The 122,548-nt window shown below is 41.3% G+C and overlaps 1 protein-coding gene across 1 annotated transcript; it reads right to left on the minus strand.

Moving 5' to 3' along the window:
• Positions 1–9,013: 9,013 nt before the first annotated feature.
• Positions 9,014–71,159, minus strand: FER1L6 (fer-1 like family member 6). The gene is made up of 41 exons (XM_029959268.1): positions 70,999–71,159; positions 70,133–70,215; positions 68,738–68,864; positions 68,060–68,114; positions 67,833–67,964; positions 67,133–67,195; positions 63,294–63,372; positions 61,724–61,880; positions 60,482–60,668; positions 58,702–58,894; positions 57,343–57,692; positions 52,790–52,898; positions 50,979–51,159; positions 48,315–48,435; positions 47,155–47,255; positions 46,408–46,498; positions 45,579–45,698; positions 44,305–44,457; positions 42,797–42,983; positions 42,120–42,244; positions 40,449–40,583; positions 39,761–39,910; positions 36,703–36,813; positions 35,096–35,257; positions 33,802–33,985; positions 33,428–33,612; positions 32,729–32,851; positions 32,558–32,597; positions 30,670–30,782; positions 29,404–29,535; positions 28,275–28,400; positions 27,105–27,232; positions 25,738–25,908; positions 24,409–24,569; positions 21,476–21,618; positions 20,846–20,934; positions 18,756–18,854; positions 16,451–16,692; positions 15,954–16,117; positions 13,410–13,510; positions 9,014–9,439 (listed from the first exon to the last, which is right to left on the minus strand). Exons 1-41 carry the CDS (start codon positions 71,157–71,159, stop codon positions 9,253–9,255), a joined length of 5,721 nt encoding a protein of 1,906 aa, XP_029815128.1. The 3' UTR covers positions 9,014–9,252.
• Between the last annotated feature and the right edge of the window lie 51,389 nt (positions 71,160–122,548).

The following is a 122,548-nucleotide window of genomic DNA, read 5'->3' on the forward strand; positions in this document are numbered from 1 at the left end:
TAAGTCAAGAGCCTGGTGAAAGCTCTGAGTGAATGTAATTATAAGCAGTGCAATCAAAGAGTTCTCACGTATGAAGTATTTGCCAGCTGCCCCAGGTTAAAATAATGTTTTTCACTTACAAATTTGCCTTGTTCTCTCAAAAGCACTGAAAAAAACCCATACTGCCTGTTTTTTTCTGAGACAGGGATCATCACTTATTTAACTCAGTTACAAGAGAAACTGCCAGAGGTTTTGAATCAACCATAGCCTTTGAAAAACTTGCAAAATATACTGAAATGTCATCCGGCCCAGAGAGCTGAGATGAGACGAGATCATGTAGGGTTGAGCTATTGCTGTCAAACACTGACCCTGATCGGTGCTGAGAAGCCTCGGCATCAGAGCTTGTCCTCAACCATACATCCCACAGGGCACCTTGGTCTGGCTGAAAAGTCTGTTCCTGTCATGTTCAAGCTGCTCTGAAACCCAGAGGTAGCAGGACCATCTGTGGAATTTGGAGTAGGTTCCTCCTCTGTGATTCTGCTGTGGGATGGGATATGCCGGAGCTGGATTCCAAATCTGGGTTTGATTTGTGCTGCCAAACCTTGTAAAATGCTGAAGCTCCATTTTCACTTATTTCCAAGCAGGCTGCAAGTTTTGCAGTCCCAAGGACTGCAGAGATGTGAACCACCTTCTTTTATGGTTTAATTTACAGCCAATAACTGAAGAAAGTCGATAATATAGGCTCAGTAAATAACATGCTGTGAGAATTTGCGCCACATGAAACAATGAAGACACCAGTTAAACCGGGTGTGTGTCTGCTTTTTATTGCTGGTGGAAAAGGAGTTTACTGCATCACTATTTAAAATGAGGTTGCTTTCTTCCAAAGAGGGAATTACTTGTCTGCTCTTGCAGTACTGGGAACAGGTGGCACAGGGGAGAAGAAACAGGAGTTTAGAAGATGCCTTGGCAATGGCGAATGTTTAATTTTAGCAGGGAGTGAAAGCTGATTTGGAAACCTTGTCTTGTGATCATGAACTGCAGGGAGAGCCTTGTACCCCTGAAGAATGCAGAGGAGAAGTCTGAAGGTAGGGAGTCACCCAAAGGTAATAAACAGGTAGGATTCGTATCACACTCTGCTTGTCCTTCAGCCCTGCTCGATGGGATCAATTAACAAAGCGAGGTATAATCAAAAGAGCTTGTTAAATACTGCAGCCATTCCAAGACCAGACTCAAATAGTGAACAGATATTTCTCTTCCCAGGTGTCAGTCCCCCAGCCTTTCTGGGAGTCCTTAGGAGCATCCTGAGGGACTTTCTCATGAGAAACTTACTTGCAGGGGAAGCAAAATGAATAGGAGTAAAAAAAAAGTCAAACCTTTCACTTTTTGAGAAGCTACCGAAATGTAAGTGATGGCAGCAGCCAGCGTTTAGGTTTGTCTGTAGCAGGATCATTTTCTTGCCATGAATAAATTAGCATATCAGAATACTAACCAAGTAGAACAACCTTCCAGGCAGATATCAGACCTTTCCTATCCTGTGCCTAAAAGAGGTTACATGTCTGGCATAAGCAGTGGAGTGTCCGGGGTCTGACACACACCCAGATACCACAGGGAATTCAGTCAGCATCCCAGTGACTACAGATGTAAGTGATCTACAGGTGCAGCTTTCCTCTTCAGCCCCAATGGGAAGAACACCTCGGATAACCTAATGCCTGCTGGGAAATAATTTGCCCAATGTAGTAAGAAAAGGCTTTGGCAAGGGGAAGTTCAGCTGCACAAGATCACACACTCTGGAGTACGTTTGTGGAACAGGCCCCCAAGGATTGATGCAAAAACTCATCTGCTTCTGGCTGGACAGAAGGCCTTGATGACTCCAACCTGATACAGAAAAACCAAGTTCTCATCAGTCTATGCTTCTCTATCCCTAAATCCTGCTGACTTCTAAAATCACTAAATGGGCAAAAAAAACCCAAACTATAAAATTTCAGCCCCCAAACCAAAGGTGATGTGAGAGAAAGTAAGATTCTTGGAAATAGAGATGCTTTGGCTCTTGACCCAAGGGGCTGTGTGTGCTCTACAGTCAGTGGAATTATAATGGGCTGTAATGGGATTTGGACTACAAGCATGGTTCTTCCCCAACTTTCCCTTTTTAGCTGCCTGGACAATCTATGTTTTTACAAGCCAAAAATGCCCTGACCAAAGAATGTTGAGCCAGTAAAAAGTGTTCAGGCTTTCCATCTTTCCTTTCTTCATCACAGGTGTTAGAGAAAAAAATATGCTACCAAAGCAGCCCAGCTTCACTTTTCAATCTGAAAAACCTTTTGTATCTCAAACTCCAACAACTTGATGAGCTAATAAATTTCCACTTTTTGTTTACATGTGTTGGCACCACATTGCAAAGGTCTATGGTGGGAAGTGACCATCACCAGTGAGAGATGTTGACCCAGGATCACACAGAGAGCACTGGAGAAGGCAGATATTCAACTCTGTTAAATGTCTATCATGCCCCTGGGAAGGAAAATTGCCCCTGGCTTTGAAAACCATTCTCCATACTTGTCACATTTTACACACATAAGTGGTCCTCACAAATAGCTGCTCCAATTCCTTTTGCCAAGAACAGGGAGACTTGGCCATGGTACATCAAAATCCAGCTTCCAAAGCCATCAGCAAACCCCATAGATGCTCATGGTATATTTGTGTAAACTGTACCCCATCAGCATTCAGTCAATGCAGAACTTGGGACATGCAAACCATTTCCAAATTAAGATATTGAAGGAGAAGAAATGTGCTAACTGAGCAGAATAAGATGACTCTCACTACTCCTCTTAATGATGGGTTACTCCTATTATCACAGTTCGTTTAACATATTGACTTTTCTGCCCTGTATTTAGTGCAGTTGTCTTCCAAGGCACTAAAATAGCCTTGGAAGCTGCTGTAGTGCAGCACTTTTGCACAAGTTGTGTGTGTCCATCCGTCTGCACTGTGGGTACCAATTCCAGAGAGCCAACAGTCGAAGGCAAATCTGCTCTCCTGGGTCGAACTATTCACACATCAAGAGCCAAGAGCATAATGATGGTGTCAGGAGGCATTTGAAAAGTGTTTTGTTAAGTGCTTTGGTGAGGTTTTATTGCTATGGCTAATTAAAAGTTCATCACAAGCACTAAACACAGCCAATGTTTATTTGCTGTACAGTCATATTGACAGGCCAGTGCTTTGTCAGTGTATCAGAGCTGTGTGCTTGTTTCTGGAGAGGATTAACTATTGCTTATCTGTCAGGAGAAAGAAACATCACTAACAAATAAGTAAACAAAAAAATAAATCCTTGTCTCTCATGATGCATCAACAGCCTTCGGAATTGCATTTGGTTCTTTTTCTAATGTTTTCCTCAAATCTGGCATGTAAGCTGCAGTGCAGAATGACATGTACCAACATACTTGGGCATGACAAACCTATCAAGATTTCCTTGTGCCTGAAATCTGTCTCTTGGCCCTGGGAGCAGCTGTAACCACTGCTCCTGGGTGCAAGGTTGCTTTGATCCAGGATGGAGGATTGAGAGGCAGCTGGACTAGCTGTAGCCACTTAGGCTGCAGGTAGCAAAAGTGGGTGAAGGATCACTCTGAGGTATCCCAGGGTGGCTGACTGCCCTGGTTCAGGGACTGAGGGCACAGGAACACCCTTCTCAATGAGAACTGCAGAGAACAACAAAGAACCAGAGGAAAAGGAATCCACTGGAGGAAGTGTCAGCAGCACAACTACAATGTTCAACCATCCTACCTAAAAAAGTAGACATCTGAAGAGACCTTGGTCTATATTTTTTATATATTTTTATATATATTACAGTATTTCCCAGTCTCCAATGATTCTTAATTTTGCCCACTATTGGATACCAAATTTCTGTACGTGCCTGTCTGAAAAGACATTTAGGGAAGAAGTCTTATAGCACCTGCAGATATTGCCTGCAGGTCTGCCACATTTTCAGTGCCTGACTTGCCTGGCAAGGGAAAATGCAGGCTGCTCCTGGACACATAAATTGAAGATGGTTTCCCCCTCCATCTGTTAGCCTCCTCTTCACTCCAATTTCTGAGCCAGCAGTTACCTGCAGCCACACTTGTGGCTTTCCAGTTGCTCACTGGCAGGAACAGTGGTGTTTGGAAAACAGTGTCAGCCACCATCACAGCAAGAGGGGGAGGCATTGCTAGTAATGCTGTTCTCCTGCTCCAGTGGGTCAAGCACAGTCCTTTTGAGGAGCTGCAATATGAAATAAATTCTGAGCTGTGATGAGCAGGTAACTCTGAAAAAACAGGGTGTTGGAATTAGCCAGTTAATGAGCTGTCAGTGTTATCACAGAGAGTTCAGCCAGGGCCACTCTTCAGTCAGAGGGAGAGAGAGAACAGCCAGAGATCTTTCCAGCTCGTTCTTAATGAAGGCGGCCTCTGTTACTGACGCAGAGTCCTGGAGCCACGAAGAGGCATCCAGGAAGCAGACACACAGTTTCTGCTCATTAATGTAGCTCTGAGTAGTCTCCATACCTGCTTACAGAAGTGATTAAAAGAGAGGCAGTCTGAAAGATTTTTATAAATTTTCCTTTCTCCATCAGAAATATATGAAAATTTATTTGTTTACTTTTGAGACAGAGATTAATTAGGAAGTGGAAAGGAGAGGTGGTTGTCATATACCAAATGTCTGGGAGGCTGGAACCAGATCCTAGGTTGAGCTTTTCCCCAGTCACAAATAGCTGATACAAAATGTATAAATTAGTCTGGAAGGAGACAGTGCTCAGCACTTAGGAGCTGACAGCAAGCAGGCTATTCAGCCAAGATCATAAATATCCCTTTGGAGCTCAGAGTCAGCACGCAGAGCAATGAGGAGCTCTGCCTGGCAATCAAAAGCCATTTCTGTGACTAACATGTGGAGGAAAAAAATTCTTTTATCACCTCATCAGGGAATTTGTTTCTTCCAAATGTGAGTGATTTAAACTTAGTCATTAGTCACTATGAGACCAATCTACTGGGTCCAGTGCAGTTTGCGGGCTGGGAATAAGGCACAGAATATTCTGCAGAAAGCAGACAGGGAAGACCCCCTGCACACTCCCCTCCACCCCACTGGCTTCATGACCCCAACGAAACCACCTTCCCAACAAACACCTCCAGAGCAGCAGTAACTGGCAATGTTACCAGACACTTCTATGATTTGTGGAACAATTCAGTGCACTGAGATGGCAATTTATTATATTCTGTGTAGGGTGGATACACCTGTATCATATCTATGCAGCCAGCAAGAGTGGTGGTAGTTAAACATGAAAGCCCGAGGGAACCTTTATAAGCTTCAAAGATCTGGGTAATACCTTCCTTTTTCTGATATGTCCCTAGTATATCCTGAGTGGTAGTGACCTGTGGGAAATAGGGCCTGGAAAAAACCAGACCTTTGCAGAGAATAGAGCAACTCATTACAGGGATGAGTTTGTAACTCCAAAAACTGCCCATCTCCCCAGGTGACAGCTAGCAGCCAATCAGATGCTGCATTCACACTTTTTGCCTTGTAAGGAATGTTTTCTGGTTTTGTTTGGCTATAAAGGGGCTGTGACCCTTTGAATAAATGTCTCAGTTCTTCACCCCCTGAGTCCATGACTCTTAATGCACTGCTGTGACCACTTTTATTTGCCTTGAAATCAGACTGGAGGTGGAGAACATGTGGTATAAGGCCACCCCACCTGAGAATGCCTGATCTTGTCTGATCTCAGAAGGTAAGCAGGGTCTGGCCCAGTTAGTACTTGGATGGGAGACTGCCTGGCAATACTGGGTGCTGTAGGCTCTTTTAATTTTAGTTGACAAGGTAGTGTTAAGTCAAAGGCTGGACTTGATGATCTCAGAGGTCTTTTCCAACCTCGTTGATTCTGTGACATCTTGCACTTATTGCAAGGTTCCAAGACTGGCTTGAGATGGTCTAACACATACAGTGTAAAAAGGGGGAAGTCCAGGGGCCGGATGTAGTGGTAGGGAGATGCCCCACTGTCGAAGCTTTAGATAAACTAACTTCTGGGTCTATGATCACATGAACATCAACCAGAGTGCCCTCAAACCTTTTGAGCAGGAAAGAAATCTCTTTGCAAGTAAAATCTCTTCAATTTCTCCAGAATTTTAACCCTTCAAGAAGATTGGGAGGGGGACACAAACAAAAGCACCCCCCACCAAAAAACACAAAACAAAACAAAACAAAACCAAACCCACAACAACAAAAAACCAAACCAACCAAAAAAAAAATCTAAGCAAAAAAAACCCAGTGGGAGCTGGGTGTTGCATGCTATTTCATGAGCTATTTGTGGTCCGAAACCTGTTGATAAAACTCCAAGTTGCACCAGCTGGACTCAAAATTGAGCCAGCATAATTGTAGATTAATGTTGATTAATTGCTCAGGGTAAGGATCTCTTCTTTTTGAGTGAAATTGATAGGAGCTCTTGACAATAACAACAATCCTCGGAATAAAACTCCCTCTCTGTTAACCACAAAACCCATGTCACCATAAACTCACTTAAGATGCAAAACTATTACATCTGTCATCTGTATGAGTAGTCCAGCATTGAGTGCTGCTATATTTTGTCTCTTTAACATTTACTGACAGCCCTGCCTCTCTACTTACTTTGTAACCATCTGTGAGATCATCAAAAGGTGTTTGATTCAGCTTTGTCCCATAAGACAATGCTATCCAGCTCAGCCTACATGTGTTGAGTGTAGTGACAGGCAGTTTAAGAGCTGTGGAAGAGTTAGCTTGCTTGCATCTGGTCTACATGATACCTTTTTTTGTCCAGAATGCAGGACTTTCCCAGAGTGTTCAATGATACAAGTGGCTCAGGAATGATCATGCTGCAGGGGAATGAAGACCCCAGGGGCAGCAGGAGTGAAGGAGATGGTAATTTTCACTGGGATGCAAGGGATGAAGGGGGACAGGGTCTTTGTATGGTCCCTGCTCAGCCAGACACAGATCAGGACTTGGAAAAGGATGTAATTTCAGCTATCTTGTCGTGGCAGTGCTGCTGCTACTGTGTGCTTGCTGCTGGGGTCCAGAGCCAAGGCTTGGTACTGAAGTCATGCAGGAGGACCCTCTGGCAAGGGCAGGGGCCTCAAGCCACAGTCCAGTGATCAACACACTTCAAGGCAGCAAGAGCAAACAAGCAGAGTAAGGACAGATGGATACAGCAGCTGCCATGCAGGATCAGGACCACTGACCTAACACGCTGGAAAAAAATCAGATCCATTGCCTTTCTGGCTGTCACAACACGCTCTGCTTGTCAATATTCATCTCTCACCTTTTGCACCAAAATAATTTGATTTGCTCTTATTGGAGCTTTTAAATTGCATTTCCAAAATTCATGGTATGGTGAGACATATTAGGAGAAACAATATTTCCTTTTCTGTTTCATACAGGCTCAATTGCAAAATAGCACAAAATTGAAAACCAAGTGGTTTCAGAGGAATGTGTCACTCATGCTGTGTAAGCAGAGAACTACCAGGTAAGGGCCCAATGAAGAGGGACACGAGACAAAGAGGGACTCAAGGCTGATCAGCACCTTTCCACATCACTGTCTTGAATTGCTATCTTTAACTAGTGCAGATTCAACCATGTGTTCTAATTTCTTGGTCATATTAAATACATTTCTAAAGGAAAATAGCCCAACAAAAAACCTCATCCACTGTGGTTCTTTGCCACATGTCTAGTTGTAATGTATTTACTCATATATCTAGATAATTTAGTTTTATTTACTGTATACTTAGAACATGAAACTTAGAAGAAATACTGAGTCACAGTCTGCTGGATGGGTAGGGATGGGATGATCTAAGCCTGCCTTTAGCCATCTGCCTTTATCATAAGTGGAATAAGAAACTTCTAGAGCAATTCATCCCATCCAAAATAAGCCTCTAAAATGCTTTTCAAATGTAAAATACTTTCTCTTTGGAAATTTCACTGACACTAATTTTTTAGAATAATGCAATTACCTGAGCTGTAAGCTAGAGGGGAACACAGGGGCTCATTGCACCAGACAAGTTTCCCTTAGAAGTGGCCTCTGAAAATTATTAAGATGCCTGCTTTTCTATTTCTGCACCCCGAGCTTGGCAGAATTATCAGCATTTATAGGATCTCTGTCTTGCCTTTTGATACTTCAAAGTGTGCAAAGGCTGCTCACACTTTGTATGAGTGGAGCATAGTGGAAAGCCTTTTCTCAAAGGTCACCTTTACAACATGTCTAACCATGGGTGAGACTGGAGGAGATTTCAATAGCTATTTCAAATTCATAACCAGGCATTTTAAGGCCAAGTAAGGTCATTGAGTTATTAAGCCTTGCCTTGTGCATGACACAGGCAGCAGCATTTTCTGTATTATTTAGGGTGAGGATTTCCACATTGACAAGTGTGTAAGGTTTTATTCCTTGTTTTCTTTAATCTTCCATGGCTTGTTTCACTCTGCTGCCCTTCTGTTTTCTACTGTTTTTTGGCTCTGCTTTTCAAGCAGCAGGATTCTGCCTGCTCCCTGTCCTCTACAAGGATCATTTGCTACCACAGTACCCATAGCTGAGTCCTCATCTTCCTGATCCCTCTCCTCCAGCAACCTCCAACACTTTCAAACTGCAACTGAAAAAGGTTCTTCCAATCTCGGCTTCTACCTCACTGGCACGTACCTTATTTATGAGTGTGTGAGATGTTTTTATAGAGCACAGCATTCCTACTGAGAGGTGCAGGATGAATTTTGCAAATGACATCAAATGAGACAATTTAACCTTAGATTTTTTTTAATAAAACCTTTTATCTAAAAATAAGCATGCCATTATACAGTCATTGAAAAAACAGTTAAAATAATTAAGAAAAACAGTTAAAATAATGAATTACAAAACTATGCAAAGACTACATTTATCTTTGTGTACAGATTTTGCTCTTAATATTTAATCATTTGTCCATAGAAATAAATACTTGACCGACAAATCAGTTTCTGCATAGCACTGAGGAATTTACTTTCAAACTCACTTTTAGCTACATAATGACACTTTCAATAATTATGTCCATAAAGCTGCACCAACATAGTAATGACAACATACATAAAGGCTGGGTGTGAATGAGCATTCAAGAAAGATATTAAAATATTCTGAGAGCTCCAGTTTCTGATGTTAATAGTTATTTTTCTTTTTACAAGGAATGAGATGCATTTCAGGTTGATTAATTCTTTTTGTCTGAGTTTTATTTTTAGCTGAAGTTTTTGTATATGATTGATTACAATGAGAACCATAACCTACATTTTTCCTATAACTATCCTTCGACTGATTGCACCTGGCAGTGTGTAGATGAAGAGCACCAGGAAGACAACAAGAATAAGAAGAATTATGCCTATGATGATGTACTTCTTGTAATTTTTCCAGATCAGGTGATACAAACACTTGAAAGGATTTACAAACCAAGAGAAGGATGTGTCTGGTCGGCTAAAGGGGACGAAAGAAAAAGAAAAACTTTTGTAAAGGCAGATCCATCTCTTTTCAGTTATCCCACTGCAAAATATATACATTTGAGTCTAAAAAGGACCTTTAACTACTGGGAACCTACTACAGAGTTTAGAGGGAACATCCACGAGTTTCACAAAGCTATTGGGTCCCTTTTCTTCCACCCGTCCACAAGCCCAAGCTCTGCACAACACTCAAAATGAAATTCCAGTTTACACTTCATAAATACTCCAATTTATGTCACGATATGGAGTTCAAAATTACAGATAAGATCACGATAAATCCTAAAGAAAACATGCAGGCATCTTGAACTTGAGTTCAAAAGCTTTCCCATCATTTCAAAGAATTTAGCATCACGAAAGTGGTAATGAGCCACAACAAAATAGATGATTGCACGGTGATAGTCACAGTGCCATGATACTAAGAACCAGCTCAGATCTGGCATATGCTGGAAAATGGTGTATTTTCAGGAGGAAATTTAAAAGAGCCCCCCTGAAAACAGGAAACGATGATAAGATGAATCTGGGGTAGTTTTCCTGTGTACATGAAGAAGAGCCATCTACTTCTAGTGGAGAATATCTGCATCCCACAACCCAGGTTTTTAACAAATGTTGCCCCATAAGCAGAAGTTTCTTCACACTGTACAACAAAGCTGACTGCATACAGAGAGGAAAATAGCGTCCTTTTTAGGAGAAATGTTGGCATAGCCTCTCCGCTGACATTCCACTCAGCTTGGGAGGGCACTATGCCTCTGACTTCAACAGCCCTACCCAAGGCAACATCTGTCAGCTTTGTATGATGGGGTGACCTGATGAATACATTGGTGTGGAGCAACATTAACCCCTGCAAAACTGGGGCAGGTTGTTTTTCTTATCCAACGTTGCTGTAATTGTGCAGACGGTGCAGCAATAAGGAGAAGGAAATTAACTGAAGGTCACACAAAACTATGGCTGTGTCTCACTCCAGAAAGCTGTTTCAGGAATTTAAATAATGTTTTAGTTATCTGGTGAACTCAGCATTCAGCATGTGGAAGTGAATGCCAATGTGACAGAAAGTCTGTAAATCTAAAAGGCCAACTAAATATCTTTTAATTAAAGACTGTATTTTATACTAAGGTGGAAATGACTCAGAAATAAATCAACAAGTAAGCCCTCCAGGTTAAAAAGAATTATTAAAAAACTGGATACTCTGAAGAATAGTCTGCATGTTCCATCTGCTGAAGGGCTTTTCATAACCTTTAAAGGCAGAGAAAAAACCCAGACTGTTGCTCATTTAATTTGTTTTCTTTGCAACGTAGGCAATAGAATTCAGTACCAGTTATAGCAGTGCATTTATGGTAATAGACTGCATCCAGAATAGCATCCTGTCTGGATCAGCAGAGATGAAGAGATGGATAACCTCATGGTGCTTTGGCCAGCAGGAAATTATACTCATTGCACCCTATTTTTCATTTACATGTTTCTCTCTCTAGTTCACAGACATTTAGTCTTCATCCACCTTTGCTCTGGTATATTAAAGAGCCTGCTACTGTCTACAGCTCCTAGAAGATAATTTTGGTTTTGAAATTATTTTGTTTCTTAATTAAAAAAAACTTAATTATGCAAAACAATCTGAAAATTTCTGTGCTTCTTTGGGTGATCCTACATGATGAGCAAAAAAAAAGTAAAACTTACAGTATATCTCTGGCATAGAGATCTGGAGGTCCTGACACAAAGCTCCTTGAGATCCCTTCCTTCCTGAAGAGGACTCATTTGAAGGGCAGCAACAGTTATCTCTCAGCTGATTGTGACTACTCTACATTTATGAACCACATACTCCATCACTCAGAGGCACTGAGCAGGTAAATTTAATACTTTTAAACTTTAATGGAACTGAGACATGCAGTGTCTTCAACTACCAGTTTATTTTCTTCCCAGTAAGTGAGTGTCTAGCTAAATTAGTTTTTACTATTCAAAAGTTGATATTGCTTTAGTAACCTTAGGATTTATTTTGCCTAACTTTAAAACTTTAGTGCCTGGCCTGGTCAGTCGAGGGCTGTCTGGGCAGAGGAAGGACCTTCTAAAGGACAAATCTCTTTCCCCAGCTCTTAGGATATGTGGCAGGTAAATGGGCTGACTCCCCCACCCGTGCATGAGCAGCTACAAAAGGAGCCTGAATGTTTTGCTTCTGAGATGGGTAGTGTTGACTGACACTAGCCCCACCCTAATCTTGATTTAATTGAGTCATATATCTAATTAAGACTAGAACTGCATTGAGCCATGAATTGGCTGTGTATTTCATCACAGAAACGTGACGTGGAGCCTCTGATTACTCATTGCAAGATCTGGAGGAAGACTCTGGTTTTATGGCTTCTGGATCAAAACACCTCCAGGCTGAGTGTGCAGCAGAGAAGGGGCCACCAGGCTAGTGACAACCTTTTGGCCCACCAGTACATTTGTGAACTAAATGCCCATGAGGTGAAAACACAGGGAAGACTTGGGCCCCAGGATGCCTGGGGTGCATGAGGTGGGACTGAAAATATGAGAGGAAAATGTGATGGTGCCTTTTGCAACCTGTTGACAACCTCCTGGACAAGTAATCCTTCTGTTGCACAGTACACACTTTCTTAAAACTCCCTAAGCTGATTGCTTCCCACCACATGTATTTCAGAGCTACCCTAGTCCTTGCTACTCTGTAAGATAGTGCTTTAGTTTCTATTATTGGGAATCTTTGAGGCAGACAAGTGTTAGGCATAGCTCATCCTGCCTTTGGGCAAAGATGTTGGGTGAAATGATTGGTTAAAGTCTTTCCAAGGTTAGTTTTCAACAAGTCTCTGATACCTCTAATTTTCAGGAAAAATTTACACCCTTTTAAAGGGTATTGGCAATTCCTTTATGCTGTTTCCTCTTTTTTTATGTTTATCAGGAGATATATATCAAACAAAGAAAATTAAACAGAATGTGTGATGATTATCATTATGATTAGCAATTGATTTTTAGAAGCTTTGGTAGCAGGAAATATAACATCAATTTCTCTCTCTCTCTTTTCTGTTTTATTTAATGTACCTCATTACTTTAGTAGAACAAAGCACTTGAACCAAAATAGACTATATGTACTTTTTCTCAAAATGCAAAAAATCTCAGACAATGATATTTTTTAATGTGACAAATACTGAAAGCTAAAATGCTCCTTCTAGATAATTTGCCTTTGCTAAACTACTTAAAATGCCCTCATTAAAAAGTCTTATGATGAAAAATAAGCATCTTCATCCTTTGAGTATGAAGTACAATAAAATAGAGAAACATTTTCAAAGTTATATCATTTGCATGACCATAGAAGGGCAATGGAGATGGTGAAGGGTCTGGAGCACAAGTCTTATGAGGAGAAGCTGAGGGAGCTGGGGGTGTTTAGCCTGGAGAAGAGAAGGCTCAGGAGAGACCTTATCGTTCTCTACAACTACCTGAAAGGAGATTGTAGCCAGGTGGGGTATGGCCTCTTCCTCTCCCAAGTAACAAGCAGTGGAATGAGAGGAAATGACCTCAAGCTGCTCCAAGGAAGGTTTATATTGGATATTAGGACAAAAATTATTGACTTAAAGGGTCATCAAGCATTGGAACTGGCTGCCCAGGGAAGTGGTGGAGTCTCCATCCCTGGAGGTATTTAAAAAACATGTTGATATGTTATTTAGAGACATGGTTTAGTGGTGGACTTGGCAGTGCCAGAATAACAGCTGGACTCAACGATCTGAGAGGTTTTTTCCAATCTAAATGATTCTATTATTAATATAATAAATATAAGGCATCTGATCTTTATAGGTGACCAAACTGAGGTGTTGGGTACACCTGTAAATTATGATGATTTAAGATGTTATCATGTGCCAGGTCAGCTATTCAGCTAACCTGGAAGGTAATGCCAGCTACAAGTGCCAGCAGCCAGGCTGCCTCCCCTGTTTAATGAGTATACTCATACTCACTTGGGTTTTTCCAAGGGCTCAGGCTCCTTTCGAGCTTTTCCTACTGGATTCTTCTCAGCTTCTTCTGCTGTGACTAAGTGAAACTCAGCTTCCACCTTGCCCTGCATCAGAGACATCACAGGTAAGCATCCAATCTTGGGTTATTATCACTAAATCCCAGTAGGACTCTTCTTGTGGAGAAATGATGAAACCAAATGAGGGCAAAGGAAATTGATTAAAGAAAATAAGATAGTCTTGGCAGTCTAAGAGAAACCACAAAGGAAAGCCCAGGCACCAGATTCCTCACTTACGCTAAATAACTGTGAGGAAAGAGAAGTGGAATATTTTCTTCCAGGCTCATAAATGTATTTTCTGCTTCCTAAATTATAACATAACTAATCTGAGAAGATATATCTTCTATGACACATCCTGGCAGATCTGAATGGCCAAGCTGGAAGCTGTGTTGCTGACATGGACAAGATGTAGCCCATCAGCAGGGGGAAATTCAGCCCGTCACAAGTGCTGTAGAAGTGTAGCTGTTGGGTCTCAGCTCACAAAAGGAAGATGGTTGGAAATAAGACCTTGTGCAGAAATATCATGCAGTCCTAGAGCTCTGTTTGGGCTAAAAGAATAGCAGCCTAGCAGGGTGGTCCAGAGCCCTTTTTCTTCATGGGTGGCCAAAGACGATACTCAGAGTTGTAACAAAAGGACAACTTTGTTCAGCACCAACTTAGTGATAATTTCTAGATTTCAAAAAAGTCATAATGGAATATAACTCCTATTTTAGTGCTTGTTTTCACTGTGATAAGTCATTAAAGTTTGCTGAGTGACCAGTAGAATATTACTACTTATAAAAGATTGTATCTCCCGCAGCTTGCAGTAGAATATGTAATATGAGTGATTTGGACTCATAGTAGAAATTACAACTTCTGCTATGGAAGTTAGATCTTCCTACATGTGGGTTAAACTTTTGTTTTTTCCCTTCCACTCACAGCCACAAATGTGTTGATATTTCTGTTGTAATATTTCTGTCTGTGTTAGGTTACAGAGAGGTTCTTCCTTTTCCCTGTTCAGCTGTTCTTCAGCGCTGTCTCCACTAAAGATTTAATTAGGCCAAAGGAAAAAAAAGTGAAGATTTCCGAGATTTAAAGATTCTAGTTACAATGAAAAATGAGTAAATCAAATCAACTTCATAAAATCTGTGACAGATTAAAAACAGACAAATGGCTCTTCATATATTTGTTATTTTCCTACCCCATAAATTTGTGGAGGGTGTTAATCTAAAGTGTTGATCTATGGCCAGGGGCTGGGATTCAGCACAGAATGGGGCTGAAAGAAGTATGCAGATAAAAGGCATAAATGTGGAAGACAAGGGCATCAAGAGATGAACGTAGACTGTGAGAAAGCGAATCAATTGTACTAGAGCTGAGAAAATGGCAGTAAAGAAGGGATTTAGAAGTGGAGTTCATTCACTAAATCCTTAGAAAGTACACAGTCACATTCAGTTTGAAGAAGGCAACGAACTTGAAGATGGCATCTTTTATTAAAACATTCTTGTTGCTGGAATGGACAGAAATAGGAAGGAATGGTGAAGTTTAGGAAAACCCTTAGAGAATCAATGAAAATTCTAGAGACAGTGGGAGATCCCCTAAAAAGGAGCAAAGCCCATGAATTGGTAGAGGTTCTACTATAGGAATATAGCTTGTAGCTCTTGGTCTGTGTCCCCACAGAGATCTGAATGCACCTAAAAACCACACTAATTCTAGAATAGGGCTCCCCAAATTTGGGTTCAAGCTTCCAAAACATCATGGCCATGTAGGCACGTCAGTTTGGGGTTTCCTTCCCTAGGGCTGGACTGGGGGTTGGACTAGATGATCTCCAGAGGTCCCTTCCAGCCCTAACAATTCTGTCATTTTGTGAAATGTTTAGGTACACTCTGAATGAGATTCACACCCTGCTGCAAGCCTCGTTATGCTAGAGGCTTCAGGTAAATGAAAATTTGTGTGACAGCATTTATATTCTTCTTAGGAGGATTCTTGTAACATAACAAGTCTTGTAGAGTTATGGGAAAGCTGTCATTGTCCTTTGCATTCCTCTGTACCAAAAAATATTGAGCACACTGCAACAAGAAGAGGAGACTGTGCTTTTTCTACTTGAAATGTGCCACTGGCAAGGTGAATAATGGTAGACTCCAAAATCAATTCCTTTGCCTAGGTTGAAGTTAGACATAAACAGTAAAGAAATAAATAATCAGGTGAGATCCTTTCCTGGATTTCTTCAGCTGACATAAAGTTGGATGAAAACACCTGATTTTCCACTTTACCCATCCAGTGTGCTGGGAGACAAACAGTGGAAGAAAGCAAAAAAAAAAGTACAAAGTGCTCTGGTTGCCTGAGTTTTTCTGAACCAAATCTATGGAGAATCACTAAAGCATTTGGAGGACTCCTACAGATTGCCAGTGGTGGCTGTTCTTCAAATGGCATATCCAAAATTAGCATGTTTCAGGATCTCAGTAGAGCACATCAGTCCCAGAGAAAAGCTGCTCGTCTGTAGTGAGCTGCCTACCGTGAGCTCCCCAGCCTTGATGAAAGGCCACCAGCCTCTGACACGCTTCTGCTGAAATATGGAGATCTTGTTTTCTTCTCTTGCTGCCAAAACTGTTCCTAAGTCACAGCTTTTGGCTGTCTTTACTGCTTGAGGGAACCCATTCAGGTCCAATTCAAGAGTACCTGGAGGAAGAAACAATGTGACACCACTCAGGGAGCAGACAGACACAAAAGCATTCAAGCAGCAGTTTCCAGATGAGATACATAGAGCAATGCAGCAGCTTGGGCCCAAGTATCAGAGCAGGGAATCCCTCTGTACTGTCAGTCCTTCATTTTAATTGCCCTGGCATCATCTTATCTGAGTGACTCTCCAAGACATGTGTAAGTTTGCAATGTGGTGCTTCAGGAAAAGACAAGCAGAATTTGGGACTCGGACACCATGTTGTACATACCTCTACAAAACACAGGCCTGGTGAGACCTCAGGTGAAGTTCAGGCAGACCCATTGCATACTTACCCAAGAAATCATCTGAAGAGAGTCGTTCGAAATCCCACACCTGAAGTACCAGCTCTGCAGGTATTTTGCGTTCTGTCTTTTCCAAGGAAAATATGTTTTCTCTTTTAGTAACCACAATTTGTTTCTCTGCTGGGAGATACTGGAACGGGAACACAAAGCGCCAGTTGAAGTTGCCCTCTCCTGTCAAGGAATTGTAATGTACGTCTGTCTCCTGTTTGTCCTCTTCCAGGCCCTTTATCCACCTACAGGAACCACAGGGGAAAGCATCAGTCACCAGAGGAGCTTGAATTGTAATTGTGGTTATTTGGTTACAGGCAGGACCATTTACTACTTCCTACCTAATCAGTAAGAGGCAATATGCTGTTCAGGACTGAACAACATATGCAGCAACAGCCCTGCATTGGGGATCCCAACCACCTCCCAGCTGTGCACTATTGGCAGAGGCTGCAGTAATGGCCTGTGGTGATCGAAAGCTGAGTGAGAACAGGATTTTTATTTCTATCAGACCCCGAAACACAAGTTGATCATTTGTTATTGGCCAGGACATCCTCATCTTTAGGCAATGACAGTATCAGTCATTTATCCAGTACTAATCACCCTGCATTCATGTGCCACACAAACAAATTCTATGTCAATGTCCCAAGACAGATTTCAGGGCTTGGTATTGGAGCTTAAATTGTTTGCAGTTGCTGTTTGGAGGTATAAATGTGGCATAAGTATGGCTGCAGAAGTCTTTCTGGGTTTTTTTGTGATTTTTTTCTTGGTTTCTGCTAAGGTGTGCACAATACTGGATGTGCTATGGTACAAAAGGACAGTGTTTTCCTAAGCATAATTTTCTCCTCTGAAGAGCTCCATGGAGGTAATGATCCAGCTAGGTATGTTTTAGTTCCAAAGATGATTATTCACAGCTTGAGTAAACATTAGCATTTTTGTGCTGTATCCAAAGAGTGATTTTTCCCCTGCAAGCCCCAATATTTCAACAAGGAATCGTGAAAAATGGTAACAACCTGAAACATGGCATTGCCCCAAGTGCAAATCCATGCATGGTGACATATATATAGTTCAGTGCTAAGTTGGATATATCTCTGTGAACACCAGTGATTTCAGACCAGCTCCTCTCAAGAACTGCAAGGGGAGGTTTGCTCAGCCAGTGTGTGCAATACCTACACCTGTAGCACACTGGGGCCAAGTGGCTGTATTGGTGTGTACTTCATCTGGGCCAGTATCACCTGCTCCAAAGGAATGGTGGCACTCCTGGTGCCCTACACAGCTTGGGGGCACCCAGAGCTAATGCAAGTTCCCCTGGTAAAATTCATGTAGGTATTTCCTACATAGGAGTAAGACCTACTATGAGACTGCCCTGTCCTTATGCTTTGGATATCTTATTATGTTCACGTGATTTTCAGAACCAGCAAAGTGGAAAACATCCTCTCTTTCCTGATCCATTAGCCCCAGGGCTCCCTCCTTCAGCTTTTTTTTTTTTTTTTGCATTTGGTCATTGGCAATACTGCATCAGGTTTTTAAGGAAATTCATTTTGCCACATGCCTAGTGCTCCAAAAATTCAGATTTCTCCAGGATTCCACAATGAGAGAATTCATACTGGCGTATTTATCCTGCTCTTCAGTAGTGGAAAAATGGAAAAATCTAAGATCAGTCTGGTACCTGAACTTTTCAGTACTTCATGCTGCCACTTTTGCCACAATTTCCTCCAACCAGGTACCTTCCCTCAAATCCTGCTCAGAAGCAGAAAGTGCAAAGCAGTACTCCAAAAGAGGCAAGTAATTAAGAAGTAACCTGCTACAATCGCATCATCCCATGCGATGTTCTCCTCAGCTTGGCCATGGTCATTCACCCATACATGCTCCCCTCATGAGGTTAAAAGGTATTTCCAATAGAAATAGCCTGGCAAACACCTGCTTTTTTGTTTTTCATGTGGTCATAATACCCTTTTCTCTGACTATGTCAAACCTCTCTGCATTTGTGTAAGCTCTTACAGTTCAAGTTCTGTAAGTGCTTGATCTCTGTTTTCTAAACTGTGAGTTTTGTTCTCATCTTGTGCCATCTCTGTCTGCGCAGGAACTAACAACTAGTGTCATTTTACAGCTACTTTATTTTAAGAGAAAAAAAAAAGAGAAAAAAAAAGAGAAAAAATAAAACAGAAAGCAGTATCCAACGTTGGGCAGGCGTTCAGAGAAAGTGCCAAGGTCACCGAATAGTTTATTGAATATTCTCACCACATGATTTTTTCCTCTGATTTTTTTAAATGAAATACTACATGTTATTTTGAAGTGCTGAAGAACTTACCCTTTTACATAGATATCACTTGATTTTTGCCCTGTAAACATATTTTCATCTTCTAGAATTACATCCTCTGTATTCCAGATAATTACCCGCAGTTCATAGCTGAAAAAGAAAGCTCTAGTCAGACACTAATGCAAACCTCTATCAAATCATGCTTTTATAAAGTGAGAAATGTTGTATTTGTGCATCAGCCTCAGGCCTCTTCTATTTACAAGAGTTTAGTGATAGACTGTGGGTGTTGGTTCCCGTCAGCTCATGGAGTAGGATGGACAATAGCAGGGTCACTGCCAGCTTTGGAGGTGTGGAAAATTCCTTGCTTTTTATATACCTGTTCATTTTCAATTCTTTTCACAAAAATGCTGCAGTGAAACAAGGTAAAGTTGATCTGGACAACATCATCAGAGTAGTCTTCAAAACAGTGATCAGATTGCTAATAAAAAACAGAATTCCCTGAGAGGTGCTTTTCAGAAGAAATGCCTAAAAACATTGCATTTGGTGCAATCTAGTGTATTAAAAGGGAAGAGAAGGACTGCTTAGAGATATTTTCATTTAAACAAGTACAATCATCTTTAGAAAAAACAGTAAAAGGAATTAAAGTTTTCCCATCCTTTCCACTCCCTATCTACAGACATTTATGGTGGCCTTCCATCCATATCTCTCAAAGGTTGAACTGAAATACGGATATTGCAGGTGACATAAAAAACTGATACTGAAAAATTGAGATATTCCTTGAGTCATTGTATGAACAGCAAAATTAATAAAAAAGACAAAAAATCTGTTTGAGAACACCAACATAGGATTTTTCTAATATGTCACATTTTGTCTTGGAAATAGCCTCAATCTCAGGGTGTGAAAAAATATGCTGCAGAAGTTACCAGATACTGTGCTCCAGAAGAAACCAGAAGTTATCAAGTCATGGAGCTTTTAAGGTGTTGACCAGGAAAACCAAGTCTCTGCACTAGCCAAAGAAACTTGCATTTGCAATGCTCCATCAGAGCCTTGTTCAGCCAAAGACTGTCAAAAAGAGAGAGATGTTTTCACAAAGTGTTTGAAGTTTTATGGAGCCTGGAGCCCGTTTTGATGCAGCAAATATGCAATTCTCAGCAAGATGTGTAACTTGCATTTGCATGTTTAGTTTTTTTTCTCATAACTAATATTTGACAGTATTTTCCCCTGCTACAAAAACGGCAGCCACAATTTGGTTTTGTGGGCATGATTAGCTTTAAATCTTTTTGGACTGGAAAATGCTTGTTGTTAAGGAGTTTTATAGAAAGTTATGGTCTGAAGGAGGTAATTGTTACACAGACTCTTTTTTGTTTGTTAGTTTCTTTGTCAAATCTTGGCTTTTATAAAAGGAGAGGAAAACAAACACATTTTTGTTATATTGTATCCTGTTCAAACATAAATAATACAGGGATAGTACCTGATGCTGCTTCAGACACAAAATTCTCAGGAAGGACCTTGCTAAAATATAGGATGGGTTGAGAACTCTGTTGCTTATTTTTGTATTTTATTTATAAACATTCAATTAGCTTGAAGAACTATGCACACTATTGCACATAAAGCAGCATAAGTAAATGTGAAATTTGAAAGAAGGCCCTTCCAAACAGATCTTGCCTCTTTGTTGCTGCTTTATTTGTTTCTTGATCTATCTTTGAACAAAGTGCTGGAAATCCAATAGGTGTAATACTATTGCATCAGATTAAAGAGCTCAACCAGGGTCAAGTAAGTTATCTCACTGAAAGAGGTAGTGAAACCAGAATTACTTCTTTCAGCTCAACAAGTGGATGATAACATCTGAATTACTAAGAAACTCTTGCCTCTAGCCACCTGTAATCTCTATATGAAAAAGGATCTTTCTAAAAGAGGTGTGTGATAGCCCCTGCTGAAAAAATCACCAACAGTTCTTTGAGTTGTTTAACAGAGGAAACCAACCTAGGTGATCTTGTTGGACTTGAAGTCATGTGAATCCAAGCATATTTCCTTGGGACCAGAGAGGTTTTTTTAATAGTTCTTTTTCTATTTATTTCCAGACACTTAAGAAATACTCAGTCTTTGAAGAGTTATTGCTGTGAGAAAGCACAGAGTATTACCCTTTGGGTTTTCTTGGTGAAATGTCCACTGGGGGTCCTGGCAGAGGCATATCATTAGGAAACATGTCGACCCACATCTGCACACGACCCTTGAAATCAAAGAGACAAACATCTTTAAAAGGCTTTAAAAATAGTTATGACATCCAAAACCATCACTTTGTCTTGGGGCATCAACTATCTTACTCTCATGTAACCATGATTTCATCTATAAACTTTCTATACAATATATTTTTTTCATACACATACTCATTCAATTTCTCAGGAATTTGGTGAAGTTGGAATAGAACTCAAACACTGTCAACTTCAAGGTAAAATCCATGTAAAAATAGTATTTGATGAACAATAAAAAAAGAACCAAATTTCAAATATAAGAAGAGGTTTTGTTAATTTAATAAACTAGAACATTTAAAATAATGAAAATAAGCAGTTACACTTGTGTGATTACTGTGTATTGGGTAATACACACATGGGTGACAATTTCCAGGTTGATACAGTACAAAGTTTCATGTATGGTGCAACACTTGGATGCTGACTCTGTAAGTTTGTGGCTACAAACAGAAACCCCAACAACTGAAGGAAATGAAAACTGTTCCTGGCTCTACCATCACCACCACCTCTGAGCTGCTCTACCTGTTCCATGCCTGGCTTATCCTTATGGTAGAGAGGCCGAGTCTCAATGTGCTCTGGGACCAATTTGTGTCCAGCTCCAGGGATTTCCTCCCAAGCACGTAAAACCTTTAAGGAGAGATGTTCATACGATTCAACTGGCTCCTCTATAGGAAAGAGGAAAACAAAAAGAACAAAGAGAGCTGAATTATAATACTGAATCCCTTGGTAATATGTTCCATTAATTATTAAAAACAGTAATTAAAAATTTGCTTGAGTTAACAGAAAGACTTTATGTATTCCAGCTAAATAAAGAAGGGCCTTGAAATGCATTTAGTTCTCATAAATAAGGGTACCCACCAGAGTAACTAGAAGTTTAGCACTTAAGCAGAAGTTTAGCTGTAAAATAGCAAATCATTTCACTATTACAGTAGCAGTTCTTAACAAGAAGATGAAAGCAACCTGTAAATTATCCTTTTTACAAGAAATTGCAAATTTTTAAAGCTCATAAAAGACAAGGTAACTTGGATTTCACAAAGCTGACAGTAAATAGGCACTAACAGCTATCTACACCTTATTTTACATTGTGACAGCTACAGTAAAGACCCTCCTGGAGAACTGAATCACACCTCGAGGGAAGAGAGTTGAAGTCCATGGGCAAGCAAATGTCACCTTCTGACCAGCTCAGCTTGACCACTGGAAGGGAGACCCCAGAGAATGGCACCTCAAGGAAGGACCAATGCTAATATTGAAAGTAGGATGGATATTAGAAAGAAGAGAAAGCCTTTTGTGCTCTTGAGTTTCTCTTTCCTCCCTTTTTGTGTGGGCTCCACACTAAAGAAGCCCAGACTTTTGAAGAGTGATATTTCCTAGATTAGAAGTCCCTAAGTGAGAAGAAGGTTAAGATTTATTTGTGTCAGCAAACTGTTATCACTTTTCCTATGGGTGTTGCTGTCTCCAAATTGCTGGTAGTTGACAAAAGGCTCATTTGGAATTCAAACAGTAGGTATTAAACCCTTCCTAGTGGCTCAAAAAGTGAGATGATCCTGAGGTTATGAATCTTGGTTCCCTCATGTGCACCAACATGTGCTTGAGGTGCAATGTGTTTCATCTAATTTTAACCAGCTAAAAGCAAGGTCTCCAGCCTGAGCTAATCAGCCAGGCAGCCTCAGTAGCAATGACACATTGTCCTATGATATCCCATATCCTCTCAAAGACATCTTTCTAAAGACTGTTTTTACCCCTGAAGATGCCTATTTCTTCCCATGGGCTACAGGTAGTCCTAGACTACTTGGTAGTAGTGGATAGGCAGTTGGACAAGATGATTGTGGTATGTCTCTTCCAACTGAACTATTCTATTTTATCTGAATTCTTCTTTCCCTTGCAATTTAAAGCTGGATGGATAAATACAATTTTCTCCACCTGTACAGTGGAAATGGTATTGCTTCCTTTTTTTAGTACTCCTCTAGAGCTCAAATCCATAGTATTTCTTAGTTTTACAGATCCAAATGGTGACCACCACAGAAACCTGTCAGGAAATAATGATCCAGATGTACTTGTCAGAACAGCAATCTGGATAGGAATTATGCAAAGACTGTATGCTATAAACTATTTCTGTATATCATATTGAAAAACTTGTGTGCATAAGTACTTTGGTCTTAGCCATCTGGTTCTATATTTCCTTGCTTCACATTTTCATCATCTTGTCTGACATTGGTTTGTCTGAATCTCATTTTAGTGAACCAGAATCTTGATTGAGAGATCCTGTTGCTGGGAGTCACACACAGTTGTCTGCTAGTGAGGAAAACAAACAGCAGTACTGGAGTCAAAAATCTCTTTCAGGCCAAGAAACCAAAAATGGATCAACTTTTTTCCCTTCAACAGTGCTACCTTAGCTGTATTTTGTGGTTGCCAAGAGGAATGTGGTCAGATAAGGGAGTGGAGGATTTCCTACACTGCCAGTGTCCACTACTATCTCACCAAGCCCAGCTCCACTTTTTCCCCTTAAAAGGCTTCATTCTTACACCTCTTTTCCTTAATCTCAGTATAAAACTGAATTATAGAATAGTTTCAGTTGGAAGGAATCTTTAAAGACCACCTTGTCCAACCTCCTTCCATCAGCAGAGACACCTTTCTCTGATAACTCTGTCCCTCTCCACCCTGATGTGATATGGCCACGCAAGGTCCTGGTAGTTTTGACCTCTTTTTAATCTGGGAGTTCTGAAAGTAAGTTCTGTCCTGCCATCTGGATTCATGGACCCCACAGATACCTGGATTTACACAGTTCTGTGTTAGTACTTCAGAAGAGCAGTCAGAGTGGTAATAACCAAGAGGAGAAAAACCAACAAAGAGGAAAGACAAGTAGGTAAGGTAGAACTGGCAGGTAAAGTGGCCTGGAGTCCAACTGTGGTCAGAGATTTGTCTAACCTTGGGTAACTCCATTCAAATCTGTATTTCTCTTCCCTCTTCTTTGCAATTCTTGGGTCTGTCTACTCTAGTGTTTCAGTTTAGACAGGGATTGCATTTTTTGAAAGGCTCTCCCTGACTTCCCATGCTTTGATATGTTGTGTGGAAGGTTCTCAGAGTGTGCAAGCTGGACTCCTTTCAGATCAACACTAAGTCAGAAGACATGTTCCAAGAGGGTCCCCTGTACTTCAACTAATCCTGGGCATACCATCCTTGGGATCAGGTAGGAGCTAGTCCAAAGTATCTCCCTGCAGCCACCATCAGGATGTCAGGTCATCAGCGACAACTCTAGAGATTCTTTGCAATTAAGGTACAGCAAAAGCTAATATAAACACAACCTTAACTGCCACAGTTATATGAGTGTTTCAAAGCAGACACAGACACCAGTATCTGACTTTGGAATGCATAGCACAACAGGGCCCCTGCTACAGATTGGGCAGGCACTTAGTACTGCTACAATGCAACTGAAGAATGCCAAACTACTTCATTACCGTTCTCATCTTCTGTGAAGACTGTCTGCCCCTTAAAGACTTTTGTTCCTACTTGTATCTCCCCTGGCCTCATGAAGGGTCCATTGATTTTGTAGTCCTTGCACAGCTTAGTGAGGATCTCACTTGGCTTGGTTGCATCTCGCCATGCGTTGTACCCTTCTCTGCAAGGAGGAAACAGAGAGAGAAGAAAGATGGGTGAAGTTTTCTTTCAGCAAAGTGCACTGACAAATCAGGAATTTCCATGCAGAATTTGCTTTGTGGTCAGTGGCCCTGACATCTGCTCAATCAAACTTCTCCTTTGAATTGTTCAGCACCACCTCTTGAGAAACCCTCTCTGTCTGCTCAGGTCCTGGGTACCAACCACTCCTCTGAAAACACAGGGGAAGCTGAGGCAGCCTTACCCACAGCTTAGATAAAGTAACCCAGGCATTGGCATGCTTCCCAAGAGGAAAAGAACCAGAGCTCGATCCATGTCCTACCTAAAGAATTCAAGTCTACATGTGCTACCTCCACTCAAGAAGTGTTCTGCAGCTCCCAGAGGCAGAGGAGAAGCTGAGATTATCTGGGACATGGAACAAGCACATGAAGAAATATCTCACACTGGAGATGAGCTGGCAAGGGAAGCTTTGTGGTTCAGTCTGTGCTCCTGGATTGCTTTTTTCCATTTTCCACCCTTTGTTTGTAGATAAAATGAGAAATAATCATAGGGGAACACCAAACCCACATCTGCCAGTTTAGTGCCCCACCCCAGGGCAGTGGAGTTATTTTGGATTGACTTTCTCCACACTAATTAATTTTGTGCACAACATCCTTGAGCGTGCAGCTGCATGGTAGGGACCAGGAGCTCAGCATCATCACCCTATGACTCTCTCCTGTTAGAGAGGCCATGTCAGCAGTCCCACTTTGCTCCCTCTTTGCCCAGTGCCACATGAGTCCCACCAGCCTTGCTGCAATCACTCCAGTTGCAGCTGAATAACAGAGAGCAGAGTAGAGCCCTGGCATAAATTCTCTGGGAGATTTTTTTTCCTATTTGCCCTTTATGCCTGTCCAAGGCAGTTTATCAAGCAGGTGTGTAATACATCAGCTGTTTACTACCTAAAATACTCCTTGAACAAACAGTGCTGCTAAAAAAAAATTTAAAATATCCATTTCCCATTGAGGTTGGAAGCTACCCAGAGCCATCACTAAGCTCTGTGGTGAATTTTAATTAAAATACCTCCTGGGACACTTTTGTGCTGGAGAAAGCATAATATTTATCTGCATCTTGAATTTTTCTTTCAAGTCAAGTCACTCACTGTGTGCTCTGTTGCTGTCTGAAGAATTACTTACATTTCATATTGACTCTGTAACCCACAGGTAGCTCGATGCCTGCTGTAGAAACGATTTTCCAAATCAATTTTAGTCTCTCCAATGAGATCATCAGTCCCCACGAAGTCATGGTCATAGATCAAGACTCTGAGCAAGGAATCCTTGGGGAAGGTAGCTTGGATTTCAAATGATCTACAGGAAAAATTGAGACCTACATGCAGTCAAGTCAGTTTTGAAGCCTAAAAGACTAAGCTAATGAATGCTGTGCAAACAATGTGTGAATTGTGTCACTTCTAATAAGCAGTGGGGTTTGTGGTAGTACTTTTTGTTTCAGTTAAATATCTGAACATGCTGGAAACACACAGTGCAAAACTGTTTTCTTCCTCCTCCTTCTCTACCAGCCCCTGTGCAGTTCTAAGATCGCTCTGACAGTAGACAGAAATGGAATGGATCTGGTCAACTGCAATGATTCATCCTGAATCCAATACAGATGGAAGTCTGGAAATTACAAGGCTTATGAAGCTGTATGTAAGGGTTCTCACATGCTTTTCAGAACCCCCAAAACGTTCATCTGAGTCTTTTCTATTGTCTTCCAAAAGCTGCAAGTTAAATACTGAAAATAGGAATCTGGGGGCACCCAACAAAATGATTAGACAAAAGTTTTAAACAAGTCTCAAAAAAGCAAAGATCAGAACTCCTTTTTCACTCTGTTTTTGCAGACAGGATCCTGTCCTAGCAGGCTTTCAGTCCAAAGTGGTTTCTCTGGTTTAATGTTCTTACAGAATAACTGCACCTCAATTCAAAACATTTGCAACCTTCTTAAAACAATGAAACTTACAAGAAAAAAAAAATCACAGCTATTAGCATTAAAAATATAAATAAGTATAAAGCACTGATAATACAAAGTGGATGTTTATGGCAGCTTGCCCCTGGCTCCCCCATTCAGAAGGCCATACAAGTTCAAAAAGCTGTTTATTTTTGTCCTAGCTCTAAAATTACGAGATTTATTTGGCACTCTATTCAACCTGAAATAGCAACAAAGATTGTGAAATCACTCTTAAGTGTTCTGATATTTATTTCACTTTAAACTTAATGATGGTATTAATTTGCACAGAAAATGTCATTGTTGCCTTGTTTCCTCTCATGCATCATTTTGCGAAACCTCTCACAGATTGCATTACTTTATGTGTTTTGACAGGTATGAAAATGAAATATTTTATAGTCATACAAGGTGACACCAATTCTCAACATTCTAACCAGTATAATTACAAAACATCCAAACAGGCAGAAATCAGCATATAACAAACACTTTGTAATTGCAATAGCAACAGTTGTAGCAAGTGATAAAGCACAAATCACAGCGAATAAGGAAATAAGCCATCACTGACCTTCCAAATACAGGGTTTAGCTGCTTGGGGATGTAGTTTTCCCTGTCTTTAATTTCTGTGTTGCCCAGTTTCAGCACAATATAGGGATCTGACTTGCCATCTGGATCAGCTGGGCTGAGGTTAAATGCCTGTTAGGAAGAAAAGCTGTTTTCTCAAGAAGTTTGCTTAAATGCAGCATGGTCACAGGAAATGTAGGTCTCCTGCCTGGTCCTGGATGTTCTGGAAGCTCAGGGGCTTTTCTTGCCTGACATAATGCAAAATTTGGCCTTTAGCTTTGCAGGCTACTAGGAAAAGATGATCTGGAGGAGAAGACAGTTTGCAAAGGTGGAGCAGGTAAGTGCTGTCCCACTACTAAGATGGAAAGAGATGAGCAGGAGAGACAATGCTGAGGCAGAAGCTGGTTGCACAGGTGCATGTAGGATTCAGGAAAGGTTTTCAAAAATAGTGTTCCAGGTCCTTGAACAGTGCAAAACAATTCTTCACAGAATCACAGAATTGTTAAGGTTGGAAAAGACCTTTAAATCTTTACATTCACGAAATAAAACAATCTTTCTTTTCTTGTCTTCTGTTTTGTTGCCACTGTCTCTTTGCATGCCATCTTTCTGTCTTAGATTACCTGCAACTCTCTTGTTTCTCCGAAATACCAGTTCCTTCTACCCTTTTTGCTTCTCACACTGTGCTCTCTCATCTTCTTGTCTTCTGTATTTCTATCTTTATTGATCCCAAAACTTGTTCACATCTACCACTTTGATAATGTGCAATTCACAGCCCCCCAAAAATATGCTCTAATTTTCTCCTTACTGAGGTTTTGTTTAAATGTGTCTTTTTGAAACAACTCTACTGATTAAAACTGGTTGCATTTGCACAACGTGGCTGGAACAGGTTGTCCATACTACGTTAGTTATGCATCCAGCCCTTTCAGTTTGAACAACTAAAGTGATTCTCCAGTCTTGCAGAAATCTCCAGAATTCTCATTAGGAATATAGAAAATTTTCTGCCCTGAACACCCATTTCTACAGCACGAAACATTGTCTGAAATATGACCAGAAAAAAATAATACCATATGGATGGGGATTTTCAGAAGCTTCACTGCAAAGACACTGAAAGTAAACTGAGCTGAAAAGAAACATCCAAGTTATTTCAAGGTTCAAAGAGCATCTGTCTACTTACTGCCACAATATAAACCCTGATGAGTACTTTGACAGAGTGGTTTGGTGGTATCCCTTGCAGGATGCGGGGCTGCCCTCTGTCCATCAAGCTGCCATCCTCAGGACTCGGGTATATGCAGAAGGAGCCCTGGTAATACACTGACTTTTATCTTCCTCAAAAATAGGTCAGGTGCAATACAAAACCAACTCTTTGAACCTAAACAAAATATCATTCATGCAGCCTATGCTTCAATACATACATATACACAACATATTTTGTGGTACAACTCACAAGGAATCCAGACTTCAGTGCACTAAACATCATCTTTTAAAATGTCTTTTCTCTATAACATGGTACCATCACTACATTTAGATGTGGAAGTACCTGCATGCTCTTAGGTCTCTATTTGATTATTTAAAATTAACACCTGCAGGCATTCTAAATCCAGTTTTCCTGTCATTGATATTCTAAAAATAATATTTTGACCTTAACTCTATATTTGCAAATTAATAATTCCATCGGGTAAGTTTCAGAACAGTGTGTCAGGAATCTAACTGTATTTTTGCAGCTGCCATATAACTCATATAAATCAATATTGACTCATGCTGCCTCATATTGCCTGAAAGCATCTAACTAGTCATTGGGACAGAAATTTGCATTGCAAAATACTTGAGACATCAATGAGTTTAATCAGTTCCTCTAAACTACAAAGTGCTTGAAACCCGATTAGCATTACTCATGCTTTGAACATTTCAGATTGCCTGATGGTGCCCTGACTCAGGCTGTAGCTGTGAGGGCCTCCATTTAAATTACACGAAGTTGCATATAAGGTGCTGTAACTGACAGTACAGTAATAAAGCTGCGTTAGTTAAAGCTGGACTGCACAATACATTTCTTCTTCCCCTTCTGTGATTTCCAACTCCCTGTAATTCCTTATTTCAAACCAGCAGTGAACACCTGATGCTGGAGGCTGCTTTTTTTTATCAGACAATGGAAAAGGAAAACACATGACTCTAGGTCTAATAAAAGACATAATTCTATTTACAACAGACTGTCAATGTCTATTTCTTTCATTCCTGGTATACCTGACATATGTATGAAAACCTAAAGTCTCTAAATTATTATCCATTTAATCAATATTAAAGCTTACCTTAAATTTTCCTATTATTCTGTCTTCAGCATCAGCATGAACTTCGTCATTAGATTTTCCTCTTAAAAGCTGGAAAGTTTTCACCCAGTCCTCAAAGTTATTAAATTCACTCTCCAAGTCTCCTTCATAAATCTTTGAAAACATAAGAATGCTTACTTTTTGTGGTGCAGTTAATATATTTATAGCCATTTTTTTAAGACAGAATGACTAGAAATCCATTTTGATTCAAAATGCAGATTTTAATAAAAACGATGTTTTGCAGAAGTCCTTGAGGAAAAAAGTTAAGTCCCCACTTAAAACAGGACCAGTTTTGTCCTCAACCAAAGTCTTTCACAACTATTGAAATGACATATTAATGCCACAGGGAGAAGTGATTTTAGAGGGGCCAAAATGAATGTTTGTGAGCCCTGGTGTGAAAAACAGTGTGGATGTGCTGCTTTTTGTTTCTGTTTCCTCTCTGCATTGTGCCTTTGATGTACTGACCCATTCTGGTACATTAACGTGTCAAAACTTGAGAGCAAAGCAGACAATAACAAAGTGCTGTGGGGACAGAGCTTTGGGATAGCTTAAAAGACCAAATCATTTTTCAAAGAACATGATTTCTTTCAATACTCTCCTCCTGTAATTTATCAAGTGTTATTCAGTGTGAAATAGAAGGGCCTATACTACTGCCATCTCTCAAAAAATGGAAATTGCAGTTTCAAATTCCCCTTTATTCAGCTACAATCTAATCCAAAGAGTCCTAATCTTTTCAAATCTCTCATCTCTCCAGTCATTTTGCATGACCCATATAGTTTTCTTTGAATTCCTTCTATAACTACCCAACTAAATTTATTGTGAGCTAAATATTATCTCCCATCAGGGAGGATGTAGTAGCGATTGCAGCAATGTTTTCCATACTCCCTTTTAAGTAATTCTTAATAGCCTGTAATACTTCCAACATGAAATTTGAGATTTCCAACTTCAGTATTTTACATGCAAACAACAACACTGATTTTTCACTGAAGTGTCTCTGGGTTTGTCTATAGCAATAAATTGAATGTCTAAGACCAAGTAGGCCACATCCACCCTATGAGATGTATGATTTCCTCTGGGTCCCATGTGCTGAAGTGCATTATCACTTCACTATCATTTATTGTGTTTTAGTCATTGTAAAGTGCCTGAAATAAACTTTAGGAGGGTTTGCCAAACTCAGCTGCTGATGTCAAATTTGGGGGAGACAGTGAATAACAACAGCCTTACCTCTTAGCCTTACTTCTCTCTTACCTGCAGTGTTGCTAGGTTTGGAGTTTCCTTTTGTCTCCTTTTCAATGTCTTATCCTTCTTTTTGTCTGGCTCATCCTCTATGATCAGTGCTATGTGGTCAGAAGTCTGCTTATCTACAGAGATTTAATGACATCATGTAGGTTTTAATTAGCAAAGCATATCAAATGCTTCAGATAAGGATGCAAAATACATTTTAAAGAGTCCCCCTTGTTCCTTTTCCATTAATTCATCTACTGTCAGGCATAGGGTCCTCTCTTTCACCACTGCTCCTCCCAGGCAAGAGGAGGCATTTTATCCTCTCTGTGGCTACCAGATGAACTTGCTGGAGCAAGCGTGATGGTGTCCTGTATCACTCCTTCTCTACGTTTCCCAGAACACCCTTTTTCTTTCCCAGAACACCCTTCCCTACGTTTCCCAGAACACCTCAGTCTTTCTGACTCCTCCTCAATGCAAACTAACAGATCTTAACAGCTTCCACGTAAAATTTAAGGCTTATTTAGAACTGAAAACCAGTATTTAGGCTGACTGCAACTTCAGATACACCCTATTTTGTGATACCATTAAGCAGAGAAGAACTTGGGTCACCCTGGTATCTCACCTTGTGAAAGCCTAGAAGTATGAGAAATAGAGGGAGGTATCTGGCCAGCTTAAAGCCAGATTCTCAACACTGAGAGGGAACTTCCCAACAAAGAGAGGATGAGCTCTCAAAAATGGCACTGAGATGGTTTAGTTCTTTGGCTGAAATCTGTATTTTGAGTTCACTTTAATTTTTTGAGTCATTCATGTGTGTTTGACAGCACTAAATACTTAGAGATATATACATTATATCAGTGCTGTCCCATATGTATAATTCTTATCATGACAGTGAAAATATGTAAAAAAAACTATCAGAAGAGAATTTACAAGATCTGAAGTCATCAGTCCAAACCAATATGCCACAACTGCCTGAATAGCCTGTGGGTGGATGTCACAATGTCAAGTAAATTTCTAGTCATAAGTGAACATCACACCTTTGTAGAACATTTTCTATCTAAATATTTCTTCCATGTGGACAAGTGAGCTTCACTCAGAAACTGATCTCCAACTCATCTCTCAGCATCCCTGATGATCACCGAAGTACTTTTAGCCTCTATTTCCAAAATGATACCATGTGACATTTAGGTCATGTCTTCCATCCAGAGCAACCTCAACTCCTCCTTTAAACCAGAATTCACCTCAGTCACTGGTAGAGTGCAGTCAGCTCTGGCATGTGAAGGTGCTTAGTTTAGTGAATAGCAGCTCTGTGTAAATAGTAAATATTTGGGGTTTTCCCAGCCTTTATTTTTGTCCAAAAATAAAATTTTCCAGAGTTCTCTTTGATTGTGGGAGGACCTGCTAAGCCACAGAGTATACATTTACGGAGACATACACACATACATACACAGAGCCTATTTCTGGCCAATTCTTTCAGGTTATCGTGCAAAAAACTTTTCTAGAACCTGAGGTAGATAAAGCTTTTCAGTTATGGAAGTAACACACATGACCATGAGTCTGCTAGCAGAAGCTGTTGCTGCATCACTGATTCTGAATTGGATTCAAAATTGAGAGGAACTTCTTTTTCTGAACCTGTTACAAATGCAGCCTAAGATTAGGATAATCTCTACCTTGTATCATTTAGGACTTTGACTTTGCAAATCTTTGTGCATGAGATTTGAATCACAGGAAACCCATGTTAACCCAATGCTGGCTGTGAAGCTTTTGCCTACCCACCATCTGATCAGCTGTAGAGGAAAGAACCCACTATACCAGCAGTAACCTGTCACCAGATGTTAATTGTTGTCAGTAAAATAGTAGAGAAGTAAAATATTAGTGGTACAAAATAATAGAAAAATGCAAATAATTTACTCACTGTCCTCGGGTTTTCCTTCACTGGGAAAAATCCCTTTTGCCTTTCAAAAGAAAAAGATGATGGACAAACTCCTCATTATGAATGTCATACCGAAAGGGAATCATTCAGCACTAAATCTATATTTACAACATTGCTCATCCATGAGAGTTTCCAACATACTGGGTGATTTACCTTTTGCATTTTGAGCACAGAAGCATAGTATTTTGACCACCAGTCAATAACATTTTCAGCTGATTCATCTGCAATTGTTCTTTTTCTCCTCTTTGTTGACCGTCGGATAGATTTTATCATACCCTACCAAAGGATGGAGAAAGCACTCTTGAACTCTAGAACTGATCAAAACTAATCACCTGATTCATTACATTAAGCATGAACAGATGTATATATAGAAAATTTCAACCTCCAAGGGCGAAATAAAATGCAATATGAATTACTGTTTCTGTCTTTTATTCCAAGACACTTCATCATGATCATCATATTATTAAAGCTATTTCTATATTTCTTACTGACAATGCCAAAAGTTTGACCATTGGAGATGTTGCCACAGGAGCAATCCATACAACAGGCAAACCTACATAGATAAATAAATAATGGTGTTTTAAGGGATGCAAATATTCAGATACAAATTGGTTTCTCCACTTAAGTCTGCAAGCATTTTAAGGGTCTATTAATGGAAGTAATGAAATTATGTGGGATCAAAGCTGCACTGATAAGTAGTTCTCTTGAGGGCCAGCAAAGTAGCATGGGCATGAACATCAATATGCAGAATTTCTAAATCTGAGGTCCATAAGAGGTTACCTTTTTATAAGGAAGAGCTAAAGTCTGTGAGATTGCAAGAGAAAGTTAGGTGGCAGCTTCAGCTATACCCACCTTCTTTTTCCTCTCTTTCTCTGTCTCGGAGGCAGAGTGCTTGGGTTTAGTGGCAGGAAGCGCCCTCAGAGATGGGTCTGGCTCTACGACTGTACATTTACCCTGCTCCACGTCTACGTAGATGTGATCAGCTAAAAACGGTTCTTCGTGGAATAACTCAGCAGGCTGCGATGACTCAGGTGAGGCTGAAATCAAACCTTTACAAGTTAGGTAAAATTTTTGCCAGCAATGCTATCATAACATTTGATGATCATCAAATAACTATGCGGGTAAAGGTTTGACCCTACACTCAGCACAATAAAGCATGCTTGTGAGTGTTAAGATGCTAAGTAGGTCCTTTACCTTTTTATTTGGGGTCAGAATGGAACACTTACCTTCCTCAACTTCTGCAATGTCTAATCTGTTAGGTGCAGCCTGAAGATCCAAAGGGGTTTTACACAGGAATTGTTTAAGACAATTGATGGTATGTGTTCCAACAAGAGTACTCCTCCCAAATGCTCTCCAGTCGACAACACAGATGCTTAGTGGTGGATGCAAGAGTTCATTTTCAGGCAGTTCCTAGTGCAGGGGGACAGACAGCAGCATGAGGATTGCTACAGAATATAGAACACGTGTAGAATATTTCTTGTGTGCAGCAATGAGGCTTTTACTCTTGACTCCCTTCTCCCCTTCAGCTACTAACATACTCAAAAGGCAAAATGCATTCAGCACAGGCAATATAATTTCATCTGTGGTTTTCTACAAAATCTGGAGAAAGCCTTGTTCTTAGGAATACAGAGTGGACTGTACAGACTGTGCTGCTGAGTTGGGTCCCATGCTGTCATATACAAGCATCTCTTGCTAGAATAAACTGGGAGAACCAGGAACATCCAGAAGGAATGAATGCTTTGTTGGAAGTTGGGAGTCTCAATGGCACTGCTACTGTGGCAAAGGCTCTTAATCCTATGTGCCTGAGTTTTCCCAACCAGGAGATGTGGACACTGAGTGGTTACATGCCTTGTAGGATGAACTACCACAAGCTCTTTGGACTTGTGACATACAATGGATGCTAAAAATACTGTAGAAACTGTACTTTGGTATCAAGGCTACTGTTTTGATATCCTTTTCTCTTAAAAATAAACCTCTCTCTAGATCCTAGCAACAAGAGCAAATTGAACAGACTAATTTTTTCTGTTGCTGACCTTTGTCCACTGAAAGTACCAGCTGTTATAACCCAATCAACAGGCAATACACAACTTTCCGGTTCAAAAAGGTGAGGGTGACAATGTGCAAAGGTCCAGAGCTCATAAGTCAGAAATGATCAGTGCCCTTAACAGCCCATTAACACAGGGAGGAATATGAAAAGAATGGAAAGAAAATAAAGGAAACTGAACTGTCAACGAGTTCCAACCTATCAGCTGGAAAATAGGTTCATAAGTAAAAATCTGATTACTACATATTTCCTTGCCTACTTGGGACATAATATGAGGAACATCTTCTTTTGTCATAGAGTTTTAGCAGAAATCTTTTAAAGCATCTTCAAATCAGTAGCTTTTGCATGAGAACTGACATCCTTTAGTATTTGATCAAGACAAAGAGGAAATTATTTGACATGAAAGGAAGGACAACGATAGTTAACACCTTGCCTAACCAGAGCAAGACAGGCAAGGGGCAGCATGGTGTACGCACCACTTCGAACCAGTCTGCAAGGCCAGTGAAATTGGGATTTTTCTTGTAGCTCTGTATGACAGAAGATTTGACTCCTTTCCCTGCACATTCGATGAGAACCTGGGGGCGATCTACAGAGAGGAGCTGGACTTTCTTCAGCTCTCGAACACCCCAGAACAGGACCTGTGTTATGCAGAGAGAAACACTGTTAGCCTGCAGAAACCCCTGTCTGGAGAAGCCACTGCTGGGATCCTATAACCACATATCCCACTGGGAATGCACAATTACCAGGAAAAAAAAGAAAACCAACATAAATCTAATACTCAATAACCACCAAAATTCATGATGGAAGTTAAAACAATTAATAACATCCAACTGTTATCAAGGAGTTATTGCCAACAGCAAGCCCTAATAATACATTTGCAAAAGGTGTTTTTTCAGCACGGCAAGGGGACTATTCATCTGAACAGCAGGGGCTTGATTCGTTTAAAGTGTTGGAGCTGTTGAAGGAGCAAACAAATCCCGCAGGAGCAGAGGTGATTAACAGAGGTTTGTCAGCCAAGCTAGCCCTCAGGTCTGCACTGGGTGGCAGGAGGTCTCCAAGCAGCTTTCCTTTAAAGGACTGTGCTCCTGGTCTGGAAGACAAGGAGACTGGCTCTGTAGAACAGGGGTCTGCAGGTAAAATGGGACTTTATACAGCACATGTTGGGAAGCCTTAAAGCAGAGGGCTGGGACAGTTAGAGATGGTTACGTTGTGGTTGGTGAGTGAAACTGTGAGTCTCATGAACTGAAATGAAGACTGGTAAGGAGCACTGGAGAAGCATGAGGATTGATGAGATCCTGCTCTGTTGCCAGAGGTTCCCAGTTAAAACTGGGGCACACTTGTGTAGTGACAATGGCTACGTGGCCATTGTTGGATCTTTGAATGCAAAGCTGGAATTGCTTTGGGCTTCCGAAAAAGGATTTCTGGGGAAAGACCATCAGGTAACACAAGCAGGATCTGACTTGGCATGGAAAAATGGGCAAATAAGCAGGTGGTGTTAAGGCTGTAGGATGAGTGACAGTGAGTGCTGAGGCTGGGCAGGATCTAGGCATTGCATTGATACAAAAAGCTGCCACATTACCCTACTCTCTGACATAAGGGTACTTTGGACACAAATGGTGCAAGAGAGAAGGGCAGGGAAGGTGTGGACATTTGTAGGCAGGCAGAGGCATTGTTTGGCTTAAGGTTGGGACTCAGAAAAAGCCTGTGAGGTGACTGATGCCAATGGAGCGGACAGCTCCAGCGATGTTAGTTGCAAGAGGAAGCTCTCTATCTCCTATAGACACTTCCTTGTGTTGCACAGAGTGGGGTCCATCATCTATGCTCTGCCACAGGAGCAGTCCCTTCCCAGCAGGTCAGGACGAAGACACAGCCCTTGCTGACCTCAGTGAAAGTGCTGCCTTGCATTCCCAGCCTCAGAGAAACAATTTGGTCTGAGCTTTCCACATTCATTTTGGGATCTATATGCTATTTCATGTGATTCCTATTGATCAGGATTTTAAAATCATCATCCCTTACTGTTACATTTCAATAAGAGAATAAAAGGAGCTGAGGTTAGCAAGTGGAAATGTTCAAAGTAACTCACCTCCACTCTGTATTTGCTTAAAACAGGTCGTATGTTAGCTGGGACTGGGAAAATCTGGCCAGCCTCTGGTGGATCCAGTGGAGGAAGTCTGTCTGGATCTGACTCAGGAATCTGAAAAATGAAGCAGTCATAACTTAGGCCAGTTTTTGGAATAATAAAATCAGTATATATATAGAACACACAAATTTAATGCTGTTTTATAAAATACATTGCAGAGCAGAGCAGTTGTGCTGTGAGAGGAATGTGACCTGGACTGCTATTGCTCATGCTGTGATGCTAAAATATTTGGCAGAAACAGTATTCAATAGGTTGCATTTATGCACCTTTCTGAAAAAAGGACTCCTTTGTCCTAGCAGGACATAGTCTGCCTAAAGATATGCATATGCTGAAGCATGGGAATTCTATTTACTAAAACTGGAAAGCATCGCAATTCCATTTAACAAAAATCCTGAGCAAAACTGCTTAGAAGACTTCCACAGGAAAATTCTAGATCTGATTCTAGTTAGAAAGGGCTGTTGAACAGACAGTGCACATCAGCTAAACCACACATTTGCCAGAGAGACATAATGCTCTCCAGCTCTTATGGAATAGTAGTCCTGAGTTATTGCATGCTCTCACCATTTGAGGACTTGCAAACCACCTCTCCAGCATTAGGGTTGGGTCTTCTCTGTGCAGCTTCTAAAATCTTGTAGCAGGTGGCACTTATGTTCTCTGCGTGTGATTGCACATGAGCTTGTCCCACGTTCAGGAGCTTATCTGGGCGCACACAACTGCTCTGTGCCAGCTGAGTGGGAGGAGAGCAGGCTCCACTGCAGCTCTGAGGCTTGACCATCTCTGCCTCTTGCTGTACTCCAGGCTTTGCTGCCTGTTTGGTTCACTTTCTGTGAGAAAGCTCCTTGGCTTAATTTCCCAATAATTTCCTAAATTTTAGCAGTGTAATTATGACCTTCTCAGTCCATACAGGGCAGATCTCAAGCTTGGCCTGATTTAGCAAATTTCTACAGAAAAGAGCTGAAGCTAGCACCTGATGATGAGTCCTGTCAGAAGCTAAGGCTGTGACAGCAGACAACAACCTATGGACAGAGCTCTCCTCAGCTTTCACTTGAAGCACAGTACCTAAAGTGTACTGTCCATGCAGCTCCTGGGAAGCAGAAACACGTTTTCTGGAGTGCATCAGTGTCCCTAAGCTAACTCGTCACCGTTGAAAGGTGAAGCAGGTGAGATACAGCTCTCAAAGGATCTGTGAAGTCTTCTGCTTCATTTAATTAGGTCGTCTGTCTATGGATGTGTGGGAGTTTAATTACCACAAGGGAGAAAAGATGTGTTCCCTAGTACCTTGTAGGTAATGAGGAGATAAATGGAAAATTAATTACTAATGTAGCACCTGCAGCATAGGTGAGTACTTACATAATTAGCAGTAACATTTCACATGCATATGTGATCTTTCCTTTATCAGTAAAACCCAAAGCAATTAATTTAATAAATGCATAGAACAAGAGGTAAAGAATGATCTAGCACTCAAATGACAGTAAAAGAAAATATCCAAAAGATGTGTTTACATGGGGATTTTGCTTTTTAGATTAAAAAAAAAATAAAAAATCAGTAAATCCTGAGCTCACTTTGAGAAAAATCAAGACTCCTAGTATTCATTAGTCTGTTTTTTTTTAGTCTACTATTTCCTTAAATGCCCGGAAGCTTTGTTCTAAGGATAATTTTATTCCTTCATCAAGACCCAGCATTCATTTTGAGAAAGGAACATGCACTTCTTACACAATACTCCTTCAGCTGAACCAATCACCTACAGATTAGAGTTACTGAGCACAGTATGTCAGGAAATGTTATGGATTCAGAATGACAATAAATCAGTAATGAGAGATTTTTGTTTCCATCCTCACACAGAGCATCATCGGGAATGCACTGATTTTGGAAGCAGCCACCAGCATATCAGCTCTGGGAGAGCTTTGAAGACTGGCAGGTGTGTATATATATGGGGTTTTTTCCCCTGAAAATGTCTTTAATGTTCATATTGCTGTTATCTGCCATGTGAGATGCTGTGCAGTGTTGTTACTGAGAAAAAAGTGCAGAGTGTGAAGATAAAAGACTCTAGAGTTTTTATTTTCTAGAGAATTCTTAGGAGTACATTTGAGCATATCCCCAAAGCAGCACTGTTTCTTTGTCCCAAAAGATGGCAAAGCAAAATACAATACTTTTTTGTTCATGTGAAAGTGAAATTCAATTTAAAAATGGAAAAATTATGGCTAAGATACTAGTCTCTACCCCTTGGTACCTAGCACAATGAGGAAATACTCCACATGGTGTCATATTTCAGGCTTTCACCACAAACATAATTAGCCATCATGCTTAAAAGCCTGTTTTATATTGGGAATATCTAGAAAACGTGTCACAACGTTCCATATTTTTCCCATTTCAGATTTCAGAATAAATTGCTTTAGGTTTTCAGAAGATAGAAGTTTCCTCTAACTGGTGGCTCTGCAAATTTCATTGAAATTCCCCGAAATCCCAGGCATGATGCACCCCAGTCATGTATCTATCAGGCTAGCCCAGGAGGTAAGCTGAATTTTCCTTTTGTCTTACAGGTGGAAACCATGTAATATTTCTTTTAATACAGTAGGGATACCTGAAAACTCAGCCTACCTAATCAAATCTGTATTATTCACCACTTCCTCTTCCTATGAGTACAAGCAGCATTGGGAGCTTTGAGTCTGGTAAAGTCAGGGCCACATGCTACTCCAAAGACCAAGCAGTGCGATTTTCTCAGGTGTTTCCTAGGTCAGAGCATAGTTTAGGGTAGGGCAAGTGACAAGCAAAGGAGGCTCAGAGCATGTGAAGGGCTGGCAGTGGTGTGTACGTGGGCAGTGGCCCCTGGCAGGGTGGAGGGGGTGACAGAGATTGTGTGGGGACTATGAGGTTCAACGGCAGAATGACCCTGCTCCAGTTGCAATTCCCATTAATTCAAGGGGGTGATGGACCTTGATGCCATGGCAGCTTTTGCAAGCCCAGAGTGTAAAAGTGTAACGGCCAAGAACATCGAGTTTACCTCCAGAAGCTCAAATGTAGCAAGAAGGTCTCCTCCTGAAAGATTTCCACAATACACTGGGTGGTAAGAAAGTTTAGGTGGTTCATAGCTTTGATGAGCAAGTCTCACCACGGGGGCAGCCACTGTAGATCCAATATACTCTGCCTTACCCTAAATAAAGGAGAATACATGTGTCAAATGCATTTGGATTTCACAGCTGTCCTAGGAGCCAGGATGATGCAGAGCTTAGTATTCATGAAAAAGTCTTCTTGTGAAGAAAAGGGCAAAGTAAAATGCAAAGCAGCTATGAAGATGGAAGAACTGAGTACTTACTACCTCTTCAGAGCATCCAAAGTTTCTGAGTTCAATCAGTAAAACTGTCAGAGTCTGCATGGTCAGAGATAAAGCTGTCTTGACCCAGACTTAGATACAAAATTTACAATTGTGTTCAAGGGAGTTGGGAGCAAGATGCTTCTGATTTCTGTAGGCCAGCCTTTGGGAGCAAGATTCACTTGGGGAAAATACAAGGCCACAGCTTTGCAAGCACATGAAGTGAATCTCAGGGCTGTTCTCAGATATTAAACTGCAAACCACAGTAATACTGAGCTCCATTCAGCATTTAATCCCTATTCAGTGACTTGGCTTTTCTTTCATGCTGGCAGTATGACGTCAGAACCCAGGTTTTCCCTAAGAAGAATTTTGAGTTTACCACTGCGTCGTCATCGTACAGCTCGATGACGATCTCTGGTGGGAACTGAGCGATCTCCTCTCTGTCGCCATGGAGCACAATGCTGTTGAAGAGCAGCATCTGGTTCCAGGTGGGGGATAATGTCTGTGAAATAATCTAATGGAAGAGAGGAAATGTTTAATGAGCTGTGGACTGACTGGTTTGGAGTCCTTCAGCAGGACATGCTGATCTGCTGGTTACATCTTTTCCCACAGCCTGAACAATTCCATGTCAGTGACACCACATCTTTTGGCAGCTATTCCCAGCCAGAAGAACATGAATCTTTCACCTATCTCTTTGCCTCACAGATCGCTTACAAGCATATCAATGTACGACCATCAGTCTGTGTAGACAAACCTCAGTATTAAAGTTAGAGGAAAGTTGTTGGTTTAGGAAAACAGGTGCATGCCAAATGCTATTAAAATAAAGCCTTTGCCCTAAACTGAGGCCAGTTTTCACATCTCCAGAGTACATTTTTTCAATCTTGTTTTTGCTTCAATGTAATGACATAACACTTTATAGGAGGGAAAAAAAAGAAGATGCTTTCATGAATCACTCATAATAAATCAAAAGTTTTTAATTCGTTGTAATTTGGCTTTTGTGGATGCTTATGGCTTTTCATCATAGGCAATGTTTTAACTATCTAGGCAGGAAATATATTTAACAAAGATAACATTTAAAGAGGAAAAATATGCCAACTGCAAAATGACTCATAACTTGCTATCATTCTTTTGAATGGAAATAAGGCTCTCAACTACAGTTTATTGGCACTTGGCTGATGCTTTTACAAAAATATTTAAGTTATCAGCTACAATATTTTATACAGGCAGGGAATAAACTTAACTCTTCTGAGCCTATAAATCCCTGTTTTTCCTGGACCAAATTCTACTTTTCAGAACCTGGTGCATCTAAACACTAACTTCATTGGATTCATTCATCGGCTTCTATTAGAAGTTAAAATTACATTACAGGAAAAAATTGATTCATAACCTTGAGGGAAAAGCAGCACAAACAGGCATCTACAACTTAGAGAAAAGTTTTTATTTCTTGTTCTCTTTGGCAAATGCTACAGAACTTGCTGCAGATCCGTAGCAGTGCCCCCTTCTCTCTAGAGACTTCATCAAATGTCCAGAGGAGGCCAGTTGTCCCCTGGAGATGCCTGAGGCCTATGGGCAAGTTTTTGCAGCATTTAAGTGGTTCAGAAAGTCTCCCACTTCTCTATTTTTGGCTCATTTCCACCTTGTCACTCTAAAACCACCAGTGTGCTCTGCCAAATTCCATCACAAGGAGCCATTCTGACTCACATGGCTGTGGAAGCCAATAAAGGTCTTCACCATGTTCAGTCATTGCAAGCATAGACTATAGGAAAAGAGAACCATGAGGGTTCATCTTTACAACAAGCAATGACAAGAGCCCAAGAATCTGGCATCTGAGCTAAAATAAACTAGTACTAATGCACCTCATGTTAGAGTAGAGGGCAATGTTAACTTTCGCCTTGTTTGCAGTGGACTGTCAGGAGCTGCCCTTTAATAGAAAGCATCTAACTTTTCCTGCTAGGTGCCTCCTTGCAAAACCAAGATTTTTCCTTTTCATAGCTTAACTGAGAAAAAGAAAAAAGAGTTTTCAGCCCATAAAAGAGACTTTGGAACTTACCTTTGTGGTCTGACAGCGTGATGTGAAAGTAACTTTTGCAAAAGGATCGGAAAGTCCAGTGCTGTCAGCGGCAATGAGCCCCCTCGCCTGATACATGTGGGCTCTCAGCTGGAAGAGGTGTGGGGCTGCATCATTGCAGAGAAAACAGTAATGTCAGCTTCAGGGAAATGATGCAGCACATAGGTAGGAAGGGAAGATTCACCACCTGCTGTCCCACCAGGGTCTGGCAAAGGAAAATGTTGCTAGCGCTATCTCACTAAAGAAACACCTGAGACACTCAGAAGTTGTGCAAGACTTCTGAATCAATGACTGATGTCAGTCTCTACTGCAAGGCTGTTAACTGAAATTTTTTATCTCTCATCACTATCTTATCTACTAAGTGTTAAATTCAGTAGCTTCATCAGAGAACTGAGGCATGCTTCCTCCACAAGGAGACAGACCCACGAGACAGGGAACAGAAATTGCAAGCGAGCAGATTATTTCTTTCCCTGACATCTACAAAATGTCAGTGACAGAACTAATGACTTGGCAATGAAACCAGTCTTTGTGATGAAAAGAATCTAGGTCATGATCATCTTAGAACAGTTACTTTATACAGGGGTTGTGCCATCCTCTGAATCAGAGCTTTTGGGGACATTTTTCTTAATTGCTAATATGGAAATCAAACAGTGCCTTACTTTTGTACAGCAGGCAGGCAGGTGAGGGCACCACACCGTGCCCTGAGCTGGTGTTTGATGGCAATTCAATCTCATATCCTACAGGCAAATTCTCCATGACACTGTGGGCATAGCTGGCAGGTCCAAGCCACAGGTAGATGTCCACCTTTGCCTGCACAGTCCAGCCCAGAGGGCGCTTGCCTGGTAACTGAAGAAAAAATCCCCCCATCACCAACAAGCTCAAAAGAGATGGCTGGATGCCAAGTACTACCAAGCCAGAGTAAAATAAAGGAGCATTCACTGAGCTGATATGATAAATGGAATTTCTCCACAGCAAGAGACCCTGAGACTCATTTAGCACAAGAAACTTCAGTGATTCCTAGGGAAGAATAAGTAATTTTCTCAATTGACAGTCTATGTAAATGACATACTGCCTAATATGCAGAGGTTAGTGCAGGCTACCTTATAGTGCAATCAGTCATAGCTGATACCCTACTTTGCCCAGACTTCAGCCCACTTTCCATGTCATGAAGTTTTGCTGGTCTCCCATAGTTAGGCCCGTATATTACTAAAAATATTACTCCATTGGGCAGGTTAGAAAACATTTCCACTCTAAAATGTTACTAGTCTTGACCTATTATTTCCTTTCTCTCTCTTCTTATTTCATTTATATCTGCTAGATATTTGCTGAGGACTGCAACTAGAGTTTAGTACTATCTGTTCCTAAGGTAATTCTAGATACTGAAGTGGGTGGACAGTTAACTGTGCATTTTTTTGTTTCATGAAGGCAAATAGTACTTTGTTTAACAAGTACCTATGGCAACTATCAACAGCTTAGATATTTCTATCTGGTCTTCAGCTGTGCTTTATGGGAGTGCTCCCAGCAGCACAAGGTGGAAAACCAAGTCATTATATGAAGTTACTGTTGTCTTGTGCATTTGGGCTTTTCCTGATGGCCACGGTAACAATTATATTGCACAATATTCCACTGCAGGTACTACCAGTCACAGTGCCTTTGCAGGAGTGTATCCACTAAGACTTCCTTCAAGATGAATAATCCCATAACAGTATTTTATACATATATTGCACAAACCTAGGCAGGCTTTAAAAAGAAGTATAAATAATTGCTATATTACCCCTGAATAGCTAGGTTACCTTGCTATCTGAGTTGCTGAGTGCTGATCTCTTACCAGTCTCCTCCCAGGCTTTCATGTGCTGCATTCTGACATCTTTTCCAGCAAAGAGGCTGTACCTCTTCTGTTTATGTATACAGCCATAGATAAACAATGCTCTACACTTGCCATAACAAACAGTCAGAGAATTAATTACTCATACATCAAAAGCCTAGCAGTGATAGAGTGCTTGAAGAATGACAAGCATACATGTAGGAAGCAAATATTAATAAATGGCAGATATAAATATGTATACTTTATACATTACAAAAATTGTAAAATACAATCCCTGGAAGAAATTTAAATACCAAATGCTCCACAGGCATTACCTGTGTTTGCAGAGTGCCACAAACTTACTTTGAGGAAATGGGTTTTAATCTTCCCACAGTCCTTGCCGCTCTGCTCCTTCGCTGGGGAGTAGAGTATGTTTTTTGCTGGGATTCTTGCATATGCAACTCTCTTGTTGTTGCTGAGCATCCAAATGAACACATCAGGCACTGTATTCTGTGGCTGTTCAATGAGGAATATTGAAGTAAAACTGATTTTTTTTCCGTGAACCACCACCATTATTTTTTGTTGAAACACTCTCTACTAAGAGCTGATTCCCTCATGGCTCCTGTGTAGCGGCAGATATGCACCTGAACTACAAGAGGCTGTCAGCTCGTGCTTTGCAGTCCATACCTCCATTTCTAATTACAGCTGAAGGTAAAGAGCTTTGCAGAGTGATTAAGGAGAGCCCACTTCATAAATCATTTTATGACAAACTAAAACTAAGAATCTGGGTGCAACTCTGTCTCAGGAAATAACTTACCCACAGGCTTTATAGTAACTCCCATGGAAATACCATCAAATTCATCTATGCTGGCAAACCAAAAAGGACCAGGGCCAAACTCAAGCACTGGCATATGATCATCATTCTGCTTGTAAGGATGCTTGATAAGATTGCCTTGCCCTGTCCCATATCATGTTTCCCCATACAAAGCCTGAGCATGGTTTGCAGCAGAGATCCACCAAGGAGCTGTTCCCTGGAAGAACTTTGTAAAAGGTCACTGTTTTAGGAAGGAAGAGAATTTTGATGTAGGCTGCAAACCATGCCAGGCTGTGCCACTTGCTCTCTGAGCCGGGGAATAGCCATGGCCCTGCTTAGTCTGCTAGCACAGGCAGCTCTCAGAGGGACAGCACTCTGCTGCCTGGATTTTGGCCTGACCAAACATGTCCATTCTTCTGCTATTCTCAGGCTTAATAATATAGACACCCCTGGGCTCCTATCTGTCCAAATCACTACATCCATGCAAGTGGACACATGAATTCAAATCAGAAAGCTGGCTTCTCCAAGCTAGGATGACAAACATATTTTAAAAAAATTACCTTATTTAAAAAAAAAAAAAGGGAAAAAAAAGAAAGGAAAAAAAAAAAGAAAAATCTCTGTAGAGCATCCACTCCATACCAGATAGCCCAGTGTTTCTGCCTTGGTTTGTTAATAACTTTACTTTATGCAAAACAGTACTGGGTCCAGATATCCAAAGGAGAATTCTTTAGATAACCAAGCCAGGACCTACTTCTAACATGAGATTATTAAAGTCAAAGTCAAGTCCTGGATTTTAAATTCATCTGGATTCTGTGTGGATTACCTCATCAGCTAAGAATCGAATTTTATCTATGAAGGTCTGAGTCTCACGAATCATTTCATCTAGTGGCATCTTCTTTTTCTGATGCTGAACAATTCCCTTGGCATCACTGGACATTGCTTCCTGCAGCCAAGAAAGACAATATGTACTTTTTTATGCATCATCAAGTAGTTTGAAGTGGAGGAGAAAACAGTCAAGTTGAAAAGAGAAGATGGAGACAGTTCAAGGTCTCTTTGTCACAACAGAAACTGATCAACTCTTTGAAACTAAATAAAGTAAAATGAGAATATCCCCCATTTTGTCTCTGTCTGTACATACACTGCATGTATGGAAGTCCTAAGAAATATGTGATTACCACGTGGAATTATCGGGCCTTGGTTCTGACAGAAGGTACAACCTCCATCCAGTTTGGTTTCTTTTCACTGGTTCCTTAGAGGAGGTGACTAGGTCCAGGAATATCAAATGCCAGACTTTACTGGTTTTGAAGTTCAGCACCACCACAGTAATTAAATGCCTAACATTTGGTGTTAATTTAGTGATTTTCCACTGGACTCAGCATCATCCCATTTTAAGATGCATGGAAAAGTAAAATCAGCTCATTATTATAATGTCTTATTTGTATTTAAAACCAACATTTTCTGATTTAAGGTATCTCACTAGTGTCTATTAAGCACAGCAGGTTATATAAAAAAATTGCTCTCGGACGCTATATTAATATGAATTACAAAGAATTCCAGTATGGTGAAATCAAATAGAAAATAAAACGTCTACAAACAGCATGCTTTCAGTTAACATAATTGCATCAATGCTTATAGGGGAAAAAACTGCATACCAGCTCTTGCTTGAACAGCATGACTCTCTTTTTGTCCAAAGCAGTGTAGTTCAACCCTTTGGGCTTCTTTTCAGCAATGGTCATGAAGACCCTAGGATACATGAAGAACAGATTCTTTAAATGTGTTATTTTTTTAATGTGAGCTGCTAAAATACATTGGAATGTTCTGTGTCTGCTGCAGTACATGAACCAGAAGACAAAGATTCTAAAGTTCTCTAAAACAAATGTTATGCACCCATAAGATTCAAAGAATAGAGTCCAAAACTTCTGCATCACACTTCACAGAAATGGGTTAATATGTAGAAATTAGGGTTTATATCTATTTTGAGCCAAATCATGTCATCTGACACAGAGTCCACTGGGTGATTTATACCAGCATATGCAATCCTTTGTTTTTATCTTAACACCGTTCTTTTTTTGCAGTGTGTCTATCACACACTTTATTAAGTCCTACTTATCCTATATTCATTCTATTCTTAGGGTCCAGGAAGCAAAAAAAAATATGACAGTGATTGGCAGTGATCTGTTCTCAATATTGAATATTGAAAATAAAAATAAAACATTTTCTCTGTTTAAATAGAAACTGCAATTTGGGAAGGCCTTTTCCCCTATAGCAGAATAAATAAAATATATAAATCTCAGTAAGTTTACTGTACTTTTTCTTGATTACCATCAGTTTCCTTGTCTAGCCTTGAATTTGTAGCCAACATTAAAAGTGATTTTCTGTATTCTAGTATTTGTAGTTACCTGCTTTGACTGATAAAGTCATTTAGGGTCTTCTTCAGTTTTTCCTCAGCTGCAGTCTCTGAAACCTTGATCAAGCCCTTTACTTGCTCTAATGATTCTTCCTATGGAAAACAGTTGAAAAGCTGTTATGCAAAGGAGGGCACTTTGTCACTCTGCCAGTGCTGTAACACCATTAGCCATGACAAGCAAGAATGAGGGAGCTGACTTTGTAACCTGACAGAACAGAACATTTGATATATCGTTACACTGGAAGTGTGCAGAGAGAAGGCTCCAGCAGCAGGATGTATTCTGACCTGTTCCCAGTCCTTCCAATTACTAGTTCAAGATACTAGTGCTTGTAGCAGTTTGGGTTTTTTTTCACTTCTTTGATGAAGGCCTGTGGGTTATCAGGTGCACTGACAAATATCTCTCTCTCTATATATATATTCAGATGTTCAATTTTCAAATATCTGAGTTCAAAATGTTTGCTTATAACCCACTGCTTTCTCGTGATACAGCCCTGCATAAGTATGAGTTCAGCGTTGCTGCTCACGAAGTATAGAAGGATAAATAAGGGATGGGGCACTCAATCTCAGTGCCCCAAATTAAAATATGCAACATTAGAAGTCACTTTAAAAAAAAACAAAACCAAAAAAAACCCACAAAACAAAATCTACTTACTTGAGACTGTTGATAAGCAATTTAAACAAGGGTAGAAAAAACCATCATTATGGGAAAACACTATGACTAGGGTGTCACAGTGGCTGCCCATGAGATGATATGCCATTCTGTCTCTTTCAATGTTTTTAGAAAACTAAAAGCAAAAAGTGTCCTTTAAGGTGTCCAGAATAAATATATGGCAAGAAGACATTAGAGGAAGAGCCAAGGCGAGAGAATTATTCTACATCTCATATTTTAATTCTTTGAATGTTCTTACAAAGAATAAAACACTTCTGAGGAAAGAAGACCTCAACTCTATAGGCCCCTCAGAAAAATTGTGGACAAGAATGTTTGACTAGCTCTAACAGTTCAAAGCAATTTGGGGGGGGGGGAGGAAGGGTTATCAGCTACTTTCTCACAAAATGAACAGCAAGGAATGCATCTGGGGGATTTGGGAAATGTGGCTTCTCACTGCCATACTTTGCTGAATACATGAGCCTGGGAGGATAGTTGCCACTTACCAGGTGATCTGCCATTTTCTCAAGGGTGTTGGAAGAGTATAGACGAAAGGTCTGGTTGCCCCAGTAGCTCTTGACACAGACACAGGGCTTCCTCTCATCATATGGCAGGTACTGGTAGTTCCTGTGGAAACAAAGTACTGAGCAGATCATGAAGGTGAGGGAGCAGTTCAAGGGGAAGCACAGAAAAGAAAAATTGTTTGGTGCTCTCACAGCACAGAAACTGAAGACACAACAGGATGTGTTCACATGCGTTAACCAGCAAATACTGGGGAGAGCCAACACAAATATCACTTATGCTACCTGTGAGATCCCTGAAGAGAAAAAGTTTGAAGTCAGTGGATCTAATTTTAGTGCTTTCCAGGGTGGGAGAAAAGCCAGGCAAAGAGGCATGCACAAAAGCTATGGAATATCAATGGTGGGAAGCCACAAGGGAAAAAGGAGCAAATATTAATATCTGATCACCTCTTGAAAAGGAATGGCTCCACACACTGCACAGTGGGAGAACAATGGCAGCCTCAACACCATGTTGCTTTTACAACATGCTCTTTTTCAGAAGCAATAGCTTGTGGAGATTGATGTTCCTTGGCAGAAGCCAAACTGGACTTAATACTAGAGGTCTCACCATTTTCTGTACTAATGGTGGGACACTGGAGAATTTTTTAATGCCTATGAATGTTTATAAACTGCTTTATGTTCTCAGCTACTCTAAGGCATTTCAGATAGAACTGGCCACATGTGTTTGATCACTAAGCCAAGCCCACAGAAACCAAATCCCTCGCCACCCTTGAGCAATAACTCCTAACTTCCACACATCCTCAAGAGGTTTATGTAATAAGTTTTTCTGTTTAAAAAGATTAATATCTCCTGTACAACTTCATTTTACTGCCCTTCGTGATATCAAAAGATAGACAGAATTTCCCATTTCCTTTCTCCTCAACAATCTACAGCAAGGTGAGCATTAGCCATTGAATTTGGTGAATAGCACAGCTACCCAGGTCTTGGGTATCATTAATTTTGGTGCTTTTATAAAAGGGAAAAACAATTCAACTATCTCCTAGAGACAGAACATCTTAACCTGAAATTCGTAGAGATTGTGAGTTTTTAATTGGATTTACTAAGAAAATTATATAGCCATGAAATAATTCACACAGACAATTGAACTCTCATGTCTGTTATTCCTGCTATAACAATTTTGGGGAACTTTTTCAGTGTTAGCTTATCCTTACTATACATTTTGACATAAATGTGGAAAACTCCTGGCAGTTCCATGTTGTCTGCTTTAGAAGTCTTATTGTTCTGCCTGTTCCTTTTATTAGTTAGTGGTCTTAATCTCCGAAATGGACTCTTCCTTTTGTTTTTCATTGTTCATTTATGATCCTAAAAAGCAGAGTTTATCTAAACTATCGGATATCCCATTAAGTACTTATTAATACTAATACTGGTGAGACCAGTGAGATGCCATTATGAGATGACAGTCAAAAAGTCATTAATTGGTAACTATGGCTGGCCAAACTGTTTTAGATAGCACAGGAGGGAATAAAAGATGCAGTATTCTACATAAACTTGAGAAAAAGGGAAATTTAATGAGAGAACTTGGTTAGTATTGGTGTGAGCCAAGAAGCAAATATCAGAATTGATACATTCTTTTACAATGGTTCTTTAAATCTAAATTCTTGTTAAGGGAAAAACTAAAAAGTCCCACAGTCTTTCAGTGAGGATAATAGTCCTCCACATGTACGTAAATCTGCAGTTCTGTTAATGAGGAGAGGCAGCTATCCTTCTATCAAACGTTCTTTTTTCCCCCTTCTCTGCAGAAACAAAATTTTCTACAATGGTATTTTCATTCTTATTTTCTTCCACTACCTCTTATTTAATCCCACTGAGCAATTGATTGCAGAAAAGAATGAAAGTATTTTTTAAGTTCAGAGATGTCCAGAAATCAAACAGATCCAGGTTGATACTTCCCACCTGGTCCTTGTATCTGTAAACTGCTTGGCCTTCTAAAGAAAGAGGTACCATCTAGTCATGGCAGTCAACAATATGGGGTTCTACCTATCAAAGCAACAAAGAAAATATTTCTTTTTATTAGCACCTTTGAAATTAATTAAAGCTTTACGCTTCTGTTTATAAACAAGGCCATTTAGAACTGTTCTGCATGTTATCATCCATTGCTCCATTCCTTTTTTCAAGGACTATTTCCTCCTACTTCTGTTCCTACTTGCTATTTAACTATCTGTAATTATTAGCTCTAGAAAGTGTTCTGGGAAGCTGACTTTGTCTTGATCAGATTTCAATATTTTACATGTGATATTCTGCTTCAGGAGCTGGTAACCGGGTGGATGTTACTTGTAATCACAGCATGGCACCCTAAACCAGGATGGCAGTGGAGAATTTGCATTTTTTCTGTAGCTTTCTGATGTACAGTTCGTGTACCACAGCCCTTTGAAAAAGGGTTCAAAAGCCCATGAGGCCAAGATCAAATGAGTATAAAATGGCTCAGAGCCATTCACTTCAGTGGAAACTGAAAATTTACTATTGTGAAAGATGTAATTGAGAATTTGAAAGCCCCAGTTTCACACAGACTAATACTGACAGGGCTCATCAATGAGTCCCACGGGAATAAAAAGTAGGAACCAGAGTCCTATATGAAAAACAGATCCTCACCTGTTTCCCCCTGTGATCAGTGGTTTCTCAGGGAGTGTGGTAGATATCAGGGGTACTCCAAGGTCATGAGAAATGTCATCCCCCCCCTCATGCAGAAGACTTTCTTCTGCTTCTTCATCACGCGTCTTCTTCTTCCCTCCAGCTCCTGCTGACACCCCATCAGTAATATTTCCAAAGTTACCTAGAGACACAGCGTTACCAGAGATGACTGTCTTGGAGGTGGTAAATATGAACGAGGTTTAAAAAAAGACCAGTCATACCAATGGAAAATCTTTGACCCCTCCTGTTCATTAGCCATTCTGGCCACACCACGGTTTATAAAGGTCCTGACAGGTTATCTTGGCACCAATAACATCAAACTCCAGGACAGTGCTTCCTTACCTACCCTATGTGATATATCTAGTACATCACATCACATTACTAAGAGATATGATCCTCTGATTGCTGGCTTTTGCAAAAGAAATTCAGAAACAAAAACAACACTGCTGTGACATTTCTAGTCTCAGGAGCCCTGATATGGGACTGATTTACATAGAAAGTGTATGTCTTTACAACATATGGATGATCATTCCAGTCTGATCTCAGAAGTGCTAAAACTCATTTTTAGACAAGTAAATTCTGCATACTAGAGTTGCATAGATAGTAATAACAATGCTTTGAGGCCCCAGCTTCAAGCCTAATGCCAGACAACTCTGCTAATGATACAGTCATCTTCCCTGATAGGATTTTGCCTTAAAGGGCAATTATCAGCACTAGGAAAGAGGTGCATCCATCAAACTGATAACTACAGATTTTGAGACAGGCAGGAAACATTCCCTACAGGAGAAGGACGTGCTGAATCACCCCATAGGACATCCTGATCTGGACTTTTGGTTCAGCCTTTCATGTAAATAATGTATTAATTCCGACAAATCACTATAATTTCTTGCCGAAATATACAAATGAGTTTCTTGTGATTCTTAGCTCTGCTTCCTACTAAGTTTCAGCAGGAATCAGTATCACTCATTGCTTGCCCTGTTTGTCACAGACATCTCTCCCTGCACACATGGCCACACATGAGCACAGTCATGTACACAAGCACAAAGACTGGAAATGCCAGGGTGCTTCTGAGCCCTTAAGTCTTTGTGGGTCTGGTACAGTGATAAACCCCCTCAAGGGAGATGAGATCAATTCAAGTTTCTCTCTCAAGAGAAATTTCTTTTGCTTTGAAAATATCCACTCACTGTTCATGAAAATGTCTTCATTTTCTCTGCTCCTGGGGACAATTTAGCTCCACCATGAGGAGATCCCTCAGGCAGTACAGTCCTGCTTTACACTGGAGGAGGAGAAGACTTAACAGGAGGATCTTAGGACAAGCTGTGCATGCATTTTGAGGCTTGCCTGTAAATCACCCCCATGCCACACTCATAGATTCACATGTAGCTCAGTGGGGTTGGCCAAGAAAGTTCCCAGGGATCCTCCCCACAAAGGGGTTCCCTCACAGCTGGGAACTAACTGCAATGGACACCACAGAAGTAAATTATCTGAGTTTGGTCTCCCAAGAGATTAAGAGGCTAAATACTGGCTAAATTATTGTATATAGTGGGTGAAAGGATTTGTATTAATACAGGGCATTTGGGAATAGAGACAGCTAGGAAATAGTATGCCCAGCTTGACTGCTATCTAGAAAAATTATGGTCAGGGTTTAACTAAAATGTAAGCTCTACTCTGAAGCTGATTCCTGAGCCCTGAGACACAGCTATCAGTAACACCTCTCAACCCCTTGCTCCTGAATCTCCTCTCTAGTTTGGAAAAGAGCTTAATATACTTACCAACAGAAACCTCAAAAGTTATTGGTTTGTCCCCAACCTTCCTATCAATCATTGTGGCTTCAAAAAATGTCCCAAAGAGAAGAAATTCCTCAAATTTTTCTTCATAGATCTATTGGAGAAGAAGGAGGAAAATTTGACATTTACTTCCTACTCTTTTTTGTACAGCACAAAGAAGTCTTTATAAGTCTCATGCAGTTGTGTTCTATCAGTCGGAGGTCGTCAATGAGGCACATTTTGTAGGAAGAAGTAACAGCTCTTGTCTGAGAAACTGATATGTCTGTGTGACTTTGGTCTTGTCAATAGTGTCAAATTATATCAACACTGATTATGTAAAAGCCATTACCCCTCACTTCAGCCCCAGGAGTTGTTACTGTTTAAAGTATTTCAGCATCTTCATGTACTCTTATCCCACCATTCAAACGATACATCTGTGGCAGTTCAAGGGCTGTTTAAGGGCACTCTTTTAGTACAACAGCAACAAGTGAGTGTGGCCATAGTTTTCCTTTGCATTGCAATAGTAAATGCTGCCATCATAATGCATCCAGTTCCACTTTGCCCCTGGATGTCTTTAACCTACTGCCCATGTGTTTGTACTATCAAGACTTTGACCTTGCTCAGAGTCAAGACTTTGACATTTATCTCCCAGTGACACTGGTAAGATACAGAGATTTTTAGTGTCCACATTTAGATGGCAGCTGTATGCCAAAGCCTACTGAAACAAAGCAGTCCATTGTGGGTTTTTTATCCTGTTGTGTTTTAAACCACAGGTCCAAAGGTAGGAGGGCCTCAGTGGTGGGGGGGATGAGCAGTTCTCTGCTCTTTGCCTTTCCTGGCATCACAGCACAGAAAACAGTAACCCAGTAATCTTGTTTTCAGCTTTTGACAGAATTTGGAAGCACGGAAACGAGAGGGTCTCAACACAGCAACACACCCTGGAAAGTGTAATGGCCTTTTGTGAAGTTTTAAGGATCTGCTAGGCTCTGTTTGCACCTCTCAGAGACCCAGCATCTGCTTGTCCCTGGCACAGACTCTCAAGGAAGGCCAGTTAACATCTCTGACACCCTTGGGTCAGTAAAAAGCAAGTTATTAGCACCAAACCAAGACTAAGTTCAAAGGAGATATATTTTATGGCGTGAGTTCTCCCCAAATTTACACCCTGGCTGCCATGATCTTTCACATGTAAATGCTACTCATTCCACAGCATGGACACCAGCAAACCGAAGCCTACTAGGCAAGATCCTTCTGCAACAGAGTGAGGGGAGAATAAAATATCAGCTGTGCAGGAATATTTATTTCCCTCACTTTTGCAAAGCAGAAACAGCTCTTGACACAGTCCATGATTTCTTCATTTTGAAAAACCTCTGTTTTACACAGTAAAAGGGCATAGGTCTTCGGTGAAAGGGTTACCAGCATCATATATCAAAGCCAACACCACAAACAAATTGCAGCTCCAGAGTAATTTTATCTTCTCTGCCCCTTTTTTATTTTCACCATGGAACCCAGAGCATAGGATGCCTAATAAAGTCAAGGTTCAGAGACTATGACACACACATCTATGGCCCATTGCAAAGAAAAAGAATTGCAAATGTTTGATATCTTCTTTGCTGCTGGAATAGGTCAATAAACTTGTGCTGTGGGGATGGATAATTTGCGTCTGTTGTCTCGGAGGCTCTGTGAGACATTTTTTGCATTATATGTAATGTCTCCAGTTCTTGCTTTTCCTTTCAGAGTGTTATAATACAATTACTGTGTCTACTGTAGCATGAAATATTGCTGAATGTCAAAACCAAAAGAATATCAAGCATCACTGTATCATGTTGTTGCCCTTTACTCATTCTGTATTTGAAACAGAGACACAGTATGCAGAAAAAAATCCTTATTACTACTATTAATGTTTGTTAGTGTTACAGCAGGGTTTGTTCCTCTACCTGGAGTATTTTTTTAGAGCCTAAGACCATAGTGTCTGAGCTACTCACAATAATGTATTTCTTCCATATATAGGAAAATCTATATGGAAATCATGGCTAGGCTTCATGAACAAAGATTTGGGAAGGGCTCTACCCACGTTTGTTACAAGCGCGCTGGTGGCTAAAAAGGCCAATACGAGATAGGCATGTCCAGTTGCAAAAGGCACAGCAGAAAGACTCCTTAGGTGGTATATTCTGCAAGGCACGATTCTTTCTGCGTTGTCTTTTCTCCTCGAGAGTGATCCTGCGTGCTTTCTCAAAAGCATCAGCAGCGTTATAGATGGTGTGTCTCCAGACCTCCTGATTGGAGGCCAGAGTAGACAAGTTATGTTGATCAATATGGCCACGACTGAGATGTTGTTTCAGGGAGTCCTTGTATCTTTTCTTCAGGGCTCCTCTCTTGCAGCAGCCAGTGGCAAGTTCACCATAAAGCAGGATCTTAGGGAGGCAGTGGTCCTTCATCCTGGTGACATGTCCTGCTCAACGCAGCTGTGTTCTGAGCAACATGGCTTCAATACTTGTGATTGCTGTTTGTTCTAGAACAGATGTATTAGTCCCATAATCTGACCAGTGGATGTTTAGGATTGTACGGAGGCAGCGTTGATGGAAGCGTTCTAAGAGACGCAGGTGGTGGCGGTAGATGACCCATGATTCAGATCCATATAAGAAACTAGACAGCACAATGGCTCTGTAAACACTGATCTTTGTACTTTTCTTCAAGTGTTTATTATCGCCAAACTCTTTTATGGAGTTTTCCAAAAGCACTATATGCCTTTGCTAACCTGTTGTCTATCTCTCCGTCAATCTTACCATCCGAGGAGATGAGGCTGCCTAGGTAATTAAACTGCTGGACTGATTTGAGCTCTGATTCCCCAATGGTGATATGGGGATGATGGAAGATTTCTTACAGTCTTCAGAGAAGAACTGAGGGACAGAGGTAATTTACAACTATACGAGTATATAAAGCAAGACGAGGCCACAAGTTCACACAGCTGGCTTGCAGATAACCCATGCCATTTCTCTACAAACACACTCCTTGACCTGCTCCAGCCAGCACTCATGCCAAAGATTCCAGGGCACAGGCCAAGGAAGAACACTTGTCAAGGCTAGGCCTCAAGACCAAAGAACAATTGCTCCTCTCCCATTTACTTGTAGAGATGGAGTTGAAAGACCAAGAATCATATCTAGTAAAGAACACAAGTATCTTGAGCACTGAGCCAAAGTTTTGATCAGTGACATAGAATCATTAAGGTTGGAAAAGAGCTCCAAGATCATCAAGTCCAACCTCCAACTGTAGCAGTTATTATTACAGGAAGAATGCTGAAAGGCATTCTGGGACTTGTAGTTCTCTAGGACTTTCACCCATGCATGTTGAAGTGCTCTAATGTCATTAGAGGAAAGATCACATGTTACAGTTTGAACACTGTATTTAAGCTGGTGTTCTTTGTAATAAACTTAATTCAGTTACTGCACCAAATGTGAGTAATTGAGTTTGTGCAAGACAGGTGCCACATTCAACCAAACACCACCCTGCCCAATCAACCATATAGCAAAACACCACATCTACTCGGTTTTTGAACACTTCCAGGGATGGTGACTCCACCACTTCCCTGGGAAACCTGTTCCAATGTTTAACCACTCTGAAGACATTTTTCCTGGTATCCAACCTGAACCTCCTCTGGTGGAATTTGATGCCATTTCCCCTTGTCCTAGTTACCTCAGAGAAGAGGCCTCACCTCACCACAGCCTCCTTTCAGGTAGTTCTAGTAGACATACTGAAGTGGGAGGAAAATTGGTTATGAGAAGAGTTTTTTCCTATTTATTGGGTAAAAGAAAAAAAAAAGAGCTTGCGTATGCACCAATGCCGCTCCCAGATAGTGATGTGACGGAGCAGAGAAGCAAATCTCAGGTACAGGCTCAGCTCCCAAATCCCTGCCACAACTGCACAACCTTCCCAAAGCACTGTAGTGCAGATCTTCCCATGATGTAACCCTGTACAACAGGCGAAGTTAAGCAAGTAACATCAGTTAACATTAGTTGAAACTGAACATATAATTTTCATTAACTCTCTCTTAAAGAGATTATCGATCTAATACCACACTGGCAATGCAGGGTTAAAGGAGGAAAGTAAAACAAGCTAGACTGTATCTATCTCTCTGCATTTGTACAAAATCTATGTCAGTGATTCCCTACTGACTTCAACTGACAATTACCAATTTTCTTGAATGAATACAGGAAATCAGTACCAGCTGCCCCTGTTGGTTCTCTGTCAATTAGCAGATATTGCATCATATAAGTTTCTGGAGGGGATGTGTGGATGCAGCTAGTGCAAAAGCAACAATAGGACAGGAGACCTGAGTTTTAGGGACACCAAGTCCTACTTAAGAGTTTTTTGAGTTACAGGTACATATTAATGATCCATTTGTGCTGAACTATTATGGGAAGGTCCCAAGACTATGGAGACATGGAGATGCTGTAGGGAGCAGAAAAAGTAGTATTATATGGCCTGAACCCAAACACACGTACCAGTGTCATCCTTGGAGGTTTAGGGACACATGACAACCAATCTCTTAACATCATACTGACCTCTAAAGGTACATCAAATGGCTCGACTTCCACTTCGGTTGAGTTCATCTTATTTGAAGGAGCAGCTGACTTTCGATCCTCTCCTGCTTTCTCAGTTTTGTCTTTTCCTTTAAGTGCTTTGAAGTCTTTACCTTTGGATGACAACTTGATATCCTTGATAATACTTGAAAACTTTGACTCTCGGGCTCCTCCTGAAAGTATTTCCACAGCAATCTCAATGAAGAGACGTCCCCTGAAGGAAACCCCTTCTCCAAAACCTTCATTAAGCTCCTGGTGGTCATCAATGAGGCTGTGGTTCCGGGGTGAGCCATAGAGATTGATCCAGGCAGGCCCAAAGGTAGGCAAAAACCCTGGAGATAAAGTACCTTTTATGGCATTTCTGTTTGGTGTTAGTATGCTCTCCTCACTGTCTGCTCCAAGAAATCTTGCCTCGTGCACACCAAAAGCCAAATATCATTTCTGTGCAGTGGGGACCACTTCATACAGAGCATGGTTTTGCCTCTGCCAATACCCAACCCAGGACTGTTCTGGTATGGAGCTCTTTCTCAGAAGGTGTTTGCACCACACATGCTGGGTCAGGAGGTCTATTGCATCTCTTGAATAAAAGAGCTTGCTTCTATAGACTGAGGGCTGGGACATGAAGGGAGAGTAATGAAGGCTTTCTCTTTTAGGCTAAAATATTTCTACATCCATGTCACTTCTCAGCTTATACGAATTTTTCTTTTATTTTCTGATTAGGGGCTTGGATACACATTTGAATTAGCGGGTTTAAGGAGTTACTGTGCCTTTGCTGAGCTGTGATAACTGAACATGTTCCACACATGGATCACACAACATAAACACGGTTATAAATGTAGACTCAAACACAGGTGAAAAGACTCCAGGGAGTGAGCCTCACTTCACATAGGTGCAGACAACACACTAGTCCATGGTATTTCCTTGGGCTGTGATAGCACCCAGCTGAGTGTTACCTAAACACTTTGCTTTTACTGGGTAGATAAAAAACACAAGCCTGCTCTGCCTTTGATTTTCAGTGATTTTCAGGTTTTGTGTTTATTGCCCAACAGAAACTCACATGAACTATAAACTTACGTTAGTCATCCTTAATGACTAGAGTAGACTATTGCCACAGTCACAAAGAAGGTACCAAATTATGCAGCAGTCCTTTAACAAGAAAGACAGTGGCAGACCACCATACAACAAGCACAGTGTACAATTATGTCAAATTAAGCAACAGAAGGTCTCTCAGAACCAACACTTGAGCTCTGGACATTCCTAAAATGGGATTAACCAGTGCCTAGTTTCCATGCAAGTAGATTTTACCTTAGGGGCATTATCCTAGAACATTTTCACCTTTACCTTTGTCACCGTCCTGTTCATTTGATATTTTCTTCAAATCAATGAAGTGTGTGGCTAAAGCCACATCATTCATGCTGCCTTCATCCCAGACCTGGATTTTGACTCTACGACAGAGTGGAGGAAACATTTCCTTGAAGATAATCTGTTCTTGCCACACTGGATCTGCACAGTTCTTTTGTACTGTTGTCCGGCCCTGAAATGGAAGTCCAGCAAACTTAACCCCAGAGAGGTTGAAGTCTAGAGAATGGCAATGAGTATAGCACAGATTGCACTTAGCAATATCTCTCTAGTAATTTTTAAAGCACAAATATCCTATCTTGAAAGTACTTTGGCTTTTCTATTAGCTTGTTTATTTTGCCTTTCATATCTAACAAAAGACTACATTATTGCTAAAGAATTCTTACCTGCACATCAGAACCTAGAACAAAACTCTTCAGGGCCCCTTTGTACAAAATATATCTGTAAAGACAGACTTTGGCATTTCTGCTGCAAATTGCACATCTTCAAATGGCTTTTGAAATATCTGAGTAGCAGTGATGTAGCGCAGTTTGTCTCATAAAAGATTAAATTTATTAATTCTGCCAGGCTGTATGTACCAACGGGACACCTTAAACGAGGCAATTTATCTAGCAAAAAATCTAGCCATTTATTTGGCTCACATTCTGGTCAATGCCTATGCTAGAGGTATAGGTTCTAGAGCTATTCCTCCTAAACTGTAGGAGATGTCAGGGTTGTATCATAATCCATGCAGTTGCTGGCTGTGGCAGAACTTCTACTTTCACATTCAGTGGGGAGAACTGAATCAGGAAACCCACGAACACTACCTCTGAAACCATAGTTTATACACCAGTGTGCAAACTCACATCAGTGACTCATTCTTATGTATTCTTCAGTCCTCTATTGAACCTGAAGGTTTCATGCGTTTGAATGTTTTAACCCATACTAGTTTGAGAAGTAACACTTTGCAATTTGGATTCACAACAAAACATGAAATCAGGACCAAGGGCCTTGTTCTCATGCCTGAAATGTCTGGAAAGGACTGACTGAACCTGTCCCTAAGGCTTCCTTGCACACAGAAAACATTGCTGGCTTAAAATAATTGCCAGTTTGATTCTTTCCTCATTTACACCAATAATCAAGACTCCCTGACACACGTTTCATGGATGTACCCCAGAGAAACCAAGCCCCTGGACCTCCTCTACACTCCTCTTCCACCAAAGTCAGAAGCTCCTCTCAGCAGTCACACCACGTTTGATGTCGAAGTTGCTCTGGGAGCAATGAAGTGAGGCAGCACTGAGACAATCTGCTACAATGCTTACTCTACCCACAGAAAGCTGCAAGGGTTCTGAATTTCAGCACAGTAATTCAGAAATCAATACACAGCCCTAAAATCCAGACTGAACCATCCTTACTGATTTCAGTCTTGCTTCCTTATTTCACTCTAGGGAGACCAGAACATAGCACTTACCTAATACCATGCTGGGTAAATCACTGTCTTGTAACTCCATGTTTTAGTAACAGTGCTACGGAATCCTCTTTCCCCTCCTGCTGCCTGCCTCTAACTTACTGCTGTGAGGCTGATATTAGATCTGCTGGCATTAAGTGTCTCCATCACTTTATTCCTGCATAATTTAAGAACTGAAAAATTTCTGATGGCAGAAATATGTGTTTTACTTAATTTATGTAACTATAAGTTAAAGGACATCAGCATAATCACCTGCCTGTAGCACAGCTAATAGGAAAGAAGGCCTATTTTTGTGATCAAGAGGATCCCAATTACCATTTGACCTGCAAACATGACCACCACATAGGGATCCACAAGGTCCTTACTGTCGCCTATGAACGCTTTGGTGACATTGGCCATGATGCTAGAGTTCATCTTCGGAAGTCCTTCTGCTTTGTAAATTCTCACATAAAATCTGGCCCATGGTCTTTCAGATGGAAAGCCTTTGGGGATCAAGAGGTTTCTGAAAGAAAAAACAAGAAGCTGTTTCCTTAAAATTGAAAACTCAGACAATGAAGTGATATTTTTTCCAACAGTACTGTCACCTCAAGTTAGCATGCATCCTGAGAAGACACAAAAAGGTGTATGAATTTGCTTTTGCATCTAAACCAAAAAAATTCTCATTACCATGAGAAAATGATACAGCATTACTCGACAAACTTGTCTGTGTGATATAGAATCAGGTCCAGTTAAATCAGACTGCTCAGGACCTTGTCCAGTAAATTCTGAATATCTTCAAGGACAGAGATTTGCCCCTCTCTCTGGGCCCCTGTTACACATGACCATCTTCATGGTAAAAAAATCTGTTCTGAAATTCCCTTGTTCTAAATTGCATCCAAAGCCTCTCCTTCATCTACATACTTCTACTCATTCATCTGAAAAGAGGCCTCTTCGTGCAGGATACCCCTTAGACTGCTCTTCTTAATGCTCAAGAAACTAACATTCACCACCTTCCCCTGTGGACCATTTGCTCCATCTCTCCATCATCTTGGTGACTCTCCATAGACTTGGTCCAATAGGTTAGCACTGACCAGAAGCATTGCCCCAGTAAAATTTGAAGTATGCTGGTAGCATACTTACCACATTGAACTTCTGTGTTTTACAAGGAGAATGATAATGCACTCGAGTTTATCTAAGGATATGAAAAATATCCACGCATACATATCTGATAGTGGCAAAGGAATAATTTTTCCTCATATTTTTTCTTCTTAGTTCACTGTTTTAAGAAATCTTTAATTGGTTTCAGATCAATCTTCTGTCAGAGATAATTTGAAACTCAGCCACAGAACTTGGCCGATTCTATCAGCTGCAGAGGAGTGACCCTAACAAGCCTTTCAATTTAGTTGAGAGGATTGTAAAAACTCTTTTTGAGCACATCAGAACAGCCAGGTGTACAATGCTATCCTGCTAGTAATGCTGAGTTAACAAGGAAAGGACAGAAAGGAGGGCAGAGGACATATTGAGGCATCTAGTAAAGAAGAAAGCAGTTTAAAATAACCCAAGAAACTGTTGCAGTACTTTTCAATCTGCTCCTCAGTATCAGCTGTTTTCTGCGTAGCTTGTATTGCATCACCTTTCCCAGTTACACTGATGTCACACTTCAGGTATCCCTTGGCTCCTGTCCTAATGTCAGCAGGGTCTGTGAGAAGCGCCCACTTGTCACAAAACTGATGACCTGTAAGAAGGACAAGCTTAAACACTCAAATAGAGAATTCAAAACAAATGCAAATATTTTCCTCTTCGATCCCAGAAAGGGCACATCAAACATTTGTACTTCCAGGAGGACTGTGCTTGTTTATCAGGCACAGCTAGAGGGTCCAAAATGTTGTGTGACAAAAAAGACAAACAAAGGATTGATCCAGAGCTCATTAGAAAAAAAGCCCATTTTCATCTATGTTTACTGAGATCATTGACTAAAGCCCAGTGGAAGGTTGGGTGGTATTTCAGCAGCTGATGATCTCAGAACTCTTCTGCAGCAAAACCCTTTCTGGGAGCTGTGGCCAGGTGTAACACTGGCAGACAGCTAAGAAACAGAGGAAAGAAGGTGGACAGCCACCAGAAGAAGAAGTAGCCAGGAGCAGGTTCAGCTCCATCTTTCAAGGGGGAAAATGCACATGACAATTCACCCTAAACAGCCCTTTGATGTAGCACTGCTTCAACAACTCCCTTGAGAAAGGTCCTAACATCCTACATTAAGTCCTTGGACATCACCCTGGGTGTATACAGGAGTGGGAAGGAGAGAGCACAGTGTACAGGGATATGAGCTCAAGATCAACCCTCAGAAACCACCTTCCTGCTAAAGTGTGAGCAGGAGATCCAGGAGAGAATTCAGATACTAACACAGTCTGAGTACAGACAAAAGCTGCTCACTTCAGATAGGCCATTTCTCTCTAGTGACTGTTGCAGGAGCCCTGAAGAAAGGGTGGCTTTTGTCATACCTGTGTGACATGTACAGCAAGTGGCCTAAATGCATTCTTTCCCAAAGACCAAGAGCCCAGGTCCTTGAGTAATTATGGAATAAAGGTATATTTTTTGTGAATGTTTTGGTTGTAAAAACACATTAAAAAAGGGATAGATGATCTTTTCTTAGCTTCAAATTTCAGAAAGCACTGGACAGCTCTGAAGATGACAAGTCAAGAGGACCCATGGTCACCTCTTTGTCATCTTCACTCTCCTTTTCTGCTCCTTCACTTGTCTCATGCTCTCCTCACTATTCCTTCTACTCTCCATCCTGCTCTCCCTCCTCCCACTCCTTCTACCCCAACACACACAGCAGAGCTTTGGATGCTCTACAGCAAATGAGTGAAGTTGGGTTTTGTAGAACTGCCCACTCTGACCACTTAAAGAGAAGCCATCCTTGATAAGTGCTTCCCACCAATGAGCAGGTTGACAAAGTGTTTTCAGTGTTGAACTTTCCCCCAACAGTTTGGCTGCTATCCAAATACAAACACAACACTTCCAAAAACTTTTAAGTCTGTCCCTCGGCATAAACCACAAGCATCTAAACAGAAAAGCAGCACATCTCCCTCTCCTCCCCTGCTTTACATCTCATTTAACAGACAAAACAGGCAGAAAATGCACCACTTACCCGGCTGACTGTACACTGTCCCCAGATCTACTTTAAAGGAGCCTATCAGCACACTCCCAATCAATTTGTTGTGCATAACCTGTTAAAAAGGTTAAAGAAGGGTTAAAGAATGTCACTACCTCTCTTCCCAGTCAGCATAAGAAAGAGCAATCGAGACAAAGATCACATTTGGTTCAGAGGTAATAAGCAGCAACATCCAAAACTGGGGACGCATAGCCACAGAAGGTACAGCAAGCATTTGCTTGTTCCCTACCCAATATTGTGCCAATTTAGAAAACAATACAGTGGCATCTGAGCAGAATCACACAGGTTCATCCCAGGTCCTAGGATTATATAAAGTAGCAATTAGATGGATGTGTCTTCAGAGCAGATGCACTTATAGTACTTATTCTGGCAGTTTTAAATAAATCATAATGAACGTAAACACACGGGGTAAAACTGGTTTCACTGAAGAAATTTTATCACTTTCTGTGTATAGCTGAATTGCTGTAAGAACTGAGTACACTCAGAGGACAAAGAATTGAGGTGTTTCTTTGCAACATTTCAATGTGCACATAAACCAAGAGACTCAATTCTGATTTACCCCCCACAATACTAACGAAATCAGAGGAGTAATATAGATGTAAATGAGATGGCAAGCAGGCCCCAGCAAGTCTGTCTCCTTATTCTTCATGCCAAGTAATGAATTCAATTTAATTTAATTCAAATTTAATTAATAATTTTCAATTACCATAATTCCCAGATCTATTTATTTCCTTGTCTGATTTTCAAATACTTGTATGTGGCTCATTTCACAGATAAGGCAGAGGCTAGAACTGTATTTCTCAAAAAATGTATATCACCTGTTTTCAGAAGAGCTTAAAAGGTTGAAATCTATTTCTTGGCTGTGGAAAAGCCCCTGAAAGCAGGGTGAATTTTCTGGAACACCTTGACCAAATTGCAAAGAGAAACCAAGCCCATTCAAGTCCACCGAAGCTAACTCTAAACACTGGAAGTAAACAATTAAGCCTCTGACAGCATGTCAGGAATCTGGAAGACCTCATACCCTCTCTTTGGACCTACACTTCCTGGATTGGGATACAAGACTTCTGCAATTTTGCACTGGATTTGTAATGTGACTTTATTTTGGGTATTTCTCAAATGCAGGAGACATACATTTCAAAGTAAAGATCACTGATGCTTTCATCAAGACTCACCAGAAAATTCAGGTTTCCAGTTGCAATATAATGTCATTCTCTGTTAAGGGGCTGGGGCCACTGTGCCTCTGTGATTTAGGGAACACACTCAGTTGTCCTTGGTAATTCCTCACTTCAGCAGTATTTCAGTACTAAGTAGCAGGTGCTGATAAATTGAAAGTCTCATTTTCCTCTCAAATGCAGGGTTTGGATACAGCTACACTAACTGCTGAACTGATGGACAAGGGCACTAATCTTTGTTTTCCTTGAGCTTTCATATGCAGATAAGTTCATTTATACAGATTAAGCAAATTCAGTGCATGAATGCTGGTAATGGAGGCTGCCAACCTTTGTTTCTCCTTAAGTGAGATTCATGCTAAGCAAGTGCTGTGAAACTTTCCATCCCTCAGGGTTTCCTTCACTCCCAGCACACACAATTCCTCTGTTTCTATTCCCCTGAGAGATTGCATTCTCCAAAACTGTGTTGCAAGGTAATGAATCTCTGTTTTCGGTACCACACATAAGCACTGCACTGGGTTAGTTTGTTGTTGTTTGTGGGGGTTTTTTTAAAAGTCATTTTTATCTAGAGGATCTTTCATTTCTTAGTGTTGCACCTTCATCAGGCATAAATCAAATAAGTTTGCTGAGCCTGATGAAACCATGCAGATATACAGCAGATAAAGGTGACACATTTTGCCACATCCCCAATACACTCAGAAAGATGGCACTCTCCCCTCCATCCCCAATACACTCAGAAAGATGGCACTCTCCCCTCCATCACTGAATATATGGAGTCTTTATCAAAAGAATGTGAGATTGGAAAGACTGGCCATATCTTGGAGAAAAATAACTACACGTCCCCCAACAGCAGCAGCAGCACACAAGAGTTGATGCCTTGGCACTGTGCTCATATGAACCATGTCAGAAACACATATAGGGGCCATACACTGGGATGTGAGTCATAGCAGCAAGGAGACATCTGCTCCCATGCAAAATAGGAGTAATTTTCAGCCTGTAGTAAATTCTGTCCTCAGAGATAAGAGGAGATTAGGTCTGTAGATACCTCCTGTATGAACTTCATATATGTGAGCTGTGCATGTGATACAGGGGATTTCAAGTGAGCCTTAGGATTCAGACTGAGAATTTACTACCAGCATTGAAAACCTAGTTGTCCAGCTGGCCATGTGTAAATGAACACTTTTTATTCTGTAGGAAAAAGTCACTCTATTAGCAGCCCAGAAAAGCAAGTATAAGATGTGCCCTATAGGTCCTGACCACCGCTTGTCTCTGTTAAGCACAATCAGCAGAAACCCTTTCCTGGTGTACAGTTTTGAAACTGACAAAGCATTTCAGAGAAAAAGAACCTTTCCTCAAGCAACAACTCACTATTTATTTCCAGAGAAATATCTGGCAAAGTGGATGGACTTTTGGAAAAAAAAAAAAAACAAAAAACAAACAAACAAAAACAAAACAAAACAAAACAAAAAAACCCAAACAAACAAAACAAAAAAAAAAAAAAACAGTTCATGAAGGGCATAGCCTGTGGTATTTCTAAATAGTACAAATACAGCATTGTCCAGAGTCTAGTGAGATCTTTAATTCCTCAGAGACCTTGCTAAATGTGGTGATGAGTCTCAGACAAGATAATTAACATGGCTCCATAGACTTGGACTTCCAAACTGCACATCATTATCTAATGCCCCAAGTCCAAAAGCATATGTGTCTTCCAGCAGGACTGTTCTGAGATGCCACAGAATCATAGAATCATTAAGGTTGGAAAATACCTTTAAGATCATAAAGTCCAACTGTTAACCTAGCACTGCCAGGTTCACCACTAAACCATGTCTGCAAGTGCCACATCTACACATCTTTTGAATACCTCCAGGGATGGTGACTCAACCAGTTCCCTGGGCAGCCTTTTCCAGAGCCTGACCACCCTTTCAGTGAATTTTTTTTTTAATATACTCCCCTGGCAACACTTGAGGCATTTCCTCTTGTCCTATCACTTATTACTCCAGAGAAAAGACCGACTCCCATCTGTCTATAACCTCCTTTCAGGTAATAGTAGAGAGCAATAAGGTCCCTCCATAGCTTCACTGGAACCTTACTTGCAGGGAGCAGTGGAAGCATCACTGAACACTTGGAGCCCACTCCCGTGCTGACAGCAACCAGCCACTGGCAACCAGCCACTGGCAGTGCCAGACAGCTCGAGAGCCACTGCTGAGGATAAAGTACCTTGACTAGTTTACTTAGAAACAAGTTGTACTTGAGGAATTGAGATAAGGCAGACATTTCAACTCAATCATTTGAATCAAGTGGCAGCTTGAAATTTAAAGGGATGATGACCGTGCTAACAAAAGTGAGCTAATCTGAATTTTCTCATTCTATCTTGTCAATTGCCAAGCCAGCAATGAGTGTCCTTGAAAAGGCAGACTAAATCTTCCTTTAGGGTTGTGTTCCTTCAAATCACTGCCAGCTGCTTCTCCTCTTTTTCCTCTCCTTTATCCTTTTTCTTTCCCACACTACATGCTGACTTTATAGCACTCTTGGTACCTAAAATTATTTCTCTTTTTAATTACATTATGAATCATTTAGAGCCAAAGTTACAACAAAGTTAAACAACAATGACCTTTAAATATGTGCTAAGTTTTCCCAGGTACTTACAGAGATGTTGATTATTTTGTCAAACAGCAACACTTGTGGTCCAACAAAATCAAACACAAAGTACTGTGGGAAAAGGTGACAGCAGATCAGAATCATCCTTGTGATGGCAGCCAGTGCAGTCAGCCGAATGGTTCAACTTTTTGGGTTGCCACACAGAGTCCCAGTGAGACACTGAGGGTGCTGGGAAGGCACTGGTGGACACAGCAAAACCCTTTCCTTGCCCCCAGCTCGTGTCAGCTATGGCCCAGATTAGAGGGTATTGTCAAAGGGACAGGAGGTACAAGGAAACCCAAAGGACTTCTGGTTTCTGGGGTTGTTTTGGTCTTGTTTGTCACCAGCTGGAACAAGCATATGTTAAGGAAAGGCTGAAACAGTGAAATAATAGGAAGGGAAATGGGCAGGGTGAGCAGCACTATAGACCATGCTCCCAAGTAGATAATTTGAAAAACTGCAACAGCAGTGGGAGTTGAGCAGAATTAATTGAAGAGGGTGGGGAACAGGATGGATAGCGTTTGAGAAGAGAAAGAGCAAACAGAACTAAACCGAACAGAGCTGTTGCTGGTGCTTGACCCCCTGGACCGACCTTCCACCTCAGACATGCAGGTTCTACAAACTTAATTCATCCCCTTTTGGGCTACTAAATAATAGCGTACACCCAGAGCCACTGAAGAAAGTGTCTTCTTTAAGGGAAAGCACCTACCTCATTGTAGAAAGGGGCATTTGTGCCTTCCTTTACTGTTGTTTGCTTTTTCTCATCACCTATCTCAATGATCACCACAGGATCGATGTTCTCACCCACCAGCTGCCTGGCCTCGATGATAGTGATGGCAATCTGTGGGGCACAAGGATACCAGGCACATTCCTGGGCTCAGGTCCAGTCTGCCTGAGGAATTCAGAGGCACTTAAGGGCTGTCACTCCCTGCTCACCTGATAGTTCTGGGCTTTCAGCTCCTCTTCGTGAATTCTAGTCACCAGCTTTGCCCTGTTTAAATGACAAAACAGGTCATTAGGCATTTCTAGGCAAGAGCTGGTACTCGGACACACCACACGTTGGAAATACTTCTCAGCACTAAGCTAGTATTGTTTATGGCAGGTAGCTTTGTTGTGAACTGTTAGGCTTGATTTCAGCAGCAGAGACCACCTTTGTTCTCATATACTTGTTAATAGGGAAATGTTTGGCATCCACACAAACCAGTGCAGATACCTGTCATGCATGGGAGTGATTTCACTTGCTGATCCCATCAAACCTGACTCCATTCCTCCCCTGAATGAAAAAAAACAACTGCACAAGCTCTTTGGTATAGAGATTGCTGTTCCCTCTGGCTTGTTTTCTTTAGCAAAGTTCATTAGCACAGTTGAGGCACTCACAGGATCCATTTCAATCTCTCCCTGCACTGGATAGCATCTGTTAATATCTTTGAGCTGACAATATTTTGCTGACAAGTACATCCCACTCTGTCATGTGGGAGAGCAGGAGTAAAGGGATCACTGCCATCAGTAAATGGATTATCTGTCAACAGATGTATTGTTCTAGGGCGATACCACTCCTGAGAAGGATGGAAAAGGTGTTTTGAGGAATATTAGATAAGATACACGAAAGAGCACCTTTTCCTCTTTGGGCTTAGGGATCCAAAAACATCGGACAGAACACTGCTGTTTATTGAGTCTTCCTCTCCCTCTTCTCTTCTTCCAAGGTTGTCATGGAGAAGAATTGCACTTTCATCATGATCATCTGATGAAGAAAACAAACAAGAAAGTAAAACTCACATCTGATTTCTTCTAGCAAAAAGGTCACGTGGAGCAGAGCAGTGGATTTATCAGCATGAACTGAATATTTTATTTTTTGGGGGGGTGTCCCAGTTAGAGATAAGTAGTGGTTTGTATTGAGCAGCATTGATTGCAGTAGCAGCTCCCCTCCTGTGCAAAGCACCAGGGAGGTACAGACAGACACAACTTCGCTTCTGTTGCAAGGCAGGCAGGCACAAGCCAGCTCCACAAAGGTTCCTCCCCCAGCAATCTCATATAACATCTACGCTCCCCAGCTGTCCTCCGGCTCTTGTCCAGCCTTCCTAGAACACAGGGAAGGTGAAATTGTCTCTGTATCTGTGTAGGCACAGCCTGGTTTTCAGCCCTTGAGGAAAAGTCCATAGTTTTCCACCTGTAGCACCAAGTTCCCATGACTGCCCTCCCTATCCTATTTGCCCTAGAGCACATTGTTTGATTATGGGCTTGCAGTAGCCTCTATTGTTTGCTCTGAGGCTAAAGCAGATAAAACGTCTCCCCAGCTGGGAAGAATGCCTTGTAATTAGTAAGAAAATGATTTTTAGTTTTCTCTACTCCAACAACCCAAACCTCTTGCTCTAAGGACCAGAGGATAAGCTTTTTAAAAGTATTGTCCTTTAGCTTAATAATGCTTATGGTACAAAATAAGCATTCCTGTTTCTGCCCAAGCACCAGTCAAGACACATGTGACTGGTTTATTACAACACTGTACTTCAAGGGCTGCAAAAATAGTTCATGAGACTACAAAAATAAAACTATAGAAGGTGAAGATTTTATTGTTGCTAAACTACAGATCCTGGTGAATTGGTGGTGATAGGAGAGAAATGACAATGGTAGGATGTGCAGGGGAATGTATCCGTAGTTTGGAAACCAGTGGTGTGTTAAGGGAAAGAAACAGGAGAATGTGTGCATCTTATGGGTGTACCCACATCAAAATAAAATAAAATACAATAAAATAACTGCTGTACATTTAAGAGGAGAATTGCTACTAAGTAAAGTTCATGGCTTTATTGAGCCAGCCCATCCAGCCATCCTGGCCTACACAGTTTTCTAAAAGAAGAACTTCTGGAGGAATTACACACCTGTAATGACTTATCCATCTCTAGAGCAGAAAAAAAAACTTTCGAAAATATCTCTCTAATGTAAAAGTCAGACAGACAGTTTTATTTTACTCCCACCTGCTCTTCCCAGTTGCAATATTGATTTATGAGGCCTTACCCAGTGCATCTTTGTTTGTAATAGTCAACCCTTTCTCGCCTTTTCTCTTCTTCTTCAGCTTCATGCCACCAAACAGCCCCTTTCTGAAAAAGTAAAGAAAATTGATCAGTGCAGACTCTTCAAGGCCTTTTCTGTGCTGGACTCTAATTTAACTCAAGGAGGTGTTAAGAGGAAGTTTTGATTCCCAAGGAAGATCATTATATTCTGAATTTCCTTTTATTGGGAGCAAACAAGAGAAAGCTCTGATTTTATGCTTCATCTAATTTTGTTTATTTTTAAAATTTGCCCATGTACAGGCAAAAATAATAGGAGAAGAGCCGAAACTTCTGACTGAAGAAAGGCAACAAGATGGAAAGAAAGTAAATCAAAGATAAGTTTCTGATCTACTGACTTCCCACACATGTAGTTCTTATGCCTGTGACAAGACCAGAGATAAAAGACAAATTACAGGATCCAGATCAAAAGCAGTTTTCCACTGAATTAAGATAAACATAAATGTGTTTGTGTAAATTCCTTGGTGATGACACCCATGCTATCAGTGGCTCATACACCACAACAGTTTTGCCTTTTATTTAGTTAGTTCTCACTCCCTTCCATCAGTAAAGCTATGAACTGGCCTGGACAAGTGTTTCTCTTCAAGCTTTTTTAGAGAAATGCTTCTGCCCAGCATCAACTGTGTGGGGCTTATCTGCCTCCTTCCTGTACTGCATTTGGGAATCAAACCATCTTAAAACCAATCATGTCAGTTAAAAATCGGTGAGGTCCTTTTTCAGATCATGCCTGGATAAAGTGGCTCTGTAGCCTCATTAGGTCTTCCATATTGCTTGTCTTCAACTCAGTTTTAGCCACAAATCCCTGCCAGGAGCCTGCCACAGTCATCCAGGAATGCAATGTGTTCACAAGGTGAGATGCAGGCAGGGAAGCATGGCCTTAGCTGGTTGCCATTGGAGGTAAACCATGGCAAGACATTCAGCAGGGACCCACAGTGCAGTTCTGCTTCTTGGGAAACTGATGGTAAACCCCCCATGGCCCCGAGATGGGAGGCAGTACAGCTACCAAGCTAAGCACCTAAAGCACCTCTCCCAGCATCAGCACGGCGCCAGGCTGGCTATTTAGAGGTCCCTGCTGGTTGTCCTTTTCCTATTTTACTCTATTGGTCCTGCAGCTCTTTGGTGAATAGAAGAAGTAGGGAGAACAGGAGGTGAAATGAAATATCCCTACAAACATCACACAGTATTTTCCTCTCAACAAAGATCCACCAGTCCCTCCTTGGTTGCCAGCCAGCCTCATCCCACAAAACTCTTTGTTTGCCCCATGTCAGGCTCCAGGAGCACTGGTCCTGCAAAAGAACTGTTCTGAACAGTGCTGATACTTTACAAGCACAGAATGAAGTCTGACTACAAGACTAAGAACTTCAAGTCTCCAATTCACACCTGATCTACTGTTCCAGCTTCTGCTCTGCCATACCCTACAGCCAAGGAAGGAGTTGATACACTGACAGAGAAGAAAAGCTGTGGGAAAAAGACAGGACTTCTTCCCTTGCCCCTGAGCCCAGCTCAGCACAGCATCCATTCTTAGCAACATGGAAAAGAAACACCATTTTCTGCAATAAAGCTGTGCCCAGAGAGCTCCTTTCAACAGAAGATTTTGGAAGAGAGGTGGGAAGATGCCAGCTGTCCTGCAACTGCCTCCCTGAGAGATTAAAGAGGGCAATTTAGCACAGTTATCCTTACACTTTGGAAAATTTATCTTCATTGTTTTCTTATCTTTTCATCCTTTTTCAAAGTGTGTGTTTTCAAGGCATATGATTCATCATTCAAGAGGGAGTTGGGGCATGGAAATCAAATCTCCGAGCACTGGAGCATGCAGTTCAAGCTTTCCAGGTCTTTAAATGTTTTTGGAGACTTGAATCAGTATTTAAAAATAACCCCTAGAGTCTGCACATCTTTTTACTAATCAAGGCCTAGTAAAAAAGCCACAGTAACACAGAAAACATACACAAAAGTTCTTCTTAATGGTAAACTGGACTGTGGTTGGAATAGAAGTGGGCAGTAATGGAACCTTGGCTTTGAATGTCTCAACTAAAATAAAAAAATAAAAATGGGATAAGAAATCAATGGAACCAGACTGATCCTGAAAGACTATTTTCATTAAATAAAAGCCTGTGGACTTAAAATTTTGAATTAACCAGACCAATCTGAATTATACTCAGAAATCCAAAGTCATTGCAAATTATTCATCTAGCTTTATTTGATGGTGAAAATGTAAATCCCATTGTTGCAGATTTTAACTGCTTGCTGAGTTCAGATTTTGTATTACATAGTAGTGAAATACGTGGCTCAGTTTGCAGGCAATTTGGTCTTTTTTCAATTTGAAATGTCAAGAAAAACATTTCAGCATATCTGAAACATTTAATTTTGAAATGTTAAAATTACATGGCTTTATATTTTGAAAATATATTTCTTTACACCTCTTTTTGAGAGCTGAACAATCACTGAATCCCACACAAATTTGTGAGCAGTGGTGTATTTCAACTCACCTAGGACTTCACTTTTATTAGTACATTGCTCTGTACTATTTTCCCAACTATTGGTTCCATTGGTTCGAGAGGAGTTCTCTGTGGTCATGATTTCATACTACAGTTCTTCCAAGGAAATAAACATGCTGCATAGTCCAGATGGAGATACAACCTATGCTGCTCGAGAATTTTGTGCTATTAAATCTACTGGCAAACAAACCAGGGACTGAGTCAAACATAGAGGATTTAGTAAAATGGCAGCATTTTTGGCCAGAAGCATGCAGTGACAAATGCTCAGCACATTTTTTTTTTCACTGTCATCAGAGAACTTGTTTGCCTAAATTGCTGTAGGCATAAAAACTTTCCTGGGGAAGCACACAGTCCAACCAGCCAAAACAAGCAGGCACCTACCAGCTGAATACACCTGATAGCAACCAGTGCTCAAACATCTGAAATCACCTGCAAACTCAAGGTGCATTTGGCTGTGGAGGAAAAGATATTGCAAACTGAAAAGAGAAGCTGATAATGTTTAAAAATTGTAGTCAGAGCAAGCAAATTAAGTTTACTGGTCAGACCCAAGAGGAATGTCAGCAATGCCAGGAACAATAGCAGAAAACACACAACTTCTGTGTGCCAAAGAATGCTAAAATTTGACAGTGTGAGTGGAAATATAATACCCAGATAGAACATGGCTCAAGCAAAGCAAGAGTCAGAGGGTGACTGGAGGAAATGGCCACTAATAAAGCCTGATGTGGAAACTGGGCTGTCTTACGTGATTCTTATGTTTATATAACACTGAAACTGCTTAAAGACAGAACTGCAGAGGGTGCCACAGGGTGACAGATAGAGAAACAGCCAAGTTCACCATAACTGAGTGGTGCCAATCTAGGAAGTAAATTTCAGTCTCAGGTTTTTGGTCTGTCAGAAGTTTGGGCACAGGAGGGCATCAGGATGCACCTGAGCTCTTCTTCACCCCTGGACCAAGGGCAGCTGTGACCATGAAGAGAAGTGTCCCTCAGCAGTACCAGAGAGGCAGCAAGCACAAGTCACCTGCAAGGGTTGGCTATGGGAAAGAAGAGTATGGGTTTGTTTGCCAAGATGGCAGGGTAGCATTCACTATGCACGGGATTTGCCAGAGAGAAACTTCTCTGTAAGGGTCTAAACTAAGTAAATGAAGTTTTCAGGGAACTGAAGGTATCAGTCCCTCACAACAGAGAGGCTCCATCACTTTGATATGTAAACTACTTTTCATCCAGTGTCAGTGTATACACTCTACTATTGTGCACATGGGTAACAGCCATGCTGCTTAATAAAACTATTTAGCCTTCTTAAAAATGTCTGTGGATACTCTTTTTGTGATAGATACTTTGCTCTCTTGAAAGGAAGAAAAAAAGTAATCTTTCCTCAAACTTTCACAAACTGTTTCTCTTCACTGCATCTTCAACATAGCTGCTGAAAACTCAAAAATTACTCCATCCCCTCTGCCCAAAATGGTATAAATTTTAATAAGAGAAGGTTTCAGTCTTCTGTGTAGTTTCACCAGATTTGATAATGTCCCGAAAGTTATTCCTGCCCATCTCTATCCCTAAGCCAGCCATAAAACTGTGTGCCACTTCTAGGTAAGCCCCAAAGATGTGAGGAAGTGCCTCCCATGTTCCCCCAGGACATCCTGGCTATTGGTGAGGCACAAACTTGGCACTACAAGAGCCTGGAAAATCAGGAGGGACTTGGGGTGTAGAAGTCATTCACCCATCATGGACCTGTGGTGAAGGTGGAGATTGTTAGTGTTGTGATAGTACTGACAAACTCAACAGCCCCCATATGCTACATGGTGCAGGAATACAGATCAAGATTTTCTTCCTTTCTGGATCCAGCAAGTTAACTTAAGACACAATAAAAAAATTTCATGTCCAAAGAGAAGCAGATGAAAGAATTCCTTCAGGCTACCAACAGGTTTCCTGTTGTAAGTGCCTTGATTAGAAGCAATTAAAAATCAGCCATCTCAGCTAACCATGAACATTGCTTAGTTCAAAGAGAACTGAGTCTCCCAGCTCCTTTCACATGGGGACTGTAAAAAAATCTGGAGATTAGACAACTTTTTCTCTTCTGCATATGTACAATAACAATGTGGGCTTTATTTTATGATTGTGATTCACTGAGGTGTCCTTGATATAAATAGTAAATAAGAGTGGGACACCAACCGTAACACAGCTGAGTACATGACTGTACTCAGATCATGGTGAATTTGAACCAGAACTCTGTAAATACAAAAGTTAATTTCCCATTATCAGTGCCACAAGTCCATGGGGTCTCTGAGTCAATTTTCATACTCTTTGAAAAAAAGACTCACAAATTGCATTCTCCTCTCATTAAGATTCACCCATAGCAGTTTCCAGCTTTTAAAAAAATCCTTTTGTGCTCTTTCTTTTTCATTTACATTGTCCCACCATCATAGAGGGTTCGTGATCACTTCTTGCACAGCATAATGTTCTCTCAGATTTCCAATAATTGCAATTTACAGTCTAATTTAAAGAAAAGTTGGCAAAGAAAGCACTTCAGGGTTGTTAGTACGACAGTACAAGTGACCTTACTAATTCAGAATTTCCTTGGAGTTTCTCCACGTCGTTTAGACTTAGTTTCTTCTTCCAGTAAAATCCTTTCAGAGGTGTGTGTGCTTGGAGAATTGACGTATGAGGAGACTATCTTCTTGCTGTGGGAATGGTCACACATCATCCAGAGACAAATGGGCACCTCTGGAGTGCAGGTAATCTACTTCACTCTAGGCACTTACTGTATGATGGCAGAAAACACTTCTCCATCAGTTATAAGGTCAGAAGAATAAGCCGAGCCATCTAAATACAGGCATGTGTAGCTCGAGGAGAGACCTTCTGTCCCCTTCCACAGAGCCCCCTCTCAGTGCAGCTTTCCAGCTCTTGCTCAAGCAAAACCCAGTCTTGGGCTTAATCTGCATTAGATCAAGATGCTTATCAAGGTCTATTTTCATAGCCTTGAGCCTTGGGATGCCCTTTTCTAGTACTGGTGTGTGAGCTGTGCTCCTGGTGGGCACAGAGGAATGAAACCAGGGAGTGAGATATGGAAACACAGAGGACAGACACAGATACAAACCCCGTTTTATCCAGCATGTCCCCTGAGACCATCCAGTTCTCACGTGGCCATGGTGAGTGAGCTGCCAATGTGCTCCCGGCAGCAGAAAAATCCTTATTGGAGCAACTGCCCTGTTTTTTTCCCCCAAGTCCCTTCTTCCCTGGAAGCAGCAGTCTCAGCAAACTTTTTGGAACCATCAAAATTGTGCAGTTCAGGGATGATCAAAGGTTTGTGCAGCTCAAATCTGAGCCAGCTTCAGTGCCTCGGGATTGTAAAGCTACGGGTACAGAGACTGCCTTGACTGAGGAAGTGTTACAAACTGAAGAAAGAGGAAAAACCCTTGAGCCTTCTTACACATGAACATGAAATTGAATAGGTGTATCTGTAATTTGCATTTTGTAAGGCGGCTTGGTGGGTGTTTTCTTTCAACAGAAGTTCATTTTCTGAGGAGTTTTGCAGTAGATCAAACTGTATTGCACAAGGTGAATAATTATCTACACATGATTGTTCTAATTTCCATCAAATAAACACAAGCAAAGGGAACGTAATTCTTGAGGTTCTAAAAATGTTTTATCCTTTCTTTCCAAATGCAAAAAAAAGTAAATCAAAACCATGTCTCATTTTATCACTTCCACAAAATGTACTAGTCAAGGAAATTGAAAGGAAAAGTAAATTATCTCATAATTTAAAACTCTCATTTCAAAGAATACAACATAATTACAATACAAAGATAGGGTTTCAAAATGAAAAGCCTAATCAATCTAAAACAATCACATGAGCAGAGCTGGTTAATTCAACACCATTTTTTTATTAAGCTAGTGTGTCATTTGTGATAATAAATGAAATCCCGGCAAGAAATTTATTGCGCTACATTTAATTATCAAAGAGGGCTGAATAAAATAGCTTCTATGTTCTTGGGTATATGGAAAGCAAAAAAAATCTTAATAAGTGGGTAATGATGTACTAATTTCATGCCTTCTTTTCTCAGGATTTCAGAAGTTAAGGGAAGATTTTTCCTGTTTATTTATTTAATTTATTCTGCTTCCCAGTGCCGGGTTGCTTCGTACATTATACTGTCAGACCCTTCATCCTGTTTCAGCAATGAGCTTCCCTTTATCCCAAAATCCATTATTTCTACTGTGGTTCTTTCACAGCTTGGAGTTCTTATGAGCTGTCTTAACTTGTTTCCATTTTTCCTGATTTCCCACTGGTTCCACTGTTTTGACAGGTCCGAGGATTTGCAACAGAAAATTTTCAGCTCCTCAAGAAAGTGAATACAGAATCCTGTATGAGAAGTTACTATTTAAAAAACAGTTGTAGCACACACACAGGTATCAGTTCTGAAGCTTGGGGTTTTTCACATCTATGTGATACTACAAGATTACATGTCTCAACTATTAATATCTCATCGATAAGAAAACAAAATTGCAAGGTGACAATACAGTGGTCATTATCAAATGATACATACTAACTGTACATTCAAGAACAGGCTCTAAATGAGCTACTGGGGAAAGAAATTCTGCTGTCTTTGAGGATAATTCTCTGTAAAACTTCAGTTTCGTGCACTGCAGCAGTCAAAGCCCGAAATCAGCCATTAGAAAGCATAAGAAATGAGATAAAAATATGACAGAGAACATCATATGCCACTAAATTACTGCATTTTGGCTACAGCTCATTGCTCTCTTTGCTCCTCTCAAAAGGAACTCAAAACTCAGCAATGTGGAGAAAACACTGCTAAGTGTGATCAAAGGAGGGTCCTGGCAGAGTCTGTTCAGCCTGAAAAAGATACAATATTCTGTATTTTTAAGATGGTACAGTGAGTAAAAATAATCAAGCATGCCTGAGAAGCACTGAACTGGCAATCAAACACAAGAAGGTGGTCCTGGAGTCATCACTGCTGGTCTCTGAAGTCAGCAGCTCACTGTGTAGCATCAGTTTAAAAAAGTCAACACAGTTCTGGATATTGTCAGGATGGGTGTAAGGAAAGAAGCAGTGAGTGTTATTTTGTCTGTAAAGCACTGGTGAACCTACACAAGAGGGTCCACATAAGACAGGACACAGAATAAATCAGGTCAAAGTTTCACGTACTTTGGTCTCCACATCTCAAATAAGATAACGCGGTTAGAGGAGGCACAGAAAAAGGGTGGGAGAAGCCAGTTTATGACAGACTGAAATAGCTGGGACTCCTCATTTGGAGAATGGATGACTAAGTGGGAATAGGATCAAAATTTGTAAACTTTAACTGGTGAATGAGGTGAAAGCAGAGCTGTCTGTTACTCAGCAAAACCCACAACACTAGAATGAGGATGCACTCAACAAAACAAGACTGAAAATACTAAACGGACCAGACAGGGATGTATCCACTGACATATGATAAAAATGTTCTGGATGCTGGGGAGAATGAACCAGAGAAACTGCCCAGGCTCATGTGCTCTCACTGAATATCACTTCCTTTTGCCACTGCTGGAGAAGAGCACAGTGCCAGATTGATATGGGATCTGACCTCAGAGGGCATTTCTCATGTTCTGTTTATTCCCTGGTCATAAACGTCAAATCTCTGCATGGTTGGGTAACCTGGTAGTCATGCTAGATTTCAATCAGGAATCGGTTCACTATCACATTTCTGTCTGAATGATCAAAGCACAGAGCATAACCTTTCACTAAAACTATATCTAATCCAGCATAAAGCCTGATAGTGAAAAAACTAATCCATTCTTGGAACACACTTGAACAGGAAGGTGATTTCATCCCCAGTTATCAGGGTCTCATGTGATCATCATGTTCTTGAGAGGTATCTGAGTTTACTTATTGTGGTACTGTATAACCACAGCTGAAGCAGTGTTTGAAAGTGAGCTATAAAATAATGAGTGACATGAAAAGATGGATAGAAAAGAATTTTCTCAGTTTCAGTCCCCAAAACCACAAAACCACAGTGCGCAGTGACATTATCAGGCAACAAGCTTAAAACAAATGAGGGTGTGAACAAATGAAGGGTTCTTCAGTGAGAACATAAATCGTAAGACAGGTTGCAAGGAAGGTTTTTGAGCTGAAGAAGTCAAAGAGATTTCAGGTATATTTATGGAGCTTGTGGACAGAGTGTCTGATATCTATCCAGCTTGTAAACTTTCTAAGTGTGTGAAACTGCTGAGGGCCTGATCCCTTGCTCATACCTGTTTCACAGACTCTATTTGCAAGTATCTACCTTTGGCCCCTCTGGAGGCAGAAACTGGGCTACAGGAGACTTTAATGGTTTGACCCAGCTGATTCCATGTTTTTCAGCATTTTAATTAAAAAATATTATTTCCCTAGATGTCGTTATATGCAGAAGAAGATACACCAGATATAATAATACACACTCTGAACAGCATATAATTTGAACTTTTGAACTGTGCACAGTTCTGCCACAAACTATGTAAAACTCCAGACTCTGAGGTTTCAGAGACAGCAGCACCACAGCATGGGACCTCTGCAAACACTGGCCATTTACCCCGGCACATACAGCCTTGTTCTTTCAAATCCTGCCCCTTCTGCATAAAATCAATGACTTGTTATTGACACATTTAGCATCCTTCTACATAATGAATCATGACAGCAAAGAAGCTACATCCTGAACAGGTTGTAGTGGTAATAGTCAACAACTTCTCTTATCTCAATGCACAAGATCTGGGTAACAGATCTACTAAATACTAACCCATGCCCAGAAAATAAAGCAAGCAGTTATTACACGCAGGGGCATTATTTCTCTGGTTCCTGCACCTCCCCTCCACAGGGAGCTTGAGCCATTACCTGCCGAGCTCAGAAAGACTTCCCATGACTTTGTGCAGCTGGAAATTATTAAACACTGCACAATGCATTATAGACTAGATAAATACCAGAAATAATAATCGCACCTCCCAGGAGCAGTTAAAACAAGCATTAAAGGACTTGTTGATTTTCTTTTCTTTCAAGAAAAAGTCTTTAAATATAATTATCTGAATTTAATTCAAACCTTGGAAGAATTTCCTGAGGATATTGGATGTACCTGTGGGCCTGAGATGCCACTGTTGAGGTCTCCATCCTGCTGGGTTTTTTTCGGTTGCTATCTTGTACCTTCTTAACAGGCTCTCCAAGGTTATAGAACCATTTAGGTTGGAAAAGACCTCCAAGACCATCAAGTCCAACTGTTAATCCAGCACGCCAAGTCCACCACTAAACTCTGTCCCTAAGTGCCACATCTACATGTCTTTTAAATACCTCCAGGGATGGTGACTCAACCAGTTCCCTGGGCAGCCTGTTCCAATGCTTGATAAACCATTCAGTGAAGAAATTTTTTGCAATATCCAATCTAAACCTCCCCTGGCAACACTTGGAGCTGTTTCCTCTTGTCCTATTTGCATTTAAGGCTGCATTACAGTTTACTTCTTGCTAGTGGCAAATGTGGTGCCTGGTTAGTCAATTTGGTAAACACTGAACAAGAACAAAGACTTACCCCTCTGCAAACATTAACTCCTCTTGCTTTGCAGGGAACTGCAAGAGCCAATCAGTGACCCAAGTGCTGCCCTTGAACAACAGCTCTGAGCTAAAAGGCCACCAAGATTTTCACACCCATCAAGACACCTTAAAAACATTTGGATTTTCTATAGACCTAGCAACCACTCTCTGGAAAAAAAGGTCAATGTAAAGTATTCTTGAAATTTGCACCCACTTATTTTTTAACAGGAACATAATTTCTTTTTCTCTATTTTTTCTCTTTCTCCATCCATACCTTCCCTGACTTCTCCCTGTTGCAGCCCAAAGTACAGGACTCAGGATTGTGGGTTTCCCTTCTATTCCTCCCACCTCCCCAGTTAAAAGGCTTAATATGTGTTATTTTTAATTAATAAACCATCGCATTAGTCACAATTCATGCCTCCAGTGTTGTATGTACAGATACTTCCTTGACATTTCCTCTTGGACATAGTCCAGTCCTTGCTGATTACAAATTACAGAGGCACAAGACCTCTTTTATTCTGCACTTCCCAAAGGCCATTTTCACACTGTTCTTAACCTTGTCTCATGGGAACTGACCTTTAGAGAGGACAGTATATTACCATGAGGTGGAACGTGTCATTAAGGGCACCTTTGGAATTAAACATTTGAACTGCAGCAGAACCCCAGCAGGGGGATTCATTATTCCCAAAATACATAATTAAGCTCCCTGCTGTGATGAAGTGCTATGATGAAGCACATGAGGCATCAGTACTTTTACTGGAGCAAAAAATGCAGAGAAATGAAGCTACACTAGGCAGCTTAACCCAAGTGATCAATGAGGTTCAAAATTCTGCATCCCTTTGTTTCTTCTGGGGGAATTTAGGGAGATGGCTGCCTCTGTGGGTCAGCCTTATTTGCTCTGCCTGTGTTCAAGAAGATTCCAGCCTAGTTGTCCTGCCCTTCACCAGCATCAATTATACTCTCATTTGACTCAAGTGACTGGGCAAAGCTCTGCTAAGAGGAGAAATGATAATTAAATCAGATATCTCATACAATCCTATATCTTTAAAAAGCATGTGCAATATTCCCTTTTCTCCACTGGAGCAGAAAATTAATGCTTTTTCTTTTTATTCATCCTTCTGAATTTTGCAGTTAATCCCAAGTTCTTATGCTGACTTTTACTGGGAGTGCTCTTCTTGAATTTCTTTTTCTTACACAATCAAGCCACCATGAAAAACAATAATAACAGAAATTACCAACAGCTCATGCTTTAGTTTTGGGTGAGATCATGCCTATGTCCCAGGCAGTTACTATTGATTTAGCTGTCTAATTCCCTTAAGAGGCTTAATAACTTTTTCTTTAAAAAGCTTGAGCTACACTAAGGAAGGGAAGATCAACAGGAATAATAGCACACAGCAGCACACCTAGTCCAGACAGACTTGGCCAACAGCAGAACAGTGTGGCCCCTTGGGACATGTCACACAATGCTGCCACTTCAAAGCACATTCACCAAAGTGAGGTTTTAAAGCTCTTGGTTCCTAGATGAATTTCTAAACACTGTGAGAAGTCAGTGAGCCCTCTCAGGGGAGGGGTCACTCAGAGTCTGGTAACATGGAAAAAAAAAGAAAAAGGAAAATAAAAAAAAAAATCTCTTCTGCAGGGCTGAATTGAGAAACTATTCACGACGTGTACAGAATGGTTCCACTACCCTGCCCTAAAAATTGTGATCAAGTAAGCTGAACTGGCAGCTCTGCAGGAAAAAGCTGTCAGGGAGAGTCAGTCCTAGGCACTTAAGTACCCACCAGTGGATATCAGTTTTGCTCACCAGCATCTTGGCAGGAAACCAAACTCTCCTTGACTCTCCAGAGAGACTCTCTGCCGGGCTGCAAGCCACCTGCACCATCCAGGTCCCAAACAGCTTTTCTTCTAACTGGACAAAGCTTCCCATGTGGTCTGAAATAATCCAATAAACATCCCCTTTGCTCAGCTGGAAACGGTGGCTCTACATTGAGGACTCAATTAGTACTCAAAAAAAAAGTTCAGATGACTTTCAGTAGCTGTCTTGACCCAATTGAGTCTCTCTTTTTCTTTCTTTCTTTCTTTCTTTCTTTTTTCTTTCTTTCTTTTTCTTTCTTTTCTTTCTCTTTCTTTCTTTTCTTTCTTTTCTTTCTTTCTTCCTTCTTTTCTTTCTTTCTTTCTTCCAGCCTTTCTTTCCTTCCTTCTCTCCCTTGTTCTCTCTCTCTTTTGTTCTCTTTCACTCTTTTTTTTACCATTCTTTTTCTCCTTCCTTCTTTCCCTTTTCTTTTCTTGCCTTTCTTTTCTTTTACATTTTGAAATGGTAACAAAACCAAGTCTTGATTAAAAGAAGAGACACTGTTGGGAAAAAGGGTAAAGTAGAGAATATGTGTGTCTTGACTGCTTTATTTTCTATAGGAAATGTTTTCAGACTTAGGAAATCGAACAGTTAAGTCTTAATGTGTAAAGAGGTGTAAATCAGCCTCCAGGCCATATGGGATGCCTGCCTTGAGCTGCCAACAGGGCTTTTTTAAGCAAATGTAAACATGTACACTGCTCCTCAGTCCATGTGCCTCCAGACTGGCAAGGCTGGCTAGAAGTCCCACTGACTGTTGTGTAACTAAGTACTGTAACAGCAAGGAAAGCCTGTGAGGGTGGTATCTCCTCTTCTTATAGATGGGGAGGACCATGTTCCACTTGCAACTTCTGCTTGTGTTTCCTGAAATTCCTGTTCCCAGAGCTGCTGTGCGACAAGTAAGGCAGAAGCAGACTCTGTGTTTGTGTCTATACAGACACTGAGATCAAACCATGTTTGCAGAGCACTTGGTACAGTGGAGAGTGTTCTTCAAGGGACTACCTTTTCCATTTCTTATTACTCACTAGAAAAGTCATGGCTGCCATATAAAGATAGGTACTGAATTACTGAAATCAGACTGTGTGATATTTCCTATCTGTATGATCTGTATTTCCTATCAATGTACTGATAATTCCATTCCCCTCAGCCTTTGCTAGAGAAACTAAAAGCTCTTCACGCTGTGCACATACCCTGGCCCAAAGAGAGTGGAGTCCAGGCCTCTATCTGCCATCTTATCAAGGACAGTGAAAAATGTCACCAGAATAATTCCAGCTGTTGCTATGTCACACAGGAAATGCTGGACGAGGAGAACAGTGTCCAGGATTGGGATAACGGGCTTCAGGGTTGCGGTAGCCAAAAGTGAAGCTTTCTTCAGCAGATGATTAACAGCATCCCACTAAAATTGGTGTAAAATAAAGGGGGCTGCTTCCAGCTGTGGTGTTAACACAGGAAAGCAGCAGCAAACAGCCCCATGGGTACCCTGCCTTCACCAGCTGTCCACCACAGATCATCTAACACACCAGAAATGATCACATAACACACCATAAATCACTGTCTGAGGGGCAACATTTTCCTGAGCCGTGCCTCTTTTCTCCCCTCTCTCAGTAAATCCATCAGTGGCAATATTTGTTAAATTTTTTCCTGCCCTACTCAAAGGTCAGCTTTGTATCTCCCATTGCCATCCATCAGAAACACCCCTGACCAGCTGAGGGCATCAACCCACTAGCCACAATGCCAGTGCCTTTGTGCCTGCTGTGCAAGGCAGCACAGGGCAGTAATCCCTCCGCCCAATGGATTGCTCTGTGCCACAGGAACAGGTGGACAGAAGTGCTAGGCTGTTCATTTTATGAATCTTAGGCTGAACAGTAACTCCCATGTATTTACAGAGAGGGTGTTTCTCTGAGCTGCCTGATAAAACAAGGTGGGGGTTGTGCCCAGCATCAAGTTATAGGATACTTAGGAGTGTCAAGAAACAGAAAGCTTACATAAGGAGAGGTTTTCAATAGTCAATATGTTAAAAAAGTGACTCAGCCTCTCTATTGTCATAAAAAGTAGACCAGACCTGGGCTAAGCCCAGCCTTCAGGGGAAGGGAAGGGATAAGAAAAAAGTCAAGATGTAGAGTCTATTTCCAGCCTCGTTCCTGGCACATCCAAAGTTATATAGCTTTGAGTGGTCTGTTCAGTTAATAGATTTAAAACATTTACCTGTCCCATGGGAAGAGCATCAGGAGACTTAAGTGTTTTTTGAGAAGTTTTCTGATCAAAACTAGTGTTTATAGAGATGGGCTGGTGCCTCTAAGGCTTAGATAAAATGGTTCCTCACAACTACCCTAGGCACTTAGTGATTCACATGTTTTGTGTTCAGTTCCTTTAATGGGTGTAGAATATTGTTCTCAATCACCTTTGAAACCCTGAGGGACTTGGTGACTTTTGCCCCACTGAGCCAGGTGGTAGATGCCCTGTTCCTTGGAAACATTCAAGGTCACGCTGGACAAAGCCCTGAGCAACCTGATCTTTCTGAAGATGTCTATGGCCAGGGGGTAGGACTGGATGACCTTTAAAGGTCTCTTCCAAGCCAAACCATTCTATGACTCTAAAGGGTCCCAAACCAGGCATGTTGTTGCCAAAATCAAGCAGCTATAAACAGATTGTAATTCATTTTGTGGCAAGTCAGAGAACCTGAAGCATAAATCAACTGCTGCCAGGGAGTCATCAAAGCATTGGAACAGCCTTATTTGAGAGAAATTGATACTTGGTTAGAAAAACTGAGAAGCTTAAATAGGCTGTCTCCTCAGCAGGTATAAATTGGTGTGTTGTGTTCTCTCAGTAACTGGATGACCCTCTAAATGGGATTGCTGTAATTTTTAAGGGAAGAATCCATGTGTTAAACGCTACACAGAAGCATCTAGCTAATGATCCAGCTGAAAATAAGTAAAGAGGTTTGATAGAGCCAAGTATAAAGAGTAGGATTTGACTTCTGTGAAGAGATGCTGAAAAGCTGATCATGGGCCAAAAGAATTGCAGATATGGAAGTGACTGTACAGGATCATAGCAGGAGCATTTTTCCAATACTTCCTACAGCTTTGGGGAGAGTGCTGCAGGGTGTTCAGACAGGGATGGAGAGCCAGGACATGCTGACTGCTGCAAGACCTGGGTGGTGTGGGCCAGTGCTGTTGGGTTACCCTTGGTGAGTGTATTTCTTCCTAATATTGAGCAGATGAGTGCTTTGATGTAAAGGGAAATATTTAAAATTTGAAAAATATAATAAATGCTTTGTGGAAGTGAAGTATTACATTCAGTGCCCTACCCAGAAGGACATCAGAGTTGTGATACCATCTCTAAGTCAATCTTTTAGCACTTGCTGCACCAGAAGTTTTTATTTTAGGAAGATAAGACATACTGAAGTGCAGAGGGAGTGGTACTCAGGAGCTCTGAATTGTAATCCCAACTTTGCTCAAGGCAGCCAAGCAGCTGTGGGCAGGTTTCTGTGCCCTTGCTTCCCCTTCCACCTCCCTGCTTCTACAGCAATGTGTTCAGGCAGCAACGTGACTCAGGCAGCACAAACTGACTCAGACCCCTGCTAATGCCTTTGGTTCTACCTTTGCAGGGTCTTAAAAACCTACTCTATCTACAGAAGTAATGAAGCATCAGTGACAGACTTGGATCTGTGCTGGTCTGCAAAAGAGACCTGCTCAGCTGAAAAGGCAGAGAGCAGCCTCACTGCCAGGTCAGCCAGGAGGGGCCTGTAATCTGCCTGTAATTAGTCTTGGTACCTCACTTAGTGCCTTGTGGGTGTTAAAACAAGCCTGGGGCTTCGTTCTGGGAAGAACTGCTCCTGACCAAGCTTTGTCCCGTGAAGCTAGGTAGACAAGTATCCCTTGCTGAGCCATTTCTCACAGGCAGTGGTTCAACCCTTCACAGTCTGTGCCAGGTCTCAGCATTCCGGCCCATGTTTTGCAACTCAGCTGTGCAACCTAATTCTCCCCAAGGGGCTTGTTATTTTACAGTACTCCCAAAATACTTAGTCCTTAACTTAGCAAAGACCACTGGCATGGTTTGTCAGCAAATTACTGCAGAGCTAGAAAAAAGGAAAGGAATCATAAATCCCATTTGGGTGGACTTGGTGCACAAGATTATGTATGGTTTGGATGCCATCATAAATCCCAAGTCAAATCCCAAGTCTCCTGTGAAGGTATGAATTAAGTCATGGTGGTTTAAGTCCTCTCCCTCCTTGCATTCCTAGTCATCAAAGGCTGCCTGGGCCATGCATATGAAACATACTTAGGGCTGCCCTATTTTGTACCAAACTCTATCAGTCCCAAAGGTTCTCATGTGCTCTGATGGGGAAGCAAGACTCTGCCTTCTGTTCACTACAGCTAGCAGGACTCGACCCAAAACTACAACCCATCCCAAGGTTCATCACCTCCCAGTGATGCTGTAAAATATACTGTGAAGGCCAATTAAGCAGTGACATTTGCAAAGCTGCTTCTGTTTTATCAGAACATTGTTTACTCTGGAATGTAATGACTGACTGTTCAGCAGGGAAGTATTAATCCCAAATAAATCCTTTCTGGTACAAGAACAAAAACAGATTGTTTGCTGTGGAAAGTGCTCAGCATCTGAGTTTATCACACACAGAGTGAGATTCTCTACCAAGCAGACATGAGGTTCAAACACAGTTCAGGAAGACAAGCAGGTTGGTTTCCACAAACAAAAAGGTGTGAGCACAAAGCAGCTCAGAAATCACTACACCTGGCATGGAGCTGACTTTTTGTTCCAGCCTCAGAAAGGTTGTAGCTCACCTTACCTAGATAAGTACAGAGGTACAGTAGCAAGAGGCACCTGCAAGGGCCCTGATGGGCATATGTGTAGCATAAGGGATGTACATTGCCCTCCCAGAGTTTTACCAAAAGCTACTGCCAATTCTTGAACACATAATATAGTTCTCTGTTTACAACTGTCAATGATTAAAGTAAGGATTTTTGCATTTCCCGTGTCCTGACAACACTTTTTCACTTCTTGTGTCCTTGTGATCCCACATCACCATCATTAGATCTCTTTCCTTTTTAAATCCATCCTTCCTTATAAATCTGTTCTTATTGTGCCTTCTTCAGTCCCAGTCCAAAAAAGTACAAAGATACTTGTTGACCAAAGTAAAAGATGTGCCTCTATGAAGAGGCCAGTAGCTTGTGTTTCTGACATTTCTTGAAACAGGATGAATATCCTGCTTATCTTAAAGTGCAAAGGACTCATTTATTTCTGGTTCAGTGGGGCTGTGAAATGCTAGAGTTTACCAGTCATATGTTCCAGAATAACCTCATGTTCTGCAAAACTTTCAATTTAATCTTCAGTATGATTTTAGAGGATTATCTTCATAACAGACATATCTTTTGAAAGCCAGAAGAGTAGATGCTGCCTTCGGTCTTTCTATAGATATTGAGTTTAAAGTGAGCATTTTATGAAATAGCTGGTGCAATAATTGTGTCCAAGTCCAGACAGCAATCATTGCTGGGCGATTTGTTTTTCACTTTGCATAGCCTGTACCCTGCCAGGCCAAATAAACTCCTTTCTTCTCCAGTCCTGAACTAGTTGTGAGAGAGAGAAAAAAATAATAATACCTTGAAGAATTACTTGTAGAGTGTGAGGACAACTGTGCCAGTCAAATCCCAGCTTTCTGCACACACCCAGCCTCCTCACTGGTGGGACAGCATGAAAAGCTGTCTTGACTGAGTGTAAGCACTGCTCAGCAACAACTAAAACATCAGTGTGTTACCAACATTGTTCTCATTCTAAATCCAAAATACAGCACTATACAAGCTACTAGGGAGAAAAATAACCATATCCCAGCTGAAATCAGGACAACGTGCTTCACACTGGTGCTGCCAAATGCCTTTAAACTGGACTGGAAATAGGACTTCTCTGGTGTTGCAGCAATTAAGTTTCCATTTGCTATCAGCAAACCCAAACTTGTAAAAAGAAAGTATGTGACCATCATAGACTTTCCACAAAATCACCCTTTATTTCGAAACAAGTTGTATCTTTCAGAGGAGGGGCCTGAAAGTTCTGGAAAAATATCTTCCTCCTCACCTTTTATCATAGCCATCAACATAACATCATTCATTAATTTTGCTCCTTCATTTTACAGTTGTTGGAGAGAAGCTGTTCAAATAAAGTCTGTTTAAAATGTCTAGAGCACTATTAATGTCTACAGTAAACATCTTTATGTCTCAATATTTGTGTCTCATCAATGTCCCTGAGAGCAGCCTCCCTTCACAAGGTGCAACTCAGAGGAGTTTGCTGTTCAGGGGTATGATTCACACTTTGTCAACAATAAGCACATTTGGTTGAACCAAGTATTTTTGGTTATTGCAGTATTTCTCAAGGTGTTTGAAAGCAACCAAGCTGCAGCAATTGTCATAAGCCTTGTTAGTATCAGAGATGGAAAAGCCTGGTCAAAAATAGCTGTCTGTGGAGTCTGGCAAGAAGCCTACCTCTACATAAAAAGGGCTGCTTTTGTGAAGGATTGGGTCTGCATCAAATTTCGTTCATATTTTACTCGATCTAATAAAGAAGAAAAGCAAACAAACATGAAAGAAGATACAGATTATTATATGAAGAAAGATTGTTGTAGGAATGACTAATATGCCCCTTTGTATATAAACAGAGAAATAATTAATCTTCTCTTTATAGAATTACAGATTAGTTTAGGTTGGAAGAGACCTTTGAAAATTGTCCATCCCACGGCCCCACACCCCCCAGGCAGGGACACCTTTCACTAGACCAGGTTGCTCCAAGCCCCATCCAACCTGGTCTTGAACTCTTCCTGGGTTGGGGCATCCACACTTCTCTGGACAACCTGTTCCAGTGTCCCACCACCCTCATTATAAAAAAATTCTTCCTTATGTCTAATCTAAACCTACCCTCTTTCAGTTTAAAACCATTGCCCCTTCTCCTGTCACTACAAACCCTGGTAAAACGTCTTTCTCTGTTATTCTGTAAGTGCCCTCTATATATTGGGGGGCTGCAATAATGTGTCCCTAAACCCTTCTACAGGCTGAACAACCTCAACTCTCTCAGCTTTTCTTCACAGGAGATGTGGTCCAGCCCTCTGATCATGTTTGTGACTCTCCTCTGGACCTGGACCTCCAACAGGTCCATGTCTTTCTTGTGCTTGGGTCCCCAGAGTTGGATGCAGTGGTGGCAGGGGACTCCAGGTGGGGTCTCACAAGAGCACAGAAGAGGGAAATAATCACCTGATGGCCATGTTTCTTTTGATGCAATACAGGACACAATTGGCTTTCTGGACTGCAAGGACACATTACCAACTGATGTCCAGTTTTTCTTGCACCAGGATTCCTAAGTCTTTCTCCTCAGGGCTGCTCTCAATCCATTCATTCTGCAATATATTGATATTGGTGATTGCCCCAGCTCATGTACTGGACTTTGCACTTGGCCTTGTGAACCTCATGAGGTTCACATGGACCCACTCCACAAGCCTGTCCCTCTGGGTGGAATCTCTTCCCTCAAGTAAATCAGCTGTACCACTCAGCTTTGTGTCTTCTGCAAACTTGCTGAGGGTATTCAGATGACTCAAGGAGAAAAGTAATACATCACTGAAGTAATTTTCCATATCCACTATTTAAAAAACCTTTTCTTCCTAGCTCAAATGACTTGCTTTTCCTTGAGCTGCGTTCCCTAACAGAGCTGCTGAGCTGTAGTGAATAGGAGTGTAGTTCCAAACTTGAAATAAAGGTCACCCACCATGTTCACTGTTGCTGGGATTGAGGGAGGGAGGGTCTGGTCTCACCGCATATTAGCATGCAGGACTCTCCCAGCAGACCAGTGGAGACAGACAGGCTCTTCCTGAGAGCATTTAGCTCCAAAGGCTTATCTGGTGTTATGTGAATTGTTTTCAGAAGGAACACTTTCCTCAAAGACATCAAGCGGCCTGGATCCTAAATAATACCTCAAATTAATCCAAAAAATCCCACCCAGTCTCCTATTGCCTTTCTACTGTGATAAGACCTTTTCAGAACACACTTAATTTTGTGTGTTTTAAAGGTATTCCTCAGTAATGCAGCAGAAATATCTATGTGATAATAACTAGAAAGTCTTTCTTCTGAGGATTTTAAAGATTTTTGCAAGGGCAAGCACAGATTCATTTTAAAGATGAGCACACAACCACCCAACCCATGGAATTGATCACGGACTGGCCAGAAGGGAAAGATTTTTGCCTCCAGAGGAGGAGGTGACATGTGATGAAGAGGCCCTGCTGTATAATGAACTACCAGAAAATTAAAAGCAGTATGTCCTATTTACTAATGGGTTGATGAGAGCAAAATGCTCCCCACGTAGCTCATGAGAGAATTCTCCCCTTGCCCTTCCCTCAGCAGTGGTACAGGTGACAGCCCAAAGCACAGGACACAAAAAGGAGGGATTACAATTCCTTGAGTGCTTACAGAGAAGCCCAAACCCTCCTCCAAAACAGATAAGCACAGTCAGATGTCTCTTGCAGCTGCCCAGAACTTGCTGAGGGGAGGACCAGCTCCTTCCTTGCACTTGTGTGGTTTTTCTGACAAGCTTCCTGTGCCTGCCACAGACCAAAGCTGCCTTGAGACACCTGTCTTGCCTTCCAGCACTGCGCACAGCACAGCTGCACCTCAGCTCTGAATACCCAAAGTATACAGAGCTATAGAGTCACAGAACAGTTTTAATTGGAAGGGACTTTTAAAGGCTGTCTCATCCAACCCACCTACAATAAGCAGGGACGTCTTCAAGTAGATCAGGTTGCTCAGAGCCCTGTTCAACCTGACTTTGAACGTTTTCAGGGATGGGGCATCCACAACCTCTCTTGGCAACCTGTTTTACCATCCTCATTGTAAAAAACTTCTTCCTTGTATCTAATTTAAATCGATCGTCTTATACAAGTAGGAACAACTGTGCTTTGTATTCAACTGTAAAGTGACTTTTGGACAAATCTGTAATAATCGTGCATTTTTTAAAAAATTGGTCATTTACACCTTAGTAAATAGCTGAAGTTACATCATTTATTTTTAGTGGATTAAATCCTGCAGTGAGGTACACTGATGTAAATTCTAAAGCAATTCCTTATTTCTCCAGAGCTCTCCCAGAACTGCATCTGGGACAAAATCAATAACAATTAGCAGAATGTCAGCAATAATATTACCCATATTTCCTTATCAGCCAGAGAAACCAGGTTCAGTTCTGAAGTTACAATAGCAGCATATAAGAAAATCAGACCACGGACTGAATGAAATACTTCAGCATCCTCAAAGTAAAAATCCATTGACATCAAAAAGAGCAACCTTAGCAAAGGACCCAGAAGAAATTGGTATTAATATTTTTTAGATTGGATTCATGTAATTGTTCTAGTTCATGTTTTCCTATGAACAATTCAAATTCTCAAGTGTTTTATCACTGCTTGTTTACAACATTTTGCATTGTTAAAGCTAGGGTTTCTTAAAAATCAACAACATCAACTCAAATGAGATACATCTAATCCATGAAAAACAAACTATTACCACTTTCCAAAGCTAATAAACTGTTAAAAGTCAATTTTAAGAACCCTGAACCTGGGAACTCTCTGGTGCAGAGACTAATCCAACAACCCAGACATCTGATGGAGATTTCTGTCCTCTGCAGGATCAGACAACAGAACATTAAATGACTTGGACTCCAAAATCACATGTATCTCTCAGCAGAACAAATCCATTTCAGCAGAAGAAATAGAAAAAGTTGATCTAAATTTTATCAAAGCTAATACTAGATTAGTTTTAGGTACATTTTCTTAGATTGTTTCAATGAGGGAAGCAAACCACTGAAACAAAACATGGCTTTCTTTTCACACACACGCAAAAAAACTTGTGCAGTTGTCCTGGAATTTAAGGTAAGGTACAAATTAAAATTTGTCACTACATTAAATTTATTTAACCACTACAATTTATTTACTATTTACATAAACTATTAAAATTTCTATTAAAATTTTCTATTAACTATTAAACTATTTTCTATTAATTATTTTCTATTAAATATTAAAATTTGCAAATTCTAAGGCAAATGCTCTATGCACTTTGGTCAAGCTTTGGTCTCAGCTCCACTTTCCTGAGTCTGTAAAGACACTACTAAATCCATGAAAAAGTTTTGGATTTGGTCTACTACAGCCAAGGCAAAATTTGCTTACACGAACCATGTTCAGCTCTACTGCAAAAGAAGGTAAAAAGAAGAAAATACATTATAAGCAGGATATTCTATTTAAATAATCTTACTGTGAACAGAAATACAGAAACATGAATAAACATGGATATCACAGAATCAAAGAATATGCTGAGTTGGAAGGAACCCACAAGGATCATCAAGTCCAGCCCCTAGCCCTGCACAGGACCATCCCCAAGAGTCACATCAGGTGCCTGAGAGTATTGTCCAAATGCCTCTTGAACTCTGTCAGACTTGGTGCTGTGACCACTTCCCTGAGGAGCCTGTTCCAGCACCCAACCACTGTCTGGGTGAAGAACCTCTTTCTAATATTCAACCCAAACCTCCCCTGACACAACTTCAGAACTTCAGGCCATTACCTTGGGTCCTGTCACTGGTCACCACAGAGAAGACATCAGTGTCTACCCCTCCTCTTCCCCTCACAAGGAAGTTGTAGGATGAGGTCTCCCCTCAGTCTCAATCTCTCTCAGTGAACAGCCACACACATACACTCAAAGTCGCAAACACTCACGTATTCCATTCTCTTACAGCAAAAAGCCAGTAACCTTTCCCTATGAAAAACAAGCACTTCACAAATTAGAGCTAATCCTCAGCTCACGAATTGGATCAATTTCAGGAAAGTTAGATTATTTCCAGCTGCTTCACCTGAGCATTAAAAGATTTAAGTGTCAAATTTTGCCCTTAGATGCATCCTATTGAAATCAAAAGACATTCTCACTGGATAAACTGACACAAACATGTATCTACATATGAAGTATCACAAGGCTGTTTCTAAGTACTTCTTCAGGGCAGAATCAGAAATTAGAGGGAGAGATATCAGTTATGTTAGGCCAACTGATGTGGCCACAGAAACTACTCTTGTACATTCAAGCCTCGGGGCCCCGTATTGGGGCACTCTGAGGGATTTCTGTTTTCTTACTCGCACTGCCAGGTCAGTGCACACCAAGTGTGAATCAGGGTAGTCCTGAAGAAAAAACTTCTAGAAAACATTGGACAGAATGAAAAAGAAACACCTAAAACCACAAGAAAATATGCTTGCCAGAGACATTCATCTCCTTCCATTTGATGTTCAATGGAATTAATGATCTTCCCTTAAAGACTTCCAAAGAAAGAAAATAATAATGCAAAACTCGCTGACTTAAGTGAAACCCTTATGCAAGCACCCTTAATGTTAAAATTTTAAGTCTTTCAGTATTCCTTAACTTCATTTTTTATCACTGCAGAATGTCTTACATTTTCACTGCTGTGGGGTTTTTCTGACAAGCTCCCTGTGCTCTAGAAAAATATAAAAAAATTACCTAGGCTTTTTTTCCTCCATCTCCTATATCTTCCTGTTGTCCGGTGTCAAGGTGGCCTTCAGCAACTCATCCAGCACCCACCAGACACACCACTGTTCTTCCCTTGGGTGCCATAGGGGTTCTGCCTGTGTTTATGATTAACCCACCCATCGAGAGATCCGCCACAGTAGGGTGAGGCTGTTTGAACACTTAATTATATTCATGACGGTTATTGTAGATAAGGTTTCCCAAAGCACTGAAGTGTATAAGTGCAGTTAGCTGCTTACTGAAGCCTAGAAAAAGTCTGTGGTTTTGGCTCATAGTACTCCTTTACAGAGACATTTTTTCCTCCTCCCGCCACAAGTGGATTCTCCCCACCACTGCTGTCAGGTGGAACCAGCTTATGACTCAGCCAGTCACTCCATGGTGGAGTGGACAGGCACAAGAAAAGTCCTGTGAGTTTAGTTCCCTTCAGGGTTCAGAGATATTGCTTCCTATATGTCCTGGATATATGAAAAAATGTTTTCATGATGAGGATAGTCCAGCTTTAGAAAAAGCTGCTCAGTGGGGTTGTGAGTCCTCTGTCCTTGCAGGTTTTCAAAACCTGGTTGGACCAAGCCCTGAGCAACCTGGTCTGCACTCATGGCTCACCCTCTGAGCAGAGGCTGAACTAGAGACCACTAAAAAGCCCTTCCAAGCTCAGTTCTCCTGTGATCCCGTCCTATGATACTATATTCTGATACTGGGCATGGTGTGTGCAGGTATATCAGGATTTACAGAATGAGTAGAGGATGAAATCTGCTCCCTGTAGAGATGATGATGTTACTGTGACTGCACAAGTCATACATCCTCTCTGAACTACAGCTTATGCAGCTGCAATATGGGAATCATTCTAGTTCCTTATTTCCCTGGGGAATTTGCAGGAATAGTATAACATTTTAAAATTATTCATACGGCAAATGATGTTTTACAGTCTCCCAGCAATACAACCGATGCATCATTTTCATGAATCCTTGAAGTAATAGAAATGTAAACTTTAGCACAAAATACAGACATAGTTTATGCAATGTCTTGCTTAAGCTAATTAAACTAACAACATCAACCTGCTGCAAACACAGAGGGTGTTAACTATCTGATCATTTAATCTCATATAAAAAACATATACATGCTACACTGTGTTCCACAGTTCTGCAAAAGTAAACCTGTTTCATGTATTAAATAAAGCCATTAACACACGAGAATAAAGAAACTGCTATAATGAATACAATTAGCACAAAAAAGGGGACCTGGCTTATTGAGCAGTCCATTGCCTATACAATCATTTTGCTACTCAGTGCAGTACCTTGGCAATTCATGTCCAAGTGTTACCAAAGAGTGGTGTTGAGGAGCAAATGAGAAAGAAAAGAAAAACCTGTCTTCTTGGCAAGAGAAATGTCTTATGCCATGATGGTTAATTCGGGTCTTTCCAAACAGAAACTGCTCTCTATCTTAGCTAAAAATGGTTTATGACAGGGGGAAACAGCAAAGGGCATCAGCATTTGTTAGTATTTTCTTAATTGCTTTTTCAGGGTTTATAGCTGTTTTAGTGCTTGGATACTCAGCACAGAGGCTCTAGGTGCTAAGGGAAACTCACAGGGACACATTCATACCATGTAGTTTAGACATTTATATTTTCACACAACAATCTGACTTAATTTAAGAGCTCTGTCATGCTGAGAAGGGATGGGAGCATCACTCCCCTTTACCAGTCCACTCTTCTGCTCTCAACCGTCTTCCTGATGCTTATGTTATGCCAACTTTAGCAACACTTCTCTGAGACAATTTAACTTACTAATCCACCACAAAGGAGTGGACAATTTGGAACTGTCTTCCAGGAGGAACCAGAGAGTCTGGAGCCAGGAGGAAAGGAGGAAGAGCCATTGTGAGGTTGGGAACAGAAGAGAAAATACAGGAGGAAAGATGGAGCCATCGGGTTGGCTCAGATGCTGATGAAACCCCAATCTTAAGCACTTGTTCTGGACTCACAGGTTCCCTTGTGTGGCCTCTAAAGGTATCAGGCGAGCGGTTCTTCATTCCTTCACCCAATTATATTTTTATCCTGACAAAGAAGTTGTAGCAGTTTTCTGAGGAAGGATATAGGTATGTCCAGGTGAATGCTCATCCAGACAGCAACTGGAGACAGGAGAGGACCTAAGGATGCAAAGGGAGCAGTTCTGCTCAGCTGAGGCAACCAGTGATGTCTGTGGTGCTTCAGGACATCCTGCTTGGTCTCCCTTCACTGCTCCAGAAATGTTTGGTGTTCTATGGATCCAGTGTTATACTTACCAACCCTTGTGGATGGCTGAGCTCCATTGCATCTCTAATGGTACAAGATGCCCGTGTTTATACAGTGCCAATTGGATTGTGATACAGCACATTAGGGGGATTGAGTGTGACCCACTAGTTATCAGTAGGTAATGCTGCAGGGCTCAGTTTTGAAAACTGATTAAAATAAAACAAAATATGTAAACTCAATTTTTTTTAAAGGTATTCTGAGTCCAGCTCCCACACTGAAGAGAGTTTGCCTTTCACAGTGTTGAGCACTTTTACTTCATAATTATTTCAGGCATTTTTCTGGAGTGCAGGTAGCTCAGTGGATATTATAGCTGCCACTCATCGTGACTTTGTAGAATTTATGTAGTTTCCTTCACATTTAGGATACCGACCTATCTTAAGGTGAGACAATCATCTCTCTTGGTGACAGACATCCATCAGGTATAAGCTGTCCTTGATTCAGCCCTCCATGGCACTTCCTAGTGTACCTGTCCAGAGGAGACCAGCAAAGCTGTGCCTCACTGCTCTGCATGAGTTGGAAAAGGCTTTATGAGATTAAAGGGGCATTAATCTCACCCTAGATACTTTTATTTTTCTAATTCCCTAAAAGACACCAGTCTCTTGGCTCTGTGGGAGATCACTGAGGGCTGTACTGCACAGGAGGCACAGGGGAGTACTCTGAATTAATGCTTAAAGTGGACAAATTCAACTGTATTAATCTCTGTGTAGAGACACATGCTCAGAACTATTATGACAGTAATTTGATTTGGTTTCCTTAAGTTTGGAAATGAAATAAATGAAAGTGAGATGAGGGACACTTCAGTGTCATCGAGGAGTCCTATGAGGTCTGTCTGATTTGCTTGAACATCATGGGGGCAGAGGAGACTGCAAAACATAACTGTGAGCTGAAAAGCAGGGACTGTAGGGAAGGTCTGTTGTCTGCAGGAAGGAAAGGAAGAGGGAAAGATATCAGCTTTAGTGCTGATATCTTAGGGCTAATACATCCTCACAGAAATGGCAGGGTACTTTGAAGCGCAAATAGTCTTTTCAAGGAGAGATAATTGTTGACTATTGGAAATACACAGTGGGGTTTCTGCTGTCCTCCAACAGTGGGATTTAGGTTGGTATAAATTGACTCTAATAACTCAAGAAGAACTTTTTTTTTTTCAAAACAGCGACCCAAAGATTAAACATGGAAAACTGTTGAATTTCAATAGGGAGGGGGAAAAGGTAAAAGTAGATCTGTCTGGACCCATCTCCCACAGTTCAATGCTCTTTGGAGAGAGCTCCCTGGCTGAGGGATTACATAACCCTGGGTACTTTTCCTGCTTCCCCAGCAGGTGTCTTCTAGAAACCACTGTGACTCATAAATGTTTACCCATCAGTATTTCCTCAGCCTCTGACAAGGGAAGTTGATTAGAGTTTATCTGAGAGTAGCCAGAAGGTGTGGCTAGTTCTTATTGCATGGTTATCATTATTAGTTTGAGCAGTGCTACTATGCTTGCAAGGCAGGGTTTGAGTAACACAGTGTAATGTATTGAAATGCTGAGGAGAAGCAGTCTGTGTAAAGCACATTGCTAGACAGATATGGAAAAACAAGTAATGAGGAAAAGGGCTCCACCTAGGCAGAAGCAAAGGTGGAAGAGATTCTTACACACTTCAGAAGGAAAGGGGAAAGAAGGACAAATTAAGAGGTTCATTGTGAATATTCACTCTGGGATTTCATTACAGGGACATTTTACTTATGCAGTGGCCATGCCCAAGCGTCCCTTTTGTGGATGAAGCATCTATAATTTCTTTGCTTTGTGACAAAAAGTATTATGCCACTTACTACACTCCTAGTTCTTATACTCTCTGCAGTCTAAAATTCATTCTGTGCAGTTGTGCCAAAAGAAGGCAGTAGGAACTGACAAGGGACAGAGGACAGTGACTGAGGTCACCAAGGGCATGGAGCAGCTTCCAGACAAATTACAGCTCGGACACTGAGGCTTGAAAAAGACAAACAGGTGGGATACATTAGGGCCTCTAAAATCTCTAGTGGAATGGCAAAGATGATCACTTGTTTCTTACTGTGGAAACATATTGCATAAGACACATAGCTACAGATGAAGCAGTTCAGCTGCTGCTACTTAGCACATGAGCGTGTAATATTGAGATACCAGAAGAAATTAAGGGTAAAACTACTCCATTCAGAGCACAGAGGACAAGGTTCTCAAATACAGTAGGTTTTTAAAGAAAGGGGTTTTTTAAATTCACAATTAATAGACTATAATCTTTGGTTTCTCTAGCAGTTCATGCTTCTTGGAAAAAGTTGCTGGGCTTTTATGAATAAATTCAGTCCTGAAAAGATGGTTATTGATGTAGAAGATTTGGAATAGACATCCTGCACAACCACTATAAAAACATTTTCCATGCACTGGAACAGAAGAAGAGTTCTCATGTAAATGAACTACAACCTGCCAACTTTGATGGCCCCTTTCTCTCTGCTTTCAGAACAGGAACCCCTTGAGGCACACAGATAAAATCTTATGCTGCCTAATTGAAGCTAGTGTGAAGTCTGGAGCATATAAGGGAGGCTGAAGCCCATCCCTGCCCTACCATAGCCTGGGCAAAGCTTCCCAGGAAAACCTTGTGCTAGAAGTCGTTCAGGTGTGAGGTCTCCTGGAGGTCCAAGTCTTCCCTGTTTTTCTCTGAATTAGTTAGTAGAGACAGCAGCAAGAGGAATATCTGCTGGGAAATGGTGACAGGGCACACTCCTGAGAAACACTGCTAAGGGTTTCTCAGGAGTGTGCCCTGCCACCATTTCAAGAGGCAGATTTTCTTGGTCTGTAGCAGCTGAACTGGGAGGAGAGAGAAGGAAGAGCAAAGCACTTCACCCCAGCATCTCTACCAACTGCAGCACTGACTCACTGACATGACAGACCTAAATGCTCTACGTGTTTTCTCCCTGGCTTGCTGTGCCAGGAAACGAACATGGCAAAGATCTGTTCTCTTTGTAGCTCATTCAACAACACTGGTATCCTACAACACTGGTATCTTCTCTCACTCAAACCCACCCGCTACATGATTGCCTCTACAGCAGGAATATATTTAATTCTGCTCTAAAAACACACAGTATTAGTCCCCAGAATACTGTCATTTTTGCAGAGGCAGAAACTCTCTTTCATTTGTTTCACTTCTCAGTTTACCCCCAGCTCAAATCAATCCATTTCCCTTCTTATCGACTAACAAAAATGGTACAAAATGAAGACAGCCAAGCACAAGCCAACACTAACATAAAAGGAGGAAGTTGAACCTGCTGTCAAATTTCTTACTTTTCTTCTGCTCTAAGAAAGGAGTTGTGTTGGAAGTCACAGTTTGCTTGGTCATAATCTGCCTAACGTGGATGACAGAGGTGAGATTCATCTCTCCTAACTCCAGATGTCTGCAGACTAAATGTTTACATGTGAAATAGTCACCTAGAGCCTCTAGATCAATGGAGGTAAAGAAGCATTTTGACAGCTGACCTAACACACTCCTAGAGAGCTCATGTGGGTGTGGACATCTACCAGGGGAATGTCCTGAGCTCTCCTGGCAGGTTCGGTTTTCACACTTGCAGCCATGGCCCAGGAAAGAGGGTGGAATAAAAGACCCAAAAGTCCTTCTCAGTTTTGTGGTACTAAGATTAAACCTACCAGCATAACAAGAAGACATATCTAATAACCAACACCATGGAGGGTTATTGCTCCTGTTCAATACTCCCCTCAAGTTCAAAACATCAGGCCACCCTAGTCTTGCTACAAACAAGGTCACCACACCATACTAGCTGGCACTACCCAAGAACTCTGCAATATTTGATTCTGGCATCAAGTAGAAAGGACATCGTGCAAATATATACGAGATTGACCTGATCTGCAGTGTGACAGAAATCTTATCCTTCTGCTCCACAGGAAAAGCTTCAACCATGTCCTTCACTTTGTTTTACTTAACAAAATCAAAAGCAGCTTACAAAGGCTTGTACCTGGATCCCTCACTGTTCTTAAATGCGCACTTCCCAGTGGTTTGAAGGGAACATACAAAGAGACATCTCAGCTTCATATGCATCCATTTCTCAGTTTTATATATAGTATGAGGAGACTGGAATTTACACAGCCAGATTTCTCCCATGTGAATTGAATAAAATTCTTCTCCTCATTTTTATTCTTACAGTTTCCCATGCAGCTCAGATATAGATCTTTTGGGTTCCCTCTAGGATACAATTCTGTATAAATCATTCAAACATTTGTGTCTGCACAACTGTAATTAAAAATATGATAAAGTTAGTTGCTTCCTCAGATGTGTTGCACTAGAAAAGGAAAAGAAAATTTTTTTAAAACTGCATTTCTTGGCTCTGTTGGTTTATTTAATTCACAACAAGCTTATTCATTTAAATTGAATCCAAAATCCTGTGGGCAACATTTTCATGCTCATATGTCAGCAGATGCCTATTTTGTTTTTTTTTTTTACTTCAACAGAAACATAATTTTCTCTGCAGTGTCCATAATACAAATCCCACCTCTAGGCAAGCTTCTACAGCTTGGTCATGTGCATGAGGGACTGTTCCGTACTTTAAAACCTCACACAGCATTACCCACAGTAATATTCCATTCTCCTTTCCAAAGTTTGTCTTATTACTGTCCCCTGTTGACCCTGAACCTAATTTTCCACAAGCAAGTTGTTGTAAAGCTAACATTACCCATAGAATTATTTTTATACCTTCTCCCCTTTTGCAAGACCAGGTAGTTACTGCACCTGTAACATCACATGCTTCTTCATTTGTTTAGACCCTGTTCCATAGCATAGGCTTGATAAGGCAAAGACAACTATAGCTTTGAAATGATTTGCACTTGGGTGTGATTCAGACTGAGCTCCTGATTCTATTCAATGATTTATCTTCTTTTTCCCAATTTGTGCATTAAACAGATTTAATTCCTTCTATAGGCACATGTGAAACATTCAGTTCTCCTTGTAAAGTTAGTTTGCCATTAATTCTGATTTTCCCAGCCTTGTACGTTTTATTCTGTGTGTATAGTTGGGGAGAACAGTTATTGTCAGTGCCTTGCACAGTTCCCAAATTACTATTCCAGCCTCTACTTTGTAAGCATTGCTTGGAGTATGCATTTTTATCAATTTATGGACACCTGCCCGCAAATTTCCATAATAGGCATGGGGTTTCTAAGCATATCCGCTGCTAATGGATTTGGAATTGCTCCATGTATTTTATCTGCATTGCTTTGCCTTCATAATATTAGTGGGATGATTTGTAAAGCAGTTTTTAAATTATATCCTTATTTAATTTTCTTCTGTGATGTCTCAAACCAGAATGAGACCAGAATGGCGATGTCTTCATACGGCTCCACTTCAAAGCTGCATGCAGGTCTTAAACAGGAGATCACAGCAGCAATAGGCAGCAGTCTCTCTTCCTGATGCCCTAACATCCATGCAGACCAGCTCCAGAAACCAAAATACAGCAGAGGGCCAGCTGCAGGGAGGGACTGTCTGAAGAGCAGCCCCCAGCAGGGGTACTACAGTCCTTAAAATGCCCAGTCACCCAAACACTGTAATTCAGAGCCCCCAAAATACCTCCCAATACTGTTGATAAAGATTTCCCAGTTGTGGTCCCACTTAACAATATAAAGTGTCACTTTCCCCTTCATTTGATTTTATAGGCAGGCAAAGGCTCTCCCTGTGAACAGCTCTGCCCATGTACTGACTGAACTGGGCCAGGAAACACCAATGCTGCCTCAGAATTGTCAAATTTTTTTGAACTGTTTCAGGTCTGAATATGTAACCAAACCAGCCTTCCAAATAATTATGTTAACTTTTGGGCATGGCAAACGCCTTCACAAATATCCACACTGGCACTTCTGATAACTTGTCCCCGATTTAGGCATCCCAGATGGTGTTCCATTCTCATTAGTTCCTTGCAAACTACTCACTCAGTTGTAACTTAAATCAGTTATAGAAAATGATGAATACATAACATTTTTGGATTTCGAAGTAGCAAGCGTAAAGCTGTTTTTTCCTAGTGGATAAGGTACAAGGTCATTATATGGACAGGTTTAATGCTATGAATTTTTCACAAGTATTTCCATGACCAGGTTTATCTTGATTTTATAATGATTTTATCATTAGAGATCTTGCAAAGTATTGTAGTCTCCTTTTGCATTTTTTGTTATGTTTGGGGGTTTTTTTAATAGCCTGAGCTGTTAGAACAATATCACCTGAGAATCTCAGCCTTTTCTTAAATACTTCTCTCCACTTCTAGTATGATTTGGCTGCAAAGTGAAACTCATACACATATCCACCAAAACCATTTACAGGCTGAGAAATCAAGGAATAACTCCCAATCTTACCTGTTAGGCCACTCCACTCCAGATGGTTTGTAGTTTTTAAAGTTCGCACACATCATGCAAAGCAGTCCTAAGGGATCAGAGAATTTGACATAATTATTGCAAATTATTCATGCCTAGTATGAGAAGGGAAAGGAGATGGGGCTTTGAGCAACCTGGTCTAGTGAAAGATGTCCCTGACCATGGGAGGATAGTTGGAACTAGATTATCTCTAAGGTCCTGTCCAACCCAAACCCATTCTATTACTCTATGTAATGCAAACTCCCATCTACAGTTAGGCCCATGGCACTCAGTTTTTCCCCTAGCAAAGCTATTTTTCAGTTCTTGGCTTCCTTTTGATTGTCAACACATTGATATCATTATGTGATGCAGTTTCTACAGCCTGTATCAAATGGTAGGGTAGGTACAAATATAAAATTGGGCTATAACATGGAGTTCTGCCAAGTAGGCTGGTGTGTCAACACCACCTTACGCTGTGTGTCTGGACCAGGTGAATCAATATTGAACAAAGAGCTAAATTTGAGGAAGCATATTGTTATTTCAGTGCCACTGCCATGAGAATTTTCCTTGTGCTTTTCACAAATGTGTATTTACACGGTTATGATTTCAGGTGCAACTTCAGAATGCAGTATGTAAAGTCAGGATGATGGTTTCTCTGGCTCTGAGGACTCACTTCCCTTATTGGGCACAGAGAAGATGGCAAGGCTGGCAAACATCACCCAGCAGAGTCAGCTTTGTGGATCTCACCAGCTTTGCCCCTGGTAGGTACCTCCTGGCTCCATGTTTGCACTTCACACCTTTTTTCCTGGTCACACAAATCTTTTCCTCAGGAAGATACTGCTTCTGTTGGCCAAACACAGGTATTTTACATCTCCCTGAATGGCCTCAGCAACTGCTAAGTGTTTGGGAGTGTCTCCATTTTAGCAAGAGCAATCACTCCTTAAAGATCCCACTCAAAATTTGGGTGCCATCATCTTAGGACTTATTCAGACCTATAATAGGTTCCTGCCTATAGACGCTATAAATAGACCCTCATTTTCAAAATTACAAACTGGAAGAAAGAATTCTATTCAGTAAAAAAATGAGCTCAAAAAAATGGGAGGTGGATAAGATCATACAGAGAGCCCAGAACACTCAACTCCCACTTTGGAGAACAAATGAGGCAGCCCACAGCTCCATACTGAGCTGCAGAAGAAAGCAATGCAAAGTGGAAGTGCCAGAAGCATCAGTGTGCCCCCATGGCAGGGCCCCACTGAAGCTCTTGGAGACTCCAGCAAGGGAACAGTCAGCCCAGGCTTTGATCCATGAACAGTGGGACTAATGTGGGACAGACTGCCCTTTTGCTTTGCATTACCCAAAATCTTCCCCAGGAGACGCTGAGCCCTAATAGGGGTCATTGTAATAAGCAGAATCCTGTTCATTCACACACTGCATGATTTTGTTCTCATTTGGTGATAGTGTTCTTTAATCACCTACACAGAGCTGGCTGAAACATGGCTCTGAGCTCCCTTTGTGGCAGCATCTTTTCCCTACCAAGATATCAAAGAATGGACAAGGGCATTTTGGTCCCAGGACTTTAACTGAGAGCTTTAAACCCAAACCAAGGGCTAAAAGGAGTTTGAATATGGTGTGCACTATTCCATCCCTCTCCAAGCACCAAGTACACAGTCTGGTTTCACAGTGCAAGTTTGGAATCTTCATTACGACCACTGCCTCAAACTATACTAAAAATACAGTAACTATGAAAGGCAAAGATAAAATAAAAGTAGATGATTCTTTTAAAACAAACCACTTCTATGCTCATTTTATATCAATCTGTGAGACATTAAAGCCAACAGTCCACTGAACTCTGTCTGGACTGACAGAGACAGGAAAATGCAGCTGCTACTACATTTAACTCATCACTCAGCAAAGAAAAGAGCATATGAGAGATGAGGTTTCTCACTAAGTTCGCTGTGATTTGACTCATTGTTTATTAGGAGGGTTTGATTTACAAATGGGAGGAAATATGTCTCCATTAATTGTCTTCCCACACCAAACACATGCCGTAAAAATTATAGCCCTTGTTAAACAAAGAGGTGCACAAAAAGCTGCATTTTCTTCGTGGCAGTTTTCTGCAGAAAATGAAGTTAGGGGTAATATTTGTTATTCTGAACTGCCATAAGTCACAGCAGAGATGTCCAGTTACTGAACACGATAACACTGCCAGCATCAACACTGAAACAGCCCACCTCCTCACTGCACCAGCACAGGTTAGTGAGGCATAAAAGACAAATACTTTTCTTTCTGATTTGGAAACACGTTTGTTGGCCTGCAAAGGGAATGTTTTATTTTAAACAGCAAAAATCCACTACACTGGAAACTTGAAAACTAGATAAAATAGGCATCTAGGAGTATAAATAAGAAAAAGCACAGAGAGAAAAGAGATTTTTTTTTTCATTCATCTCAGTAAACATGAATTGAAATCTTTTTTTCAAGACATTTAGATCAGTTTGGGGATCTACTGGGTAGGCTGATAGCCACACTTTTCAACTTTAATTTAGATATTAATATAATTAAAAAATAACAGAAATTTGAGATGTAATAAAATTTAATTTGTGCAAAACAAATCCAAGCAGCACTGTGCAAACCTTAAAACTGGAAATGCATCTGTCAATCACCTGTGTATAACTTATTTACAGCAGCATTTGAGCACATACAGCCTTTGCTATTTGCAAAATCTCTGTAAAACACAGACCTACATTGCTCTCATAGAGGGTTTCATATCCAGGAGTAGTTTATCAAACCACTTATACCCAGGAAATGGGAACACCTAAGAAATTCATAGCTGCGCCGAAAAGCTTGCTTCTTCTCTTCTCTGTATAGTTCCTTTTAAAATAATTAGCTGATCTTTCATGAAAAAAAAACCACTTAAAAAAACTGTCACATTTACACAAAAATAATTCCCCATTTTTGGAAAAATGGAGAAAAATTGAGAAAATGAACTTCAGATTGGGTTGTTTTGGGTAAAAATGACTGTAGATGCAAGTGAGGAAAATTCAGGATCTGTGAGATTTCTCTCAAAACAGCCACTCACAGGAATTTCTTTGTGCAAAAATGAGTAACTGCATTTAGGAATCATAGATTTTCAGACCTCGGTATCTGTAGGAGTCTCTGCAAGAAAGTCTGCAGGGAAAACGCTAGACTTTATTTTAACTCCTCTGCCTTTTCCACAGCTAACATGTTTTATGAAAAATTTAAAAAAGCTCATTTAACAGTCATTATGTTTTCACCCAAACACAGAACAGAATTGGAGGGAAGAACGCTTGATGCTTTTTACGAATGATAACCAAACCCTTTGTCACTTAACTGCTCATTTTCTGGTAAAGAACCCTTTGCAAGCAGAGCCTGGAGCATACCTGCTCTCTCCCTTTTCCATTAAAAGCTGCAGCAGCAGAAGCCCCATCCCATTTCTTAGAGATACTGTTTCTGGCAACAGAAACAGAGCTGCAGCATCAGAAACACACATAGCTTAGATCACATTCTGCAAACAATCCCATATCTGTATATATCTTATATATATATTCAGAAGCCAAATATCCACTTATCTGAGTCTGAATAAAGTTGTCACAGAATGGTTCAGGTTAGAAGGAAACTTAGAGATCATCTAGTTCTGATTCCTTTGCCATACGTGGTGACACCTTCCATTAGACCAGGTTACTCAAAGCCCCATCCAACCCAGCCTGGAACACTTCCAGGGATGGGGCATCCACAACTTCTCTCAACAACATGTTTCAGTGCCTCATGACCCTCACAGTAACCCTGACATGACAGTTATTTCCAAAATCTCTATGCATTTCTCCTGAAGTACCTGTTCAGCAATTGAAGCTTTCCATGATAGTCTTGACACTCAACACCTGCTAAGATATTTCCTTAAAAATTTCTATAAAAACATGGGAAAACCAGGTTAAGTCATTGTCTGAGAGCAACCCAATGGGGACGTGAGTCTTCTACATCCTATCTGGATTTGTTAACCATGATGCTAAGAATTCAGGAAAAAATGAAAAGAGACAGAAATCATGAGTCTTGGTCTCTCCTGAACTTGTTCTGCATTCTATAAATAATCACATATTGAGGGGGTGGCAGGGAGGGCTCCCCAAGCCAGCACACACAAGGTACAGCCTGCAACTGCAGCATCTGTGGGTTCACTGCCCTCAGCTGGGCTGAATCTGGGCTGGGTCCTGGAGCCAGCAGATAAACCTGTTCTCCAGACAGATGAAAATAGAAAATAAACAGATCTCGGATCTCTGCCAAACTCATCCCTAAGATGCCAGGGTGCCATGGCACAGGTTCACCCAGCCCTGGGGCAGCCCAGGAAGGCACTATGCCAGAAAGCACATGAACAGGCAGTCAGGTGCTGAATGCAGAGCAAATGCACCCTGGAAGACTTTGAGGGATGGTGTCAGTGTTTCCTATTTTATTTTCAGGTCAGCTACTCCCAAGCAGTTTCTAGGTTGCTGGAGCTTTCCCATTGCACTTTAGTCCCTCTTGGAACAAGCACAGTTCTGTCCCCCTTCGCTGGCACAATTCTCCAGATTTATTTAACTGTAGGCTATTTCCATAAAGCAAATCCACAGCTTGGAAAAACATCGAGCCATTGCCTGCCCACCTCTCTCTTTCCAGAATTACTTCACCCTCTGTTACCCAGTCTCTTGTGGTTTTAAAAGCTCCAGTGGATTTATAAGATAAATTCACCCTTGAATCTTGCCAACAGGTGCCTGAACAACTCAGGACTGCAAAGGTCCCTATAGATACAGGTCAGAGAAGCTGAAGCTAGACCTTGTGTTTGTGTTATCTGTCCCATTATACTGCAATGACTGCAGCAGCAAGTTCAACAACATTTGTGGGCTTTTTTACCCTGATTCAAGTATGCGGGAGGAATAAAATTCCTATTTTGTATACAGCAGGAATAAAATTCCCATTTTGTCTGACAGTGGGATAAAACTTTACTGCAACCAGCACTAGAGACAGGTACGTGGATCCTGTCCCTGTCTTGGAGGTTTGCCTGCCCATGGCAGGGGTTTGGAACTAAATTATCTTTAAGGTCCTTTTCAATCCAAACCATTCTCTGATTCTATTATTTCAACCATTTTGTCCTCTAACTTGCAATGACAAATATTTAGTGTTAACCACAGCAGAGCAGGGCACATTCCCAAAAATGTCTATTTTACCAAATATTTGCCAGAAAGGCAGGCCATTGTGCATTTTGTGTGTCTAAAAATACTCTCCAGCCACTCTGTCCCCAGCCTGTATTGCTGCAGGGGGTTGTTGTGGCCAAAGTGCAGGACCCGGCACCTGGCCTTGTTGAACCTCATCCCGTTGGAATCAGCCCAACTCTCCAACCTATCCAGGTCCTTCCGCAGAGCCCTCCTGCCTTCCAGCTGATCGACACTCCCCCCCAGCTTGGTGTCATCTGCAAATCTGCTGATGATGGACTCAATCCCCTCATCTAAATCATCAATAAAGATATTAAACAGAACTGGGCCCAACACTGATCCCTGGGGGACACCACTAGTGACCGGCTCCCAATTGGATGCAGCCCCGTTCACCACCACTCTCTGGGCCCACCCTCCAGCCAGTTCCTAACCCAGCACAGAGTGCCCCTGTCCAAGCCATGGGCTGCAGCTTTTTCAGGAGAATGCTGTGGGAGACGGTGTCAAAGGCCTTGCTGAAGTCCAGGTAGACACATCCACAGCCTTCCTCTCATCCATCAGGCGGGTCACCTGATCATAAAAGGAGATCAGGTTGGTCAGACAGGACCTGCCCTTCCTAAACCCGTGCTGGCTGGGTCTGATCCCTTATCCATCCTGTAGGTGCTGTGTGATTGCACTGAGGATGATCTGCTCCATAACCTTGCCAGGTACTGAGGTCAGGCTGACGGGCCTGTAGTTTCCTGGGTCCTCCCTCCGGCCCTTTTTGTGGATTGGTGTGACATTTGCCAACTTCCAATCAACTGGGACCTCCTCAGTGAGCCAGGACTGTTGGTAGATGATGGAGAGAGGCTTGGCGAGCTCTTCCGCCAGCTCCCTTGTCACCCTTGGGTGGATCTCATCTGGTCCCATAGACTTGTGGGGATCCAAGCAGCTCAGTAGGTCACCAACTGTTTCCTTCTGGATTACAGGGGGGCTGTTCAGATTCTTGTCCCTTTCTACAAGCTCCAGAAGCCAGCTGTCCTCGGGACAACCTGTCTTACTGTTGGAACTAATCTGGTACACCGAAAGCCAAGACACTTTGCCTCTTTTACTGTTGCAGATCACATTAGCTGGGCTGCTCCTGGTGAACTTGCTATTGCAGTTACCATACTGGGTTTGGTTTCAGCAATCTTGTAATAGGCACAATTAGGAAATCAATGCTTTTTTCACTTCACAGTCATGATACAGATCTCTGTTCTTTTCCTTTAAAACAAAAGGAATTATGTGACCATTATAATGCAGTACGTAACACTGATGTGACCATGAAGCTGATGAATTAATCAGTCCTAAGAGGCTGGTAGGAACCACTGTAATTCAGATGCCCCTTCACTTCTGTCCTTATATTTTCATCCAGGTCTTTAATTCTTATTCTGAAGTATCATTGTTCCAGGTGTCAGCCACACAGACACAGCACTGCTGCTCAGCAAGCCAAGAAAATTGAGGGATTACATAGAGTTAAAACCTTTCTGCCCTTGACACCCCTCCAACACGTAAACCTATTGACTTAGACAGTTGCAACCTCACTTTATCACTTTGCCTCCCCGGGTCAGCTCTCATCAGCTGAGGACATGGTTCCCATCCATGGGGGAACACACAGCAGCCTCACAGCTGTCCCACATGTTGTGTCACTGACTGAAAGGAAAGGAGCAGTTCAGTTTTGCTGATGAAGAATATAACCTTGATCAGTTTGGGATTGAATATCTCACAATGGAATACATTTAGATTAAATCAGGAAATAGTCAACCCGTTCCATTTGCATTTTTTCAACAGGCAAACTATTTATTAAAAATATGTCATTCGAATAAAGCGACAGCTCAAATCTTCAGCTTTAACTGTCTTGTTTGCATCAGAAAGAAAATGGGGTGATGCTTCAGCCTGAATTTTTTAAAATATTATGATTCTTTCACGGATGATCATAAACCATAACATCTCCCTGTAAATAAGTACTTTGATATTAGTATGAGCGTTTTTTTCCTTTCTTAGATAAAATTGCCTCATAAATTTTCTATTTAATGTTGGTTTATACCTCATGTAGAAAAAGATCAGCTCCATTTCTCTAGGAAATACCTCTTATCTGTTTTTGAAGAAACTGATAAAACAAATTAGAGCTTGGTGCAGGCATGAATCTTTTTGCCATCCAAGTTCCTGCACAGGATTGCTTATTGGTTTGCAAATTTTTTAATCAAGAGAGGGTGAAATCTCTAGATAAATTTGCAAATTTTTTAATCAAGTGAAGGTGAAATCTCTAGATAAATTTGAGCAGCAGAACACAGACAATTAATTTTTTCCTACTGTCTGTGTTCATCCCAAGGAAGAGCTGCCAAAAACCAGGCCCAAGGAGCACACCCGCAGCACAGCAGAAGATATGCAGGGCATGGCTACTGGATCTCTTCCTCCATAGCTGGCCAGGCAGATGTAAAAACTTGTCCAGTCTTCAGAGTTTTAGACGGCAGAAGTGAAATTGTACCTATTTTGGAATAAATAAAATAAGATCAAAGGAAAAAGTGATTTTTGCCTCTGAAGAAGGGCTCATGGCACCCTGAAAAGAGACATCTGATAATCCTAGGCACAAACTGCTGACTTTATTTCTCCTACAAAACTTTTTCAGCCTTTATTCCCATAGCAGGGAGTTATGAAGAGAGGAAGCACGATTAAAACATAGGCTAGATAATAAACACACATGATGTTGTCCCATCCACTGCTTCTTTCTCACCTGGTGACACTAAAAAACACCAAAGAGCATTGAAAACAACACCAGCAAAAGGCCACACACATCTTGGCCAATAAAACATCCATGTGTCTTGCACCAAAACCCACCAGAGAAGCTAGTTTCTTCTTGGCTTTGCCCAAGGCAGACAGCAGCCCAGGTTCACTGCAGATCAAGTGCTGTTTGTGGCATGTGAGGGTGGAACTGAGCTCAAAGTAGGAGACTGGAAACAGCACATGGCATCACCCCGAGAGGAATACTAAATACAAGACACTATTTCTTACAGAGGAGCAGTCTCAGTCCCTGCCTGTACTGAGCAAGGGAAAGAACAGCCCTATCCCAGCTGGAAAGCCTGCTGGCTGCCACCTCCGTCCTCTGCCAGACTCCCTGCCATTCCCACACCTCACTTCTGATGGCACATGAAATTTGGAAAGCTGCGTGCTTTCCTCTCTGGCCACAACAACATTAGACCTGAAATACCCTGTGTGAGATTGACAGCCCTGCATGGGGATATTTTAATCACAGTTTCCAAGGGCTGAGTTCTCAGTGACAGAGCACGGCACTGCCATAGCTCAGCCCTCACTGTGAGCAGGGGTAATAGAGCTGTCACAAAGGCTTTTCGTTGCCACATCATCGCTCAAGATGTGACAAATAGGTAGTGAAATATATGCAGAAAAGCTCCGTGCTGAAAATGGCCTTTCTCACCTAAGCACTCAATGGCAGTAAATGTAATAGTATCACTGTTGCCAGCAGACCATTGACTGCAACTCAAGTTCCCAAAAATATTTCTGGGTTTTCAGCACTTAGTGTCTGCTTCAAACACATAAGAGAGCTGCCAGCATGATTTGCAATCACAGCTCAATAAACTTCTAAAGATTGAAAAATTTTGTGTCTAACTTAAAAACATTGTTTGGATTTTTTTTTTATTTTCTTTATTCAAAGTACAAAAACTGTTTTATTCCCTTTCAGCTCAGGTAGTCGCCTTTTTGCAAAAAGTGAGTGTCACACTCAAATGATCTGTAAAACTAAGAACAGCTCTTCCAGAGTCTAATTCAGTGACTTTTCAACCTCTTTAGAGCAGATAACTAAAATCCATTTACAGAAATCCCAGCACCCTGTACAGCTCTTGAATACTTTGTAGAGAACTACAACACAAGCATCAGAGCCAAAGCTCTGTGGGCAGCAGTTATTAGGCAGGGATTAAACACCGTGGGGAAGACAGTCACTTAAATAAAACTGTTTAGCAGACAAATACTAAACCCTCCAATCCTTTTTGCATTACATTCTCCAAAGTGCAACTCTACCCAGACCTGTTAACACTGAGTACGCCACCTGGTGTTCCTGTGCATAAAATAAATACACAAGCCATAATAAGTCCCTGTATACAACAGGCTAATAGGTTCTAAAGATCTAAATTGTTATAGTATGATATGGTTCATATATTTGGGTTGGGCTTTTATTCCCATTAGTTTGCCATCAAGATGTTCTGATGAAAATATCAAGTTGAGTCCAGGGCAGATAGTTCACAAAATCACACTGGGAAGTTAAATATTTACAGCAAAAAAGTAGATATTAAATATGACAGCAAAATGCCATGAAGCTCAGCTGAAGTCTGCAGACGCTATGGTAAGCTTTCAAACTATAATAACAAAATATTGTTCCTGAATGTATCATCCTCAGTCTCATATTCAGATGAGTGTTTCAGATCTGTTTCATGCTTTAAGTGTTCACATAGCTCTTCAGCCTGGAGAACCTCAGCTCAGTTTTGGTAACCTCCTTGCTGCCTTCCTGAGTGCTTTCAGCCAAGTCTATTTAAAAGCTCAAAGGGTGTCTCCCTAACCTGCCATTTTAAGAATGTCACACAGACATAATCACAATTTTTCTCTTTTTTTTTTTTCCCAAGCATAATCCCATATTTCGTACCATTACAGTCACACTCAGTAAAATGCTCACTTGTGTCTTTCACTGCTGAACCACCATAAATTGTTATAATAATAATTTTTATTGACTGTGCAAGGTATTTAAAGTGCTTGCAAGAGAAAGTTCTGGGGTACTGGGGAAAGAAAAGATTACTGTCAACAGTCAGTTTTCCATTTCCTTAAAATAATTTGTGTTCTTTGAAATTAAGAGAAGAAGGATCTGGACTGTGATGTTTTATTGTCTTCGATGATTGTGATACAATTAAACATTTTTTATTGCTGAAAGTTTCAGAAAGTTTTCTTACTGCATAATAGATGCCACAGATAAGAAGAACTTCAGAGTTTCCTCCTGGAGCCTTGTGCTCAACGCTTATCTTTGTGTTTTAGTATATCTACTTCTGGCCCATGATCTGAGCATAAACTGCTGATTCTACAATCAAAGGGAAAAATTCCTCAACACAGGTGTTGTTTTAATATTTTGTGACTTTTTTTAGGTTGGGAAGACTTATGCCAGCTGGAAATGTAAATGTTGCATCTCTCATAGCATGCAGAACAACGACCACTTTGGCCAATTTTAGTCACTTCATGAGATTCATGCCTTGATCATCTGCCTTGAAAAGAGGCAGTACCTAGCACAGAAAGTTCTGCTATTACCAGATTTAGATTTTAATTAGCTCCAATCTATTCACTAACACCTCTGGTTTCTTCTTTGCTCTTCAGCATTTCAATGTAGGAGTTTTAATCAACTTACTAAGTGGAACAAAGATGATTGTTTGCTATGAATTTATATACTTAAGATCTGTCTCTTAAAAGCATGTAACAGAAACAGATGTGGGTGCCTCCAGGAGGGTCTCTGACAGCAGGATAAGGTAGGAGGCTTTTCTACATTTCTCACATAGACTCACCTGAGAGCATTTTCTCCAGAGGCACTTGACAGGGAGACACATTTTAGAGCAGGGAGAGAGGGTACAGAAGAAAGAAACACGTATGGTACTATATACACATGTTACATAGATACACACACACTTTCCCTACCAGGCACACAGAACTATCCATTAGACCCTCAGGTTTCAGCAGCAGCAGGCAACGTTGCATAGGAGCTCTTCACATCAAAGACGAGGCTGTCCCTGCCATGCAGGATGCAGAACAACCTTCCAGTAGCTTTCTGGGCAATTAAAGTTGTAAGTTCAGTCAAGTTTGCAAATCTACAACAAATTCATTCCTTTTAGGCTTGGGGCTTGGTGTAGACACAGCCCAGCACAGAGGCAGAGCAAAGCTGGAATACCTCCTGAGGCATCTCCCTCCATTCACCTGCATTTGACCTTCTGCTGACTCAAGCCCTGGCAAGAGCTCTGGCAATAACCCAGGGAAGTGGAAAGTCAAGGGGAAAAGGTCCCCATCAATTCTAGAGCAGCAGTGATGTGTTCCTCAGGTACCATGCAAACATCACAGTGTCAGCTGCAAGACTTTACTGACCCTGACCTTTACTCCTTAAAAATGCCACTTTCATGGGTGAAGCATATTTTTTTAAAAATTATTAGTAAGAAGGGATCTATATTGTTTATAACAAAGTCACTGGTGGCCTACCTATTTCTATTTAAAAGTAAAATGGCATAATGCAGTCACAGTCATTGTCTTCTGTCCCATTGAGAGCAAAGATAAGCTTGCAGCAAAATGCCTTGATGCACAGCATGGTTCTGTAACTTTCAGAGCTAAGAGCTCTATTTCTAAGTATTAATAAGATGTCCCAAACCTCAGAAGACCTTCATCCATTTTCATTTGGTTTAAGCATTCTTTCCTTCCCTCAAAACTGCAGTCTCTGCCCTGAGCCCACTCCCCACATCACCCACGCACAGGCAGCCTCACGCTGCCTGAGAAGCCGCTGAGCACTGAAGCCTCAAGTACACATGTGACAGATAGAGCAATACAATATGAGTTAACAGAGGGTGTCTGTGCTGTTATAATAATAAATACTAGAACTGCTACTCTGATTAAATATAGATCAGCAGCAAAAATTAATTCTCTGTGAGTCTGACCTGTGTCTCAGCAATGTGGATGCGCTGTTGGCAGATGGGGATAACCTTTCCCCACAGCTGTAATTAGCACAATGGCTTCATCATTACATGGGAATTTAGATTTGTTTGGAGATGGAGATAAAAAGCTTACTGGGATGCTGCTGACTACATTCATTACCTACAGAAACATCAGCATCTAGATCAGGATTGGACACAGACAGCTATAGGCACTGCTATGAAATTCAAGGGCATGATTCCCGGACTGTATGTGTGGGACTGGGGACATCCTAGGGACAGACACTAAGCCTGTCCCCTTCAGCACCACAAAACTCCTCCAATTTCTAAGTATCTAAAGCCAACAATTCTCTGGCTCTTCTTTCATCCCACTGTAGCTCACAGTTAACACAACAGAGATGCAGAAAAGTGAGGGTAATGAACTGTAGCTTGAACATCCATATTTCTGCATTCCCTTTCACAGTCATAACTGGGATGTGCAAGACTACATTACAATGCAATGCAGCTCAGGGGTGGCAAAATGAGAAAGCACCTGCAAAGGGCCGTGTTTGTTACGCCCACAGCACTCGGGTGTGTTATCAGTCAGGCAATGCAAGAGCAGATAAACAACAGGATGAAATATCACTGCAGTCACCTGCTGGCTGTACCTTACCCCAGCTAGCCCTGATGAGCTCTGTGTTAAGCATATTAGATTGGCATTAAATAGGTGAGGGTGCTCAGACATACTGCTAAGCCCCTCAGCTCAGCCTTCCCACCTGCTGCCTTGCTGAAGTCCTCTGATGGAAGGAAACTGAATCTGTGATTTCCCCAGCAAAGACCTAAGATAAGCTCAGTTTAAGCTAGTGGCTTTCTTGCAGCTTAACCCTGGCAGAAGGGAGCTCAGCACAGCTGGCTTGTGGACCCAGCAAGTCCCAGCCACACTGTAGAGTCCTCAGAAGAGCAAGCACAGAACTAACTCAGTCAGGCTCCCTCTGCTGCACTTGCAGGACCAGAAGTGCTCTTGTAGCACAAAGGGTTTTGCAGGGGAGATGGCAGTGAGTCCTCATGGACCCTCAGCGAGGCCAGTGACACTGGATTTGCATCTCACTGATGAAAAAAGAGGCAGAGAAACAACTTGGATAGGTTGGTGGGAGCTGGCAGCAGTGCTAATGTCAAGAGTTGAGTTCCTGTGCCCAGTTTAACCAGTTGTTCTTTACCTGTGAAGGTAGCGGGGAGCAAAGAGGGGCTGTAAAGCATGCCACTGCCTCTCACTCAGCACCCTGTGATCCCAGACTATGTGCAAAGTGCTTAGCTCTGCCTCTTGCCTGGGAGTCAGGTTTGACACCCTGAAAACAAACCAAAGTGTCCCTCCAAGGGAAGGGTATGGCCTGTTCCTAATGCATCTCAGCCTGCTGAGATAAAACAAATCACTGCGAAGTCTTGAGGGCATCAGAGCATCAGGGCTCCACACTCACCCAAGCTATGCAAGATCACATCAGACCCATATCACCCCTCCTCTTTACACTCACATTGCTTATGTTCCTGTCCAGCTTAGCAAGCTTCTTTAAAAAGACCGAGAGATTCATTCCACACTTGGTAATGACATCTTTCCTCCTGAAAATAACCAGCATCAACTTCCACAGCCTTTTTAAACTAATCCACTGCAAGGAAGTTTGCTCCAAAGCAGTAAGTTTCCAAAGGCAGCACTACAGCTCCCCCCTACTCATGGCATGAAAAAGTAAACCCACTCTGGGGACAACATTTCCATTTTTTTGCAAAGCAATAAGTCAGAAAATTAATCTAATTTATCCCCAGTATAAAACACCAGTGCCAATCATTCGTATCAGGGCAGGAAAGAATTGCACAGGATTCCACAATTGCTAATTTTGACCATTTTGAAGGGGTAAAATTTGCTGGAATTGCTCTATAGCACAAAATAATTTGAGAAAGCACTTTCCTGGGACTGACTTTTGAAGCCAGGTGACCATTAGATATCTCCTTACAGGACCATAGATATATATCCTCACAGTGGACATTTTAAATATATATAAACCATGCTCAGAATGGGGATTTACAAATTCCACTAGGAATTTGATGAAACCTAAGAGGAAACCTTTCCATTTCCCTGCTGTATGCACATGTCAAGTGTCTGAGAAGTGAAGACAGGAAACTGGCTCGCTGGAGCTGCTATAAAAAGTCCAAACCCTCCAGGAAATATTCCCAAGTGGGAAGTGATACCCAGGGACACTTTGTGTCATATGCCATTCCCTCACCTCCTCTTTTAAACTTTTTTTTAGAGAAAATACTATAAAATGTGAAGGAACAGAACACAAATATGCTCAGCCCATGCACATTTCAACTCCAGAAGTCACCTGCGGTCACATTGTCCACAAACCCTCTACCTCCAAACCCCCAGTGGTTTCCATTTCAGCCACTTCATTGTTTTGACTTACAACCAGGTGAGCCCAGAAGCTGGAGCTGCCTTCTTAATGATCCCTTACATCAGGTTGAATTGGACCAGACTCTGCACAGAGATGGGTCCCTGCAGAGCAGCTTTGCACAGTGAGCAAATTGCAGGGTGTCCAACCCCTGCAGATCTCCCTGGGGCAGAAGTTTGCTGAGAAACTGGGGCTGGGAGGCAGAGGGGGCTGGTTCATCCCATATGTCAGTATGTTTCAATATGTTTATCTGCAGGAGCCAATGCTAGTTTGGAGGTGGGAGCCCAGTTCTGTAAAATCTTTTTCCTTTTCCAAGCTAAGCCTGACCCCAGAGGATAATTAGTCTTTACCAGCCATACATGATGACTAAAAAATCCCTTCTTTGACAGGTAAAATCATCTGATGACTTCTTTGAAGCACTTGAACCTTTTCTGACATTTTTCCCTTCATGTTCAAGTAAAGATGGATTGGCAGTTTGAAGCTTGCTATTAAATTAGCTCTATTTTTAAACCTCAGGGACCATAATGTATGACAAAGCAAACTTTAGGCAGATGAAGTCTGTAAAACAAAGTGAGGACAGAGGAGGGGACAAGCAGTGCTCCAGCAGAGTTACCAGGTAGCTCAGGTATGCCAGTGTAATGCCCCATGAGAGCACCTAATCCCAGATTAAAAATAACCCTATTCCAGAATGATGTCTCCTCTTTCAAGAATAATCACCCTCTTCTGATATGCCATTCAATTCCCTGCTCCAGAAAAATTAACCTTTATAGTGATTATGATTGGAAAGATACAACATTACAAATTAAAAGGAGTCCACAGCATTAAAAAAAAGCTTGCTGCATTTTTTCCTCTGCATATAAACCTCCTTCTAAAACTTTGCAAGGCTTCTGACAACACTGATCTTTTCATTTTTCTTGTACACAGAGCAACCTTTCCAAATGTGATGTCCTCTCTACTGGTTATTAAACACACCAGTGGCCACGGCTGTCCAGTGGCCCTGCTGTCCCTTCCAACCACAGGTCCCTGCCCAGATCTTTTTGAGGCCACATGAGATGACAGGACCACAAGATGCTCAGGAGCAGTTTGGGACACATCTCTTCTTGTCCAGCACAGTAAAGGCTCTGTGAGTGGGAAGGGGAGCTGTGAGGCACAGGCGGGAGCCTTGGCTGACAGACACGGTGCAGCTCTGTCATGGGGGAAAAACCCTTCCCAGAGAGCTGTTATGTGCTGGAATACCAACACTGGGTAAATCATGGGTTTGACAGCATGGCCAGAGGAAATGGAGTGGAGAGATCTGCAAAGGCAGTGCTGGCCCAGCAGTCCTGGCATGCCAATGCAGCAGCAATAGCAATAAAATTCCTGCGAGTCCCCTCAGTTGCGTGGTACCATCTGTTTCTACTCTTCCTTCCCCACAGCCCTCCTAAGAGCCCAGAAGCACCCCAGTGTCAGGCTCCTTCCCTTGAATCATCTCACCAGTGCTGCTAATTGATCTCAGCACAGACTAATTGATCTCAGAAGGGGAGATTTTTTTCCATCATGGCAACGTGTCAGCAGCAGACCACATAAGTTTAATCAAACTATGCTTATAATCTAAATATTTTAAGAAATCCACCTAAGCTGTTCTCTATTCAAGCAAAAAGAAATCTATTAAGAGCATTAAAAATTCTTGGATTTTTTTTCTCTAAGGTTTAATAAGATCCTCACAGTAAGAATGATTTCTTCCTCTCTCTACTTCCCTCCTCCCACAGAATATTACCTGACTTAGTCTGGCTGTTAGTCCACAAAAAAGCAAAGCATAACCCAGAGCCCAGGGCACACCTGTCTACAAATTACATAAAATAATCTGTCAGGCTGTGTCACCAGCTTGGCACCAACCCCCACCCCAACTGCAAGGGCAGCAAGGAATCCAGTCCTGCTTTGCTAATGTGGCATGGTCCAAACAGCTTGGACACAGGGATGGAACTTTGCTTTTGGGGATGTCTGCTTGGGCTGTGTCCCTTTTAAGCACAAAGGGAGTGATGTTGTTTGCCCTGTGGGTGTACATGCACCAACTGCAGGCACGCACAGCTTGTCAGACAGACTTGTCATTCCTGAGAAAAGGCAATTGTCCAGGTGGGGATACAGCTCACAGGCTGCCAGGCACAGGGCACTGATACCTCCCAGGGTCCTCGGTGGGCAGTGAGGGACCACTGCTGCAGACACTGCAACAGCACATGGCCAGAGGCCACTTCTGCCCTGGAGCACCTGCAAAGAAGAAGGAAAAACAAGAAGCCAAGCCAGGAGCTGCAGTCAGAGACCTTTGCACCAAGCTCCTCCACTCTCTGAAGATGGAGATTCAATCATGAATAAAGAAAGGAGGGGAAAGGGCCTGTTTAGAAAAACAAATGTATTTTTCTAAAAATCAAGGGCTTCTGGGTAGCTGCTCTTAACTCTTAACCTATGAGAATCAGACACAACAGTACTTTTCTGCAATAGATTAATCTCACTTTTTAAATGCAAGGCTGCTCTCTGTAGGGCTGGAGAAGCCCTGCTTGCTGTTTGCAACACATTAAAGCCCTGTCAGGCAGCAATTGGTGCTTTTCCAGTATCAGCAGCACATCAGCCCCACTGACTGGGAGTTAAAAATCAGTTTATTAAAAAAAGTAACAGTTTGTTTTGCAGCCTAAGAAAGCAGTAGCTAGATTTTTCCCTTGATAAATGAAGCAGCTGTTCTGCCCAACTCAGAGCCAGGACTATAAACAATTCTCCTACGTGGGACATTTTTTTTTTTTTTTAATTGCTGGCTGGAGTTTCATTCCACAATATGCAGCTATTTATATGAATCATACTAGTGACAGCAAAAAAGAACATACCACTTCAGAGTAATGGTACACCTGGTTCAGAGCAGGGAGTGAGTGCCCTGCAGACATCTCTCTGCTACAGGGAGAAAGGATCCATTGCATACATACTGGCATCTCGGGCCCACGTAGTTTCCTTTCAGCAAATCAGCACTTCCTATCCAAGACTACTTGTAAAATGTTCCAATTTCGCTGGTCTAAAACACAAGTTTACACTAGGCTTGCAGACAAGGTGTCCACATGCAGCTTCACACAGGCATGTCCTTTGTCACAGGAACATGCCTCCCTCACTCATGAGCAGAGGTAAACGCTCCATGTGTTTGTGTAGCCTTGTGGGTGTATTTTGTAGCCACGGCGAAGCTCTTCACTGCTGCTGGCTCTGCACAGGGCAAGTTGGCTTTGCCCAACCCACCTCACTGAAAACAAGCTTAGGGACCTCCCTAGGAGCTGCTGGCTTCACCAACTCAGTCTGCAGACTTGACATAAATAAATATTTCAATGCATGAACTCAAGCCAAAAGATAATCTCCAGACCATCCTGTTCAGAGGAACTGGCTCTATTTTATTTTATCTTGCATTGCTCAAATCTCATGGCACCTTCATCTCCTGTAAAGGCAGCCTGAAGACAAACTCACAGAGCACTTCAATTATAGATCCTGCCATATGTTTGATAATGGATTTCAGATGCGTCCACACTGAAGAGTAGGGATGAAAATGCAATATCTCCTTCCCCTTTCTGAAATATTATCACATGTGTGTTACCATGGATAAACCTTTGGATAAATCTATTCAGTCCCCTTGCGACACATTCTGCTTAGCTGTAACATCAACTCTCTAGGAAGAAGGCAAGAAATTTTCATCTAATGAAGCATTTGAGCCAACAAAAGCACACTTCTTAGCCAAAGAAACTAGTAATTTAGAAACCGCCATTTTGAAATTCAGCTCATAATACTTTCTTGGACTGCAGTGGAAGCCAAGTGCCAAGCAGAAGAGCTCTTCAGTAATTCACAAGGTCAGAAACACAGAGACAGCCTACACAAATTGCTGGCCAGGATCAATGGAGAGCAAGAAATGCAAGGAATGCTACAAAACTGAGCTTCATCAGTCTTCCAAATACAAATCCCAAATGTATTTCTGAATCAAATGGCTACACTAACACCATCAGATTTGCCAGGCAGCTGGCAGAGGACCAAGTCCAAGGGAGAAGATGCTCCATGTCAGTTTTCTTGCTGTGCATTAAAAAAATGTTTCAATTCACTCTACCATCCTTCAAACCACAATTATAAAATAAATCTCATGTAAACAGCACTGGGAAAAATCACATTCCTTCTCCTGCTTCTAAGGTGTGTCAGACCCAGGTTCTCCAGGTTGCTCAGACACTCGAGTCACACACATTTACTCAGAGCTGAGTCACCTTTCCAGATCTGGACTCCAATACTAGGAAAGCTCGGGTACAGTAAGCCTGCCCTTGTTGGTTTACAGCACACAAACAAACGTGAATATGAACCAGTTGCATGTAAGAAGTAACAAAGTCCTATGTCCCATCCCGAGGTCCATGACTGTTTCAAGTCAGAACTCTGCCAACCTGAAGCTAATGCTTAACCCAAGAGATGCTGTCACATATGGCAATGCACATGGAATCAGCAAGCTCATTACAACTGATGAATGTTATTCATATAAGTATTTGCCAAAGGCTTAGTCCTCTTGTTTAGATAGGTTTATAAACAGCTACGTGATATCCTGTAAGTAACATTTTAACCAAGTTTATTTTCCTAAGCCTCTTTATACAGTAAGAAGAGTCCTGCCTGTTAATTACATAAACTGCCTTACTTCAGTAGTGCTCACTAGCAAACAACATGCACTTGAATAATACTTTTAATTAAAAAAGAACAAAAACAAAAACCCAAATCCACTGTTTTTTCCTGATGCTGCCTATTGCTAGAAGTCAGGACAATAGCAAGAGAAGTGCTGACACCTACAGGGCAAGACACTTCTGTGTCTAGAAACCTCTCTCTGGTTTAGTCCTATTACATAACTCACACTGTGCAGTACAATTAAACAAACATATGGCTTCAGAGTATGACAGCTACTTGATCTGATTTTATTTACAAATGACTGGAGTAATACCTCGTGCATTTTTTGAACAGTTGTTGGGTTTTTTTTATACATCCAGTGAACATACAATCCAGGCCAATTCATGCTGCTTGAAGCTCAGAAAGATGAAAAAATAAGCCATGAGAGTACTTTCCAGTTCCACTTCTACTTCCCAGTCTGCTCACACCCTTGGAACTTCTCATTTCTGTGCCTAGCTTCTTTCCATTTTTTTTTTTTTGGGGGGGTGGTATAGGAATGGTGCCTGAGGACTTGTAATTAAGAGCTGTGTTTCCTTTTCTCTATTCTGCTAAGAGTGAACTCTAGGACATAACAGGTTGAACAGATGCTTCCCTTCTCCCAACATTTTTTCTAGACTATTATTCCTGCCCCCTTCTCATCATTAGGTTCTTCTCATTTCTTTTTCTTTTTCTTTCCCCCAGTTGAATATATATATTTAATATATAAAAGCTGTTGTAAACTAGTGTCTCCATCACTCTACTCTCAGTGGCACTTTTGATTCACTTCCATGCAGCTCTGCAGAATCAAAAGGCTCAGAACATGAGGAGTTCCCTGCAGCCCCACAGCCTGTGCTGCTGAGAGCAGCTACTCAAGTTCACACAGCTGAGCACATGGTGCCACATCACTCAGTGCTGTGTGCAAGGTGGAACCCTGAGCTGTGCACATCACTGCAGCTCCAGAACTACTTTATGTTCCGTGCCCCGTCCAACTCGTACGGCCTGCCCTGTTCCAGCTCACCAGAAGGCCCATTTCCAAAAGGCATCTTGCACCAAGTAGCTCCTAGGCAACTGATCTTGATTATCAGTCACCCTTTTCAAGAAGCATTAAGAAGCCTGGCTTTGTACCAGAGGATGGGGGGGGAGGATTAATTTCAAGTGCTGAGCAATAAAACCAGATACATTTCATCTGTGGTCCAAAAGGAGCCTTCAGCACTGTTGTGATGACAAAGGTAGGCACATGGATTAGGAGTTTTCAAGGGGAACAAACAGACTTGGGATCAAGGGAAGAGGAGAAAAAACAATAAGAGA

This window comes from Manacus vitellinus, unplaced genomic scaffold (assembly GCF_001715985.3).
Source record: "Manacus vitellinus isolate BGI_N305 unplaced genomic scaffold, ASM171598v3 scaffold_1_pilon, whole genome shotgun sequence".
Lineage (NCBI taxonomy): Eukaryota > Metazoa > Chordata > Aves > Passeriformes > Pipridae > Manacus > Manacus vitellinus.

Excerpts from the sequence above, each read along its gene's own strand:
- FER1L6 (XM_029959268.1), bottom strand. The coding sequence starts at position 71,159 with ATGGGGGGTTTACCATCAGTTTCCCAAGAAGCAGAACTGCACTGTGGG. Across the intron at positions 67,196-67,832 it reads ATGCCCCTTTCTACAATGAG|TACTTTGTGTTTGATTTTGT; the intron begins GTAGGTGCTTTC and ends CTTTTCCCACAG. Across the intron at positions 39,911-40,448 it reads TGTACGATGACGACGCAGTG|GGTAAGGCAGAGTATATTGG; the intron begins GTAAACTCAAAA and ends TCCTTTATTTAG.